Below are 109080 nucleotides of genomic sequence, written 5' to 3' on the forward strand. Positions count from 1 at the left end.
AACTTTCGGCATTTAGCACACTCCCGGAAATCTATGACAGTCTGGAAAGTCACTTCCGTTTTATGAATTGTGGACAAACTATACATGCGACCCCCTATAAATAGCTGCAGAAAGTTAACTAACTTATAACACCAAAGTTGTGCTCAACCGATAAACTTGCCGGTATTTTTGAAAAAACGGAGAAAACGATAAGACCCAATAACGTTAGCGGAGGTGTCATTTTGTTAGCGTAATCGTAAACACGCACACCTTAGGTTGACAGACGTTGCGGCCATAATATTTGGGCCACCTATAAAAAATTGATATCGACTTGTAGCACAGGAACAGGGCAACAAATTCATACCCGTAGATGTATGCTTTGTTGTAACAACTTTCGGCATTTAGCACACTCCCGGAAATCTATGACAGTCTGGAAAGTCACTTCCGTTTTATGAATTGTGGACAAACTATACATGCGACCCCCTATAAATAGCTGCAGAAAGTTAGCATACTGCCGGGGCAACTAACTTATAACACCAAAGTTGTGCTCAACCGATTAACTTGCCGGTATTTTTGAAAAAACGGAGAAAACGATAAGACCCAATAACGTTAGCGGAGGTGTCATTTTGTTAGCGTAATCGTAAACACGCACACCTTAGGTTGACAGACGTTGCGGCCATAATATTTGGGCCACCTATAAAAAATTGATATCGACTTGTAGCACAGGAACAGGGCAACAAATTCATACCCGTAGATGTATGCTTTGTTGTAACAACTTTCGGCATTTAGCACACTCCCGGAAATCTATGACAGTCTGGAAAGTCACTTCCGTTTTATGAATTGTGGACAAACTATACATGCGACCCCCTATAAATAGCTGCAGAAAGTTAGCATACTGCCGGGGCAACTAACTTATAACACCAAAGTTGTGCTCAACCGATAAACTTGCCGGTATTTTTGAAAAAACGGAGAAAACGATAAGACCCAATAACGTTAGCGGAGGTGTCATTTTGTTAGCGTAATCGTAAACACGCACACCTTAGGTTGACAGACGTTGCGGCCATAATATTTGGGCCACCTATAAAAAATTGATATCGACTTGTAGCACAGGAACAGGGCAACAAATTCATACCCGTAGATGTATGCTTTGTTGTAACAACTTTCGGCATTTAGCACACTCCCGGAAATCTATGACAGTCTGGAAAGTCACTTCCGTTTTATGAATTGTGGACAAACTATACATGCGACCCCCTATAAATAGCTGCAGAAAGTTAGCATACTGCCGGGGCAACTAACTTATAACACCAAAGTTGTGCTCAACCGATAAACTTGCCGGTATTTTTGAAAAAACGGAGAAAACGATAAGACCCAATAACGTTAGCGGAGGTGTCATTTTGTTAGCGTAATCGTAAACACGCACACCTTAGGTTGACAGACGTTGCGGCCATAATATTTGGGCCACCTATAAAAAATTGATATCGACTTGTAGCACAGGAACAGGGCAACAAATTCATACCCGTAGATGTATGCTTTGTTGTAACAACTTTCGGCATTTAGCACACTCCCGGAAATCTATGACAGTCTGGAAAGTCACTTCCGTTTTATGAATTGTGGACAAACTATACATGCGACCCCCTATAAATAGCTGCAGAAAGTTAGCATACTGCCGGGGCAACTAACTTATAACACCAAAGTTGTGCTCAACCGATAAACTTGCCGGTATTTTTGAAAAAACGGAGAAAACGATAAGACCCAATAACGTTAGCGGAGGTGTCATTTTGTTAGCGTAATCGTAAACACGCACACCTTAGGTTGACAGACGTTGCGGCCATAATATTTGGGCCACCTATAAAAAATTGATATCGACTTGTAGCACAGGAACAGGGCAACAAATTCATACCCGTAGATGTATGCTTTGTTGTAACAACTTTCGGCATTTAGCACACTCCCGGAAATCTATGACAGTCTGGAAAGTCACTTCCGTTTTATGAATTGTGGACAAACTATACATGCGACCCCCTATAAATAGCTGCAGAAAGTTAGCATACTGCCGGGGCAACTAACTTATAACACCAAAGTTGTGCTCAACCGATAAACTTGCCGGTATTTTTGAAAAAACGGAGAAAACGATAAGACCCAATAACGTTAGCGGAGGTGTCATTTTGTTAGCGTAATCGTAAACACGCACACCTTAGGTTGACAGACGTTGCGGCCATAATATTTGGGCCACCTATAAAAAATTGATATCGACTTGTAGCACAGGAACAGGGCAACAAATTCATACCCGTAGATGTATGCTTTGTTGTAACAACTTTCGGCATTTAGCACACTCCCGGAAATCTATGACAGTCTGGAAAGTCACTTCCGTTTTATGAATTGTGGACAAACTATACATGCGACCCCCTATAAATAGCTGCAGAAAGTTAGCATACTGCCGGGGCAACTAACTTATAACACCAAAGTTGTGCTCAACCGATAAACTTGCCGGTATTTTTGAAAAAACGGAGAAAACGATAAGACCCAATAACGTTAGCGGAGGTGTCATTTTGTTAGCGTAATCGTAAACACGCACACCTTAGGTTGACAGACGTTGCGGCCATAATATTTGGGCCACCTATAAAAAATTGATATCGACTTGTAGCACAGGAACAGGGCAACAAATTCATACCCGTAGATGTATGCTTTGTTGTAACAACTTTCGGCATTTAGCACACTCCCGGAAATCTATGACAGTCTGGAAAGTCACTTCCGTTTTATGAATTGTGGACAAACTATACATGCGACCCCCTATAAATAGCTGCAGAAAGTTAGCATACTGCCGGGGCAACTAACTTATAACACCAAAGTTGTGCTCAACCGATAAACTTGCCGGTATTTTTGAAAAAACGGAGAAAACGATAAGACCCAATAACGTTAGCGGAGGTGTCATTTTGTTAGCGTAATCGTAAACACGCACACCTTAGGTTGACAGACGTTGCGGCCATAATATTTGGGCCACCTATAAAAAATTGATATCGACTTGTAGCACAGGAACAGGGCAACAAATTCATACCCGTAGATGTATGCTTTGTTGTAACAACTTTCGGCATTTAGCACACTCCCGGAAATCTATGACAGTCTGGAAAGTCACTTCCGTTTTATGAATTGTGGACAAACTATACATGCGACCCCCTATAAATAGCTGCAGAAAGTTAGCATACTGCCGGGGCAACTAACTTATAACACCAAAGTTGTGCTCAACCGATTAACTTGCCGGTATTTTTGAAAAAACGGAGAAAACGATAAGACCCAATAACGTTAGCGGAGGTGTCATTTTGTTAGCGTAATCGTAAACACGCACACCTTAGGTTGACAGACGTTGCGGCCATAATATTTGGGCCACCTATAAAAAATTGATATCGACTTGTAGCACAGGAACAGGGCAACAAATTCATACCCGTAGATGTATGCTTTGTTGTAACAACTTTCGGCATTTAGCACACTCCCGGAAATCTATGACAGTCTGGAAAGTCACTTCCGTTTTATGAATTGTGGACAAACTATACATGCGACCCCCTATAAATAGCTGCAGAAAGTTAGCATACTGCCGGGGCAACTAACTTATAACACCAAAGTTGTGCTCAACCGATAAACTTGCCGGTATTTTTGAAAAAACGGAGAAAACGATAAGACCCAATAACGTTAGCGGGGGTGTCATTTTGTTAGCGTAATCGTAAACACGCACACCTTAGGTTGACAGACGTTGCGGCCATAATATTTGGGCCACCTATAAAAAATTGATATCGACTTGTAGCACAGGAACAGGGCAACAAATTCATACCCGTAGATGTATGCTTTGTTGTAACAACTTTCGGCATTTAGCACACTCCCGGAAATCTATGACAGTCTGGAAAGTCACTTCCGTTTTATGAATTGTGGACAAACTATACATGCGACCCCCTATAAATAGCTGCAGAAAGTTAGCATACTGCCGGGGCAACTAACTTATAACACCAAAGTTGTGCTCAACCGATAAACTTGCCGGTATTTTTGAAAAAACGGAGAAAACGATAAGACCCAATAACGTTAGCGGAGGTGTCATTTTGTTAGCGTAATCGTAAACACGCACACCTTAGGTTGACAGACGTTGCGGCCATAATATTTGGGCCACCTATAAAAAATTGATATCGACTTGTAGCACAGGAACAGGGCAACAAATTCATACCCGTAGATGTATGCTTTGTTGTAACAACTTTCGGCATTTAGCACACTCCCGGAAATCTATGACAGTCTGGAAAGTCACTTCCGTTTTATGAATTGTGGACAAACTATACATGCGACCCCCTATAAATAGCTGCAGAAAGTTAGCATACTGCCGGGGCAACTAACTTATAACACCAAAGTTGTGCTCAACCGATAAACTTGCCGGTATTTTTGAAAAAACGGAGAAAACGATAAGACCCAATAACGTTAGCGGAGGTGTCATTTTGTTAGCGTAATCGTAAACACGCACACCTTAGGTTGACAGACGTTGCGGCCATAATATTTGGGCCACCTATAAAAAATTGATATCGACTTGTAGCACAGGAACAGGGCAACAAATTCATACCCGTAGATGTATGCTTTGTTGTAACAACTTTCGGCATTTAGCACACTCCCGGAAATCTATGACAGTCTGGAAAGTCACTTCCGTTTTATGAATTGTGGACAAACTATACATGCGACCCCCTATAAATAGCTGCAGAAAGTTAGCATACTGCCGGGGCAACTAACTTATAACACCAAAGTTGTGCTCAACCGATTAACTTGCCGGTATTTTTGAAAAAACGGAGAAAACGATAAGACCCAATAACGTTAGCGGAGGTGTCATTTTGTTAGCGTAATCGTAAACACGCACACCTTAGGTTGACAGACGTTGCGGCCATAATATTTGGGCCACCTATAAAAAATTGATATCGACTTGTAGCACAGGAACAGGGCAACAAATTCATACCCGTAGATGTATGCTTTGTTGTAACAACTTTCGGCATTTAGCACACTCCCGGAAATCTATGACAGTCTGGAAAGTCACTTCCGTTTTATGAATTGTGGACAAACTATACATGCGACCCCCTATAAATAGCTGCAGAAAGTTAGCATACTGCCGGGGCAACTAACTTATAACACCAAAGTTGTGCTCAACCGATAAACTTGCCGGTATTTTTGAAAAAACGGAGAAAACGATAAGACCCAATAACGTTAGCGGGGGTGTCATTTTGTTAGCGTAATCGTAAACACGCACACCTTAGGTTGACAGACGTTGCGGCCATAATATTTGGGCCACCTATAAAAAATTGATATCGACTTGTAGCACAGGAACAGGGCAACAAATTCATACCCGTAGATGTATGCTTTGTTGTAACAACTTTCGGCATTTAGCACACTCCCGGAAATCTATGACAGTCTGGAAAGTCACTTCCGTTTTATGAATTGTGGACAAACTATACATGCGACCCCCTATAAATAGCTGCAGAAAGTTAGCATACTGCCGGGGCAACTAACTTATAACACCAAAGTTGTGCTCAACCGATAAACTTGCCGGTATTTTTGAAAAAACGGAGAAAACGATAAGACCCAATAACGTTAGCGGAGGTGTCATTTTGTTAGCGTAATCGTAAACACGCACACCTTAGGTTGACAGACGTTGCGGCCATAATATTTGGGCCACCTATAAAAAATTGATATCGACTTGTAGCACAGGAACAGGGCAACAAATTCATACCCGTAGATGTATGCTTTGTTGTAACAACTTTCGGCATTTAGCACACTCCCGGAAATCTATGACAGTCTGGACAGTCACTTCCGTTTTATGAATTGTGGACAAACTATACATGCGACCCCCTATAAATAGCTGCAGAAAGTTAGCATACTGCCGGGGCAACTAACTTATAACACCAAAGTTGTGCTCAACCGATAAACTTGCCGGTATTTTTGAAAAAACGGAGAAAACGATAAGACCCAATAACGTTAGCGGAGGTGTCATTTTGTTAGCGTAATCGTAAACACGCACACCTTAGGTTGACAGACGTTGCGGCCATAATATTTGGGCCACCTATAAAAAATTGATATCGACTTGTAGCACAGGAACAGGGCAACAAATTCATACCCGTAGATGTATGCTTTGTTGTAACAACTTTCGGCATTTAGCACACTCCCGGAAATCTATGACAGTCTGGACAGTCACTTCCGTTTTATGAATTGTGGACAAACTATACATGCGACCCCCTATAAATAGCTGCAGAAAGTTAGCATACTGCCGGGGCAACTAACTTATAACACCAAAGTTGTGCTCAACCGATAAACTTGCCGGTATTTTTGAAAAAACGGAGAAAACGATAAGACCCAATAACGTTAGCGGAGGTGTCATTTTGTTAGCGTAATCGTAAACACGCACACCTTAGGTTGACAGACGTTGCGGCCATAATATTTGGGCCACCTATAAAAAATTGATATCGACTTGTAGCACAGGAACAGGGCAACAAATTCATACCCGTAGATGTATGCTTTGTTGTAACAACTTTCGGCATTTAGCACACTCCCGGAAATCTATGACAGTCTGGAAAGTCACTTCCGTTTTATGAATTGTGGACAAACTATACATGCGACCCCCTATAAATAGCTGCAGAAAGTTAGCATACTGCCGGGGCAACTAACTTATAACACCAAAGTTGTGCTCAACCGATAAACTTGCCGGTATTTTTGAAAAAACGGAGAAAACGATAAGACCCAATAACGTTAGCGGAGGTGTCATTTTGTTAGCGTAATCGTAAACACGCACACCTTAGGTTGACAGACGTTGCGGCCATAATATTTGGGCCACCTATAAAAAATTGATATCGACTTGTAGCACAGGAACAGGGCAACAAATTCATACCCGTAGATGTATGCTTTGTTGTAACAACTTTCGGCATTTAGCACACTCCCGGAAATCTATGACAGTCTGGACAGTCACTTCCGTTTTATGAATTGTGGACAAACTATACATGCGACCCCCTATAAATAGCTGCAGAAAGTTAGCATACTGCCGGGGCAACTAACTTATAACACCAAAGTTGTGCTCAACCGATAAACTTGCCGGTATTTTTGAAAAAACGGAGAAAACGATAAGACCCAATAACGTTAGCGGAGGTGTCATTTTGTTAGCGTAATCGTAAACACGCACACCTTAGGTTGACAGACGTTGCGGCCATAATATTTGGGCCACCTATAAAAAATTGATATCGACTTGTAGCACAGGAACAGGGCAACAAATTCATACCCGTAGATGTATGCTTTGTTGTAACAACTTTCGGCATTTAGCACACTCCCGGAAATCTATGACAGTCTGGACAGTCACTTCCGTTTTATGAATTGTGGACAAACTATACATGCGACCCCCTATAAATAGCTGCAGAAAGTTAGCATACTGCCGGGGCAACTAACTTATAACACCAAAGTTGTGCTCAACCGATAAACTTGCCGGTATTTTTGAAAAAACGGAGAAAACGATAAGACCCAATAACGTTAGCGGAGGTGTCATTTTGTTAGCGTAATCGTAAACACGCACACCTTAGGTTGACAGACGTTGCGGCCATAATATTTGGGCCACCTATAAAAAATTGATATCGACTTGTAGCACAGGAACAGGGCAACAAATTCATACCCGTAGATGTATGCTTTGTTGTAACAACTTTCGGCATTTAGCACACTCCCGGAAATCTATGACAGTCTGGACAGTCACTTCCGTTTTATGAATTGTGGACAAACTATACATGCGACCCCCTATAAATAGCTGCAGAAAGTTAGCATACTGCCGGGGCAACTAACTTATAACACCAAAGTTGTGCTCAACCGATAAACTTGCCGGTATTTTTGAAAAAACGGAGAAAACGATAAGACCCAATAACGTTAGCGGAGGTGTCATTTTGTTAGCGTAATCGTAAACACGCACACCTTAGGTTGACAGACGTTGCGGCCATAATATTTGGGCCACCTATAAAAAATTGATATCGACTTGTAGCACAGGAACAGGGCAACAAATTCATACCCGTAGATGTATGCTTTGTTGTAACAACTTTCGGCATTTAGCACACTCCCGGAAATCTATGACAGTCTGGACAGTCACTTCCGTTTTATGAATTGTGGACAAACTATACATGCGACCCCCTATAAATAGCTGCAGAAAGTTAGCATACTGCCGGGGCAACTAACTTATAACACCAAAGTTGTGCTCAACCGATAAACTTGCCGGTATTTTTGAAAAAACGGAGAAAACGATAAGACCCAATAACGTTAGCGGAGGTGTCATTTTGTTAGCGTAATCGTAAACACGCACACCTTAGGTTGACAGACGTTGCGGCCATAATATTTGGGCCACCTATAAAAAATTGATATCGACTTGTAGCACAGGAACAGGGCAACAAATTCATACCCGTAGATGTATGCTTTGTTGTAACAACTTTCGGCATTTAGCACACTCCCGGAAATCTATGACAGTCTGGAAAGTCACTTCCGTTTTATGAATTGTGGACAAACTATACATGCGACCCCCTATAAATAGCTGCAGAAAGTTAGCATACTGCCGGGGCAACTAACTTATAACACCAAAGTTGTGCTCAACCGATAAACTTGCCGGTATTTTTGAAAAAACGGAGAAAACGATAAGACCCAATAACGTTAGCGGAGGTGTCATTTTGTTAGCGTAATCGTAAACACGCACACCTTAGGTTGACAGACGTTGCGGCCATAATATTTGGGCCACCTATAAAAAATTGATATCGACTTGTAGCACAGGAACAGGGCAACAAATTCATACCCGTAGATGTATGCTTTGTTGTAACAACTTTCGGCATTTAGCACACTCCCGGAAATCTATGACAGTCTGGAAAGTCACTTCCGTTTTATGAATTGTGGACAAACTATACATGCGACCCCCTATAAATAGCTGCAGAAAGTTAGCATACTGCCGGGGCAACTAACTTATAACACCAAAGTTGTGCTCAACCGATAAACTTGCCGGTATTTTTGAAAAAACGGAGAAAACGATAAGACCCAATAACGTTAGCGGAGGTGTCATTTTGTTAGCGTAATCGTAAACACGCACACCTTAGGTTGACAGACGTTGCGGCCATAATATTTGGGCCACCTATAAAAAATTGATATCGACTTGTAGCACAGGAACAGGGCAACAAATTCATACCCGTAGATGTATGCTTTGTTGTAACAACTTTCGGCATTTAGCACACTCCCGGAAATCTATGACAGTCTGGAAAGTCACTTCCGTTTTATGAATTGTGGACAAACTATACATGCGACCCCCTATAAATAGCTGCAGAAAGTTAGCATACTGCCGGGGCAACTAACTTATAACACCAAAGTTGTGCTCAACCGATAAACTTGCCGGTATTTTTGAAAAAACGGAAAAAACGATAAGACCCAATAACGTTAGCGGAGGTGTCATTTTGTTAGCGTAATCGTAAACACGCACACCTTAGGTTGACAGACGTTGCGGCCATAATATTTGGGCCACCTATAAAAAATTGATATCGACTTGTAGCACAGGAACAGGGCAACAAATTCATACCCGTAGATGTATGCTTTGTTGTAACAACTTTCGGCATTTAGCACACTCCCGGAAATCTATGACAGTCTGGAAAGTCACTTCCGTTTTATGAATTGTGGACAAACTATACATGCGACCCCCTATAAATAGCTGCAGAAAGTTAGCATACTGCCGGGGCAACTAACTTATAACACCAAAGTTGTGCTCAACCGATAAACTTGCCGGTATTTTTGAAAAAACGGAGAAAACGATAAGACCCAATAACGTTAGCGGAGGTGTCATTTTGTTAGCGTAATCGTAAACACGCACACCTTAGGTTGACAGACGTTGCGGCCATAATATTTGGGCCACCTATAAAAAATTGATATCGACTTGTAGCACAGGAACAGGGCAACAAATTCATACCCGTAGATGTATGCTTTGTTGTAACAACTTTCGGCATTTAGCACACTCCCGGAAATCTATGACAGTCTGGAAAGTCACTTCCGTTTTATGAATTGTGGACAAACTATACATGCGACCCCCTATAAATAGCTGCAGAAAGTTAGCATACTGCCGGGGCAACTAACTTATAACACCAAAGTTGTGCTCAACCGATAAACTTGCCGGTATTTTTGAAAAAACGGAGAAAACGATAAGACCCAATAACGTTAGCGGGGGTGTCATTTTGTTAGCGTAATCGTAAACACGCACACCTTAGGTTGACAGACGTTGCGGCCATAATATTTGGGCCACCTATAAAAAATTGATATCGACTTGTAGCACAGGAACAGGGCAACAAATTCATACCCGTAGATGTATGCTTTGTTGTAACAACTTTCGGCATTTAGCACACTCCCGGAAATCTATGACAGTCTGGAAAGTCACTTCCGTTTTATGAATTGTGGACAAACTATACATGCGACCCCCTATAAATAGCTGCAGAAAGTTAGCATACTGCCGGGGCAACTAACTTATAACACCAAAGTTGTGCTCAACCGATAAACTTGCCGGTATTTTTGAAAAAACGGAGAAAACGATAAGACCCAATAACGTTAGCGGAGGTGTCATTTTGTTAGCGTAATCGTAAACACGCACACCTTAGGTTGACAGACGTTGCGGCCATAATATTTGGGCCACCTATAAAAAATTGATATCGACTTGTAGCACAGGAACAGGGCAACAAATTCATACCCGTAGATGTATGCTTTGTTGTAACAACTTTCGGCATTTAGCACACTCCCGGAAATCTATGACAGTCTGGAAAGTCACTTCCGTTTTATGAATTGTGGACAAACTATACATGCGACCCCCTATAAATAGCTGCAGAAAGTTAGCATACTGCCGGGGCAACTAACTTATAACACCAAAGTTGTGCTCAACCGATAAACTTGCCGGTATTTTTGAAAAAACGGAGAAAACGATAAGACCCAATAACGTTAGCGGAGGTGTCATTTTGTTAGCGTAATCGTAAACACGCACACCTTAGGTTGACAGACGTTGCGGCCATAATATTTGGGCCACCTATAAAAAATTGATATCGACTTGTAGCACAGGAACAGGGCAACAAATTCATACCCGTAGATGTATGCTTTGTTGTAACAACTTTCGGCATTTAGCACACTCCCGGAAATCTATGACAGTCTGGAAAGTCACTTCCGTTTTATGAATTGTGGACAAACTATACATGCGACCCCCTATAAATAGCTGCAGAAAGTTAGCATACTGCCGGGGCAACTAACTTATAACACCAAAGTTGTGCTCAACCGATAAACTTGCCGGTATTTTTGAAAAAACGGAGAAAACGATAAGACCCAATAACGTTAGCGGAGGTGTCATTTTGTTAGCGTAATCGTAAACACGCACACCTTAGGTTGACAGACGTTGCGGCCATAATATTTGGGCCACCTATAAAAAATTGATATCGACTTGTAGCACAGGAACAGGGCAACAAATTCATACCCGTAGATGTATGCTTTGTTGTAACAACTTTCGGCATTTAGCACACTCCCGGAAATCTATGACAGTCTGGAAAGTCACTTCCGTTTTATGAATTGTGGACAAACTATACATGCGACCCCCTATAAATAGCTGCAGAAAGTTAGCATACTGCCGGGGCAACTAACTTATAACACCAAAGTTGTGCTCAACCGATAAACTTGCCGGTATTTTTGAAAAAACGGAGAAAACGATAAGACCCAATAACGTTAGCGGAGGTGTCATTTTGTTAGCGTAATCGTAAACACGCACACCTTAGGTTGACAGACGTTGCGGCCATAATATTTGGGCCACCTATAAAAAATTGATATCGACTTGTAGCACAGGAACAGGGCAACAAATTCATACCCGTAGATGTATGCTTTGTTGTAACAACTTTCGGCATTTAGCACACTCCCGGAAATCTATGACAGTCTGGAAAGTCACTTCCGTTTTATGAATTGTGGACAAACTATACATGCGACCCCCTATAAATAGCTGCAGAAAGTTAGCATACTGCCGGGGCAACTAACTTATAACACCAAAGTTGTGCTCAACCGATAAACTTGCCGGTATTTTTGAAAAAACGGAGAAAACGATAAGACCCAATAACGTTAGCGGAGGTGTCATTTTGTTAGCGTAATCGTAAACACGCACACCTTAGGTTGACAGACGTTGCGGCCATAATATTTGGGCCACCTATAAAAAATTGATATCGACTTGTAGCACAGGAACAGGGCAACAAATTCATACCCGTAGATGTATGCTTTGTTGTAACAACTTTCGGCATTTAGCACACTCCCGGAAATCTATGACAGTCTGGAAAGTCACTTCCGTTTTATGAATTGTGGACAAACTATACATGCGACCCCCTATAAATAGCTGCAGAAAGTTAGCATACTGCCGGGGCAACTAACTTATAACACCAAAGTTGTGCTCAACCGATAAACTTGCCGGTATTTTTGAAAAAACGGAGAAAACGATAAGACCCAATAACGTTAGCGGAGGTGTCATTTTGTTAGCGTAATCGTAAACACGCACACCTTAGGTTGACAGACGTTGCGGCCATAATATTTGGGCCACCTATAAAAAATTGATATCGACTTGTAGCACAGGAACAGGGCAACAAATTCATACCCGTAGATGTATGCTTTGTTGTAACAACTTTCGGCATTTAGCACACTCCCGGAAATCTATGACAGTCTGGAAAGTCACTTCCGTTTTATGAATTGTGGACAAACTATACATGCGACCCCCTATAAATAGCTGCAGAAAGTTAGCATACTGCCGGGGCAACTAACTTATAACACCAAAGTTGTGCTCAACCGATAAACTTGCCGGTATTTTTGAAAAAACGGAGAAAACGATAAGACCCAATAACGTTAGCGGAGGTGTCATTTTGTTAGCGTAATCGTAAACACGCACACCTTAGGTTGACAGACGTTGCGGCCATAATATTTGGGCCACCTATAAAAAATTGATATCGACTTGTAGCACAGGAACAGGGCAACAAATTCATACCCGTAGATGTATGCTTTGTTGTAACAACTTTCGGCATTTAGCACACTCCCGGAAATCTATGACAGTCTGGAAAGTCACTTCCGTTTTATGAATTGTGGACAAACTATACATGCGACCCCCTATAAATAGCTGCAGAAAGTTAGCATACTGCCGGGGCAACTAACTTATAACACCAAAGTTGTGCTCAACCGATAAACTTGCCGGTATTTTTGAAAAAACGGAGAAAACGATAAGACCCAATAACGTTAGCGGAGGTGTCATTTTGTTAGCGTAATCGTAAACACGCACACCTTAGGTTGACAGACGTTGCGGCCATAATATTTGGGCCACCTATAAAAAATTGATATCGACTTGTAGCACAGGAACAGGGCAACAAATTCATACCCGTAGATGTATGCTTTGTTGTAACAACTTTCGGCATTTAGCACACTCCCGGAAATCTATGACAGTCTGGAAAGTCACTTCCGTTTTATGAATTGTGGACAAACTATACATGCGACCCCCTATAAATAGCTGCAGAAAGTTAGCATACTGCCGGGGCAACTAACTTATAACACCAAAGTTGTACTCAACCGATAAACTTGCCGGTATTTTTGAAAAAACGGAGAAAACGATAAGACCCAATAACGTTAGCGGAGGTGTCATTTTGTTAGCGTAATCGTAAACACGCACACCTTAGGTTGACAGACGTTGCGGCCATAATATTTGGGCCACCTATAAAAAATTGATATCGACTTGTAGCACAGGAACAGGGCAACAAATTCATACCCGTAGATGTATGCTTTGTTGTAACAACTTTCGGCATTTAGCACACTCCCGGAAATCTATGACAGTCTGGAAAGTCACTTCCGTTTTATGAATTGTGGACAAACTATACATGCGACCCCCTATAAATAGCTGCAGAAAGTTAGCATACTGCCGGGGCAACTAACTTATAACACCAAAGTTGTGCTCAACCGATAAACTTGCCGGTATTTTTGAAAAAACGGAGAAAACGATAAGACCCAATAACGTTAGCGGAGGTGTCATTTTGTTAGCGTAATCGTAAACACGCACACCTTAGGTTGACAGACGTTGCGGCCATAATATTTGGGCCACCTATAAAAAATTGATATCGACTTGTAGCACAGGAACAGGGCAACAAATTCATACCCGTAGATGTATGCTTTGTTGTAACAACTTTCGGCATTTAGCACACTCCCGGAAATCTATGACAGTCTGGAAAGTCACTTCCGTTTTATGAATTGTGGACAAACTATACATGCGACCCCCTATAAATAGCTGCAGAAAGTTAGCATACTGCCGGGGCAACTAACTTATAACACCAAAGTTGTGCTCAACCGATAAACTTGCCGGTATTTTTGAAAAAACGGAGAAAACGATAAGACCCAATAACGTTAGCGGGGGTGTCATTTTGTTAGCGTAATCGTAAACACGCACACCTTAGGTTGACAGACGTTGCGGCCATAATATTTGGGCCACCTATAAAAAATTGATATCGACTTGTAGCACAGGAACAGGGCAACAAATTCATACCCGTAGATGTATGCTTTGTTGTAACAACTTTCGGCATTTAGCACACTCCCGGAAATCTATGACAGTCTGGAAAGTCACTTCCGTTTTATGAATTGTGGACAAACTATACATGCGACCCCCTATAAATAGCTGCAGAAAGTTAGCATACTGCCGGGGCAACTAACTTATAACACCAAAGTTGTGCTCAACCGATAAACTTGCCGGTATTTTTGAAAAAACGGAGAAAACGATAAGACCCAATAACGTTAGCGGAGGTGTCATTTTGTTAGCGTAATCGTAAACACGCACACCTTAGGTTGACAGACGTTGCGGCCATAATATTTGGGCCACCTATAAAAAATTGATATCGACTTGTAGCACAGGAACAGGGCAACAAATTCATACCCGTGGATGTATGCTTTGTTGTAACAACTTTCGGCATTTAGCACACTCCCGGAAATCTATGACAGTCTGGAAAGTCACTTCCGTTTTATGAATTGTGGACAAACTATACATGCGACCCCCTATAAATAGCTGCAGAAAGTTAGCATACTGCCGGGGCAACTAACTTATAACACCAAAGTTGTGCTCAACCGATAAACTTGCCGGTATTTTTGAAAAAACGGAGAAAACGATAAGACCCAATAACGTTAGCGGAGGTGTCATTTTGTTAGCGTAATCGTAAACACGCACACCTTAGGTTGACAGACGTTGCGGCCATAATATTTGGGCCACCTATAAAAAATTGATATCGACTTGTAGCACAGGAACAGGGCAACAAATTCATACCCGTAGATGTATGCTTTGTTGTAACAACTTTCGGCATTTAGCACACTCCCGGAAATCTATGACAGTCTGGAAAGTCACTTCCGTTTTATGAATTGTGGACAAACTATACATGCGACCCCCTATAAATAGCTGCAGAAAGTTAGCATACTGCCGGGGCAACTAACTTATAACACCAAAGTTGTGCTCAACCGATAAACTTGCCGGTATTTTTGAAAAAACGGAGAAAACGATAAGACCCAATAACGTTAGCGGAGGTGTCATTTTGTTAGCGTAATCGTAAACACGCACACCTTAGGTTGACAGACGTTGCGGCCATAATATTTGGGCCACCTATAAAAAATTGATATCGACTTGTAGCACAGGAACAGGGCAACAAATTCATACCCGTAGATGTATGCTTTGTTGTAACAACTTTCGGCATTTAGCACACTCCCGGAAATCTATGACAGTCTGGAAAGTCACTTCCGTTTTATGAATTGTGGACAAACTATACATGCGACCCCCTATAAATAGCTGCAGAAAGTTAGCATACTGCCGGGGCAACTAACTTATAACACCAAAGTTGTGCTCAACCGATAAACTTGCCGGTATTTTTGAAAAAACGGAGAAAACGATAAGACCCAATAACGTTAGCGGAGGTGTCATTTTGTTAGCGTAATCGTAAACACGCACACCTTAGGTTGACAGACGTTGCGGCCATAATATTTGGGCCACCTATAAAAAATTGATATCGACTTGTAGCACAGGAACAGGGCAACAAATTCATACCCGTAGATGTATGCTTTGTTGTAACAACTTTCGGCATTTAGCACACTCCCGGAAATCTATGACAGTCTGGAAAGTCACTTCCGTTTTATGAATTGTGGACAAACTATACATGCGACCCCCTATAAATAGCTGCAGAAAGTTAGCATACTGCCGGGGCAACTAACTTATAACACCAAAGTTGTGCTCAACCGATAAACTTGCCGGTATTTTTGAAAAAACGGAGAAAACGATAAGACCCAATAACGTTAGCGGAGGTGTCATTTTGTTAGCGTAATCGTAAACACGCACACCTTAGGTTGACAGACGTTGCGGCCATAATATTTGGGCCACCTATAAAAAATTGATATCGACTTGTAGCACAGGAACAGGGCAACAAATTCATACCCGTGGATGTATGCTTTGTTGTAACAACTTTCGGCATTTAGCACACTCCCGGAAATCTATGACAGTCTGGAAAGTCACTTCCGTTTTATGAATTGTGGACAAACTATACATGCGACCCCCTATAAATAGCTGCAGAAAGTTAGCATACTGCCGGGGCAACTAACTTATAACACCAAAGTTGTGCTCAACCGATAAACTTGCCGGTATTTTTGAAAAAACGGAGAAAACGATAAGACCCAATAACGTTAGCGGAGGTGTCATTTTGTTAGCGTAATCGTAAACACGCACACCTTAGGTTGACAGACGTTGCGGCCATAATATTTGGGCCACCTATAAAAAATTGATATCGACTTGTAGCACAGGAACAGGGCAACAAATTCATACCCGTAGATGTATGCTTTGTTGTAACAACTTTCGGCATTTAGCACACTCCCGGAAATCTATGACAGTCTGGACAGTCACTTCCGTTTTATGAATTGTGGACAAACTATACATGCGACCCCCTATAAATAGCTGCAGAAAGTTAGCATACTGCCGGGGCAACTAACTTATAACACCAAAGTTGTGCTCAACCGATAAACTTGCCGGTATTTTTGAAAAAACGGAGAAAACGATAAGACCCAATAACGTTAGCGGAGGTGTCATTTTGTTAGCGTAATCGTAAACACGCACACCTTAGGTTGACAGACGTTGCGGCCATAATATTTGGGCCACCTATAAAAAATTGATATCGACTTGTAGCACAGGAACAGGGCAACAAATTCATACCCGTAGATGTATGCTTTGTTGTAACAACTTTCGGCATTTAGCACACTCCCGGAAATCTATGACAGTCTGGAAAGTCACTTCCGTTTTATGAATTGTGGACAAACTATACATGCGACCCCCTATAAATAGCTGCAGAAAGTTAGCATACTGCCGGGGCAACTAACTTATAACACCAAAGTTGTGCTCAACCGATAAACTTGCCGGTATTTTTGAAAAAACGGAGAAAACGATAAGACCCAATAACGTTAGCGGAGGTGTCATTTTGTTAGCGTAATCGTAAACACGCACACCTTAGGTTGACAGACGTTGCGGCCATAATATTTGGGCCACCTATAAAAAATTGATATCGACTTGTAGCACAGGAACAGGGCAACAAATTCATACCCGTAGATGTATGCTTTGTTGTAACAACTTTCGGCATTTAGCACACTCCCGGAAATCTATGACAGTCTGGAAAGTCACTTCCGTTTTATGAATTGTGGACAAACTATACATGCGACCCCCTATAAATAGCTGCAGAAAGTTAGCATACTGCCGGGGCAACTAACTTATAACACCAAAGTTGTGCTCAACCGATAAACTTGCCGGTATTTTTGAAAAAACGGAGAAAACGATAAGACCCAATAACGTTAGCGGAGGTGTCATTTTGTTAGCGTAATCGTAAACACGCACACCTTAGGTTGACAGACGTTGCGGCCATAATATTTGGGCCACCTATAAAAAATTGATATCGACTTGTAGCACAGGAACAGGGCAACAAATTCATACCCGTAGATGTATGCTTTGTTGTAACAACTTTCGGCATTTAGCACACTCCCGGAAATCTATGACAGTCTGGAAAGTCACTTCCGTTTTATGAATTGTGGACAAACTATACATGCGACCCCCTATAAATAGCTGCAGAAAGTTAGCATACTGCCGGGGCAACTAACTTATAACACCAAAGTTGTGCTCAACCGATAAACTTGCCGGTATTTTTGAAAAAACGGAGAAAACGATAAGACCCAATAACGTTAGCGGAGGTGTCATTTTGTTAGCGTAATCGTAAACACGCACACCTTAGGTTGACAGACGTTGCGGCCATAATATTTGGGCCACCTATAAAAAATTGATATCGACTTGTAGCACAGGAACAGGGCAACAAATTCATACCCGTAGATGTATGCTTTGTTGTAACAACTTTCGGCATTTAGCACACTCCCGGAAATCTATGACAGTCTGGAAAGTCACTTCCGTTTTATGAATTGTGGACAAACTATACATGCGACCCCCTATAAATAGCTGCAGAAAGTTAGCATACTGCCGGGGCAACTAACTTATAACACCAAAGTTGTGCTCAACCGATAAACTTGCCGGTATTTTTGAAAAAACGGAGAAAACGATAAGACCCAATAACGTTAGCGGAGGTGTCATTTTGTTAGCGTAATCGTAAACACGCACACCTTAGGTTGACAGACGTTGCGGCCATAATATTTGGGCCACCTATAAAAAATTGATATCGACTTGTAGCACAGGAACAGGGCAACAAATTCATACCCGTAGATGTATGCTTTGTTGTAACAACTTTCGGCATTTAGCACACTCCCGGAAATCTATGACAGTCTGGAAAGTCACTTCCGTTTTATGAATTGTGGACAAACTATACATGCGACCCCCTATAAATAGCTGCAGAAAGTTAGCATACTGCCGGGGCAACTAACTTATAACACCAAAGTTGTGCTCAACCGATAAACTTGCCGGTATTTTTGAAAAAACGGAGAAAACGATAAGACCCAATAACGTTAGCGGAGGTGTCATTTTGTTAGCGTAATCGTAAACACGCACACCTTAGGTTGACAGACGTTGCGGCCATAATATTTGGGCCACCTATAAAAAATTGATATCGACTTGTAGCACAGGAACAGGGCAACAAATTCATACCCGTAGATGTATGCTTTGTTGTAACAACTTTCGGCATTTAGCACACTCCCGGAAATCTATGACAGTCTGGAAAGTCACTTCCGTTTTATGAATTGTGGACAAACTATACATGCGACCCCCTATAAATAGCTGCAGAAAGTTAGCATACTGCCGGGGCAACTAACTTATAACACCAAAGTTGTGCTCAACCGATAAACTTGCCGGTATTTTTGAAAAAACGGAGAAAACGATAAGACCCAATAACGTTAGCGGAGGTGTCATTTTGTTAGCGTAATCGTAAACACGCACACCTTAGGTTGACAGACGTTGCGGCCATAATATTTGGGCCACCTATAAAAAATTGATATCGACTTGTAGCACAGGAACAGGGCAACAAATTCATACCCGTAGATGTATGCTTTGTTGTAACAACTTTCGGCATTTAGCACACTCCCGGAAATCTATGACAGTCTGGAAAGTCACTTCCGTTTTATGAATTGTGGACAAACTATACATGCGACCCCCTATAAATAGCTGCAGAAAGTTAGCATACTGCCGGGGCAACTAACTTATAACACCAAAGTTGTGCTCAACCGATAAACTTGCCGGTATTTTTGAAAAAACGGAGAAAACGATAAGACCCAATAACGTTAGCGGAGGTGTCATTTTGTTAGCGTAATCGTAAACACGCACACCTTAGGTTGACAGACGTTGCGGCCATAATATTTGGGCCACCTATAAAAAATTGATATCGACTTGTAGCACAGGAACAGGGCAACAAATTCATACCCGTAGATGTATGCTTTGTTGTAACAACTTTCGGCATTTAGCACACTCCCGGAAATCTATGACAGTCTGGAAAGTCACTTCCGTTTTATGAATTGTGGACAAACTATACATGCGACCCCCTATAAATAGCTGCAGAAAGTTAGCATACTGCCGGGGCAACTAACTTATAACACCAAAGTTGTGCTCAACCGATAAACTTGCCGGTATTTTTGAAAAAACGGAGAAAACGATAAGACCCAATAACGTTAGCGGAGGTGTCATTTTGTTAGCGTAATCGAAAACACGCACACCTTAGGTTGACAGACGTTGCGGCCATAATATTTGGACCACCTATAAAAAATTGATATCGACTTGTAGCACAGGAACAGGGCAACAAATTCATACCCGTAGATGTATGCTTTGTTGTAACAACTTTCGGCATTTAGCACACTCCCGGAAATCTATGACAGTCTGGAAAGTCACTTCCGTTTTATGAATTGTGGACAAACTATACATGCGACCCCCTATAAATAGCTGCAGAAAGTTAGCATACTGCCGGGGCAACTAACTTATAACACCAAAGTTGTGCTCAACCGATAAACTTGCCGGTATTTTTGAAAAAACGGAGAAAACGATAAGACCCAATAACGTTAGCGGAGGTGTCATTTTGTTAGCGTAATCGTAAACACGCACACCTTAGGTTGACAGACGTTGCGGCCATAATATTTGGGCCACCTATAAAAAATTGATATCGACTTGTAGCACAGGAACAGGGCAACAAATTCATACCCGTAGATGTATGCTTTGTTGTAACAACTTTCGGCATTTAGCACACTCCCGGAAATCTATGACAGTCTGGAAAGTCACTTCCGTTTTATGAATTGTGGACAAACTATACATGCGACCCCCTATAAATAGCTGCAGAAAGTTAGCATACTGCCGGGGCAACTAACTTATAACACCAAAGTTGTGCTCAACCGATAAACTTGCCGGTATTTTTGAAAAAACGGAGAAAACGATAAGACCCAATAACGTTAGCGGAGGTGTCATTTTGTTAGCGTAATCGTAAACATGCACACCTTAGGTTGACAGACGTTGCGGCCATAATATTTGGGCCACCTATAAAAAATTGATATCGACTTGTAGCACAGGAACAGGGCAACAAATTCATACCCGTAGATGTATGCTTTGTTGTAACAACTTTCGGCATTTAGCACACTCCCGGAAATCTATGACAGTCTGGAAAATCACTTCCGTTTAATGCATTGTGGACAAACTATACATGCGACCCCCTATAAATAGCTGCAGAAAGTTAGCATACTGCCGGGGCAACTAACTTATAACACCAAAGTTGTGCTCAACCGATAAACTTGCCGGTATTTTTGAAAAAACGGAGAAAACGATAAGACCCAATAACGTTAGCGGAGGTGTCATTTTGTTAGCGTAATCGTAAACACGCACACCTTAGGTTGACAGACGTTGCGGCCATAATATTTGGGCCACCTATAAAAAATTGATATCGACTTGTAGCACAGGAACAGGGCAACAAATTCATACCCGTAGATGTATGCTTTGTTGTAACAACTTTCGGCATTTAGCACACTCCCGGAAATCTATGACAGTCTGGAAAGTCACTTCCGTTTTATGAATTGTGGACAAACTATACATGCGACCCCCTATAAATAGCTGCAGAAAGTTAGCATACTGCCGGGGCAACTAACTTATAACACCAAAGTTGTGCTCAACCGATAAACTTGCCGGTATTTTTGAAAAAACGGAGAAAACGATAAGACCCAATAACGTTAGCGGAGGTGTCATTTTGTTAGCGTAATCGTAAACACGCACACCTTAGGTTGACAGACGTTGCGGCCATAATATTTGGGCCACCTATAAAAAATTGATATCGACTTGTAGCACAGGAACAGGGCAACAAATTCATACCCGTAGATGTATGCTTTGTTGTAACAACTTTCGGCATTTAGCACACTCCCGGAAATCTATGACAGTCTGGAAAGTCACTTCCGTTTTATGAATTGTGGACAAACTATACATGCGACCCCCTATAAATAGCTGCAGAAAGTTAGCATACTGCCGGGGCAACTAACTTATAACACCAAAGTTGTGCTCAACCGATAAACTTGCCGGTATTTTTAAAAAAACGGAGAAAACGATAAGACCCAATAACGTTAGCGGAGGTGTCATTTTGTTAGCGTAATCGTAAACACGCACACCTTAGGTTGACAGACGTTGCGGCCATAATATTTGGGCCACCTATAAAAAATTGATATCGACTTGTAGCACAGGAACAGGGCAACAAATTCATACCCGTAGATGTATGCTTTGTTGTAACAACTTTCGGCATTTAGCACACTCCCGGAAATCTATGACAGTCTGGAAAGTCACTTCCGTTTTATGAATTGTGGACAAACTATACATGCGACCCCCTATAAATAGCTGCAGAAAGTTAGCATACTGCCGGGGCAACTAACTTATAACACCAAAGTTGTGCTCAACCGATAAACTCGCCGGTATTTTTGAAAAAAACCGGAGAAAACGATAAGACCCAATAACGTTAGCGGAGGTGTCATTTTGTTAGCGTAATCGTAAACACGCACACCTTAGGTTGACAGACGTTGCGGCCATAATATTTGGGCCACCTATAAAAAATTGATATCGACTTGTAGCACAGGAACAGGGCAACAAATTCATACCCGTAGATGTATGCTTTGTTGTAACAACTTTCGGCATTTAGCACACTCCCGGAAATCTATGACAGTCTGGAAAGTCACTTCCGTTTTATGAATTGTGGACAAACTATACATGCGACCCCCTATAAATAGCTGCAGAAAGTTAGCATACTGCCGGGGCAACTAACTTATAACACCAAAGTTGTGCTCAACCGATAAACTCGCCGGTATTTTTGAAAAAAAAACGGAGAAAACGATAAGACCCAATAACGTTAGCGGAGGTGTCATTTTGTTAGCGTAATCGTAAACACGCACACCTTAGGTTGACAGACGTTGCGGCCATAATATTTGGGCCACCTATAAAAAATTGATATCGACTTGTAGCACAGGAACAGGGCAACAAATTCATACCCGTAGATGTATGCTTTGTTGTAACAACTTTCGGCATTTAGCACACTCCCGGAAATCTATGACAGTCTGGAAAGTCACTTCCGTTTTATGAATTGTGGACAAACTATACATGCGACCCCCTATAAATAGCTGCAGAAAGTTAGCATACTGCCGGGGCAACTAACTTATAACACCAAAGTTGTGCTCAACCGATAAACTCGCCGGTATTTTTGAAAAAACGGATAAAACGATAAGACCCAATAACGTTAGCGGAGGTGTCATTTTGTTAGCGTAATCGTAAACACGCACACCTTAGGTTGACAGACGTTGCGGCCATAATATTTGGGCCACCTATAAAAAATTGATATCGACTTGTAGCACAGGAACAGGGCAACAAATTCATACCCGTAGATGTATGCTTTGTTGTAACAACTTTCGGCATTTAGCACACTCCCGGAAATCTATGACAGTCTGGAAAGTCACTTCCGTTTTATGAATTGTGGACAAACTATACATGCGACCCCCTATAAATAGCTGCAGAAAGTTAGCATACTGCCGGGGCAACTAACTTATAACACCAAAGTTGTGCTCAACCGATAAACTCGCCGGTATTTTTGAAAAAAAACCGGAGAAAACGATAAGACCCAATAACGTTAGCGGAGGTGTCATTTTGTTAGCGTAATCGTAAACACGCACACCTTAGGTTGACAGACGTTGCGGCCATAATATTTGGGCCACCTATAAAAAATTGATATCGACTTGTAGCACAGGAACAGGGCAACAAATTCATACCCGTAGATGTATGCTTTATTGTAACAACTTTCGGCATTTAGCACACTCCCGGAAATCTATGACAGTCTGGAAAGTCACTTCCGTTTTATGAATTGTGGACAAACTATACATGCGACCCCCTATAAATAGCTGCAGAAAGTTAGCATACTGCCGGGGCAACTAACTTATAACACCAAAGTTGTGCTCAACCGATAAACTTGCCGGTATTTTTGAAAAAACGGAGAAAACGATAAGACCCAATAACGTTAGCGGAGGTGTCATTTTGTTAGCGTAATCGTAAACACGCACATCTTAGGTTGACAGACGTTGCGGCCATAATATTTGGGCCACCTATAAAAAATTGATATCGACTTGTAGCACAGGAACAGGGCAACAAATTCATACCCGTAGATGTATGCTTTGTTGTAACAACTTTCGGCATTTAGCACACTCCCGGAAATCTATGACAGTCTGGAAAGTCACTTCCGTTTTATGAATTGTGGACAAACTATACATGCGACCCCCTATAAATAGCTGCAGAAAGTTAGCATACTGCCGGGGCAACTAACTTATAACACCAAAGTTGTGCTCAACCGATAAACTCGCCGGTATTTTTGAAAAAACGGAGAAAACGATAAGACCCAATAACGTTAGCGGAGGTGTCATTTTGTTAGCGTAATCGTAAACACGCACACCTTAGGTTGACAGACGTTGCGGCCATAATATTTGGGCCACCTATAAAAAATTGATATCGACTTGTAGCACAGGAACAGGGCAACAAATTCATACCCGTAGATGTATGCTTTGTTGTAACAACTTTCGGCATTTAGCACACTCCCGGAAATCTATGACAGTCTGGAAAGTCACTTCCGTTTTATGAATTGTGGACAAACTATACATGCGACCCCCTATAAATAGCTGCAGAAAGTTAGCATACTACCGGGGCAACTAACTTATAACACCAAAGTTGTGCTTAACCGATAAACTCGCCGGTATTTTTGAAAAAACGGAGAAAACGATAAGACCCAATAACGTTATCGGAGGTGTCATTTTGTTAGCGTAATCGTAAACACGCACACCTTAGGTTGACAGACGTTGCGGCCATAATATTTGGGCCACCTATAAAAAATTGATATCGACTTGTAGCACAGGAACAGGGCAACAAATTCATACCCGTAGATGTATGCTTTATTGTAACAACTTTCGGCATTTAGCACACTCCCGGAAATCTATGACAGTCTGGAAAGTCACTTCCGTTTTATGAATTGTGGACAAACTATACATGCGACCCCCTATAAATAGCTGCAGAAAGTTAGCATACTGCCGGGGCAACTAACTTATAACACCAAAGTTGTGCTCAACCGATAAACTTGCCGGTATTTTTGAAAAAACGGAGAAAACGATAAGACCCAATAACGTTAGCGGAGGTGTCATTTTGTTAGCGTAATCGTAAACACGCACATCTTAGGTTGACAGACGTTGCGGCCATAATATTTGGGCCACCTATAAAAAATTGATATCGACTTGTAGCACAGGAACAGGGCAACAAATTCATACCCGTAGATGTATGCTTTGTTGTAACAACTTTCGGCATTTAGCACACTCCCGGAAATCTATGACAGTCTGGAAAGTCACTTCCGTTTTATGAATTGTGGACAAACTATACATGCGACCCCCTATAAATAGCTGCAGAAAGTTAGCATACTGCCGGGGCAACTAACTTATAACACCAAAGTTGTGCTCAACCGATAAACTCGCCGGTATTTTTGAAAAAACGGAGAAAACGATAAGACCCAATAACGTTAGCGGAGGTGTCATTTTGTTAGCGTAATCGTAAACACGCACACCTTAGGTTGACAGACGTTGCGGCCATAATATTTGGGCCACCTATAAAAAATTGATATCGACTTGTAGCACAGGAACAGGGCAACAAATTCATACCCGTAGATGTATGCTTTGTTGTAACAACTTTCGGCATTTAGCACACTCCCGGAAATCTATGACAGTCTGGAAAGTCACTTCCGTTTTATGAATTGTGGACAAACTATACATGCGACCCCCTATAAATAGCTGCAGAAAGTTAGCATACTACCGGGGCAACTAACTTATAACACCAAAGTTGTGCTTAACCGATAAACTCGCCGGTATTTTTGAAAAAAACGGAGAAAACGATAAGACCCAATAACGTTAGCGGAGGTGTCATTTTGTTAGCGTAATCGTAAACACGCACACCTTAGGTTGACAGACGTTGCGGCCATAATAGTTGGGCCACCTATAAAAAATTGATATCGACTTGTAGCACAGGAACAGGGCAACAAATTCATACCCGTAGATGTATGCTTTGTTGTAACAACTTTCGACATTTAGCACACTCCCGGAAATCTATGACAGTCTGGAAAGTCACTTCCGTTTTATGAATTGTGGACAAACTATACATGCGACCCCCTATAAATAGCTGCAGAAAGTTAGCATACTGCCGGGGCAACTAACTTATAACACCAAAGTTGTGCTCAACCGATAAACTCGCCGGTATTTTTGAAAAAACGGAGAAAACGATAAGACCCAATAACGTTAGCGGAGGTGTCATTTTGTTAGCGTAATCGTAAACACGCACACCTTAGGTTGACAGACGTTGCGGCCATAATATTTGGGCCACCTATAAAAAATTGATATCGACTTGTAGCACAGGAACAGGGCAACAAATTCATACCCGTAGATGTATGCTTTGTTGTAACAACTTTCGGCATTTAGCACACTCCCGGAAATCTATGACAGTCTGGAAAGTCACTTCCGTTTTATGAATTGTGGACAAACTATACATGCGACCCCCTATAAATAGCTGCAGAAAGTTAGCATACTGCCGGGGCAACTAACTTATAACACCAAAGTTGTGCTCAACCGATAAACTTGCCGGTATTTTTGAAAAAACGGAGAAAACGATAAGACCCAATAACGTTAGCGGAGGTGTCATTTTGTTAGCGTAATCGTAAACACGCACACCTTAGGTTGACAGACGTTGCGGCCATAATATTTGGGCCACCTATAAAAAATTGATATCGACTTGTAGCACAGGAACAGGGCAACAAATTCATACCCGTAGATGTATGCTTTGTTGTAACAACTTTCGGCATTTAGCACACTCCCGGAAATCTATGACAGTCTGGAAAGTCACTTCCGTTTTATGAATTGTGGACAAACTATACATGCGACCCCCTATAAATAGCTGCAGAAAGTTAGCATACTGCCGGGGCAACTAACTTATAACACCAAAGTTGTGCTCAACCGATAAACTTGCCGGTATTTTTGAAAAAACGGAGAAAACGATAAGACCCAATAACGTTAGCGGAGGTGTCATTTTGTTAGCGTAATCGTAAACACGCACACCTTAGGTTGACAGACGTTGCGGCCATAATATTTGGGCCACCTATAAAAAATTGATATCGACTTGTAGCACAGGAACAGGGCAACAAATTCATACCCGTAGATGTATGCTTTGTTGTAACAACTTTCGGCATTTAGCACACTCCCGGAAATCTATGACAGTCTGGAAAGTCACTTCCGTTTTATGAATTGTGGACAAACTATACATGCGACCCCCTATAAATAGCTGCAGAAAGTTAGCATACTGCCGGGGCAACTAACTTATAACACCAAAGTTGTGCTCAACCGATAAACTTGCCGGTATTTTTGAAAAAACGGAGAAAACGATAAGACCCAATAACGTTAGCGGAGGTGTCATTTTGTTAGCGTAATCGTAAACACGCACACCTTAGGTTGACAGACGTTGCGGCCATAATATTTGGGCCACCTATAAAAAATTGATATCGACTTGTAGCACAGGAACAGGGCAACAAATTCATACCCGTAGATGTATGCTTTGTTGTAACAACTTTCGGCATTTAGCACACTCCCGGAAATCTATGACAGTCTGGAAAGTCACTTCCGTTTTATGAATTGTGGACAAACTATACATGCGACCCCCTATAAATAGCTGCAGAAAGTTAGCATACTGCCGGGGCAACTAACTTATAACACCAAAGTTGTGCTCAACCGATAAACTTGCCGGTATTTTTGAAAAAACGGAGAAAACGATAAGACCCAATAACGTTAGCGGAGGTGTCATTTTGTTAGCGTAATCGTAAACACGCACACCTTAGGTTGACAGACGTTGCGGCCATAATATTTGGGCCACCTATAAAAAATTGATATCGACTTGTAGCACAGGAACAGGGCAACAAATTCATACCCGTAGATGTATGCTTTGTTGTAACAACTTTCGGCATTTAGCACACTCCCGGAAATCTATGACAGTCTGGAAAGTCACTTCCGTTTTATGAATTGTGGACAAACTATACATGCGACCCCCTATAAATAGCTGCAGAAAGTTAGCATACTGCCGGGGCAACTAACTTATAACACCAAAGTTGTGCTCAACCGATAAACTCGCCGGTATTTTTGAAAAAACGGAGAAAACGATAAGACCCAATAACGTTAGCGGAGGTGTCATTTTGTTAGCGTAATCGTAAACACGCACACCTTAGGTTGACAGACGTTGCGGCCATAATATTTGGGCCACCTATAAAAAATTGATATCGACTTGTAGCACAGGAACAGGGCAACAAATTCATACCCGTAGATGTATGCTTTGTTGTAACAACTTTCGGCATTTAGCACACTCCCGGAAATCTATGACAGTCTGGAAAGTCACTTCCGTTTTATGAATTGTGGACAAACTATACATGCGACCCCCTATAAATAGCTGCAGAAAGTTAGCATACTGCCGGGGCAACTAACTTATAACACCAAAGTTGTGCTCAACCGATAAACTCGCCGGTATTTTTGAAAAAACGGAGAAAACGATAAGACCCAATAACGTTAGCGGAGGTGTCATTTTGTTAGCGTAATCGTAAACACGCACACCTTAGGTTGACAGACGTTGCGGCCATAATATTTGGGCCACCTATAAAAAATTGATATCGACTTGTAGCACAGGAACAGGGCAACAAATTCATACCCGTAGATGTATGCTTTGTTGTAAAGGCATTGATTAATGGTCTTAGATTATTTGGATAAACTATTGCAGTTCAACTGTGCAACTAAAGTATCGTATAAAGTGTCACATTAAACAAGATGAAAGATCATTAAACTGATTAAGAACTGACCATCAAATCTTAGATGGAATTGATTACGCCACATCACTCCCCGCTAAACAAAATTCGTTTTCACTCGAATTAAAAAAAATCATACCAAAAATATTACACAAAGTAAAAAGATAAGGGGAGGAAATGTGAACATTAAAAAATAAACTTTTTCTTTGACTAAAACTACTTAAAAAAATCTAAACTTATAATAATGAAAAAAAAAATAATGATAATTGCTATACCATGTAATTTATCAATTTACGTCGTGAATAGTTGTGGAAAACTTGCAAAAAGATTAATCTTAAAATCTAAATTAACAATTATCCTTTCAACTTCAAACTCTTGATATTTATAACTACAAAAGAGGCACTAAACAAAAATCATAAAAATATATAACACAAGTTTGACAATTATTAATCTATTCAAATACATTATGGTAAGGTCTAATCGCGAATTTTGACCGTTAATCCAAGCGTAAACGAAATGATAAAATAATTAAAAGCATCAATTAAAATCAACTAATCATTATCTCTGGGCAATCCAATTCAGAAAATCAGCATCTCATTAGCTGCAATTTTCACTTCTATGTGACCGTATCACCATAGAACTACCAACACTGTAAATCATCTTCACATGGACACTCCCATGAACCTCCAACTAGTATAAGAAACCCTTCTCGGTTAACTTAACTACACCCAATACGCCCACTCTCGTAATAACAAGAGATTAAAAACTAGCTTAATCAAACATGTGTAATACAAAATAAAATGCAAAAAAAAATATATAATAAAATACTAAACCTAGGCATACTACATTCTGAATGGATAAAAACATTTATGAAAACTTAAAGTTATTTACAAACATGAAAATATTGTCCACATGACTTCTTCGGTTTGAACGTGCGGAGCCACTTCTTCGAATCTTTCATCAGGAACTTGTCATTTATAACGGTTCTTTGCCGGTTTCGGATCGACGGATACGCCAGTCCACTCTGTTATTTACATTGTACATATATATACATTGTTACCAACACAAAAGTTTCGATATACACGTTACTGCTAGTCTGTTGTAATATCTCCGAGTCATCTCAGGTTTCTATTCATCAAAAATTCTCACAGGCGTTCCGAGGCTTCTAATGTTCTTCAAAGTTCGAGGATAATGCGTTTCCATAAAACCAAGGAAACAAAATGACTGACACAAAAGTTTCATAAATATTTACAACAAGTCACTTAATTACATTATGGCATATACAAAGTCTTCCTATTTCTATCTCTCGTCTAATTTGATCAGAACTGCTCCGCTAGTCTCACTTGAATGAAATCGTAAAGTGTTTCTTCTTTCTGCACACGCCATGACTTTGCACATTCGTCCCAATTTCGCGTACATCATAAATCCAGTCAACATTGTGAACTCGGGTACCTCCACCAGATATAACGGGGCTTTCCTGTGTGTTTTAGGAACTATGTCATTTATTTCGGATCTACGTGTCCGGGATCGTAATCCATGTTGCCCGTTACATAGGGAACTAGTTATTGTAAAGTTTCTCCGTAAGCTCACTTAGTACTGTCTATATAACGAAGTCCATTTAATGTTCACATGTTTAATCATATATATATAATCTTTATATAACAGTACATGTATAATAAATATTCTTAATCATAATTTCCAATTAACGTTCGTACATACAACTTGGTACTTCAAGCTACTACTCTCTATCTCTGACCAATACATAAAGTTTCTCACAAGATACAGCTATAAACACATGTTCTTAATTTATGTAAGCAAAGGCATTGATTAATGGTCTTAGATTATTTGGATAAACTATTGCAGTTCAACTGTCCAACTAAAGTATCGTATAAAGTGTCACATTAAACAAGATGAAAGATCATTAAACTGATTAAGAACTGACCATCAAATCTTAGATGGAATTGATTACGCCACACGTGTACAAATTCATTAAAATAAATAAAATCTCCGAGCAGCTGTTCTTTGATTCTATGAACTACTTCTTGTTGTAAAGTATCAAACGTGTCAGATTAAAATTATCATGATTTCAATCCTTGTTTCGGTAGGCGAGAAACTATTTTTTATATAAAAATTATTATCCATATTCATTTTGCTTATTTTTTAATCGTGTTTATTATAATTTTGTTGACCACTTATTGCTCAAAATTTTAGAGAATACAAATTAAAAAAAACATAGTAAAAACGAGGAATGAAATTCTCTAAAATGAATTTCTATTGTCTACAAGTGAACCTGAATCAATAATAAATCATTTGCATTTACTATGATAAAGTACACACTGTAATTGACATACACGAAATATTTTTAAATCTGTTAACTGATAAATTATTCTCTTCTCAACGTTCAGTGGCAAATATTTGATGCAATATAAAGGACGTCTGAAATTCAATATACAATAAATCTATTGCTCAATGAGTCCTACAAAGTAAAAGATCTGCGGTGAATGCCAGAAAAAAAAGAGGTTGCCACTGGGAAAGGATATCTATGTTATGTATGATAGGAATAGAAATCATTGTGTCTACTACTAATTTAACATCCCCATTTCGAATGAAAATAGAAACAGGTTTAAAATGTATTGAAATATCGTATTGAAGTACAACGGTTAACATATGTGTACTTTTACAAAAAAAAAAACCTAGCTGAGATTTCAATCGTGGTATTTGAGCCCTAAATGAATTATCCAGTTCTTTTAAATAAAGCGTGTATGGTGTATTGTGAATGAATAATAATATTAAACGTTATCAAGTATAACAGTTACCTTTTTTATGATTATTTATCAGGGATAAGATTTTTGATTTATATGAGACATTCTGATTGATAGATGTACAAAAAAAAAACGTAAAACAAATTTCTCGAAAGAATGCAACATTTTACATGAAAATGACGAACTAGATAATTAGTAAACACGTTAAATAAGTTTGTATTATAGTACTAACAAGCTTATGATCCTGTATCATTTCTTGACATCCGTTTAAAGTATACTTTTAAAGCATTTTATTCAGTTTGCTTCATTCCTGCCAAAATCGCCCTTTTGACGCCGTATTTTGACGTTGTCAGTGCCCCTGAGTATTGTGACGTTACAATGGACCTTTGACGTTCTACACAATCAACAAGATTTGTGTGTAGAAGCCATAAATGTCCCTTTGGCAGCAAGAGGGTTAATCCTATAATAACGTTAGCGGAGGTGTCATTTTGTTAGCGTAATCGTAAACACGCACACCTTAGGTTGACAGACGTTGAGGCCATAATATTTGGGCCACCTATAAAAAATTGATATCGACTTGTAGCACAGGAACAGGGCAACAAATTCATACCCGTAGATGTATGCTTTGTTGTAACAACTTTCGGCATTTAGCACACTCCCGGAAATCTATGACAGTCTGGAAAGTCACTTCCGTTTTATGAATTGTGGACAAACTATACATGCGACCCCCTATAAATAGCTGCAGAAAGTTAGCATACTGCCGGGGCAACTAACTTATAACACCAAAGTTGTGCTCAACCGATAAACTCGCCGGTATTTTTGAAAAAACGGAGAAAACGATAAGACCCAATAACGTTAGCGGAGGTGTCATTTTGTTAGCGTAATCGTAAACACGCACACCTTAGGTTGACAGACGTTGCAGCCATAATATTTGGGCCACCTATAAAAAATTGATATCGACTTGTAGCACAGGAACAGGGCAACAAATTCGTACCCGTAGATGTATGCTTTGTTGTAACAACTTTCGTCATTTAGCACACTCCCGGAAATCTATGACAGTCTGGAAAGTCACTTCCGTTTTATGAATTGTGGACAAACTATACATGCAACCCCCAATAAATAGCTGCAGAAAGTTAGCATACTGCCGGGGCAACTAACTTATAACACCAAAGTTGTGCTCAACCGATAAACTCGCCGGTATTTTGGAAAAAACGGAGAAAACGATAAGACCCAATAACGTTAGCGGAGGTGTCATTTTGTTAGCGTAATCGTAAACACGCACACCTTAGGTTGACAGACGTTGCGGCCATAATATTTGGGCCACCTATAAAAAATTGATATCGACTTGTAGCACAGGAACAGGGCAACAAATTCATACCCGTAGATGTATGCTTTGTTGTAACAACTTTCGGCATTTAGCACACTCCCGGAAATCTATGACAGTCTGGAAAGTCACTTCCGTTTTATGAATTGTGGACAAACTATACATGCGACCCCCTATAAATAGCTGCAGAAAGTTAGCATACTGCCGGGGCAACTAACTTATAACACCAAAGATGTGCTCAACCGATAAACTCGCCGGTATTTTTGAAAAAACGGAGAAAACGATAAGACCCAATAACGTTAGCGGAGGTGTCATTTTGTTAGCGTAATCGTAAACACGCACACCTTAGGTTGACAGACGTTGCAGCCATAATATTTGGGCCACCTATAAAAAATTGATATCGACTTGTAGCACAGGAACAGGGCAACAAATTCATACCCGTAGATGTATGCTTTGTTGTAACAACTTTCGGCATTTAGCACACTCCCGGAAATCTATGACAGTCTGGAAAGTCACTTCCGTTTTATGAATTGTGGACAAACTATTCATGCGACCCCCTATAAATAGCTGCAGAAAGTTAGCATACTGCCGGGGCAACTAACTTATAACACCAAAGTTGTGCTCAACCGATAAACTCGCCGGTATTTTTGAAAAAACGGAGAAAACGATAAGACCCAATAACGTTAGCGGAGGTGTCATTTTGTTAGCGTAATCGTAAACACGCACACCTTAGGTTGACAGACGTTGCGGCCATAATATTTGGGCCACCTATAAAAAATTGATATCGACTTGTAGCACAGGAACAGGGCAACAAATTCATACCCGTAGATGTATGCTTTGTTGTAACAACTTTCGGCATTTAGCACACTCCCGGAAATCTATGACAGTCTGGAAAGTCACTTCCGTTTTATGAATTGTGGACAAACTATACATGCGACCCCCTATAAATAGCTGCAGAAAGTTAGCATACTGCCGGGGCAACTAACTTATAACACCAAAGTTGTGCTCAACCGATAAACTCGCCGGTATTTTTGAAAAAACGGAGAAAACGATAAGACCCAATAACGTTAGCGGAGGTGTCATTTTGTTAGCGTAATCGTAAACACGCACACCTTAGGTTGACAGACGTTGCGGCCATAATATTTGGGCCACCTATAAAAAATTGATATCGACTTGTAGCACAGGAACAGGGCAACAAATTCATACCCGTAGATGTATGCTTTGTTGTAACAACTTTCGGCATTTAGCACACTCCCGGAAATCTATGACAGTCTGGAAAGTCACTTCCGTTTTATGAATTGTGGACAAACTATACATGCGACCCCCTATAAATAGCTGCAGAAAGTTAGCATACTGCCGGGGCAACTAACTTATAACACCAAAGTTGTGCTCAACCGATAAACTCGCCGGTATTTTTGAAAAAACGGAGAAAACGATAAGACCCAATAATTCTTATATCATTTGCATATCTATAAATACTTGAATTGGATTGGTCAATTAGAATTTTTTTCTTGGTTTACACTTCGAAAAACCATGTTTCCGAAACTACTTTCGTAATCTATTTATGCGCGATACATATTTTTGCAAGGATACTGGGATTTTCAGCAAATTGAGATTATAAAACAATTGCATAACAGTTTATTCTATTCTAATGCATATGTAACAAAAAGAAAGAAAAATAGAAATGCCCTAAAGCTTCGAAAATGTATAAAAATAAAATTTTCATAAAATTCCGCGAAATGTCACTAAGGATTTGGCGAATTTACGTCATGGCAAAAGACGACGTCACACGAATGAATATTTTCAAGGGAAAGATTATTTCGTTACGTGTACGCTTCAAATTCGGATAATATCTAATTAAAATGAATTTTTTGAGGTAGGTGCTATTTCTTTTTAGATTCTGTTGCATTTATCGGACATTTATGGTTTTAGAAAGTCAAGATGGCGGCGTACTCCTTAGTTACGACATGCCATTGTGCTTTTGGTGGTAAATAAAGTAGCCGTCAAACAAATGATGTAAATTGATAATGGCGTATGTTTGGCTGAAGAATTATAAGGATTAAACACATTTTTTCTAGAGGTTATTGATGTGTAAACCGGGTCTCTTACTCACAAACTTAACATAAAAGTCCTTCGGACTTTTATTCAGTTTGTGAGTTAATCGCCCCGGTTTACACATCAATAACCTCTAGAAAAAATGTGTGTAATCCTATAATAACGTTAGCGGAGGTGTCATTTTGTTAGCGTAATCGTAAACACGCACACCTTAGGTTGACAGACGTTGCAGCCATAATATTTGGGCCATCTATAAAAAATTGATATCGACTTGTAGCACAGGAACAGTCGACAAATTCATACCCGTAGATGTATGCTTTGTTGTAACAACTTTCGGCATTTAGCACCCTCCTGGAAATCTATGACAGTCTGGAAAGTCACTTCCGTTTTATGAATTGTGGACAAACTATTCATGCGACCCCCTATAAATAGCTGCAGAAAGTTAGCATACTGCCGGGGCAACTAAGTTATAACACCAAAGTTGTGCTCATTCGATAAACTCGCCGGTATTTTTGAAAAAGCGGAGAAAACGATAAGACCCAATAACGTTAGCGGAGGTGTCATTTTGTTAGCGTAATCGTAAACACGCACACCTTAGGTTGACAGACGTTGCGGCCATAATATTTGGGCCACCTATAAAAAATTGATATCGACTTGTAGCACAGGAACAGGGCAACAAATTCATACCCGAAGATGTATGCTTTGTTGTAACAACTTTCGGCATTTAGCACACTCCCGGAAATCTATGACAGTCTGGAAAGTCACTTCCGTTTTATGAATTGTGGACAAACTATACATGCGACCCCCTATAAATAGCTGCAGAAAGTTAGCATACTGCCGGGGCAACTAAGTTATAACACCACAGTTGTGCTCAACCGATAAACTCGCCGGTATTTTTGAAAAAACGGAGAAAACGATAAGACCCAATAACGTTAGCGGAGGTGTCATTTGGTTAGCGTAATCGTAAACACGCACACCTTAGGTTGACAGACGTTGCGGCCATAATATTTGGGCCACCTATAAAAAATTGATATCGACTTGTAGCACAGGAACACGGCAACAAATTCATACCCGAAGATGTATGCTTTGTTGTAGGTTGGTCCCCTCCGTAAAACATTCAGTATGCCTTCGGAATATACAAATATTAATATTTAAATTATTGTCAAGAATTTCAATAACGGCCGGGAAACAGACTAGCTTTGTAACAACTGTCGGCATTTAGCACACTCCCGGAAATCTATGACAGTCTGGAAAGTCACTTCCGTTTGATATATTGTGGACAAACTATACATGCGACCCCCTATAAATAGCTGCAGAAAGTTAGCATACTGCCGGGGCAACTAACTTATAACACCACAGTTGTGCTCAACCGATAAACTCGCCGATATTTTTGAAAAAAACGGAGAAAACGATAAGACCCAAAAACGGTAGCGGAGGTGTCATTTTGTTAGCGTAATCGTAAACACGCACACCTTAGGTTGACAGACGTTGCGGCCATAATATTTGGGCCACCTATAAAAAATTGATATCGACTTGTAGCACAGGAACAGGGTAACAAATTCATACCCGTAGATGTATGCTTTGTTGTAACAACTTTCGGCATTTAGCACACTCCCGGAAATCTATGATAGTCTGGAATGTCACTTCCGTTTGATGAATTGTGGACAAACTATACATGCAAACCCCTATAAGTAGCTGCAGAAAGTTAGCATACTGCCGGGGCAACTAAGTTATAACACCAAAGTTGTGCTCAACCGATAAACTCGCCGGTATTTTTGAAAAAGCGGAGAAAACGATAAGACCCAATAACGTTAGCGGAGGTGTCATTTTGTTAGCGTAATCGTAAACACGCACACCTTAGGTTGACATACGTTGCAGCCATAATATTTGGGCCACCTATAAAAAATTGATATCGACTTGTAGCACAGGAACAGGGCAACAAATTCATACCCGAAGATGTATGCTTTGTTGTAACAACTTTCGGCATTTAGCACACTCCCGGAAATCTATGACAGTCTGGAAAGTCACTTCCGTTTTATGAATTGTGGACAAACTATACATGCGACCCCCTATAAATAGCTGCAGAAAGTTAGCATACTGCCGGGGCAACTAACTTATAACACCACAGTTGTGCTCAACCGATAAACTCGCCGATATTTTTGAAAAAAACGGAGAAAACGATAAGACCCAAAAACGGTAGCGGAGGTGTCATTTTGTTAGCGTAATCGTAAACACGCACACCTTAGGTTGACAGACGTTGCGGCCATAATATTTGGGCCACCTATAAAAAATTGATATCGACTTGTAGCACAGGAACAGGGTAACAAATTCATACCCGTAGATGTATGCTTTGTTGTAACAACTTTCGGCATTTAGCACACTCCCGGAAATCTATGATAGTCTGGAATGTCACTTCCGTTTGATGAATTGTGGACAAACTATACATGCAAACCCCTATAAGTAGCTGCAGAAAGTTAGCATACTGCCGGGGCAACTAACTTATAACACCAAAGTTGTGCTCAACCGATAAACTTGCCGGTATTTTTGAGAAAAAAAACGGAGAAAACGATAAGACCCAATACCGTTAGCGGAGGTGTCATTTTGTTAGCGTAATCGTAATCACGCACACCTTAGGTTGACAGACGTTGCGGCCATAATATTTGGGCCACCTATAAAAAATTGATATCGACTTGTAGCACAGGAACAGGGCAACAAATTCATACCCGTAGATGTATGCTTTGTTGTAACAACTTTCGGCATTTAGCACACTCCCGGAAATCTATGACAGTCTGGAAAGTCACTTCCGTTTAATGAATTGTGGACAAACTATACATGTGACCCCCTATAAATAGCTGCAGAAAGTTAGCATACTGCCGGGGCAACTAACTTATTACACCAAAGTTGTGCTCAACCGATAAACTTGCCGGTATTTTTGAGAAAAAAAACGGAGAAAACGATAAGACCCAATAACGTTAGATGAGGTGTCATTTTGTTAGCGTAATCGTAAACACGCACACCTTAGGTTGACAGACGTTGCGGCCATAATATTTGGGCCACCTATAAAAAATTGATATCGACTTGTAGCACAAGAACAGGGCAACAAATTCATACCCGTAGATGTATGCTTTGTTGTAACAACTTTCGGCATTTAGCACACTCCCGGAAATCTATGACAGTCTGGACTGTCACTTCCGTTTAATGAATTTTGGACAAACTATACATGCGACCCCCTATAAATAACTGCAGAAAGTTAGCATACTGCCGGGGCAACTAACTTATAACACCAAAGTTGTGCTCAACCGATAAACTCGCCGGTATTTTTGAAAAAAAGGTGAAAACGATAAGACCCAATAACGTTAGCGGAGGTGTCATTTTGTTAGCGTAATCGTAAACACGCACACCTTAGGTTGACAGACGTTGCGGCCATAATATTTGGGCCACCTATAAAAAAAATGATATCGACGTGTAGCACAGGAACAGGGCAACACATTCATACCAGTAGATGTATGGTTTGTTGTAACAACTTTAGGCATTTAGCACACTCCCGGAAATCTATCACAGTCTTGAAAGTCACTTCCGTTTAATGAATTGTGGACAAACTATACATGCGGCCCCCTATAAATAGCTGCAGAAAGTTAGCATACTGCCGGGGCAACTAACTTATAACACCAAAGTTGTGCTCAACCGATAAACTCGCCAGTATTTTTGAAAAAAACGGAGAAAACGATAAGACCCAATAACGTTAGCGGAGGTGTCATTTTTTTTTTAGCGTAATCGTAAACACGCACACATTAGGTTGACAGACGTTGCGGCCATAACATTTGGGCCTAATATAAAAAAAAATGATATCGACTTGTAGCACAGGAACAGGGGAACAAATTCATACCCGTAGATGTATGCTTTGTTGTAACAACTTTCGGCATTTAACACACTCCCGGAAATCTATGATAGTCTGGAAAGTCACTTCCGTTTAATGAATTGTGGACAAACTATACATGCGACCCCCTATAAATAGCTGCAGAAATCTAGCATACTGCCGGGGCAACTAACTTATAACACGACTTACCATTTGAAGAAAATAAATTCCTTAAGTCCTTTACCTAACAACACAATTTTGGTTTCAATGGATGTGTGATGTGTATTCACAAATATTCCAAAAGATGAAGTAATAGCCGCGTGTGAAAAAGTTTGGAATACGCGAAAAGATAAACATCCCCAAACTGACTGTCTAGTTCAATTGCTCAAGCTAGTGCTTGAAAATAACAACTTTATTGTCAACGACAAGCACTTTTTACAGATTGACGGAACTAGTATGGGAACAAAAATGGCACCTTCTTTTGCCAACATTTTTATGGGGGATCTCGAAGAACGCATCCTTTTGAGTGTGCCATACAAACCCTTGTCATGGCTCCGTTTTATTGATGATATTGACATGAAATGGAACGATGCTGCAGAACATTTGCAAAATTTCTTAGATCATTGTAATTAGTTCCATCACTCAATTAAATTTACATTTGAATTTTCAAGCGAGAAAATTGCTTTTCTCGACACCACCACATTTTTAAAAAACGGGGTCATGACAATTGATCTCCACACAAAGAAAACTGATAAACACCAGTTCCTTTCTCCATAAAGTCGTCACCCGGAACACTGCTCCAGGAGTATACCTTACAGTCAAGCCATCAGACTAATTTAAAAGCGAATTTTCTCCTCGGAATCCAAACTTACCTATCGTTTGGGACAACTGAAAACACAGCTGAAATCAAGAGGATACAAAACCAAAAACATCACAGACGCTTTTGATAAAGCCCAAGAAAAAGATCGAGCTAGCATCATGAAATACAAAGATAAGACGACCCGTGCAGATAGAATTCCGTTTGTTGTAACCTTCCATCCCGATTTGACAAATATTTCATCTACTATCCGAAAGCACTGGCGTCTTATCGAAAATGACTCTTCCTTAAAAGAAATGTTTCCATCACCTCCTGTTATTGCCTATCGCAGACCCAAAAATCTCAAAGACCTAGTTGTGACTTCAAAAGTAAAGAAACAAGAAACTTCTAACTAAATTTGGATGTTACAAACAATGCGGTAGAAGCAAGTGTAAGTGCTGTAAAGCCGCCAACACTGACCACTCTTTCAGCAGCACAGTAACAAAGCAGCGATACAACATCTATGTTACATCTAATTGCAAAACGGAAAATAGTATTTATATTCTTATTTGTGGAGCTTGCAAGCTGCAGTATGTTGGTGAAACAGAAACCAAATTCAACATCAGACTTAACAATCACCGGTCGTTCTATACAAAAGGAAGAAACTGTCCAATTACGAGACACCTCTTAAGAACTGGACATACTTTTGATAATATCACCTTTCAAATAATTGAGGTAAACCAAAATTGGGACTCCGAAAGGAGAAAACAGAGAGAAAGGTTCTGTATGCACCAGCTACGTACTCTTGAACCTGATGGACTTGAGAGGGATGAAAAACAGTTCTACCCAAAACCAAAGGAATAAATCATGAATGTCATTCTATTTAACTAAAACAACTATTTGTTTAGATTTTAAAATTGTTATGTACAATAAACGGCAAAAATATGTTTTATATAGACCATCAATCATTATGTTAAACTTTTACACGAATTTTGTGTAGCTCAAGCTACAAAGATATTTTTTGTCATGCATCCGATTTCACCTAGATAGATGCACACGCCCGATGAAGCTAATTTGTTTAGCGAAATATTGCGTGAATAATATATAAAATATAACAATTAATTTTATAACACTCATTAGTATGTTAAAGTTACATTCTTAGACACTTATATATATATTTTCTGTTTAGTATTAAATTTATATTAAGATCCATTTTGTTACATCTTGTGATAAATTTTATTTGGCAATCGCCAATGGCAGTCAGCAGGGTTAAATAACATCAGTTGTTCGACCTGTAATTCAAATGCGTTTTGTTTAAATATACTTTTTCACTTTTTTGGTCTTTTGGAAAATGTTGTTTGTGCTGTATTTAGACCCTTCTACAACGAAATTTGTGTTACATGCACGCGTATAAATATTGCTGTTTTTATCCAACGCAATTATAGGTTTGAACGTAGTTTTCAATTTAGACTCGTTTATATCTATAATACTAAAATTACGAGGTCCAATTTGTCAGCCGTCATCACGTAAAAACGATGAATCAAAGAATTCAACTTTATATATAACTAATATAGTACAATGGTGTTGATTAAAAATTACACCACTCTAGGCCCATTTGTTTTCCACGTAATTAATATTGCCAATAATTAAGAAGTTCCGGATCGAGTCCGATACTGATACCAATAGTATATTCACCTGTTACATATTACCTTATCTGTACGTTACGCATCTGACAGGCGCACCTCTAAACAGTATATTTAGAATTTTGCTGTATACTGTTGAGTAAAAATTCTCCATTCCAGGCCCTTTTGTTTTCCAAATTATTAATATTGCCAGTAATTGATAGGTTCCAGGTCGACGGGTTCAAACAGACCGACACTGATACCAATAGTATATTCACCTGTTACATATTACCTTATCTGTACGTTACGCATCTGACAGGCGCACCTCTAAACAGTATATTTAGAATTTTGCTGTATACTGTTGAGTAAATATTCTCCATTCCAGGCCCTTTTGTTTTCCAAATTATTAAAATTACCAATAATTGATAGGTTCCAGGTCGACGGGTTCAAACAGAAAGATTTTGAAAGCAGAGAAAACTGTGCACCTTATACATGTTATAATCGGCATGACTTTATCAGATGACAATACCAATACTAAAATAAGACATACGCAAAGTTATATATCAGTCATGAACCCGCGATATCACGGGTGTGTTCTAGTATATATATATTTAGACGAGTTGTATATACATTATGTACACAGCCATGTATCACCATCATTGATGGCGATCCGATGGATACATCTGTTGTAGGGTTGTCACTGACTCAGACGTACTTATAAATATAATTATTTTCTGTGACTGTATCTTACATTAATTTGTAGGATCCTTTACTATAGATCATTTAGCTGATCTGTAACAATAACATCTTCATGCCTTATATATCATGTACTGCAGTACGCCGCTAGATTAAAACTGACGTGGAAAGGTAACACCCGGCCCCGGAAAACTTCTTTTATATGAAGCCCAGGTGGTCGTGTGGTCTAGCGCGCCGGTTACAGTGGAGGCGATTTGATGTCACGATATCTCAGTAGCATAGGTTCGAATCCCGGCGAGGGAAGAACCAGCAAAATTACAGATCTATCATTGTTGGGTTGGTGTTTAGACGAGTTGTATACACATGTATTTACATATATATTTCGGAGTTTAGCAGTTGTAGTAGTTGACGTCCATTATCACTGAACTAGTGCACATTCTTGTTTAGGGGTCAGCTGAAGCACGCCTCCGGGTGCATGATTTTCTCGGTGTGTTGAAGACCTATTAGGGGCCTTCGGCTGTTTGCTGCTGCTCTTTGGTCGGGTTCTTGTCTCTTTAACACATTCCTCATTTCTTTTCTGAATTGTATGTTACTCCTATAAACATCCTCGTCATTTGAACTTTGGTGGAGACTTGTCACATTGACATATCATACCACATCTTTGATATCTTGGTTTGACTTCGTAATCTCTTTGTGAGAATGAATAGCGATATCATAGTTCTTAAATTGTCTTAAATTTTATAAAACGGGGTGTTATTACGGCATTGAGATTTTACAAAAAAGTGTATGAAACAACTGGCAAATAAGAAAAGATATTCAAACTATAGTTTGTGGTGAACTGAAGAACTTAGTTTATATCCATGTTAATGGGTGTATGTTGGATAGTGATCCCTTTGCATGTGTGTACCACATGCATGTACATATACCTCCCTTTATCATTTTTGTGAATACGGATGTATCGCAAATGCATTCACAGAGACCTATAGGTAATACTAAGGAAAGTGAATTGTTGTAAAAGGAATGAATAAACAAAAGATCATACAATTATTTTTAGTTATAAGAAAACTAATAGTTTTCAAGTATTTTATTCATGTTCCTGGACTTAAAGTCGACTCTCAACTCGTGCAAATCATTTTCCAAGCTCCTTCATCTTCCTTTGATCATTTTCTGTTTTGTTATGATCTTTTTTATTTTGTTGTGAATTCAACATTACCGACAAGGAGTCTATGGCACCATTAACTGATAGTCTATTCTTGCGTTTTGTTTTGTTGCTGTGAATTCTGTCGCCTTCTTCCGGTAGTTTGTTTGGTAACTTATTTGTGCTGTTGCCTCCTTCCGGTAGTTTGTTTGGTAACTTATTCGTGATTATTGAGGATGCGAGCCTGCGATCGCGAGACAGGATGTTATCTAGATGAGAAGTAACAATGATCGCCTGGGATTCTCTTACATTTACAAAAGCTAATCCTCTACATCTAAAAATTGTACAGCAAATAAAAAGAATGGTCCCTAAATATACTTTACAGCTTCTCATTCTAACTTGTTGTCTGTTTAAAAATCTGAAACAGATATAATTACAAGTGTACCATAAAAGACCGGTATGCAGGTTTGTTTTTTAGAGAAATCTTTATGTTTGAGTATGTAGCATCTAGATAATATTTTTTTTTAAATTTGATATGAAGTAAGTACCAATCTATGTTTCAACTGTCCAGGTAAGATATAGATCTGTGATTTGTGATATCGCTATGCTTATTTGTCTTATGAAATGTTAACATTGCCATAACCAAATTTCAATAACTTTTGTGCAGTAAGAGCTGTAAAAATGAATGTTTATTAAAATGACCAAAAACGTGTTTAAGTTCATGTAGATCGAGGGTCCTCTGCTATCTTCTTATCTATCTATAATGAAATATGCAAAATTTGAGACAAGATTGTAATTCATTTCTAAGATTTGTCTTCCAAATGATTGAAACTATGTGACGTATCTTATTATCACTACGTTTTTTCATAAAGACAGATCATTTTTGTTTGATTAAAAAAAACTAAACTTAGTCATATAAGCGGAGGTAACTTAGATAATTTATGCTAAATGTACTGAAATTTTATTACACAACTACCTTATTTGAATTATCTTTCTTTTCATGACTTGAAATGATAAGATAAACACATTATTTTCTAAATTCATTTTAAATCTTACACATTATTTGAATTTCTGTCACAAATTTTGCATAGTTCATAAAACTTTTTTTTTTTTAAATTAAAACGGATTCATTTTGCTTTTCTATTTTACAATTCAAGATGGCAGAATACACCCGATCTACCGTAAAGGAATAAAGCTATAGTTTTGAGATAATTAAGATAGTCATGTAATGAAAGAGTTTACATTTTTACTTCTTACTTACAATGAAACGATCCTGACGAAGGTTACCACAAAAGCATACACATTGAGATCCTTATAACGTGCATTATGCAAGCAAATTAAACCAAAGCAAACAAAATAAATCATTACTTACATACGCACGTTTTCCTGACTCGTTTTAACTGTTCACATAGTGTAATTAAAAGGCTGATACAAAGTTGATATTCATTTATCATTTATCAGGATTGCAAGCTGTTGCTTATATTTAAATTAAATCTGTTCAATATTTGATTTACATGATGTTTTTGTCTATCAGCAAACCATTTATTTGAAACGACATACATGCACTTGTTATTAAAAATTTTATCAATGTTTTCTTGTTTAAAATTGTGAATGGAAATGAGGAATATGTCAGAGACAAAAACCCGACCGAAGAACAGAAAACAGCCCAAGGCAACCAACGGATCTTCAAAACAGCGAGAAAATATCGTACCGGAGACGGGCTTCAGCTGACCCCTGTACAAAAGTGTGTACTAGTTCAGTGAAAATGTACTTATGCTTATGTACCTGTCCCAAGTCAGGAGCCTGTAATTCAGTGGTTGTCGTTTGTTTGTGTGTTACATATTTGTTTTTCGTTCATTTTTTTATATAAATAAGGCCGTTAGTTTTCTCGTTTGAATTGTTTTACATTGTCTTATCGGGGCCTTTTATAGCTGACTATGCGGTATGGGCTTTGCTAATTGTTGAAGGCCGTACGGTGACCTATAGTTATTAATGTCTGTGTCATTTTGGTCTTTTGTGGATAGTTGTCTCATTGGCAATCATACCACATCTTGTTTTTTTTATATTCCCACTAAACTCCTAAACATAAATGAACTAAAATGAATGATCGACCAAAGTTCGTTTTCAGAGTCAAAGAGACTATGAAATGGGTATAATTATCTGCTTTCCTTTACGAAGCACATGAGATCATCCAAGTTCTTGGTGGGGTTCGTTTTGCTAAGTCTTAGGTTTTCTATGTTGTGCTATTATTTCTCTGTTTTTCTTTTTTTCTTTCTTTTTAAGCCAGTATGTTTTCAGTTTATTTTCAATCTATGAGTTTGAATATCCGTCTGGTATCTTTCATCCCTCGTCTTTAATCTCTTCACAATACTTATGTTGTTGTTTCCTGTGGACAAAGTTTCAACACAGCGAGAAAATATCGCACCTGGAGGCTGGCTTCAGATGGCACCTTAACAAAAGTGTGTACAAGTTCAGTGAAACTGGACGTCACACGAAACTCATAAACATATAAATGAACTAAAATGAATGATCGACCAAAGTACGTTTTCAGAGTCAAAGAGACTATGAAATGGGTATATCTACTTACCTTTCCGAAGCACATTATTTATTTTGCAATATATATTTCCGTACTGTATTGTATACTTTACTCACCTGTGTACTTTTTTTTGGCGGTCTTTTGTCCAAGGTTACAATGGTTATGGTTGTCTTTCTGATATTGTTTGACATCTAATCCCCTTGTTTTATTAATTTTGTTTTTACATTATGTCATAGATCCAATCTATTCCTTTAGGTATTTTAACATGTCTTTTGATTGAGTTAAGCCATTACAATTGAAATGTTTATAGTGTGTCTTTCCATGTTGTCTTGTTACACTATTGTTTCACGTTGGATGACGTTGGTGCTAAAACATTTAAACCCACTGCATTTGTTTGCACCTGTCCTAAGTCAGGAAACTGATGTTAAGTGATTGCCGTTTGTTGGTGTGGTTCGTTAGTGTTTCTTGTTTCTCTGTTTTATATAGATTAGACCTTTGGTTTACCTGTTTGAATGGGTTTACACTAGTCACTTTTGGTGCCCTTTATAGCTTGCTGTTTGGTGCCCTTTATAGCTTCTTGTTTGGTGCGAACCAAGGCTCCGTGTTGAAGTCCATACTCTGATCAATAATGGTTTACCTTTACATATTTTGTCTTGAATGGAGAGTTGTCACATTGGCACTCATACAACATCTTTTTATATCTAGGACGAAGACTAAATTACAATGACGAACGAAGAAGATCATAGGGACAATATAACCAAATTATCATTTATGTTCTACTGCTCTTTTGTTATAAACATCACCCGTTGTCACACATTCAGATAATTTGATATTTCTAAAACCCAATTTGTACGCCCAACCTATAGTCATTATGTTTTTCGGTCTGTGCGTCCGTTCTTTCGTCCGTAATTCTATACCGTTTCCACGGCCGACACTCGGCTAACCGAGAGATTGGTCGGTTAATCTATATTGAGTATGCGGCTATATCGGCGGTTGGTCTGTTACTCGGATTGGCTAAAGTCTGTTAATCAGGTGTTATCGAGAAAATCATTGAAAGTTCAGCATGTTTCATTGTATAACTTTTTAAATATATTTTTATCATAAAAAATATTCATGTCTAACAAAACAATTCAATGTACTGAATCCAGTGGTGTAATTATTATTTTTCTAGCTTTAATGTACGATCTATAAAATGAAAAGGCGGGTACACAAAATGACACGTTGGTTGAATTTACGTGCATGCAATATTTTGAACATCGAGAAAAGACAGGCATTATGTTTGTTAATCATTATCATAATGAAATCATTGTGTGAAAAATCTTCACGAAAATCTGTATTTTGGTGACATAAATCAATCTTTATTTAAAACCTGGTTTGTTAATGGGTCGGATGTATAAAACCCAGTCTGTTAATTGGTCTGTTAAGAGTTATGAATGGCAATAAAAATATAATTTTATTGCTATATGGGGTGTTATCGGATCAAATGGGTAGGCTCAAGACAGGCGGCTAAAATATACGGAAACAACACATGTGCAATGAAACATAAAATATACGGAAACAACACATGAACAATGAACAATTTAAACAATGGAAATTGAAAATTGATAAAAACGGTTTCAAAAAGTGTAATATTAAAGTAATGTTAATTTCATCCAAGAATGGTCGCATATGTCATGTGGATTCTGTTTATTTGTCATGAATGACACCAATTTGTCATCTACATTGGTAACCAGTATATAGATCAGAGATAAACATCTTAATGTAACTAAACATCAGTAAGTAAAATATATTGGGATGCTAAAATATAAAGAATAGAGAAAGAATAATGAGTAAGATAAATAAAAGGTAAAAGGAAAAAAAGTCACGGAGGAAACGTGACATAACAATTTAAAGAATACAGAAATACCCCCATCCGAACCCTCATGGTATACACGATAATCTGGATGGAGTAGCAGAATATAGAATAATAGATAAGGACAGTAGAGAGTGCTGCATTGCTAAAAAAAAAAAGAGAGAAAAATAATAATTGTTTAAGAAACATCCCTGGGTGTTGAAACAGTAACAGATTTCTTCGATGTACTCTAATTGGTGACAAATGCTAGAAGTTTACATGCGGACAACTGCTGTTCTCCTCTACACTTATGAAGAAAGGAACTAAACGGAATAAAATGTATTAAAACTCAAGATGACCAAATGTAGCTGCATTCGCTCATTTCCATTTACTACTTGAGAATGATTTGTAAACAACATATGATTAAGTAATAGAAATAAAGAACCAATTGGACGATGCTTACGAATTATGGTTAAACGTCCAGTGACAAATATCATGTGCATATGAGAATGACAACACGTTATATGTACCCTGTGTTGCATTAGAAAGACACTTTCAGTCGGATTTGAGAACGTGCTACTTTGAACAGACACAAAAATTGGGGCTGATTGAAAACGTTAATAATAAATTCATGCGTATTCCAGCGGCCAATACATATCACATTATATTGAAGTGACACACCCTTCAATAAAATGCAAAGAAAGTCAAAATAAAAATGCTCTCACTAGTAAATCACAACCGAAATAAATGACAGACGGACATCTTTTACAAAACTTAATGAACAATTGAAATCAAGATATTTGAGGTTGCTCTAATTCGCTTCCGTAGGATACTGTTGCACCGTATTATCATTTTTTTTTACTCAGGAACATCTCATTCTTAACTTTTTCTATAGGAGAATATAAAGGTAGCAAAAATAACTGTGGCTAAATTACTCTTAACTGACACAATTTCAATTGTCCAACCCATTAACAGACTTTATTCCCATAATTTTCACTAAAACGTGGTAATATTCACTTTTTATTACAATTATGAAATATTTACCAATGTAAATTTATGTTTTAGAACCAAAGTACTATTTTGTGTCCTTTAAATGATATCTAAAATTGTTTGTTCCGACTTTTATTAAAAAAAATGCTATGCGTATAAGCATAAATACTACATACTTGCGCGACGCCTTTTGATTTTACTGAAAACTGCGTAGACTATGAAATGTTTTTACAAGTGGAAAATGTTCTATGATAGATATCATTTTGTCAGACAGTTTTCTTTTTTTGATTTGGTTCTTATAATATGCCAAAAATCTTTATATTTAATAGAGTTTAACATTAAATTGTGCGTTTTACTCTTAACAGACGTATACCAACCCGATTAACAGACCAATCTCCCATATAGCCGCATACTTAATATAGATTAACCGACCAATCTCTCGGTTAGCCGAGTGTCGGCCTTGGTTTCAGTGTAAACACATTTGGTGAAAGTCTTTGGTTTCAGTTTTTTGTCAAGGTAGTTTTTGATGAAGTTGTTGTCCAATTATTTTGAAACTCAATAATACAATCTTTCTAATTTTAATGCCAAATTAGAGTTTAAACCCAAATTTAACGGTTCACTGAACAAAGAAAATGAAAGTGCAAGTGGGGCATCTGATTACTATGGGCACATTCTTGTTTGTATCTAAGTTGTCACGTTTATAGATTCAGATACTTCAAACTATATAGTTCACTTCCTTGACTCTTGAAATATTGTATATCAATTGCAGTTATCTATCAAAGATAAAGGTTATTTTGATATTGTTGCAAAGGTAAGGAGAAAAAAAAAACACGTTTTAAATTTTATTTGTATAACAAATCCGGAATTTAAAAGTATAACTTTACCCCGTATACAAATAAACCACTACCTGAAACCACAGGCATCTAAAAAAAAAAGAAAATCCTATATCTTTAATAATATATTATGGATCAGAGACAATTGCCAGTGTCTGAACTGCGTTTTAGAAAATGTCACATCTCTATACCCAATCATTTATGAGTTACAACTGCTTAAAACATATTTATGTCGTCGCCATTGTTATTTATATCAACAAGACATGAATATTACAATAATCAAAGGTAAACATTGATCTCTTTACTTCTATTTTTTATGCCCACCTTCGATAGTAGAGGGGCATTATGTTTTCTGGTCTGGGGGTTCGTTCATCCGTCCGTCGTTCCGTCCATTCGTTCGTCCGTCGTACCGTCCGTTCGTCCATTCGTCCCGCTTCAGGTTAAATTTTAGTCAAGGTAGTTTTTGATGAAGTTGTAGTCAAATCAACTTGAAACGTAGTACACATGTTCCCTATGATAAGATCTTTCTAATATTAATTCCAAATGAAAGTTTTGACCCTAATTTCACGGTCCACTGAACATGGAAAATTATAATGTGAGTGGGGCATCCGTGTACTAAGGACACATTCTTGTTAGGATTATAATGCAAATATAATTATATATCAAAAAGAAAAATTATATATAACCTACATATAAGGCGGTCATAAGGAAGTAATGCTACTTTGAAAAGAATTTTAAGTTTAAACCATTTATAAAATTGAAATGAGTTTACAGCAAGTGTATCCAGTACCACAAGATAACAGTATTTAAAGGCTGTTAGATTTCAATTTAGGACCAGAACCAATCTTTTGGAATAAGCTATTGTTTGCTCTAAATTGTATATTTATATAGCTGTTTTTTACTTTATGTTTTTCATAGTTTTTACAGTATTTAGGAATACATTTACATTTTCAATTTAATAAGGACTAAATCTTGTCTTGCTAAAAATCCCGCTTCTACAAACCCTGGGTGTGCAGTGAGCAGATACTGTCTGGAAAACGGAATGGTTACATAAAACAAGAACAGGTTACTATAGAAAATCATTTTTACATCAAAAATATTAATTTATTGTTACCTTTAAATAGACATGATAGAAGGATTAGCCTAATTGTCGACTTTGCAATATAGGCCAAGTATCGACTTGCCATTAGCCCAAAACGTTACATATCTAATCCCAAACATGCATCTCCTATTAATCATGAAAGATTAAGAACTCGGATATAGTTTATTATCTTATATATTGGCACTTTGGTGTAAACGAATTTTTCTTATCAGAATAGGAACTGATGAGTGTTTGATCCGTGTACATATATGAATTATCTTACTCAATCTACAATCAATCAGATGGTGTACAGTATCTAAAAAAAAAGAAAGATATGGTATGGTGCATTCATTTGCCCAGTTTATGTCGTATGTTAGGATTGGGTAGGGGTTTTAGGGTGGGGATATTATCGCTCACAAACATTTTAAACTCCACCATAATGTGCCTGTTCAGAGTCTGTAACTAGTGCAATGACGGTTGTTTATTTCTATATATCATATTGGTTTTGTTATTTTATTGTTTTGTCATAAATCAGGCTGTTGGCTTACACGTTTGTACTGGATTTGCTGACTGTACGTTTAGGGATTCGGTGTCATATTTTTAAAGGCTGAATGGTGACCTAAAGTTGCTTATAAGCACGTACATTTGTGCAGATAATATATTTTTAAGTGCAAAATCCAACCAATCGGAATGCAACTAAATACATGAGATAACACAGATGTACAGTTTGAAAAAAATATATATTCTTAGTTTAAAATATAAGCACAAGAGACCAAATGACACAGAAACTAACACTTACAACTATAGTTCACCGTAAGACCAGTCCAACCATGAGTAAGGTAAAACCCATACCGCATGGTCAGCTATAAAAGGCAATGACATGACAAATGTAAAACAATTCAAACTAGAAAACTAATGATCTGATCTGATGTTTGTGCAAAATGATGAACGAAAAAATAATTTGATAAAAAGCAAACAAACGACAACCACTGAATTACAGGCTCCTGACGTGTGACAGACACAGACATAAAGATTGTGGCGGGGTTAAACATCTTATCTCAACGTCAGGAACGAAAAACAAGAAAAGGCTTAACAAAAAGGATACAAATTGAAATACATCTAACAAAAACACGGAGTGGACGTAGCAGGGTACTTGAACATCCCATGCAACAACACACATACACTAAGTACAGAATTACTGACAGTTAGTTTAAAACCAAAAACAAATGTTAAAAAATCATGCATTTTAAAATAAAATATCAATCATCACACATCCAACATTCAATGGATTTAGTATAAAGGCGTCATAAACAGTCAGAAAAAAAACATGACCTTGTGCAATGCCAAAATGCAGGTATCGGCAGATTGTAGATCCATGAAAGTACATATGTATATAAAGATACTATTATTTAGTTAGCTTTTAATTCACTGATATCAAATTCAATATTAATACCAATAAAAACAATATTCAAAGATCTAATTTCAGTGTTCAATTGGTAACCTTTTAGAATGAGTTTATTTAAGTCGGGGTACCCGTAGAAACCCCCGACAATCGGAGGGAAAATATGCAATACTATCATTCAAGGTTAGAATCCATTTTACTTTAATTTACGAGAAAAAAAGATATATGATTATGTCGAGTACAATAATGATGTCAGTAGGAAATCCGACCACTGGGTTTACTATCATATACAAGGGAGAGTAAGTTGGCGTTTGTGATGTCTTATAAAGTTGTGGTTAAAACAATTGAAATTATTACATCATGAATAAAAGGTGGGAGCTATTCATCAAACGGATATAAACCAAATATGACTTGACTGACAGCTAGTAGATGTATGATGTACATTAATTAAATTACCGGTAAAAGGATGTTATTACTAGGAACTCCTTAATTATAGGTTCGATTTCATGAATGTTTTGATTCATTTTGTGTATTGGTTGAATTACATCAATAGCCTCAACAGGAGTAAGTGTTTACATTCAGAAATGTGTCAGAAAAACATAAAAACGAAACGTAGAATATTCGGCGACCAAAAGACAAAGCAAGCTTGTTAATATTTGATAGACTTCTCGGCTAATGTTGGAAATAGTTGAAATTTACTTCTGTAGCAAGAAATGATATAAAATACATTATTTTGTATGTCAATGATTATTTATAACGGTTGAAAGTTTTACCTGTGATGATATACCTGATAATACCAATATAACACCACCTATACAAAAAACGTTATCAGAGCTTGTTTGATCATTGAGATCTTCACCTGTTTAAAAGTGAAAATTCTAATATCAAAATGCCGTTAGAAGATCGTGGCTACAGTTTTCAACATCCCGGTCGTGACCCCCCTTCATTTACTACTGTGGATTATGTTCTGTTCGCTCTGACGTTGGCTGTATCTGCTAGTATAGGATTTTATTATGCCTGGGCGGACAGACGAAAGAAGAACATTAAGGAATTCTTGATGGCTGGAGGTAACATGAGTCCTATTCCTGTGGCACTTTCTCTACTAGCCAGTTTTATGTCTGCTATTACTTTACTGGGCACACCAGGAGAGATGTATAACTACACAACCATGTACTGGTGGATTGGACTGTCATATTTCTTTGTAGTGTTTGGTGCGGCACATGTGTTCCTGCCTGTATTCTATAACCTTAAGGTCACCAGTGCATACGAGGTTAGTGGAATAATTACATTCTGTCACCTCAACGTCAGAAGTACATACTATTTGAAAGATTAATGTTAATTTTATAGTCTCACACTTACAAAGTCATGTATGCTGGGCTTATGCATATACATACAATGAATGCTAAAGGTTTATCTTATAGTTCTATTACCTTTAACTTAAATTGTAATAAGTGGAATCATTTCAACTAATTTATTCTGACTATGAGACAGTAATCCAACAATCTAATTAAAAACCGATCTCTCATCGCTCTTGTTTCTGATATGTCGCGTGGGCTCCCACGCGACATATCAGAAACAGGAGCGATGAGAGATCGGTTTTTAATTAGATTGGTAATCCAACGGAACATGAAATCAAACGGCATCGGTGTTGTTAAAATGAAACGTGCTTATGTGAGTGTTAACCTTTGGTTTACAAGCTATCATTTTATCAAGTTTCAAATGTACCTTAAGAACCATTGCATTTTCTCCCAGCCTTACGTCGACCTGTAGGTGTTTAACACAAATATACTAACTAAGCTGTTATATAAATAGTTGTTGTGGATGAACATTCATACCTCATAACCCTATTGTATTATCCGACTGAATCTATTTAACAATCATGAATTAGTTCAGCCGACTGAATTTATTTGACAATGACTTGTTTTCTGTCAAGGATATATATAATAGACACTGGCCTTCATAGGTAAACAAGATGTTACAAGTGTACCCCACTCACATGATGTCGGTACATTGATACTTTTAACAATTGAAAGCAAAAATCAACGCTTTTGTCATAAAGTTTTGTCTTTAATATAGAAACAAGAAGATCTGGTAAGATTGCCAATGAGACAACTCTTGACAAGTGAAACAGCAATTTGCAATCAAAAGGTTCTCTAACAATTAGTAAAATCCAGCTATATAGTCAGCTATGAAAAGGCTCCGAATTGACAAATGTAAAACAATTCAAACGAAAAAAATGGCCTGATTTATGAACAAAATAATGAACGAAAAACAAATATGATATACAGCAGCAGAAGACAACCTCTGAAATACAAGCTTCTGATTTAGGACAGGCACACACATAATGTGGCGGAGTTAATCTAGTTTGTAGAAGCACCAACCTTTCCCTAACCTGGCACACTGTAACAGTACAACATAAGAAATCACTGTACAAATCATTTAATGTATGTCGGACACAATAATTTACAATCATGAACTTGAAGATTTGTTTCAACTTGATTTCCCACTCTTCAAATTTAATTAAGTCATTCTGATTTTTATATCAAATAAAACGACCTCTGACTTTGTGTAATGCCTTTACATAAACAATAAGTTATACAGGTTGGCATTGTGGAAACGTTTTACTTCAGAATCCCCATATTTTGTAATATCTACTCCTCTTTCATAATGCATTCTGTAACTATTGAAAATAATTTGAAAAGTTGTTCAAATGACATTTTAAGAGACATTTGTCCGTTTTTCTTTTAAACCATTTGATCATAGGATCCGCCCAGAGTTATAATCTCCACAATGTGCACATTCATATTGCATAATACATCAACAGATAACAGTATTTACTAATATGTTGGATAGTACAATGCAACACACTTATCCGCAATAACTTATTTGCTTTCTGTTTATTTTTTTAATTATTCAATAGAAAATTTTATCAAGGGTTCAACAGTGATCCAAAGTCCTTAAAAGCTTTCGTTTGATACCTAACTTACCAAATATTTTACTTTTTAAGCTATTCATAGGAAATACTTTTTTTTTTAAATATGTTTAATTTTCTCTTTCGGACATAACTTGAATAACTGGTTCTATACAAACACCAACATCTTACTCATTCAAAAAAAAATATAACGTAGATAAAAACAACCAACAACACAAGCACACACTATGGTGGAGATAAACCATTTTTACTTGTGCATAAATATTCTCCTGCCCATAATATACTATGGAAACATTGTGTTACTAGGTTCAAATTAGCTGCGTAGCTCACTTGCTGGTAGGAGGGAAAACACAAATCGCATTTAGAGAATCATACAATTAGGATTATAAAGGGTAGGCATTGGTATATAATTGGCATATAATTGGTTTACAATGGGTATATGTTTTTATTTCATTCCTGGTCGGTAGGTTTGAGTGGCTTAACGAAAAGTAAGTTATATACTAGTCGGGCAAACCACACACACAGTACCTTTTCTTTATAATAGAGAACCACGATTTGATCAATCAGTTGCTTACTAGGAACAATTTACTTAAAGTTAGTTTATAGACTTGTGTAAAACCTTTACATACACGATTTATCAAATGTTTTTATGACATTTACTGCACATTTACAAGATAAAGTTATATAATTACATATGATCACTCGATATTTGGAAACGTTGTATTTTCTGACAATTTTAAAAGTGTTATAATTACGGATTTCAGCGGTTGAAACAGGATGGCTATTTCCTATACATGTATGTCTTCTCCAGATAAAATGTCTATCATGACCCAACTTTTACTTACTAGGAAGTATAATGAATGTTTGTGTAAACACGGTTATCTAAAAAAATCACATTGTGATTATACATGTTAAATGTTACCAAAGGTAGTTTTCTCGGTGTATTTTAGTTAACCCCCTAGTTAATATATTTAAATGAATTTGATATCATTTACGATTATTTTGTCAACAACGTTATCTTTGTTTGTGAATTTAGAGACTTGAAATTGGAGATGATTGTTTTTTTTTTTTTTGTATTACGAATTTGAAATTAAATGACGTTATGCCCGATATTCGTATACATAAGAGGCCAAGGTCACATAAACAACGCCGGAATAAGGCGATTGTCCTGTGAAAATCAGTGTAATAGACGTTTTTGATGCTATCAGGGTTGTAATTAAATGTACTACTGTATTCATATCGACTCAATTAAAGCCCATACCGTATACATGTGCGATTCAGTCAGCACAACTATTTTAATAGAACAGAATAATTAGTACATATTTTTCTTTTATGGTAACAGATATATATAACATATCGGACAAAACATAAGCACATTATATATTTGATTTATTTTCCTATCTTAATTCCAACTTTTGACCTGAAAAGGGAATAGGAGAATAATGGACACAAAAATATAGACTACTGACATCGGGACCAGTGGCGGATCCAGAAATTTTTATAAGTGGGGACCCACTGACTGACCTAAGAGGGGGCCCGCTCCAGTCACGCTTCAGTGATTCCCTATATAAGCAACCAATTTTTTTCTCCAAAAAAATCGCCTCTGGGGACAGGAACATACAGAATGTGACAGGGTTTAACATGTAAGTGACGCCTAACATAGGGATAGGAGTGTAACAGTACAACGTAGGAAAAAATTATAAAAATCAGTCAAAAAGAGCTGAACTCATCAGCTAGATACAAAGCAGAAAAAAAAAATATCAAGACACAGATATGACGTAGCAGGGTGTTTATATATCCCTTCAACAACAACTGAAAAAGACGCTAAGTACATATATCTGAGAGTTCTGCAGTTACTGACAACTACCTAAAAGGGCATTTCCACAATATATTTGAATCATTGTCAACATTTAATTTTTTTGTATATTTTGATAGAATTTTGCTTTCCAAGCCTCTCCCATATAATAACACACAAAACGTAACTACACATGTACCTAACAAAATGACGTAATATATCTGAACTATACGGTAGATTAAGTTCATTGTTGCAAAAATAAAATAAAAAAATTCAGACATAAAATTTAAACTAGAAATTCCTTTCAATTAATATTATATCATTTTGTAACACCGTACATTGAATGAATTAAAGGTGACACATTCATAAATGTATGCAGGTACGAATGAACTTTATAAAGAGAAAATAAAACATCCGTCACGTCTTCATTTTTTTATAGTACATGTATATGTCTTCGTTTATACCTGAGTACACCAATTTAGACTGTTAAATATATCTGTTCCTAGTAAAATATATCAAAAGTTTTAAATTTTGAAACGGTAACTTTATTTATAAAGTTGCATATGTGGGAATACCTTGACCATGTTTACAACCAGTTTATTGTATACCTGGTTATAAAAATGTTATCTGCTTCTTCTAAACTCAATCGAAACTAGACGTTAATGCATTCAAATTGATAACTTTTTAAGGAAACTTGATATGTGTTTTGACTTATAAGGGTGCATAAGTATTTTTTATCAGCTTTAACATATAATGGATAAGAAGGGTAAATATTCTGCATTCCTTTCTACTGAAGCATTATTGAATTTTACATTCTCGTCCTGTGGCCGGTATTTGGTGGATATAGTTGTCTTATTACCAATTACATCACATCTCCTTGTCTATATTGAGATGCATTAGGAGATATGCTCGTATCGTTAATTTTATTATACTCGACTATTTGTAATAGCCTCGTCAAACTGTAATTTTACGTTTTACACCAGTTTTACACAAACTTTGTATACTTTTAGATTAGAATCCTAAATTTTTTTTTGCGTATCATTTTTCAGTAATATTGTTTATTTTTGTGTATTTTTGTCGTTCAACAATGACAGTGTAAGATATTTTCAAAGCTGAACATAATTACTATTACTATTCCTTTTCATTTTCCTTCTATAGAAATATCTTTATTCAAAAGTCACTTTGAATCCTCTAAAATAAATTTCAAAGGATTAACCGTAGACGTAATAGGTTATATGTCAATGGAGAAACAAACAGTTAGTGTTCATGCACAGTAATATTACATAGGTGTTGAATATTTGTGCACAATTGTTTTATGAAAAAGTATCGTAGCTAAGTTATAATGTTTGGCTTTGAGCGTTCTTGATGAAGGTAAATCCAGAAAAGCGCTTCGGACGCATGCAATTATTGAACGTGCTGTTTTCATTTTTTTTTTAATATAGAATATTTACAAAAACAATTGTGCTATCATCACATGTCTTCGGCTATTATTGATCGCTGTCTGAAAATATATAATCTGAAGACAAAATGTTTGTAATAAAATAAACAAAAAACAAAAAACATGTAGATACTGATTATCTAGTACCATTCTCTCTACCAACGAAATAATGTTGTTTAAATGCTGTGTCATTTTATCGAAGTTAAAGTTCAACTGTATTTTAAAATTCATGTTGGACTCCCTAAACAAGTGCTTTTTCCTGTTATATGTAACAAAAGTTATTGAATATTAACAAGAGCATAATTTCTGTTATTGGTCCATCTATTTCTTAGTATACTTTTGCATTGCCTAAATTTTTGTCTGTTTATTGTAAAGAATGTTTCGATTGAAAAGTTAGCATTTTAAAAGTTCCATTTTTATCTTCTCAGGTAGAATATTATATTTGATGTCAAAACTACAACTATACTGATCAACAACAACAACGACTTATTTATACAAAAAATGAATATATACTGATCAGGCTTAAGTTTAACACCAGTATATGTTACATCTTGACCACAGGCTAAAATACAGGTTTAGGTTTGAGGTTTCGATAACATTCATGTGCATCAAGGAAAAGAAGACCGTTATCATTTAACGAAACAAACCTATGAAACCAGCAACAATATTCGATTTTTGTTTGCCATGGCATCTTTTAAATTAGCTCTTTTTTATTTTATTTCTGGGTTTGTTTTTAAATATGTCCCATAAGTTTTATATATTTCGCTTCTCTTTTGCACTTAAACGCAATGCGCAAAGTTTCTCAAATTTTGCTTGGCAAATGTCACCTGATGGAGTTATTCATAATTTTGTCTTTACGCGGTAATAGCTTAGTATACATTTACATCATAATACATTTAATAAGTGGGGAAAACGAGTGTATGACAACGAACGAACTTGACCCTTGGCTTGATCTACTTGACGTGGAATTATATAACTTCATTTACGTAGCTTCATTTCTAGGAAAAAGATTTGTTAAGTCATTATTATTATTTTCATTTAGTTGTTTAAAACATTTCATTTTTATGTAGGAACGTCATATTTTACACTAAGTATGGGTAAAACAGATGTCTAAACAAATACAACAACATGTACTTCACAAGTTCCTATCCTTGAATCACAGTTTATAAAACACAAACACGTGTTATTCCTTGGAATATGTGCCAACCGGTCAATTTATAATTTTGTCTTAACTGGTTTAGCTTGATATTTTTTGTGTCAAAGTGATATTGAAAATATGCTCAGGTAGTTTTTTTTTTTTTTTTCTCATTATGCTCAGGTAGTTAACGTTGATTAACTGATAGGTTTGAATTGGAAGGACATTATTGCTTAATTTTTATTTGCGCTTTTAGTTGCATACGATATCACGGCCGACACTCGGCTAACCGAGAGATTGGTCGGTTAATCTATATTGAGTATGTGGCTATGTCGGCGGTTGGTCTGTTAATCGGGTTGGCTAAAGTCTGTTAATCAGGTGTTATCGAGAAAATCATTGAACACTCAGCATGTTTCATTGTATAACCTTTTAAATATATGTTTATCATAAAAAATATTTATGTCTAACAAAACTATTCAATTTACTGAATCCAGTAGTGTAATTATTATTTTTCTAGCTTCTATGTACGATCTATAAAATGAAAAGGCAAGTTACTCATCAATAAATTTACACACATTTTACACACACAAAATGTACACAAAATGACACTTGAGTTGAATTTACTTGCATGCAATATTTTGAACATCGAAAAAAGACAGGCATTATGTGTGTTAACCAAATTGATATCATTGTGTGAAAAATCTGCACGAAAATCTGTATTTTGGTGACATAAATCAATCTTTATTTAAAACCTGGTCTGTTAATGGGTCGGATGTATAAAACCCGGTCTGTTAATTGGTCTGTTAAGAGTTATGAATTTATTTCTTTATTGTGTGATAATTTGGTAAGCTCAAGACGAGCTGCTAAAATATACAGAAATAACACTTGAGCAATGGAACATAAAATATATACGGAAACAAAACATGAGCAATGGAATATAAAATATACGGAAACAAAACACATGAACAATTAACAATTTAGGCAATGGATATTGAAAATTGATAAAAATGGTTTCAAAAAGTGTTAAATTAAAGTAAAATTGATTTTATCCGAGAATGGTCGCCTATATATATCATGTGGATTCTGTTTAATTGTCATGCATGACACCAATTTGTCATGTACATTGGTAACCAGTATATAAATCAGAGATTAACATCGTAATGTAACTAAACATCAGTAAGTAAAATATATTGGATGCCTAAATATAAAGAATAGAGAAAGAATAATGAGTAAGATAAATAAAATGTAGAGAAAAGTAACATAACAATTTAAAAAATACAGAAATAAACAACACCCCCAATCCGGACCATCATGGTATACACGAGAATCTGGATGGAGAGAATATAGATAAAAGATAAGGACAGTAGAGAGTGATGCATTGCTAAAAAGAAAGAGAAAAAAACAATAATTGTTTAAGAATAAAGACATGAACCCCCCCCCCCCCCCGCACACACACACTGGGTGTTGAAACAGTAACGGATTGCGATGTACTCATATTGGTGACAAATGCTTGAAGTTTACATGTGGACAATTGCAGTTCTCCTCTGTACATATGTAGAAAAGGAACCAAATGAAATGAATTAAAACTTAATACAACCAAATGTAGCTACATTCGCTCCTTTCCATTTACTTCTTTAGAATGAGTTGTAAACAACAGATGATTAAGTAATAGAAGAAAAGATGATGCTGACGAATTAGGGTTAAACGTCCAGTGACAAATAGCATGTGCATATGAGAACGACAACACGTTATATGTACCCTGTGTTGTTTTAGAAAGACACGTTCAGTCGGATTTGAGAGCATGCTACTTTGAGCAGACACAAAAATTAAGGCTGCTTGAAATCGTTAATAATAAACTCATGCATATTCCAGCGGCCAACCCAGATCACGCTATATTGAAGTGACACACTCTTCAATAAAATGCAAAGAAAGTCAAAATAAAAATGCTTTTACTGGAAGGATAGGGATGCACCGTATTATCATTTTTTTTTAACTCAACAACATCTCATTCTTAACTTTTTCAATGGAAATATATAAAGGTAACAAAACTATTTTCGTAGCTAAATAACTCTTAACTGACACAATTTCAATTGTCCAACCCATTAACAGACTTTATGCCCATAATTTTCACTAAAACGTGGTATTACTCACGTTATATTACAATTATGAAATATTTACCAATGTCAATTTATATTTAAGAACCAAAGTAGTATTTTGTATCTTTTAAATGATATCTAAAATTGTTTGTTTCGCCTTTTATTAAAAAAATTGCTATGCGTGTAATCATAAATACTACATACTTGCGCGACGCCTTTTACTTTTACTAAACACTAAGCATACTATGAAATGTTTTTAAAGGTGGAAAATGTTCTATGATAAATATCATTTTTGATTTGATTCTTATAATATCCTAAAAATCTGTATATTTGATAGAGTTTAACATTAAATTGTGCGTTTTACTCTTAACAGACGTATAGCCAACCCTATTAACAGACCAATCGCCCATATAGCCGCATACTCAATATAGATTAACCGACCAATCTCTCGGTTAGCCGAGTGTCCGCCGTGGATATACACGCCTTGGATATTGTTTCGTCAACATAATTCGTTCTGACTGTTTTTTTGGATATTGGTGCTTTGTTTCTATTGGCTTGAATCGGTTTTATGGGAATGTCTTGCAGAAAGGAGAATGAAGTGTAACTATATAAGTTTTCGAGATTCCGATCTATGAATTATATTGCCCTATAGGACCTCGTCAGATTAGCATGCTTATGATAAGGGTTCCATCTTCATTTGAAGGTAAAAGCAGATGTTCCGCTGGTATTTGACATTATTTGAAAAATGTCATATATGTCATGGGTATAATTTGAACAAAAGTAGAAGATTATTTGCCTATTGGTCGTACATATTAATCTTTTTATATTCTGTTGAGGTGTCTGTAACCACTATACTTAATTATCCCGGTTTTTAACTAATTAAAACAAACGATCCTTGTGGTTGACATCTTAACTAGATGTTAACCACAATAGATCATTCATTGTTTTTCTGAAACAAGGTAAAATATAATGAGCGATGGTTTTCCTTTCAAATATATGTATATGAATTTGAAAGAGGTTAAACCTGAGCCAGACGTCTGATCCCAGATACAAATAAGAAGATATGGTATTATGGTATCATGAACTTTTGGTCCTCGATGCTGTTCAACTTTGTACTTGTTTCGGCTTTCAAACTTTCGTATCTGGGCGTCACTAGTAAGTCTTGTGTGGACAAAATGCACTTCTGGCGTATTAAAATTTGAATCTTGTTGCCTTTTGTTAGCTAATATTCGTGTGTTTCTTTGTCAATTATGTTCTCCTATTTATATATATTGTAGTCCTGTGATGTTGTGTTGTCATTTTAATGTTATATTTCACATGGCCTTAAAAGAGGGAGGTTTGGCATGCCACAAAACCAGGTTCAACCCACCATTTTTTCCTTTAAAAATGTTCTGTACCAAGTCAGGAATATGGCCATTGTATAATATAGTTCGTTTCTGTGTGTGTTACATTTTAACGTTGTGTTTCCGTTGTGCCGTTTGTTTTCTCTTATTTTTGAGTGTGAATTCACATTACTATAAGACGTGTCACGGTACTTATCTATCCCAAATTCATGTATTTGGTTTTGATGTTATATTTGTTATTCTCATAGGAATTTGCCTAATGCTTAGTCCGTTTCTGTGTGTGTTACATTTTAATGTTGTGTCGTTGTTCTCCTCTTATATTTAATGCGTTTCCCTCAGTTATAGTTTGTTACCCCGATTTAGTTTTTTTCCATGGATTTATGAGCTTTGAACAGCGGTATACTACTGTTGCCTTTAATCATGACCAATAAGATCACTCACAAACGGAGACCAACTGATTGATGTTATTTTAGACCCCATATCTTAATTTAAAGCCTCTTAATAGATGATGTCGAGTGTGTAACTCTTACCTGAAACAATTAATTCATTAGAGAGAGTAAAAATATTTCAGAATCATTGATATTGCGTGTCTGTCCCAAGTCTGGTTATTAATATTTTTCAATGATTTTCCTATTGAATTTTGCCTATTGTATTTTAATTTGGTTGTTCATTTTCTAATCTGATTTATGACCTTCAGAACTGATGATGCTTATCTTTACCTGACGAGCCTGTTTCCTTCACGGTATATTTTGGTGTCATAAAGATAACAAACTAAATAAAATATAACAACACACAGAAAGAAAAATACATACTGTTGATACTCGGAAGCATTTACTTTGTTTGTGTTTATATTTCTTTTAAGTATTTATGGCATCATTTTCCTGAGGATGTACACCAATCTAGTTCAATTTTAAATGAATATAGCACTTCATAAATTTTGGTTTTAGTTCATATACATCCCTGGCTTTCAAATATTTGTGTCCTCTCGAAAGTAAATCAAGAAAAGTGCTTCAGAAGCGTGAAATTTATTCTTTTTTGTCTTATTTACATTACTGGGTCGATACCTCTGCTAGCGAACCATCAGTCCCGAGGGTATCATCAGTTCAAATACCAGTACTTTGGTAGAAGCAGACATGATTTATTTCCAAGACATTCGGAATGTAGCCGTTATAAATTTGGAATTTTAAAGAAACTTCTCCAGGCAAAGGTGGTCTTAGATGGATTGGGCTATTTTGATTGATTGATTGATTGTTGGTTGCTTTACGCCGCATTAGCACAAAAAGGCTATATCGCGGCGAGAGCTAATTCGAATATTTTAACAATTTAAATATTTTGCTTAGATCCTTTAATGTTATATAGCTCTTCCACTGTTTCGAAGTATATCCTTGACTTCCACATATTTGATTTTGAGTATTCCTGATGAAGGTAAGCCAGAAAAGCTCTTTGACAGTACAACCACCAGAAAATGATTTCGGACGCATGAAAATATAACGTTTTGTTTTAAATTTTACAGCACTGAGTCGATACCTCTGCTAGATATCTATCAATCCCCCAGGGTATTATCAGCTCGGTAGTCCGTATTTCGGTACTGACATTATTTTTTACTAACCTTTCTAAAATTATCCGTCAAAAAGTCAATATTATAAAGAAACTCATGTTTCATCTTTCGCGGACAAAGTTTTCCCTTGACTGAAATGTTTTTTTTAAGTCCTTTTTGGTTATTTTGCTCTTCAACTGTTTTGATTCTTATACATTCCTGGCTTTAAAACACTCGGCTTCGAGCGTTCCTGATAAAGGTATATTCATAAAAGTACACAGGACTCATGCAATTGTAACGTGTTGTTTGCATTTTTTTCCTTAATCTCGTACACTCAAACACAAACACAAACACTTGATAGCAAGGATAGAAATGTTGATGGCTATGCGACCAGAAACCATATGCACACAAGTTAAACTTATTTAAGATCAACTTATTTTGAGGAGTTGGAAGTAAAGTTTTAAGTAATTTTCTATTTTTATGTTTTGTTTGTTTCTTTTTAGTATTTAGAGCATCGTTTCAGTAAGGGCGTCAGAACAGCTGGTTCTATGACATTTTCTATACAAATGGTAAGTAACGTTACTATAAACGTTGGTATGATGATGTAATTTACACAAATAATAGGCTGATAAAAAATCGTAAGACTTTCAGATATATTTTTTTTCTGAATTCAGAAAAAAACGTAACTAATTGGTCTTTTGTTGAAATGCACGTAGGGTGTAAGGGTGTGAAGAATTTTAGCTCTTGTTACTTTGGTGAAGTTTTTAACACCAATAAAGAGTCATCATAAATTATATAATGAAATTTCTTTATATCTTATCTCTGCCACTATTTTACAAATGTATCATAAAATAAAATAAAAAAATAACTCCAAGGAAATTTTCATAACTGAAAAGTCCTTTTGCAAAACCAAAAGCTCAAAAACATACAACGAATGGAAAACAACTGTCATCTTCCTGACTTGGTACATCTTCCTGACTTGGTACAGGTATTTCCTAATGTAGAAAATCATGGACTAAACCTGGTTTTGTAGATCTCACTTGTATGAAACAGTCGCTAAGAATTTCATTATATTGACAACAGCGTGTGAGCAAAACACACAGACATAATAGTAATAATAGTAAAAATGTTAAAAATAAGGAACACAACAGTCGACATTGTGTTATAATCTTAATCATAGGAACACAACAGTCGACATTGTGTTATAATCTTAATATTTATAATCTTAATCATAGAAACACAACAGTCGACATTGTGTTATAATCTTAATCATAGGAACACAACATAATAAAATTGAGAAAGGAAATGGTGAATATGTCAAAGCGACAACCACCCGACCATAGAGCAAACAACAGCCGAAGGCAACCAATGGGTCTTCAATGTAGCGAGAATTCCCGCACCCGTAGGTGTCCTTCAGCTGGCCCCTAAAATATGCATAATAGTACAGTGATAATGGACGTCATACTAAACTCCGAATTATACACAAGAAACTAAAATTTAAAATCATACAAGACTAACAAAGGCCAGAGGCTCCTGACTTGGGACAGGCGCAAAATTGCGGCGGGGTTAAACATGTTTATGAGATCTCAACCCTCCCCCTATACCTCTAGCCAATGTAGAAAAGTAAAAGAATAACAATACGCACATTAAAATTCAGTTCAAGAGAAGTCCGAGTCTGATGTCAAAAGATGTAACAAAAGAAAATAAATAAAATGACAATAATACATAAATAACAACAGACTACTAGCAGTTAACTGACATGCCAGCTCCAGACCTCAATTAAACTGATTGAAAGATTATGTCTTCATCATATGAATATCAGGTACAATCCCTCCCGTTAGGGGTTTAGTATCATACTGTCGACATTGTGTTATAATCTTAATCATGATAAAACAAACAACTGTATCAACGAAGAAAGCACAATGACATCAAGACATTCTTTAGACAAATCACATACGAAAAAATGAAATCGAAGAAATAAAACAAAGTTCAATGGCGGGATGTATAAATACCATATTACTAAACATTAACCTATGTTTAAAGATATACAAAGACAAATAAAAGCATAACATGTAATTTAGATGATAGAAAACTTCAGTACCCATAAAAAGTAAAATAACAAAAATACTGAACTCAGAGAAAAATTCAAACCGGAAAGTCCCTAATTAAATGGCAAAATCAAAAGCTCAAACACATCAAACGAATGGATAAAAATAGTTATCAAAGGTACCAGGATTATAATTTAGTACGCCAGACGCGCGTTTCGTCTACATAAGACTCATCAGTGACGCTCATATCAAAATATTAAAATGCCAAACAAGTACAAAGTTGAAGAGCATTGAGGATCCAAAATTCCAAAAAGGTTGTTCTACATACGGCTAAGGTAATCTATGCCTGGGATAACAACTGTCATATTCCTGACATGGTCCAGGCATTGTCTCATGTAGACAATGATGGATTGAGCCTGGTTTTATAGCTCGCTAAACCTCTCACTTGTATGACAGTCGCATCAAATTCCAGATATATATGTTGCCATATTATATACTTTTTGTCCATATATCTGAATAGTTATCCGTTTGTTTTTCAGTTGTTGTATATGGCGCTTGTCCTGTATGCTCCGTCACTCGCTTTAAATGCAGGTAAGACATGGTTTTGATTTCAGTTGTAGTTTATGAGGGTCTAGACGGGGTCCTTTATTTCTATAGTCCCATTTGTTTGCGGTATTTTTTGCCCATCAAATTATAGCTATTCATTTTATGATGCCCTGTTATTTACTTTGTGATGTTTTCTAAAATAAACATGTTGTCCCATTTTGAAATCCTATTGGTGTTTCATGATTATCTATTTTAGAGGGAGATGTAAATGTCTTTGGAAGAATTTCTTTTATCTTTATATTTATATTTATTTACTTTGTGTCCATTTTTCTACAGATTTATTCTCTATTCTGTAAAATCCATTCAAGTGTCGTATACATTTTACTCAAAATACAAACTGAACTACAGTTATATTGTGCTATCTTTTCTATTTTGAAATTAAACGATATTTCGGGATAATTTTCAGTAGCAGGCCTTCTTTTTTTTCTAAGGCTTTATATTTGATCTTTATTATAATTGAACTGAGTCTAGTTCATGTTTCTCATATCTTCATATGGAGTTAGGTCAAATCATATCGACTTTAAAATAAATTATGAATTTGCAGAATTATTAAGTTTTTATGAAATGGGTTCAAACTCTGTATAAAGATATAAAAGGTTGTATGTTGAACAAATGGTGGGTCTCATCATCATAAAACATTAAGCGCGGTATAAGACAAGGCTACCCATTAAATTCCCTGATTTTTTTTATTGCTTTTGAACTTTTGTCCTGCAGAATAAGACAAGATTCCAATATCAAAGGTTTCAAATTAAGCTTGATACTAAAACACATAGTTTAAAGATCTCACAATTAGCCTACGACACAACACTTTTTTTTTAATCGAAATATGAGAACGTCACACTCTTAATATCATTGAAATCTTTGGACCACTATCATGTTTAAAACTGAACAGATCAAAACATTTGGTTAGGAAAATTAAACCATTGTTAATATAAGTTTGAAACATTAAATGGAATAAAGGACCAATTAAAAGTCTAGGAGTTTATTTTGGAACAAATCGAGCTGAATGCGGTAAGATTATTATAATACTGAAAAAAATACAAAAATGCGACAAATTAATAACTAATTGGAAAAAAGAGAAATCTTATTATAATGAAATAAAACAGAGGATTATAAGCATTTGTTCTGGAATGTCAATACTTAAAATCCTTTTGGGAAATGATGAAAACACTGTTGAATAAAGTTTAAATAGGTCATCATATCCCAAACTACAGATATCTCATAGTAGGATATATAATCTTGGACAGCAGTTATTATGATATATTTTTTTTGGTAACACTCATTAAATTTTGCATCTGCAAGTGCACTCACATTTCAAATCATTAAACTAAAAATCTTGATGTTTTTGCCATGTTAAAACATATTTCGACACTTACAGGTGGTTAAAATGTATTAGTATATATAATTATTATTTTATGCATATAGCGTATATACTATATTTATTCAGCAAATACAGCTAATTCTTAATTAATCATTAAACCACGTGTTGTGGGCTTCGTTATGATCATGATCGGTGAGAAAACATAAACGTTACTTCTAATTGGTGTATTACGTTTGCGCGCATTACCATTACATTTGCGTGTAAAATCATTACGTTTGCTTACTTATTTAATTATAAATTCATTCAATTATTTTTAAGTAAAATTACCCTTTCCGTTAGTCTAATTCATCTACTCACCCACGAGGAGGTCGAAGTGGGATTCCAGCAGGATAAGTCTGTTGCATTATATTCTATCAATACGAAAAGTTTTATATTCATAATATACTAATGATAATGATCCCCCCCCCCCTATTTGCTATAAAAAAAGAAGAAAAAACACCTTCAACTGCTTGACAAAACTTTACAAACTAACTTAAATCATTTACGAATTTAAAAGAGATCACTATTCGGGGTACTTGTTCACACTGACAAATTCGCAATGAAGTTACATGTATGCTCTAAGTTATAACGGAATTTATCATGATCACTTTATATTTTGTCTTAGAATTCAATATAAACAAAATATAATTAAAATATTTTTTCAAAGTTAATGATTTTTAGTCTATCTAATATGCAAATTAAAGTCATTTATATTTTGATGTTATTTATATTTTATTATATTCCCTTTTTACCTGAGTTTACGTGTAAGATAAATGCACGCAAATGTAATCAAAAGATACTCGACGTAAAACATTTTAATCCCCAAATGAGCGCAAAATGCGCCCCTTATAATAATTTATGTAGTTATCTGTTGCATAGACATATCTATATTAAATCTAACAATCTATTATTATTTTCTGAACAATCTCTGTGTTTGTTCAGTAAAACTAAATCTACAGGGTATTCATTTTAACAGAAATAGTGCAATAAATTAAATTTTAGAAAAAAAAGAATTACTGAGTTAAATCACTAGACAGAAAGAGAGAACATTATATATCGTATGAAACTAACGTGGTACACTGCTACCGAGGCGAGATATGTAAACATGACGCGTTCTCGAGGATGAATATTGTTTAATAAAATGCATTCATCACCAACTCATGGTGCAAAATTCTAGTTATAAACTAACCATAGATGAGAGGCTTAGACTTTTGTACAACAGACTTGCGTTTTGTCTACAAAAGACTCGTCTACAACACTCGACTAAACAAGTATAAAAAAAAGCCAAATAATTATTATATGAACGATTGAATAATATAATAAACTTTAATACAACTTGCATAGAACATAAATTAAAAAATATGACTTTTTCATTTGATAATATTCATAACACTAACCCGAAGAAACTAATAAAAAATATAACACTTGTAATTTTGAACCGCCTGTAACGCGTTTCGTCCATGACTAGACTCGTCCACTGTACTGGAATCAAAACAGTTCGACAGCCAAATCAAATATGAAAATAAAGAAGGTGTGCCAATTACGATTTAGGTCACTGTTCCCGGAAAAAGAAGAAAAAAAAATGTTTTTCGGATATTCAACATTTCAAATACAGTAAATTTACTGAAAAATACAGTATCAAAATTATTTTTCATGTCAACATAGAAGTGCTCTCATTTGAGCTGGTGATATCCCAGCAGAATATAAATGCATCCTCATTACTGCGTTGAAAGAACATTTATCTTCCTGTAAGGGATAATAATACAAGTGCGAAGCACCTTAAGCAGACATCACTACAGTATACACTAAGACATGTGCTTTGTCATTTTTTTTTTAAATTTCATATGATTTTTAAATCTTCAATTCATATATCTAAAGCTATATTATAGAATATGAAACCTTAAATCAATATAACTCTTCACAATTATCCCTCGTCAATTGTTTTTAATATATTTACCTGCACCTTAAGCCTTCATCGATTTCTCTTCCGGTATTGAGAGCTATGTTTTGTAGTAAAAGTATGTATATAAAATAACATAATGTCATCAAATTATTTACTTGATCTTAGAATAATTTCCCTGTGCAGGAAAAAAAATTGTCGGAAGATACCATGCGAACAAAAAGTACCATGGGAGAAAAAATACCTTTTCCATTTTTGTTTTGCCGATTGCGCGTTTTGGTCTACATAAGAATCTTCATACGCCAGCAAAGCATACAAAACCATGAATGATGAAAAAATACCTTATGACAAAGAACATTTGACAAACTTTACACAGAAAACTAAAAAGTGAGCATAACGAACTCCAAAAACCGTTGGAGATCGCATGTGCTTCGAAAGGTAAGCAGACACTGCTGCGTTTGTTGTACCCGACAGATGGCTAGTACAAACATGAACATGATCAATTGTTGTCGGATAGTTTTATTTTTTGCAGTCTCATTTTTAATATTTGTTTTTTTTTTCGTACACCTAGAAAAATAGAAACACCACGTTATAAATCGTATGCGTCTGAAGCATTTTTCTTTATTTAAGAGTGCACTACATTACCCCTCTAGCAAAATTGCACTATTTTCTTTTTAAATTTTGTTTTTGATCATATAGATCTTCAACTGTTTTGGTTCCTTAAACATCCTTGACGCTTGGAAAAAGAGGGACGAAAGAAACCAAAGGGACAGTCAAACTCATAAATCTAAAATAAACTGACAACGCCATTGCTAAAAATGAAAAAGATAAACAGACAAACAATAGTACACATGACACAACATAGAAAACTAAAGAATAAACAACACGAACCACACCAAAAACTAGGAGTGATCTCAGGTGCTCCGAAAGGGTAAGCAGATCCTGCTCAACATGTGGCACCCGTCGTGTTGTTTATGTGATAACAAATCCGGTAAATAGTCTAATTCGGTAGGTCACATTCATGAAAGGGAAGGGGATTGTAGTTACGACGTAAAGAACATATCTGATATCATTTGTGAAATGGTTGTTCCATAACGGTCAACCAACTTGGAATTTATATGTTGTTTACATCATTTTCCTCTAGTCTACAATGTTTATAAATGATTAAGTTAGATATCATTATGCTTTCGTATATTTAGTAAGTCCTGATAGTTTAAAAGATGAAATGTTAATGACATGCAATAATTAGCATGTCTTTAAGGAGCTTAACTGGTATTCGTAAGCACTAGGCATGACCACTAGTCAGCAGCTCTAATTTGTTAAAGAGCTGATTTTTTATTTTTATCAACATTCTTTTATGCCATCTAATGAGTTTATGGACAATATGCCATCTAATGAGTTGATGGACAAAATGCCTTTCAATGAGTTTATGGACGATATGCCTTCTAATTAGTTAATTAACAATGTGCCTTCTACTCATGGCGTTTGGTTTAACCTCTATTGCAGTGACCGGGTTTACGCTATGGGGATCAGTCATATCTGTTGGAGCAGTCTGTACACTGTACACGTCTATTGTGAGTACCATTATATTACGACATGGCTCAGTGTCATTATGTCTCGTTTGGATATCTGACTGAATCCGAATATGATGATGTCTAGTGCTTATAAACATCAATAAAAATAGGTTTAATATCTCGTTAGATAGATGGTTATTTTAAGTTTGTTAATTAAATTGATGTGCAGAATTCAAACAAACTTAACACCGATAAAGCTATTTCCTCATACACAGTATTTATCTGGTTTTGTGTCTTCTAACACATTACTGCATGCTCAACATTGATTCGGGGTAGCATAAGACTTTATTGGTTAAAGTACATATAAAGCAAACATTTTTGTTACCAAGTCAGAGGTATGACAGTTGTTATCCACTCGTTTGATGTGTTTGACCTTTTGATTTTGTTATTTGATTAGGGACTTTTCTTTTTAAATTTTACCCGGAGTTCAGTATTTTTGTGATTTTACTTTTTTTGTATATTAGTTGGCTGATTGCAGGATAAAAGGATTTATTAAAGTTGAACATTAGTAAACTACAGATCACTACTACTTGCTCCAATTTAAAGTACGAATTATATTTAAAAAACAAAAACATCGCATAATTGATTATTACAGTTTATGTGCAAATCGCAATGCCTAGAATGATAACAACATAAAAATTGAATATAATTAGATTAAAATGTAGAAACTGATTAATTCTTATTTCATTGGTTAGGATATAGAAGTAAAGTAAACGAAATAACTCATCTTATAAATAAAAATATACAATATGACCCATTGCTTGTTACTCTGGGTTCTGGACTGGACAGAGCACCTCCATGTACTATTATCATTAGTTAATTATAAATAATGTTTATGCATATATGATCATATACATCTCTAATTGTATACAAACATGACAAAATAAAAACTAATCTAATCTAGTAATTGTTTTAGATTCACATTAAACTATTATTTTTTATTTATTTTTTATAAAAAAAAATGGTAAGAAAGCCAATTCTAACATTAAAAAAGCAATGCATATTAAAAGAATCTTTATTTAAACAAGTATGCCAAAAGCAGTTTTTTCATATAAACATTAAAGTGGTCTTTTATTATTATCGTGTTGAAATAATGACCTATGGATATTTTGGATAAGTTATTACACGGATATTTAAATCAAAATGACAGAAAACTGTCGCAATATGAGATAATTTTTGTCCTTAAAGATATAAAAGATTAGCTTTATTTCCTTATTTAAAACTAAATGTTAGAATGTCTAGATACATGCTCCTATATCGAAATATGTGTTTAGTATATATTGACGGCAATATCTTGTATATTTATATCATCAATTCGCGTTGAGATTATGTATAATGACTTCACATTTTCATATGGAAATCCGATCGAACCATATTTTATTCATTATAAGCGGAATTTCGTTTCACAACAGATTGAAACACATCCCTAAAAAAATTGTTTTGTATCTAATCCATGACCTGAATATATACCAGAAGAAGAAAATGTCTATTTTGTATTATTGAGTTGTGTCTCAAGACTGTATCATTGTCATACGTTACACTGGAGTGAAATATAACATCTTATCCTGTAATTTGATTGTTTAACTTGACTGGTCATAGAGAGACAATCTTGTTTGAGGAAATTACCTACCGACTGCATTTCAGACTCCTTTCACTGATTTGGGTAACATTAGGTCCTCTTTGGTTTGTTTAACCCTTCAAAGTTTGTATATGTTTCCTATTTTAAAGAGTTTGGTCTCGAGTATCACCAAACACACATTTATTTTCGAAAAGCAAATCTGGTGCAGTAAAATTAGTATTGTTAATGTAATATTGTCATTTCAGTGGTATATTTACCATTGTCGTAAAGCGCGAGTGTTGATAGCCATAAAACCAGGTTCAACCTATCATTTTTTTCTTGAAATGTCCTGTACCTAGAAATATGGCAGCTTTTATCTAATAGTTCGTTACTATTTACGTTGGATTTTATTTTTGTTGTTCGTTGTTTCCTCTTATATTAGATGTGTTTCCCTCGGTTTTAGATCGTACCCGGATTTGTGTTCTCTCAATCGATTTATGATTTTTGAATAGCGGTGTACTACTGTTGCCTTTATTTATAAAAATGGTTTATGTTAATTTTAGGGTGGAATGAAAGCAGTGTTAATCACAGACTCATTTCAAGTTATTATAATGTTTACCGGTCTGATAGCAATTCTGATAAAGGGAAGCATAGAAGTTGGTGGGTTTGGTGAAGCATGGCAACTTGCTTACGACAGCGGAAGAGTTTATTTTGATGAGTAGGTATCAAGATATTCAAGCATTATAATATATACCATTTTTTCTTTTTCTCCGCATATCGATCACGAAAATACAGGCAGCGACTCTGACACAAATAAGGATAAGATACTAGGCTGTCATTATAACATTCAAGCACACAACTAATTAAAAAAACATTTTGTTTTTTAATGAAAATTAAACATTTTATGAAGTGCTCCATCATAGCCGGTGTGGCATTTTTGTATAGTTGTATAAAGTGAAACTGATAATGACATTTTGTTGATACGCACTTCAAATATGCAAATGTTTGAAATAAAAATGAAATCTGAATTTCACTCATCGATATTAACATTAGGTGATTTTTAAAATAAAATTGTTGTTAATTAAATAACTTTGAGTTTATTGTTTTTCTTCATAATGAATGCTGAAAAATAAATATCAACTGCCAGGTATAAAAAAAGCTTTTTACCCTGACACGTTTCTGACCTATTTTTTCTGTTGATATTATTAAAGCTGTTATCAATCCCATTTGTGTTTTATTTTCCCTTGAATTTTAAATTTAACCTGCTATCTTTATTCAACATTAATATAATGGGTTTTTTAAATTCTGCAATTTGAAAACAAAGATAATACTATTAAATTTCATATTTTTTTGTCTCTATGAGTTACAGTTTATTTCATGTTTCTCTTTTGTTTTATAGTTTCAGTCCAGATCCTGCTGTTCGACACAGTGTTTGGTCACTAGTAATAGGCGGAGCATTTACTTGGGTTGCTATCTATGGAGTAAATCAAGCTCAAGTACAAAGATGTTGCACAGTCCCCACATTAAAGCAAGCTCAGATGTAAGTTTGAACAGTGATAAGTGTTGATGAACAGGGTGGATGATGCATGCAGTAGACGCTTACCCTTTTGACGACCTGATCGCGCTCGATTCAACATAAGTAAACTAATGTCGTCTTTATTTACACACGCTTAATGTGTGAAAAACTGTTTCACCCTGATAAATCATTGAAATCACTGAAATTTAGATAAAATACTGATTGATTATTGGTTGCTTAACGTCCAGTGTCAGATAATGTATGTTTTTTTGCCACTGGATGTTAAGCAACCAACAATCAATCAATCAGCTTACTGCATCTGCCGATAAAGAAATTCCATTTGAGGTACCTTTTAAAATTACCTAGGTATTTGAAGGTTATATAGCTCATCCATATAACTAGAAGGACAAGCCTACGAATTTTCACAAGTCATATGTAATATGTAGTAGATTTATATAATGTTTTCTTTTGTTTAATGTCTCTATGGCAATATTGTTGTAATACCAATAAATGTGTTATTGGTATGGTATTGTTGACTATGGTTCATTCATGTTCTATCAGATGAATGTGGTCGAATTATTGTGGAGCGTTGTCTCATTGGCAATCATACTACATCTTTTTTTACATCCAGTTTTAAGTTTTATCTATATGCTTTTGTTGTTTGGTTGGTAAAAGTTGTCTATACATTGGTTTGCAGAGTAATGTGGTTGATCTTCCATGGACTTGGTATTATCACATACTCGTGTTGTAAGACAAGAACTGTTGTTCATCATGTATATTTTGCAGGTCAATGTGATTGAACTTCTCATGGCTATGTTTTGTCATCATCTTGTATTGTCTGGTTGGTACAATAGTCTATAGATTGTTTTAAAGCAAAGCAATCTGTCATGGTATGTTTATTGTAGTCTTGTGATGTCGGATTGGTATAATTGTGTAATTGCCTATGATTTTTAGGAGCAACTTAACCTTTAACCTTCTACGGCTATGTTTTATCAAGATCTTGTGTTTTCGGGCGGATATTTACTATTTTAGTCTTTTTTATTATTTTGTTTTTCTGTTCAACCTGGTGGAACTGTTTAGGACTATTTTATATCATATACACGTGTTGTTTAATTGTTTTTGTTGTATCAAATACGGATTTTTTGTGTTATTTAAATTTGCTGTTACAAAATATTAGAAATTATTATAAATTAAGGAATGTATCTCCCTCATGCATAGCTCTGATTCCTTTCACGAATTTGACTATACTTTTTGGACCTTTTGGATTATAGCTCTTCATCTTTTATATAAGCTTTGGATTTCAAATATTTTGGCCACGAGCATCACTGAAGAGACATATTTTGTCGAAATGCGCATCTGGTGCAACAAAATTGGTACCGTTGATTTTATTATGTGTTTCGCAGATCATTTTTATTGAATTTTTGATGACTATAATTCATTCTACACACTTGTTATCTGTTTGGTTTGGTTGTGTATGTTTTTGAAGCATTGTGAATAAACATCCAAGGACTGTGCTTTAGGGTTTACTGTAAATTCATTATCATTCCTTAGATACCACTCATCCTTAATTTTACGGGTACAAGTGAACCACGAAATTAAATAAATGACAAATTTTATATAGTCTTGTACGCAGATTTCAACAAAATAACGAAATGAAATAGCCACGAACATGTAAGTTTTCGTTAATCCACGAAAATTGGTACCCACGAAAAAAAAGGAATCCACAAAACTTAGTTCTTGTGTTTTCTGATTGGTTTTTTTACTATGGTTCGTGTTTTAGAGCATTGTGATTAAACTTCACAGGACAATGCTTTATCAAATACTTAGTACTTGTGTTTTCTGATTGGTACTGTTTATGATTGTTAGTATTTTACTTGTAGCATTTTAATAAAAGTTCACGTGATTATTTTTTTTTTAATATACTTGTGATGTCTGATGCGTATTATTGATTTTGCATGATTTTTGTTTTTCAGAGCACTGTGGTTGAATTTCCCAGGACTATGTTTTATTTTATATTTGTGCTGTTTGATTGGTATGGTTGTCTTTGGTTTGTACAGTCACTGTGATCCGTTTTTATATAAATCAATAAAAACTTCGGATCAGGTAAGAAATCGATTATCTATTAAATTATTAGCCTGGTACCTTTGATAACTATTTACACCACTGGGTCAATGCCACTGCTGGTGGAAGTTTCATCCCCGAGGGTATCATCAGTCCAAAAGTTCGATGATTACATGAATATCAATTATCTGGTCAATTTTATAAATTTTATGTCTACAAACGTATGAATTTTTCGAAAGACAATTTCTAAGACACTAGTTCGAATGCTCTCTTTAAATAATGAGATACAAAATTATGAAAACAAATATATTCCTACAGAGTCTGGATTACTTCATTATTTTTCAGCTTTTACCGTTATTTGTAATGGACGTTCTTGGTAGTCTACCAGGATTTCCAGGATTATTTGTGGCCTCTCTCTTCAGCGGAGCATTGAGGTATAATTTTTGATAATATTTGATAATAACCGCAAGTGGAAACCGAGTTACTAATTCGTTAAATTAATACAGAGAGGCTTTCAGATCAAATCGATCAATGACGAACCTTTAACCTAAAGAAATGATAACCCAGTGACTTACTAAAGACATCTTCTTATCACGAAAATGTGTCTTTGTTGTATACGTACTGATTTTGTGTAATGGATAGACACCCCACATCCTATTTTGCTATGGTATGTCAGAAGATTTAATTATATAGCCCAACGGAATAATCTAAAAAGATTTTAAAATTATGAATTTTGAAATAGTATGTTAGCCCAACGAAATAAACTAAAAACTATTTTGAAACTTGCTTAAATGTTTTTTTTTAAGATGATGACCGTAAGTAAAAATGCCCTTTTACAAATTTGTTCCATCCGAAACTTTGAAGCAGAGCGCAAGATTTTCTACTCGATAAAGATTTTTGATCCTTTAAGTTCTAACTGTGCTATGTATACCAAAAGGCGGTGAGTTTCCCAGTTAAAGAAATCTCTAAATGCGTTTGTATTTAAATCTTTCTTTTACATTTCAGCACTGTATCTTCTGGTTTGAACTCTCTGTCAGCAGTGGTATTACAAGATGTCGTCAAAAGTTATTTTGTTCCAGATTTGTCAGAGGAAAAAGCAACGCTGGTTTCTAAAATCCTAGGTATTTTTATATTATCTTTCTCATGTGCAGTGGCAAAGTAAATATAATAGGATATATAAATATTGTTTTGATACTTTGTTGCTCGAGTCTAAAATATTAGAGATATAATTTTCGCAGCGACAATGTCATGGTAATCTTGATAAATTGATAACTGTCTAAAATGACAATGTATGATTTAAAATATATAGAGTTCCATGCAAATATGTACTTGAATTCACATCGAATATTTGGTCAAGATTTATTTGTTCATTGTCACTAAACTGTAATATAAATTTAAACTTTAAAGCATGATCACAATGCAAAATGTGTGATAAATTGGATTACATTGACACATAATATTATGCATGGTACATGTGAAAAAAAATACACATTTACAAATTTAAAAAATCGACTTTCCATTGTCTCGAACGAACAGAATTATGGTATTGGGGTTATCTAAGATTAAGAGAACAACTGTTTCACGATTAAAGATTATTATTGATCTGTTTCTTAACACCTTCGTTCGTTACCTTGAAATGTCTATGTTTAATCGATTTACGAGATTAACATCGATAAAATAATGTAACCTGATTTTACATATGCTTTGCATGGGGTGTTTGTCTTGTAAACACGTGTACTTGATTTGAAATCTAGTGAATGTTTTGAGTGTCCTTGCGTATTCCTCTGCTATTTGAATTTCTAATTAGTCTACAAAGGGTCTATGAATTTTACGTTTTATACATTATTTGTCTTTCTAGGGACTAATTCGGTGGTGCTTACAAGACAGTAAATCAGTATAATAAAGCAGAATATCTTCTTTGCAAAACACATGTTTTTATTTTTCTAAAACATTTCGATGCCAATTTCTAAAACAAAACAAATATAATGACATTCCAATTAAATTTAGACCGTACAAATTATGAAGTAATTGCCAAATTCAAAACAACATTATAACAGACACGAGTGACATGCATATAACATTCCAAACATACCTTTTTCTGTTTGTTGGAGCAAACATTGTTTTTTTATGTAAGTGTATCTGATTGTGTTAATTTATTGTTCGTTTTAGTCTTTATTTTCGGTATTATCTGTTTGGGATTGACGTATGTAGCATCGCTGTTAGGTGGAGTTTTACAGGTAAGAAAATTAGTCATTAATATAATTAGTTATCAAAGGTACCAGGCTTATAATTTGATACGCCAGACGGGCGTTTTGTCTTTATAAGACTCAGCAGTGACGTCAGGTCAAAATAGTTAGAAAGCCAAACAAGTACAAAGTTGACCAAGAATTCCAATAAGTTGTGCCAATATAACTGTTGTAGTAGTTTGGAAAATACATGAGTTACTTTTTTACAAATACGTTATATGATTCAAACCTGATAGTTTGCGTAAAAGCTTTTCAAGCAGCTTTGTCTGATTTTGTTTGAGACAGTGTTAAATTTACGTCTTATTAGAATTACAATGATTGTTTTAAGATATATGTAATAAATGTTTGATAAATATGCTATTAAAGTTTCAAGGACTAACAGAGGTGAAAACAATCACGTGTTTTTGGTTTGAGTTCTATACTCAGGAACGAGGAGAGTTAACATATGTTACTACATGGTTTCATAACCAATTTAGCTTAAGGGGACACTAGCTACGAGATATATATATAAACAATGATTTGTGTTGTTCAAACATTAATGAAAGTGAAATGGTGAAATGACATTCGCTTTTAGCAGCCATTTTGGTTTTTTGTAAAAATAGCCAAGAAACAGTGATGATGAATTAGTCACATTTTTTTGTACCTATAACATGAATCCAAACAGGCATAGAAAATCCAATTACACGAGGTTGCTGTCTATTAATTTTCATGTTTATGTTTATATTGTGTTATGTCGTCAGTTTTTGGAGGTCATCTCGATAGTTAGTTAAATGTCGTCTAGACTAAAATACAGACTAAATGCTGATATATATTATCTAATAGATGCATTGTTAATTGTTTATTTCAGACTTTTAGTAATTTGCATATATGTTATAAATCAATTAAGGGAATTTGAGTCATACCGGTGAACATGACTTTGAAAACTAATGTCCATTTAAGGAAGAAGAAAACCTGTTTAAAAAATCATTAAAAGTAAATGATCTAAGTTTTCAATCATTCAATTATTGTTTTGATTATCAAAGGTTAACTATACGTAGTTTATAACGGAATATTTTAAAGCAAAGGATGCGTAAATGGCGAAAAATATGTTCCTTAAAAAAAATTTATTTTAGGGACTTTCCGTTTTGAATTTTCTTCGAAGTATTTTTGTGATTTGACACTTATCTTATATTTTATATGACTAAATTTGCCATATATCCACTCGTTTGAATCTGTTAAAACATTTTCTAATGTTAATTTCTCATTTCAAATTTATTGGAAATAAACTAAGCATTTTACATGAAAGAAAAGAATCATTTTATATATATTTATGTTGTAGGCTGCACTGTCTCTGTTTGGAATGATTGGTGGTCCATTACTAGGACTCTTTATTCTTGGAATGATGTTTCCGTGGTCAAACAAGTGGGTAAGTGAAAGAAAGAGTACATGCTAAAAGTAAGGGTCGATGTTTAGCTTGGGGACGAAGTTCTTCCAACTGAAATTACCTAGTTGATGGTCAAATAAGTGGGTATGGGTAAGTAAAAGTAAAAATAAACGGTAAAAGTAAGGGTAGATGGTAAGCTTGTGGACGAAGTTCTAACAGCAGCAATGACCAAGTTTGAGTTTTGTAATCATATGCACCGCACCGTATGCCAATGTTATTACATAAATGATAATTGCTTTGCATCAAGAAAAAGTTTTCATGTGATTTGCACTCCATCATTATCATCAGACTACTGGTTATCACAATATTATAAAACTCAAGGATTATGAACTTTCAGTTATTGTTTTTATCAAATGTGCAAGCAAATACAAGTATGTTTCCAGTAAGAAAGTTGCAGCGTTACATAAGTATCTGCAGGTTGCAGTCTTGTAATTGACTGCTCCTTAGGCTTACATACGAAACAGCTGATCTTTGAAAATAAAAAAATAAAAAATGTTACATAGAAATTTTTTTTCATGTTCATATCGTGTATGTACTAATGTGAAATTGTGAATTAATGGAAAAAAACGTGGGTCATGCCACGACAAATAATAAGTTACGTAATCCTGAAGTCAAAACATTTTTTTTTCTACTTTCTGTTTTCTGTTTTTACTAGGCCGCACCACTCCCAGTAAACATGATATCCTTCCACTTCCTGGATTGATATTCCCATAAAGATGCAAGATTTTTTTTAAATCTATATATATGTTTCAATTCAGCACAAACCTATAATCAAACGGAAAAATATGAGTCCCGAAAAAAAATTCAGAAAAAAATGGACTATTTTGTTTCCCTACATGTTTTGACATGCACCGGACACTGGAGTTGTGATACAAGACTGGTACCTCAAGATATTTATTTTTCAGTAAGATCTATAATTTCATTCAAAAAGTCAGAATTATTCAGGTATTCAAGGTATTGATAAAACAACATGACTTTGGTGCAATATTCTTTATTATGATAACGATCAACTGTTTTGGAATTGCTTGATCACACTCGGTGACTTTACTGTATTTATATTTTATAATAACGGAAAAAAGGAGAAAGGGGACTTCTTTATTTGTACAGAAAAACACATTTGGTCACATGGCACAATAGAAAATATGCATGTTCTCAATCTTTTTCGTTGTTCATGTTTGTGTATACTGATAAGACATTTTGTTGAGCAGAGCATTTTATGTGATTTTAAAAGAAGTAAAATGTCTGATTATTGTACAAATGATTGACAGGGAGCTTATACAGGATTATTCAGTGGACTTGTGTTTATGTTTTGGATTGGTGTTGGTGCTCAGATACATAAACCAAATATACCAAAAGCTCCAGTGTATACCACAGACTGCATTTGGAACATTACTAATAACGCATCGACAACTGCTATGCCTACGACAACTGCTATGTTTAATGCATCGATAGCTGCTGCAGATGACAGGTGATTTTATATATTATATATTTAATTTATGGTGTATACTCTGTCACTTTGTTGTCATAAATTTGTTCGACGGAAATCTAAATTTTAAAAAAGCATCAAAGTCAAAAAGATTTTGTTTCATACATTTGTATAAAAAATATAAGAATAGGATACTGGCAATTAACCTACTAAAACCACTATTTAATTCAAGTGTTCATGGAAGGCTTGTAGTTCCTGGTTTAGTATCGGCAGATGTATGTATGTTACTTGGATTTATCGGTAAAAAGGCATGAATGAGAAAATAAGGCAGGTATTATGAAATATAGTATACGAAAAAACATGTATATATATATGATCATATAAGTGTCTCCATCTACTCTTACGCTTTTGTGGATTCGAGCGTCACTGACGAGTCTTTTTTGGACGACACGCGCGTCTGGCGTGAATACAAAATTCAATCCTGGTATCTATGATTAGTTTATTTACCACTGGGTCGATGCCACTGCTAGTGGAGTTCTGATTACCCGAGGGTTTCACCAGCCCAGAAGTCAGCACTTCTGTTTACAAAACTTTTTAATGTTTGAAATACTGGGGCTTTAGTGCTTCATGAATAGATTACCTTAGCTGTTAAGACTTTTGTGAGTTTTGCTCCTCACCTTCGTACTTTATTTGGCCTTTTTGCCTTTTTTGGATTCGTGCGTCACAGATGAGTCTTTTGTGAACTAATAGCGCGTCTGGCGTTAAAACAAAATTCTATCCTGGTATCTATGATGAGTTTCTTTATATTTATCACCCGTGATAATTCAATCTGAACAAATACAAATAAAAGTAATATTATAGATTAGACGATCATACTGGTATCTTAAGATCTAAGATCATCTAAGACCGCGAAAACGTGTAGATAGGGAGTTTAGATACATACATGACTTATCAGTCAATCGTGTTTGTAAATGATGACCGTGAAACTTATGTAGCGTTTTCTGTATTCTTCCTCGTTACCCTTTTAAGGTCGTATATGTATAAGGAGCACTCCCCTATTAATGAAGTCCGTTTAGAGGAAACTATAAGCGTAACGTATTACAACATTTAAAAAACAACACGTTTAATAATTTATTGCGTTCGATGCGCTTTCAGGATTTTCCTTCATCAGGAACGCTCAAAGCCAAACATTTGTTATCCGAAGATAGATAAGTACCGAAAATATGTCAAAAATACCTAAAATAAATAGCCAAATTCATATAAAGTGAACTTTTCCTGAGGGAGTTGAAACCTTAGTTTTATAATAATTTCAAAATTTATAAACGGACAATTTTAGTAAAGTTGGTTAAATCATGTCAGTACCGAAGCACTGACTACTGAGCTGATGATACTCGGGGACTGATAGTCCACCAGCAGAAGTATCGACCCAGTGATGTAAAAAAAAAAACACGTTCAATAATTTATTGCGTTCGACGCACTTTTCTGGATTTACCTTCATCAGGAACGCTCAAAGCCTAACATGTGTAATCCGAAGAAAGATAAGTACTGAAAATCGCTGAAGAGCTATATGTCAAAAATACCTAAAATAAATAGCCAAATTCATCTATAGTCCACTTTGCCTATGGGAGTTAAAACCTTAGTTTAACTCAGTTAAAATGAAATATTTAGACGGTGGAACAAATGATATGTGACGGCTGAGAAATTTGAAGAATACAATGCGACCGTTGGAATCATCCCGTTTCAAATAGATTCTAGTGTGAAGTCGTCCATGTGTGTCAATATCGAGCATTGTAGACACATAATTCTGAAAGGTTTTGCCAAAACACAATTAAGGTATTCTATTCCCGGGATAGAAAGTTCTACAAAGTTTAATTTGACAACATCTATGACAATTCCTGTCAACACAAAATCTCTGACTGCTATCAAAGATATGTAAGCATTTATTGAAATGTATGTTTTGAGCGAAAGAACACCATCAATATATCTGAATGTGACATAAAAGAACTTTGCTGATGTTTGTCTTTCTTTTATGTCTTTGGGAAAGTTTTGTATGAAATCTGAATCATGTAAGTTTAAAAATAAATCCGTCAGCAGTGGTGGTCAAATCGTTCTCATTGGAATACACTCTGCTACAATTATCAACAAACATAATTCAACAAATGTTGTCAATAAGAAATTCCATCATCTTCGGTGTATTTATATTTGGGGAATCCGTACATTTCTTTATGGAATGACATTTGTTCTGACCTAAACCAAGAAATTTGCATCTTCCAAGTTTTTAAGAAAACAAGTTCTGTTTTATCAGACGATATAGTCGATCTTTTAATTAAGCATGGTAAGATTACAGTTAAAGTGAAATGTAGGCTAAAATCCAATAATAAGCCATGCATTGTCGTTATTACAACAATACGGTTACGTTTATCTATTTATTACAGTGATCCACTGCAGCGACTCTACGATTTATCCTACATGTGGTACAGTGCAACAGCTGTGTTAACTGTGTGTTGCGTTGGGTTGATCGTCAGTTTTATAACAGGTATGTCAGACTTTTACGATGCATCATTCATGTGGTACAGTGCAACAGCTGTGTTAACTGTGTGTTGCGTTGGTTTGATCGTCAGTTTTATAACGGGTATGTCAGACTCTACGATTTATCATACATGTGGTACAGTGCAACAGCCGTGTTAACTGTATGTGGGGTTGGTTTGATCGTCAGCTTTATAACAGGTATATAAGTCTTTATATCTTCTAATACAGATTGTATTTTGTCATTTCATATAAACTTCAAACACGGAAGACAAATAGGGGACATGGTGCACTTAGGTATAAACCCTGTATGCTCGATATTTTGATCATACCGAAATATAGTATGCTCAATCGAGGAAACATCAATTAAGAAGTACTTATGCTTCTGAAATACCTTCATTTTAATTTTGTTTTGGTGAGGTTTGCATGAAATTGTCCTTCTCAATTTTAAGATGTAAGCAAGCCTTTTTCTTTATTTACATGAGACAATTATTCGTTTATTATGTTTAATTGCCTCCTTGGTAGTTCTTCTTTTTCACTCTCGTCGTATCTATGGTTTTCATTTATACTTATTTCCAAAAAGGAAATTTTTCCCCAATAATAGTTAATTGGTTTTAAATAAGAAGTTGTTATGGACAAATGCTTAAACATAGTTTGTTGCGACATACATTGTTGTTCGTTTTTGTTGCACCTTTGTGTTCTGTTATTTCGTTGTTTTCCACTTATAATTGATGTGTTTCTTCGGTTTTTGTTTGTGACCCGGATTTGTTTTCTCTCAATCGATTTAAGACTTTGAAACAGATGTATACTACTGTTGCGTTTATTGAATCATGGTTGAATTATAATATGACGATATGAAGACAAACTTAATCTTTCTGCAAAATGAGTGTGTTCTTTTTATGCAACACCATCAGGCAATTTCGTATATAGCGGAATTAATACGGAAAAAAAATAGGAACCCTCCTGTCTTTTTTTATATTGCGTATTAACTAAAACATACATACATTTGTTTTTTGTTATAATGGTTTTGAATTTTATATTTAAACAGGTCCCACAAGAGCTGCGGATCTAGACCCTAAACTAATATGTCCATTGTTCGATATTTTATTTCCGTATCTACCAGAGAAAATAAAGAAGCCAATGCGTTTCGGTGTAAACCACAAAGGGGTATGTTTATTTTATGACCTAAATGTAGAATTGCACATTCTTATTTTACAAATGATATAAAATGCTGGAAAAAGTATAAACTATGAATAACTATAAATTAAATTTATATCAACAATCAAGTTTATATAGTTAAATTGCATTTCGTTTTTTTTCATGAATGTAAAGGTTTTTTACTTTTTTTTAACATTTGAATAAACCGTTCTATTTACGCACAGAAATAGTGGACGTTTATAACTGGGAGTTCCTAGTTTAATTTTATTGTAATGAGAAAAAGAAAATAAAGAAAACAGGTACTCTTTACATATTAAATGAAATACATTTATTAACTTCTGGCAGTTTTAAGTGCAGTAGAAGGTTTACCCATAACAGAAAAATAATGTTGCCGCAGATAAAACTTCAAACGTTTGTATTAGGTTCAAAAATGACCGAAATACATCAGTTATCAACATGTGCATGTTGAATATTACAAGCCTTATAATCTGTTGTCTGAAATCACTTAGGATTTATAAATTTATTCTTTGACAGGCTCGTCATATTCCTGCATCTGATTCCGAGGCTCCACTTAAGAAGAGTTCAACAAATAAATTAGACACCTTAAGTAGTACCGACTCTCTTAATAAGTCAAATGGAGATCTGAACACGTTTGATAAGTCAAACGGAGAAATCAATTGTACATTTGAAGATGAAGATGATAAACCAAAAACAAATGGTGCTAGTAACATACCACCATCATACGATGAAGTTTTAGAAAGTGAAACAATACCTTCAGGGGTAATCAATGATGCAGAGCACATGACTAAGCTCTGAAAACTTTGTTATTCTTAAATGTAAAAATATTTTTCACTATGTATATTGAATTGCACATTTTCGTTTTTTTTAAATATGAATTTTTTTTAATATCTACATATATATTTTGACGCTATGCAAACAACTATCACGAACTTATCTATTATGTGTTCCTGTACACACCTTGAAAAGACGATTTCCGTATGTATACGTCTTATTGGTTACCCCTATTTTACTTTGGATTATTCCAATTTAAAGAGGTACAAAAATATTAAAGTAAAATGAAATAGGGTACATTGACAATCTTTAACTGCTTTATTCATTATCGTCCGCTTTAAGAATATGCATATGACATCCATGAAATTACGGGCTTGTTTTGATCATTATGTAGTTTCTCAACTTTATCAAAACATGTAGTAATTATTTTGAATAATTAGTGTTTTCATCCAAATCAATTACATTATTACGTTTGAAGTTATCTCAATTGTTTTACTTTTTGACAATTTTTAATCAATTTTCTGTATATTTCTGTAACATTAATTTATGAGTTGCATTTAGGTAAATTGTCGGTCGATGTTGTTAACATATTCAGTGATTGCGGAACAGTAAATAATATCAAATTAACGCAATAGTTGTTTACCGATGGTTAAAAACTGGCAAAGATATTTTAACGTACGTGGAAAAAAATATTCAAAACCAAAAATTGCACACCGCATAGCTTATGCCATTTTATATAAGTCTAAATGGCATGCACGCTTACATTGTAACAATAATAATCAACTCTTAATTCACACAAGCCCTGATAAAATGAAGGGACAGGTGAAGGAAGTCAACTTAGGAGCGCCGTGATTGGATGTAAGGGTACAATATATTTTTTTATTTACCTATGAATAACAGCAGTGTTTATATTTACAATATAAATTTTAAAACCTATTGAAATATTTTCTAGAGAATTATTCGAAAAGGCTTTCAAAATTTCATAAATTTGGTGCAAAATGACGGTGGGCATTGATAACATAAACAAGCTCCGTTGGAAATTGGTCATGATACTATTTGGCTTCAATTTTTAAAATAGAGTAATAAAGTACTAACACCACACATAACTGTTTTATCCAGGTTTTTATTATAAAAAGTTGTAAAATTAGAAAATGTTAGTATTGTCGCCTATGGCAGAATAAATAGTACCGTTTTCCCTGAAACATAATGCAAGACATATAAAATTAAAACAAACTAACCAATTTGTATAGCTTCCGTAGTTGCTTGTTAAGTCTCAAGACAGTGATACTGAAATCCATTGACTTATTTAGTAGCCGTTGTGAACAGACAAACAAACTGACGGATCGTTCGTTGCTAGTTCTAGTACTTGCATATGGCTAATATATATCTATCCGGTGATTCTTGAATAGTATTTATCATATGCTTGATATAAAAGGTTGTTGCTTAAAGGAAGACTGAATGGTGAATAAAGACATATATATTTTTAATTTGAAGTCACATTTTTGAAACACCATCGCGACTCTGTTTTCTGTTTGGAATATCATGGCATAGATTCGTGCAGATATGTTCTGTTAGTCGAGGCCTAAGTCTTACTCTCTATCTCTTCCAGTTACTTTTCATACAGTTTCAACTAGACACTAGAAGTAAGCTTTTTATAGAATACTATCACTGATGTCAATAGTATTATGACTATTGTTTTGAATCTCTTCCTACGACATGATATGTACTGTTCCCATAGTTTCGACTGTTATCAAATTCTTCTGAGCTGGTTATTGTTTACATCTTTCTTTGTTTCTAATAACCCATCTTCTCTTTTTCAAACTTTTAATGTATGTTTACTTTCACCGGGTGGAAATCTCAGCTGTATGATTATATTATGTGACAAATTTGTAAATGTATTAAATTGCAATTGTTGATGAATCAAAATTGTTTTTTTACTTTCTTCCCGTGTTTTTTTTTTTTTTTTTAAATCAAAACACGTATTTAACAGTCCATAACTTAGAAATACAGGATAGGATAGAAAGACATAAGCAACAGTCTCGTGAAATATCATAGAAATATAATTTTAAAAAATCTCGATTACTGATGTTTCTTCTATTTCCTTATATAATGAGTGTTTACGATGAATTTGAAAGCTGAAACTAAACAGAAAGGCCAAGACAACCTCTACCATTAACGTCAAATATAGCTTCATAAGAAAGGGTTTACAGTCAGTAATTTCCAACGATTGGAGATCTATTTTATTTAAGATAACTTTGCACTTTCCACTAAAATAGTACACAACGTTATTTAGGTGCCAGCTGAGGATCACCTCCGGTGCGATATTTTCTGAGGGGCAGAAAGGTTATTTTTTATATGTTGCACTTACCAACAAGGCGTTCCGACTAGATTGATGTGATCCTGCCAGCAAGGAATCCCCTCTAGCATGATTATGTCTGCGTTGTGATATTTAAACCAGCGAGGCGTTCATTCTAACCTGCAGATAATTTTTCTGTGTATAAGCTACCAGCGAGGCCTCCCCATTAGTATGCTCATTGCTTATTGAATTAAATGCTGTTCTTTGTTTTTTAGTATTAGTATAACTTTGTGGTTGCATACTCTCTATACATTTCCTTATTTTGTTGTTAAGATATTTATTCAGCTGTGAGCAGTTCCCATTTCTATCTTAATTATATGCCTAATTCTTCGAGTCCGGTAGCAATTCCTGTATTATGTTGCTATTGTTGATGAATAAACACATTTATTTTACTTTCTTTCGGTCGTTTTTTTTTTAATCAACACACGTATTTAACAGCAACATGATAGACTAATATACTGTACAATAATAGAAACAAACTTTCAGTTACATACAAAATATACAAGCAAATATACTGGTTTACTGTATCATAGCAATCGTTCATGTGCTTTTGATTTGAAGTTACCTTAATCGCACCGATGCCTAGACAAAGGTTTAGACAGCCATAATATTGTAGCAGATAAAACGCAGGCTTTTTTCTCAAGACTTTGAATTGTTTCCCATTTTTATACGCCCGTCAAAATTTTGACGGGACGTTTTATGGTATACAAATGTCCGGTGTCCGAACGTCTGTCTGTACGGCGTAAACATGTCACACTGTAACTTGAGAACGACTTATTCAAATTTCATGAAACTTAATATAGTTGTTTCTTATGATGGTCAAATGATCTGTATACTTTTTGGTGAAAATAAGATTTAACTTTTTGAGTTACGGCACTTTGTAACTAAAACAGGGGTGTTTTTTTTCACATGTCGCACCGTATCTCAAAAACGATTCTTGATTATTGCTTAAAACTTTACACATTTCTTAGTTATATTAATCTTAATATCTGTATACTTTTTGGTGATGATTCAAAATTTCATTTTTGAGTTATTGAGTATTTTGTAGAATAGGGGGGAGTTTTTTTTTACATGTCGCGCTGTATCTCAAAAATAATTTATGATTATTGCTTAAAACTTTACACACTTATTTGTTCTATTAATCTTAAGATCTGTATACTTTTTGTTGATGATTCACAATTTCATTTTTGAGTTATTGAGTATTTTGTAAAAAAAGGGGGAGGGGTTTTTACATGTCGTGCCGTATCTCATAAACAATTTATGATTATTGCTTAAAACTTTACACACTTCTTTGTTATATTAATCTAAAGATCTGTATGCTTTTTGGTGATGACTCAAAATTTTATTTTTGAGTTATTGAGTATTTTGTAAAAAAGGGATGCTTTTTTTACATGTCGCGCCGTCTCTCAAAAACAATTTATGATTATTGCTTGAAACTTTACACACTTCTTTGTTATATTAATCTAAAGATCTGTATACTTTTTGGTTTGATGCAAAACATTTTTTTATTGATATTTAATTTTTTGTAAAAAAAACAGGGTGGGGTGGGGGGAGGGGGTGTTTCTCATGTCCCGCCGTGTCTCAAAAACAATAAATGGTTATTGCTTAAAATTTTCTCAGAAACTATTTATGATTATTGCATAAAACTTCCACGCAAGACGTCGGGCGTATCATGCGCTCATATCGCAGCTGTTTATTTCATAACTTGGCTATTTTGGAGGTTACCATGGGATGGTGTTTTTTTAATATTTGATGTTATACGGTGATATATTATTGCTTATATCTACGCCATTGTGACTTTAGTGGATTGTTGTATTATTACATATGACACGAAAGAACCTGACATGAGATGAGAATGTGAACGTTAATTGTAATCATTTTGAAACCTGAATCCGCTACAATATTCAATTTTCCTATTATCACAATAGATAAAACGGTCATGCTTACTTAAAATCACGATAAGGTAGTGGAAAATTGTATGGTTCAATAAGTACTAATAATCTGTAAAATATATATGTCTGTTACGATGAGTTTAACTGTTTTGAAAATTTTCCAGGCAAAAACTGCGTCTATTCATTTTTACTAGGATAAAAAAAATAGATCATGGTAAAACATTTATGTTATACTAGAATTGATTAAAACACCATTGTTTCGTAAATAGATCATGGTGAAACATTTATGTTATACTAGAATTGATTAAAACACCATTGTTTCGTAAATAGATCATGACAAAAAGGCGCTTTAATTTATACCAGTAAGGAAACAGAGGTGTTATGATATTGCCATTATTGTATTTATTTATGTTGGCCTGATTTGTGTTGTGTGGCTTGATAGTTATTTACAGAATAATCTTAGAACTGTGCAGTTTAGAAATCTCTGGAACAATTACAGAATGAATAGAACTTTCCAGAATGATCCTAATAAAAGATGGGTTATATAAACTTCTACATTTTACTAGAAACTTGTGTTGTAACTTTCTAGGATGTTCCATTATAGACTGTTCTAGAATCTTCCATGACAACTATATATATACAGACACTAAAGTTAAACGATCACTCTTGGACTTGGACTTAGACATCGATAGACATTAGCATTCACAGCATTTGGATTGACATTTTTACTCTGCAAACAACATCATACTGGATTGTGACCGTAATATTCAGATTGGATTCCAAAAGATATCCGGATACAGATAAAGAGAAAAGATTGGACTCATATTTTGACAGTTAAGTTGACAGTAATATTTGTGTAATACTTCTTGTAAACTTTTGTATAATAAATATTGTTAAATTTTATTATTGATTTGTGTCTTTTGTTGGATACAATTCAAAGGTAATTTCTGGCCGTAACAGAACAAAAATACATAGTATATACAAAGTGTTTTAATAAGCTCTAGATAAAGCATCTGCTATTACATTATCTTTACCCTTAATATGTTTTACAATTACATCATATTCCTGTAACAATAAACTCCACCTAGTCAACCTCTGATTCTTGTTTCTCATTTTATGTATGAAGGTGAGAGGATTATGATCAGTACAAACAAGAATAGGATATACAGTGGGATTCAAATATACATCAAAATGTTGAAGTGCTGACAACATTGCAAAACACTCTTTTTCAATAGTTGAATAATTTTTCTGATGTTTATCTAATTTCTTGGAAAAATAGGATATAGGTTTCTCAACATTATCATCTGTCTCTTTGTATAAAACAGCTCCAATTCCTACATCGCTTGCATCAACGGCAAGTTTAAATTGTTTTTCAAAGTCTGGAGTAATCAGAACCGGACTATTAATTAAAAGTGATTTGCTATTTTCAATAGCTTTTTGGCAATTTTCACTCCAAATAAATTTAGAATCTTTTCGTAAAAGATGAGTCAGTGGTTGAACCACAGTAGCGAAATTTGAACAAAATTTTCTGTAAAATCCAATCATGCCTAAATATCTCATAAGTTGTTTTCTATTTGTAGGAGGAGGAAATTTGGAAATAGCTTCCACTTTAGCCAAAATAGGTTTCACTTGACCTTGGCCAACTGTATGCCCTAAATAATCAACAGTAGCCTGACACAATTCACTTTTACCAAGATTAACAGTCAAATTTGATTGTGAAAATCTATCAAAAGTATCATACAAATGTGTTAAATGCTGTTCCCAGCTATCACTACATACAATTAGATCATCAATATAAGCATAACAACAGTTTAAATCTTTTAAAACATTATTGATCATTCTTTGAAATGTAGCTGGTGCACTTTTCATGCCAAACGGCATTACAGTATATTGAAATAAGCCATCTGGTGTAACAAAAGCTGATATTTCACGAGCTCTCTGTGTCAGTGGAACTTGCCAATAACCTTTCAACAAATCAAATTTGCTCACAAATTTTGCTTGACCAATGTTGTCAATACAATCGTCTATCCTTGGAATCGGATAGGAATCAGATTTTGAGACTGAATTTACTTTTCTGAAATCAGTCACGAAACGAAAGATTTTATCTGGTTTTGGCACAAGGAGACAAGGAGAGCTCCATTCACTGTTACTCGGCTCAATAATATCATTGTCAAGCATATATTTAATTTCTTTTCTCATAGCTTCAAGTTTGAGTGGATTAAGCCGATAAGGATGTTGCTTAATTGGAGAAGCATCTCCTACATCAACATCATGACAAACAGCAGTGGTTTTGTTTGGCACATCTGGAAAAAGATTTTTAAAAGAAAATACCAGTTTTTATTTCTGCTCTACGATCAAAAGACAGCTGTGCAAGTTTTGAGTCTAAATTTGACAGAATTTCTGAATTTTTCAATCTAACCGTCTCTTCCATAGTTTTAGAACTAAAAGGTGGTTCAATTGCATCTGGTTTGTCATGATTGTTCTCAAATTTAACCATGCCTAAAGTGGCAACTGGTTTACTCTCACATTCATTAGTACGCTCAAAGTATGGTTTTAACATATTAATATGACAAACTCTACTTTGTTTGCGCCGACCTGGAGTTTTTACAATATAATTCAAATCATTGATTTTACTCTCTATTGTATAAGGACCACAATATTTAGCCTGTAAAGGATGTCCAGGAACTGGCAAAAATACAAGTACCCTATCACCAGGCTCAAAAACTCTGTTCCTGGCATCTTTATCATACCATATTTTCATCTTGTTCTGCACATTTTTTAAGTTTTGCTGAGCAATTTGACAAGCAGTATACAATTTTTCTTTAAATCTAGATACATAATCTAAAAGATTCAGGTCAGTATGTTCAGTTAGCCATTTTTCCTTAATCAATTTTAACGGTCCCCTTACAGTATGGCCAAATACCAATTCAAAGGAACTAAATCCAATGGATTCTTGAACAGCCTCTCGAACTGCAAAAAGTAGAAAGTGAACTCCATCATCCCAGTCTCTGTCAAATTGAAGACAAAAAGTTCTAATCATGTTCTTCAATGTTTGATGAAAACGTTCTAAGGCACCTTGAGATTCCGGATGGTACGCACTTGATCTATACTGAGCAATCCCTAACTGGTACATGACTTGCTGAAATAGACCTGACATGAAATTTGATCCCTGGTCGGATTGTATAGACTTAGGAAGTCCTACTAACGTGAAAAATTTGATAAGAGCTTTGACAATAGTAGGTGTCTTGATATTTCTAAGCGGAATAGCCTCAGGAAAGCGTGTGGATGTACATATGATTGTCAATAAATACGCATTTCCAGTTTTGGTAAAGGTCCAACGCAGTCAATTAGAACTCTGCTAAAAGGTTCGTCAAAGGCTGGAATAGGCAGAAGTGGTGCTGGTGGTATTTTCTGGTTAGGCTTACCAACAACCTGGCATATATGGCATGATTTGCAGTATTCTGCGACATCATTTCGAAGTCTGGGCCAGTAGAAATGCTGCAAGATCTTAAGGCAAGTCTTCCTTATACCTAAGTGTCCAGCCAAGGGGGTGTCATGGGCAAGACCAATAATTTCTTGCCTATAAACTTTAGGCACCACCACTTGGTATACCACTCTCCATTCCTCCTCTGGGGTAGCATCAGGAGGCCTCCACTTCCTCATTAAAATGCCGTCCTGATGGTAATAGCATTCGGCCACTTTGTCTGCTTCCTCCTGTGGTTGAGCCCGCTGGTTGGGCTGAAGAACCTCAGGGTCTTTATGTTGTTCTTCGAATAAATTCTTTCTGTCTAATGAATGGCTGTTTACGTTTGGCCATGGCATAATAACATTCTTGTTAACACTAGGTGGTCTTATTATGGCCTTTTCTGAGCTACCAGGACCTTCAATGTCGGCTAGGAAAGTGTCAGAAAGGTCCATGTAATCAAACTGGTTTTCTTGCAAATCCTCATCTTGTTGTTTTCTAGCCATCGCTCTAGTGACAACACAAGCTGGATAGAATTCAGCATCATCTTCAGATGATTTAACATCCACCACCGGTTCACTGGTAACAATTGGTTCTGCAACCACTTTGTTCCTAGCTAGATCATTTCCTAGCAATAATGTAACACCCTCAACAGGGAGGTTAGGACGAACACCCACAATAACTGGTCCAGTTATCAAATCTGACTTCAGATAAATACGATGGAGAGGAACATCTATACAACCTAACTCTACACCTTGTAACAAAATGGAGGCACCAACAGAAGTCTTCTCGGACAAAGGCAACACACCTTCTAACAATAAAGACTGAGAAGCTCCAGCGTCCCGTAAAATCTTAATAGGCTGAAGAGTGGTATCATCAACAATAGAAACAAACCCATCAGACATAAAGGGTTTATATTCCTCCATGTAATCACAAAAACTGGACTCAAAAGCCTGACTCGCAGGACATTCCAACGTACTGGTAATATAAGGTGTCGTACAAGCACTGGACTTCGGCTTATTATCTCGTTCATTCTTCTTCTGGAGTCTAAAACAATCAGCCATCAGGTGGCCATTTTTCTTACAATAAGCACAAATCAGTGACTTCTTCTCAAAAGTATCAAATTTTGGACTAGACATATTATAACTGGACTGACTCTTATTCTGTGCAACAGGCTTACTATCAGTACGATCAGTGCTTTGATTTTTGTAATTTCCACTTGAAATATTAACATTTTGACCCTTGAAACTTCTTTTATGTGAAAGGGTATAATTATCTGAAATTACAGCTGCGTCATGTATTGTCCCAACAGTTTTGTCGTCTAATGTGTTTTCAAGTCTAAATGAACACATTGTTTGAACTCTTCTAATAACATCAATTGTCTTAGGTTATCAAAATTGTTATCTGTTTTCTTTGAAGTAAGCCATTTATCAAATATATCTTCTTTTTCCCGAGCAAATTCCACATAGGTTTGTGAATCAAACTTTTTATAAGATCTAAATTTCTGTCTATATGATTCTGGTACTAGCTCATAAGCTTTCAAAACTTCCTGTTTTACCGTGTCATAATCGGAACTTTTTTCTGATGGAAGTGCGGAGTATATTTCAGCGGCCTTAACCTCAAAAACACTTTGTAGCATTGTAGTCCAATATGGCTTTGGCCAATTCAAATTATGAGCAAATTTCTCAAACTGTGGAAAATATTTATCGACTGTTTTTTTCACAAAATCTGGGAACCAAACGTCTATTTTTCGCTGCATCAAAATATTCTGATTTCGGCTGGACTTTAGTGTTGCTTTTTTCCTTGACCATTTCAATTTTCATTTTCTCCATCTCTAGCCTTTCTCTCATTTTAAGTTCTTTTAATTTTAACTCATATTCTTTTATTTTCTCCCTCTCCTTCATTTCCAGTTCTTTTAATTTAAATTCATCTTCTTTTTCCTTTTTATCCATTTCCAATCTTTCCTTCATTTCAAGTTCTTTTACTTTTATTTCCTCCATCTCCTTCATTTTCAGTTCTTTTAATTTAAGTTCATGTTCTAATTCAAGCTGTTTTAATTTAAAGGCGTCAACATTTTCGACCTTAAGTTCAAGAGCCTCTTCACCTAAAATTTCTGCGTCAACTAATTTGTCTATAACCATTTTTTTTATATTTTGTTTTCTCATAGATACTTTAAAATCTAATTTCAGATGTTTAGCAAGCAACACTAATTCCTCTTTCTTTAAATTATCAAACCCCTCCAGGTCTGGCGTTTTCAAAAATTTACCGGCATCAAATGCCATTTTTTAGAATTTTGTTGGCTAGTTATAATTAAAATACTGAATACATTTTGAATAAGATATTTTCGTAATCCCGGACGACCCCCAATTTCTGTTACGGCGAGAAATCGCCTTTAAATTGTAGCCAACAAAAGACACAAATCAATAATAAAATTTAACAATATTTATTATACAAAAGTTTACAAGAAGTATTACACAAATATTACTGTCAACTTAACTGTCAAAATATGAGTCCAATCTTTTATCTTTATCTGTATCCGGATATCTTTTGGAATCCTATCTGAATATTACGGTCACAATCCAGTATGATGTTGTTTGCAGAATAAAAATGTCAATCCAAATGCTGTGAATGCTAATGTCTATCGATGTCTAAGTCCAAGTCCAAGAGTGATCGTTTAAATTTAGTGTCTGTATATATATAGTTGTCATGGAAGATTCTAGAACAGTCTATAATGGAACATCCTAGAAAGTTACAACGGAAGTTTCTAGTAAAATGTAGAAGTTTATATAACTCATCTTTTATTAGGATCATTCTGGAAAGTTCCAATCATTATGTAATTGTTCCAGAGATTTCTAAACTGCACAATTCTAAAATTATTCTGTAAACAACTATCAGGCCACACAATACAAATCAGGCCAACATAAATAAATACAATAATCACAATATCATAACAATATAAAAAAAAGAGGTATTTAAACTAATAAGTCGATCATGAAATTAACGGTACGCCATGGCAAAAAAAAACAACGAAAAATAGGATGAATGATTGATAAACAGTATACATAACACAGCATAGAAAAATAAGGCTTAGCAGCATGAACACCAAAATATCGAGGCTGTATTCTTGCAGTGTACACACACTCAGTCCATAACTTGGAAATACAGGATAGGATAGATAGACATAAGCAACAGTCTCGTGAAATATCATAGAAATATAATTCAAAAAAATCTCGATTACTGATGTTTCTTCTATTTCCTTATATAATGTTTGAGTGTTTACGATGAATTTGAAAGCTGAAACTAAACAGAAAGGCCAAGACAACCTCTACCATTAACGTCAAATAGCTTTATCAGAAAGGGTTAACAGTCAGTAATTTCCGACAATTGGAAATCTATTTTATTTTAGATAACTATGCACTTTTCACTGAAATAGTACACAACTTCATTAAGGGGCCAGCTGAGGATCACCTCCGGTGCGATATTTTCTTGCTGCATTGAACTTGGACTTCTTATGTTGTCTGCTGTTTGGTCGGGTTGTTGTCTCTTTGACATATTCTCCATTTCCATTCTCAATTTTCTGGTCTGTCTCAATTTTCTGGTCTGTCGTTTATAAAGTTTCTTTCACTAGGATTATGAAACAAGTAAATAAAACCGAATAAGTTGAGAGCTATTTTTTTTCATAGATTTCCTAATAGTTTATAGTCATAATTAACTAGCTTTAGTCGTATAAAAATATTTTCAAAAATCCTTTTTTCTTCGTTACCTTTTAATTGTTATAAATTTATTAAATTCTGTCTTCCAAATTTTATCCTTCAGCGAATCAAAATGAACTTCGTTCGTTTGATGTGTTTGAGCTTTTGATTTTGATATTGGGATCTTCCGTTTTAAATTTTCCTCGGGATTTAGTATTTGTCTTATTTTACTTTTTGCTAGAGGTATTGTGAGGTGAATGTCAAGCTTAAAACTCTTACTAGTATTTCACAATTACGTGATGCAAATCCATGCATCGCTTTACCGCTGAAAGTCTAGATCAGTGTATCCGGCCGGTTATTTGAAACTTTCAATTAAAAACTTTCAGGTAAAAGGAACATCGTGTGTTCATTTTATGGTCTACAGTACAGCAGTGATACACTAGACAATAATAAAATCAAACGCGTAGTCAATTACACTACCACTTGTTCCTTTACAAAATTGCAGGTGTGATGAGTAATACATGTATTTATGAAAAACTAACCAATTCGAATTCAATTTAAAGGTTTGAAGATACAAGTTATTCAGATTTTTTTCAATAATAAAATCTGCTTGTTGAAAAATATTATGGAAATTAATTTTGAAATATATGAATATTTATTTCACAATAATGTACGCAGTTGTCGGTCATTGGATTAAACAGATAGAATGTTACGGAATTATCGATACAATTTAAAATATGTATATTGAAACTATGATTAGTGATGAAAAACCGAGAACCAATCTATGGAACGCAAATGCTATCAAGAGGAGTTAGGATGTTGGGTTTTTTCTGAGGGGCAGAAAGGTTCCTTTTATATGTTGCACTTACCAACAAGGCGTTCCGACTAGATTGATGTGATCCTGTGAGCAAAGAATTCCCTCTAGCATGATTATGTCTGCGTTGTGATATTTAACCCAGCGAGGCGTTCATACTAACCTGCAGATAATTTTTCTGTGTATAAGCTACCAGCGAGGCCTCCCCATTAGTATGCTCATTGCTTATTGAATTAAGTACTGTTCTTTGTTTTTTAGTATTAGTATAACTTTGTGGCTGCATACTCTCTATACATTTGCTTATTTTGTTGTTAAGATATTTATTCAGCTGTGAGCAGTTCCTTTTTCTATCTTAATTATATGCCTAATTCTGCGAGTCCGGTAGCAATTCCTGCCTACCTCGACCATTTACTCGTATCTGGGATGTTGTGTGATAAAGATTGTGTGGATGCTTACTACAGAGTATAAAGTTCTAGTGCATGTTTGTCTTTTTTGTCTTTTTTCTGTATTTTGTAGCTCCTATTATAAGCACAAAATTTTGTCATAGCCGATTTTAGATGCTCATATGCTGGGTATGATAATTCAATTACTTACATAGCAATTTAGGCGCATCTAACCTGCTTTCAATAAATGTTGTCACCATCATTTAGGGTTTTTGTTCGCTTCATTTGTTTTTTGTAATGTCGATATTATCGAGTCGAGGCCTGCATATGTATTTGTGTACCTTCTGTTAATCCTTGAGTAAATAAGTTTTGTAAAGTGCTTAATAAAGACAAAAGTAGTCTTCCACTGTTTAAAAATCATAAATCGATTATGAGAAAACAAATCCGGTTACAAATTAAAACCGAGGGCAACACATCAACTATAAGGGGAAAACAACTGAAAACAAGTGCAACAAAAACAAACACCAAAATACATAGAAACAAACTATTTGAGAACAACTGCATATTCTTGGTTTGGTACAGGATATTTTGAAAGAACAAATGGTGGGTTGAACCTGCTTGTATGGCTAAGCAAACCTTTCGATTATTGGCAATGTTAAAAAACATTTCTTTCGTCCAATGTTTTTAACTCCAAGTTTACTTAATTATAATGCTGTTACCTTTGAGAACTATTTAAACCACTAGGTCGATGCCACTGCTGGTGGACGTTTCGTACCCGAGGTTATCACCAGCTCAGTAATCAGCACTACGATGTTGACATGAATATCAATTATATGGTCATTTGTTTAAAAAATTCCTGTTACAAAACTTTGAATTTAAGGATTTTCTTATCCAAGGAATAGATTACCTTAGCCGTATTTGGCACAACATTTTGGAATTTTGGGTCCTCAATGCTCTTCAACTTTGTATTTGTTTGGCTATATGACTGTTTTGATCTGAGCGTCACTGATGAGTCTTATGTAGACGAAACGCGCGTCTGGCGTACTAATTATACTCATGGTACCTTTGATAACTATATAAACCACTGGGTCGATGCCACTGCTGGTGGACGTTTCGTCCCCGAGGGTATCACCAGCCTAGTAGTCAGCACTTCGGTGTTGACAAAAATATCAACTATATGGTCATTTGTTTAAAAATTTCCTGTTACAAAACTTTTTAATTTTTTGAAAAACTAAGGATTTTCTTAACCGAGGAATAGATTACCTTAGCCGTATTTGGCACAACGTTTTGGAATTTTTGGTCCTCAATGCTCTTTAACTTTGTATTTGTCTGACTTTATAACTATTTTGATCTGAGCGTCACTAATGTGTCTTATGTACATGAAACGCGCGTCTGGCGTACTAGATTATACTCATGGTACCTTTGATAACTATATAAACCACTGGTTTGATGCCACTGCTGGTGGACGTTTCGTCCCCGAGGGTATCACCAGCCTAGTAGTCAGCACTTCCGTGTTGACATGAATATCAATCATATGGTCATTTGTTTAAAAATATCTTGTTACAAAACTTTGAATTGTTTGAAAACTAAGGATTTTCGGGAAGAGATTACCTTTTAAGTTAGCCGTATTTGGCACAACATTTTGGAATTTTGGGTCATCAATGCTCTTTAACTTTGTATTTGTTTGGCTTTACAGCTATTTTGATCTGAGCGTCACTGATGAGTCTTTTGTAGACAAAAGGTGCGCCTGGTGTAATAAATTGTAATCCTGGTACCTTTAATAACTATTTACGTTACACGGCAGTCACTAATATAATTATACAGAGTGTGACTGATGTGGTTTAAAATACTTTGAATATTAATAGAAATAACAGAATATAGTCATATTAATCAAATAAATTGTGTTCATATATTACAGAATAGCACAACAAAAATGAAATTAAATAGATAACAAACAAAATTAAAATTACAATCATGAAACGCCGGTTTAACTATTTTCCTCTTAGATTTTCAGTGCATTATTATGTATATATATTTATTTTTGAGATTTTAGATTTCCTATTTTTGACGTATGTAAAAATTTTGAAATTTATCTTTTAAAATATGTTCTTAGATGATTTTTCAAGGATACTTCAGACCATCTTCCTGTTTATATAGTTAATTTTATTTAATATCTAAACCAATGAACCATTGAAAGAATTCGTCCATAAAAAACAAATGGTACCATTATCCCTTTTAGATATAGACAAATGTACGTCGAAAACAAAACTTGTATATCAAAAATATGTACATGAAAATTTACAAAAATGTTTTTACTAACACAAGCATTAGAAATTTATAAAGTTCATGAAAATAAGTACAGCCTCTACGCAGTATTCAGGAATTAGCTTTCATGCCAGTTATTTTAGCCTATTTGTAGTTTAAATTGCTACATCTAATCAAAATAAGTTCAATTATGTTGCAAGTTCATTAGACATTCTTAATGGACGTGTGTCAGTGCAAAACAGAAATAAATAACTAAAGCTATACAATTAGTGAAAATGCAGAAAAGTGCAGTAATTCTGTTCAATCGTTGTCCGAGCAATAAATACATTTTAACGTTGTGGTTTCGATCGTCATATCTTAAACAACAGAGTCGATATATAAATCTATTGCCGAATCTATCGTCCCTTTCTCCTATTTTGTTTAAGTAGGCGACAAGACAGGAACAAGCCACAACTAAAGAGCTTGTAAATACCTGATAAGAGACGAGAATTGATATATACGGAATATTCTCAGAAGTCGATGGCATAATTCCTGAAATAAAGGAGAGACATACTATTAATGTTAAAAATAAGTTTACACTATATCCCAGTTTTTCACCACAATCGTCTGGAATGATTATTGACATCATATTCAAAATCATTACCACTAAAACAGGGAAAAACACTATCAACATGTGGTACGGCCAACGACGTTCCAGAATAATGGTCCAACGTAGACGCGAATATCCAACTCTTGCGGCTGTTTTATTGTATGAGAAAATTGAAACAGACTTTAATTCCCATGCAGAATTAGGTGTATAGTAGCTAAAAGAGTAACCTTTCCCTTCTGGTTTTAACATAATATTGTATATATCATGAATCCACCCTTCTAGTTCAATGTGGCATTTCTGTGTATCGAATGGATACGCCTGTACATTCAACTCGCATACGGTGTCAAGTTTTCTCATGGGAATCCACATGACTTCTCCACTTGACCACACTTGTAATATATCGTCTTCCTGTTGGAGCCTTTGGTCTTCCACGGCATTTGTTATAAAAATATCTGGAATCCACACGGTAGATGCTTTCATATATATACTGTTAACTCCATCTTAAACCATTGTGGTAACGTCATCCTATTCATTTACCGTGGATTCTTTTTCTAGAATCAACACTTCCTAAATCTGTCGCTGAAATGGACTCACCATATTATATTGTTTTGTTTCCTTTGTGTGCCTAATTTCATTAAATTTGAATAGACTAATTTACTGATTTCTGTTCACTAATGGAATTGTTTTAAAAACTTACCTTTATTTTTTTTTGTGATTTCTATATGCCTTCACTGGGAATCGAACCCGTCCATAAATTCTGTTACGTGTTACTGACATCAACATATCGACGAAACCTCTGGGCTACCAATCGGTTACGATTTAGATGTGCTCATGGTTTCTTTTTCAAGAATCAACGCTTATCCATTGTATCTATATCACATATTCAGTTTTATTCCAAGACAGGTGTGAGTCCGTCCAATAAATATCCCATGTTACTATACTGGACAGGGTATGAGCGGATTCGTCAAATCTTTGAACATTCTGTATGTACATTGTCATGGTTACTGAAACAGTTCCACTTCCGGTTTTAGTAGGGATCACAAGTGGATCGTAATGCTTCAGTAATGTTTGGCGTAGAGTTACATGGTTGACATACATTTCTGTCGCAAATATTTCCGCATGTGTTACAAATATCAAAACCCACAGTTGTGCTACAACTGACGATAAATGATGAAAGTACATTGCCTAAGTCCATACATATATATTTATACACTAAACTTCAGTCTTATAATATTCCAAGATCTTTACTGACATCATTGATGCTGTTGATTATGCGTCAGAATGTCTGTAGGAGAATTGCATCGGTGGTCATTTGACCGAAATACTGTTTTAAACGATCGAGATACCTAGTTCACAGTGAACTCTAGAAATAAATGATGACATTTATTATTTTAGATTGCATCGGCTACTAACTTGTAAAACAATTGCAGAATTCAAATGAAAAATCTATATTAGTTACTAGTATTAAAATGAAATATTGATAGAACAATGGAAAATCTACTGAGTTGGAACAATTGAAAAATTTCTCATTTTACTAAAGAGTCGAGAAAATCGATCATAAAACAATGCAGTTGATGTTATATTTATTAAAAGTTTTTTTTAAATATATTTATATAATTTAATTGTAAAACCGTGTTGTTAGGAATAAACATGCAAATACATGATGTTTTATGATCTATTTGCATTAGAAGATGATTGTAGAGACAAATCCAGAAGAACTTTAAAATGGACCGACATACCTCATGGCTGAAATCCACATGATGATAGAATATATATTATACTGTCATATCAGCCCTGTTGTAGAGTTTTCCAATGGTGAATTTTTGTTGTTTTTATTGTAGTTGTAAAATCGCGGTAAAGCATGGTGTTCCGTTTTCAGTTAAAACGCCAACATACACAGAAACGAGCTTTTTTTATAACAACTTCAATATTCCTGACTTGGTACAATACATTTTATGACAAAATGGTGGATTGAATCTGGTTTTATGAGAAGCCAAACATTCCACTTATATGGCAATTAAAGATCTCAAGATGCCTAGTTCCAGTTTGTTCACGCATTGTTGTCAATATAACGGAATTTGATGCGACTGTCATACATGTAAGAGGTTAAGCTAGCTATAAATACAGGTTCAATTCACCATTTTCTACATTCTCTACATTAGAGAATAACTGTACCAAGTCAGGAATATGACAGTTTTTATCCATTCGTTTGGTGTGTTTGAGCTTTTGAATTTGCCATTTAAATAAGGACTGCCTTGGATTTCGGTATTTTAGCTAGGAAGCAACCTACAATTACCAAAACAACACATAAGAATGGAACATAAAGTGTTTTCCTCATATTTATAATTTTGGAATGTTATTTATCGGATTAGAAAGTGATGTGAGACAAAGCAATGATTTCTTTATTTTAAAAAGTATGACGAACATTGAACAGCCAGTTTCAAGAATCATTATCATTTTTTTTTTTTAACATCTTATAGAAAATAAGGTAAAATCAGGCATCTTTATATAACAATTGTCTGATATAGTATACCAAACAAGCATTTAGGTTTTCGATTGCATTTATTTTATATATATATATATTAAATAGAACAACCTGTCGAGTAATTGCACGGACAACGATCTAAGTATCGCTTTTCGTTACACATTAATTGTAAATGACATGACTTTGATTGACGTAACGTCACATTCTGTGGCGTTGATCCATTTGTGTGAAGCACAGTTCATAATTGTATTGAGGTGTTCTTTGTACTGTATGTGGAAGGTGTCTGTTGTTATTCTTTGGTTTACATGTTGTAATGTACTATTACATTATATTATTTATGTATGTCTCTGTCCTGAGTGTTCTTGCGTTTACTTGACGTACTGTATTCCTGTCAACTAATATTGTCATTCTAGTTATATGTCTATTAGCGTATAAGCAGGAGGTTTGGCTAGCCAAAACCAGGTTCAATACAGCTTTTTCTAAAATGTCATGTACCAAGTCAGGAATGTGGCAGTTAGTATCAAACAGTCCGTTTCTATGTATGTTATCGTATAATTTTGTAACAGTTCAGTGTTTCTGTTGCTCCATTGTTTTCCTCTTAAAGTTGATGTGTTTCCGAGTTTTTAGTTTGTGACCCGGATTTGTTTTCGCTTTATCGATTGATGAATATTGAACAGCGGTTTACTCTTGTTGCTTTTATTTGTCAAGTGACTCCCAGGAAATTTTTTTAAAAAGTTACACAATTCTGCCTAAACAGTTTGTTAATTTTATTGTAATCAAGCTTTCTAATTATTGACACTGTCTTTAGATTCAAGATTGCTACCAAGTTGGTTTGCCTCAAATGTTATGAAACTTGTACACATATCATCTTCAAATTGTTGTGGTGTCAACTTCGCCCTTCTCGGGTTATGTCCCATTTGTTAATTGCAGAATTTGTTGTACATTTACAAGCATATTGTGGACTGTCATACATTATAAAACCGAGGCCGGTACAATTTCTGCCTTGGTCATTCTTGTTTTGCACGTTTGTGTTTTAACTTCATGATATTCTCTTCATATTTTATCTGGGACTTTATATTGGTGCATCCATTCGGTTTTTGACAAGTGTTTCTTGTTTATTTGTATCACAGTATTTTGTTTACCCGTGCACATGATAAAATCTTTTTGACATCTTTAGTCGAAATATTATTCTGTCGTAGTGTTTACAGTTATTTGTATTACTTATTTTTTGGCGAAGACCATTATCACTGAACTGCAGTGGCGGATCCAGAGGGGGCGTAGATCTAGAGCGTACGCTCCACCCTTTGCTCGGACTTTTTTTTTTTTTTTTGTAAAATGATTAATCAGACTAGACTTCGTGAACTTTGCCATTTCCCGTGTTTTTAATTTTTATGCGACAATTCTTTACTTATTAAGATATTTTTCGCTGGTATTTACTTATCATGTCAAAGTCATGTGATTCGCTATGGTGGAGTTGACGAGTGCGTCGAAAAAAAGTCACTCAGTCATTTTGAAATTCAAATTACAGTAACACATTGCTTACTCTGAGACTGACAATCATGACACCTTCAAAGCGACTCAGTATTGAGCATGTTAAACCCCAAACACCCTAGCCTATTCTTAAATAACATACAGTTAATTAGGGACGACATCAAAAGATCGATGTAGGATGAAAAACTTAAATCGAATAGTTTGGGGTGGGGGGTCAACATAGCTGCAAGTTTTGTTAATCTAAAATCGATTTTACATAGATCCATATAGGTAAATCAATTTTTCACAAATTAAGTTAAGAAGGAGGGTAGGGGAGTCAGTGAAAAAACTATGTGAATTAAGTTTTTTATCCTACATTGAACTTTTGATGTCGTCCCTTAACTATCGTTGTATCAATAATCGAACTCGGTTGACTCGAAATTTTGGACGAGTCGAAGTTTCAACGTGGTCTAAAATAATAAAATACATGTAGCTAAATATATAATGATCCCCACTCAGTATAAGCTCTTGATATATTTTAAGTCTAAGGTACGAACCATTTGATTTGAGGGGACAGTCTGTGATATATGAGTGAACAAAATCTAACTCTGATTATTTGCCTTGAACAAACATGCTGGCCGTATCTTGATTGAAAACAACAATCATGTCCACTTTTTTGCAATTATAGAAACGCAAATTTCCAACAGAATCATTTAGCATTAAATGAACATGATATATAAAAAACGGGCGTATTTTTGTGGGGGCGGAGGTTTGCATGTCTGACCTGAATACCTATTTCGCCGAACTGATATATTGATTTCATTTTCTCAAGACCAGACTGCAACCTGCCTGCTGGGTTTAGCCTTTATGTCTCCATTTGTCGACCGTCGTTCATACATTCGTTGTCATTTCAGACTCATTCGTAGCCTTTTGTTGATTTAAAAACCCTCACTTCCCTTCATATCAACAAAACATTTGAATAAAATTGCGTGTTCGTCTGTTTTAACTCGTGTCGGTCGTATTGTAAACTTCATCGAATCGGCGTTTTGCATTTGCGCCGATCTGCATTTCTTTTGCGCCGATTTTTTTTACAGGTAAAAAAAAGGTAAATTACAGGTGAATTGATATAACAAGATGTGGTATGAGTGCCAATGAGACAACTCTCCATCCCAGTAATGTTATTTTCATTTATCATTAAAGACATCTTCCGTTAGCCAGTTGTACATATGTTATGAATTGTCAATCATAACATGTATATAAATGTTGTCTCCTGCTTAAAATCAAGACGTAAATATCGAAGATAAAAGCACTTTGTTTATACTAAAATGACGAATTAAAAATATATGTACAGCATTCAAATCCATAAAAACGGAAGACATTCAAATTATAAATCTGTTCTTGCCGAGTATGTATAGGCAACACTTCTAATATATTCCTTCCTTATGATTTCGTCTCTTCTTTATTTGGCGTAATTGTCGATAACGAAGGCCATCTTTTCTTTGTCTGGCATACGTACTGGTGGGGGCTTTTTGTCTCGTGTTTATTTTTTGTGTTATATCGGGCTGTGAATCAAAATCAACATCAACGTTATCTTCGATAAATGGATCCTATGTATGTCATCACAGAGTTCTACTGTTAAACACTTTAATACGACTTGGCTTTACTAATTTCTTTAAAAGCTTGTTATCTCTCTTCTAAGCCTAACGATATTACAGTCTGGTGGTTCAAGGTCTGTAATTGTAAATGGGCCAGTCCACCTTACAGCTTATTGATGACTGTTTTTTTTAATCTTTTTTACAAAACAGTATTACTATATCACCTGGTAAATATATGTACAAAACAGTATTACTATGTCATCTGGTAATTATATGTACAAAACAGTATTACTATGTCACCTGGTAATTATATGTACAAAACAGTATTACTATGTCACCTGGTGAATATATGTACAAAACAGTATTACTATGTCACCTGGTGAATATGTGTACAAAACAGTATTACTATGTCACCTGGTGAATATATGTACAAAACAGTATTACTATGTCACCTGGTGAATATGTGTACAAAACAGTATTAATATGTCACCTGGTGAATATGTGTACAAAACAGTATTACTATGTCACCTGGTAATTATATGTACAAAACAGTATAACTATGTCACCTGGTAAATATATGTACAAAACAGTATTACTATGTCACCTGGTGAATGTGTGGGTTTATCTGCGCCAGTAAGCAGAGAAAACATAACACATGTGATCGTTAGAAAGGCACATTTAATAATGATCGTGAGGCGGTAAACAGTAAAGGGAAATAACCCATCAATCATACATGTATAATCATGACACATGGAGTAAGGGAGATAATACAGATTAATACATGTGACAATCAATACAATACATTGGCGCAACTTCTTTTCTCCTTTAAAGTCTCTCTCTCTCTCTCTTTACAATCGTCAACTAATAATCTCTGTTATTATAAGAACATGAATAAAAATAAATGTTATCAATATGCATAAACTAAACACATAGCTATCAATAAGAAACAAAATAATTCTGACATTTTTTTTCTTCCATCTCCTTTAAAGTCTCTATATCTTCATCAAATTCATATTACTATATAAGTAGTTAAGCAAAAAATACTGTGCATATACATTGTAGTAAACATAAAATAAGCAGTAAATGAAATACGACGTACATTTTGTTGTTTCTGATTCTCTAAGTAAACAATAAACCCAAGGTGACGAGTGAGCATCAAGTTTAAAAGGAAATGAAATCTTTAAACCGCGCTGGCGTTTTCAATTCGGAGCGCTTACGGAGAACGCGCTTATTATCTTGTTCAGTGCTCGAGTTACTAAGTGTCAAGTCATGTTCGAGACTATTATCATGTTGCGCAGTCGGCTCGTCCAGATTTTCAACATCGTCGATATTTTCGCAAATAAGAATAGGCGGGGGCTCCGCGCGTTCTGGTGGTAGGTCACGGATAGGCCCAGGAAGGCTATCTTCGTCATGGCCATCTGAATCAGACTCCTCATTGTACACATTCTGAGAATATCTTGGATTTTGCTGGGCACTTATAGTGTTTAAAACTTTATAACATTCCGAAAGTTTTACTTTGTAGGACGAGGCGCGGAGTTGATTGCCTGAGAATTTTTTGATGAAACACCATTCGCCATCACGGGCTACAACAAGGTACCGATCTCGCGATTGGGTCTTTGATCTGTCGGTATAAAGGTAAACCAAATCCCCTATATTAATATCAGGGGTCGGACGACCGGGTCGACTGCATTTAGAATTTTCGCTAAATCCGTGATTTTTATTTCGAGCCTCGTGCTGTGCGCGAATAAGGTTCATGTCAGAAATTGGCAACTGTTCATGAGTAAACTGACTTCTTTGAGTCCATAGTTCGCGGGAGGACAAT

The 109080-nt window shown here is 35.6% G+C and overlaps 1 protein-coding gene and 1 long non-coding RNA gene across 2 annotated transcripts; one reads left to right on the top strand and one right to left on the bottom strand.

The window, feature by feature from the left end:
* Positions 1–43039: 43039 nt before the first annotated feature.
* On the bottom strand, positions 43040–44557 carry LOC139487514 (uncharacterized). The gene is made up of 2 exons (XR_011655831.1): positions 44484–44557; positions 43040–43529 (listed from the first exon to the last, which is right to left on the bottom strand). It is a non-coding gene; the product is annotated as an uncharacterized lncRNA (long non-coding RNA).
* A 7364-nt stretch (positions 44558–51921) lies between these two features.
* LOC139487515 (sodium-coupled monocarboxylate transporter 1-like) lies at positions 51922–88196 on the top strand. The gene is made up of 15 exons (XM_071272373.1): positions 51922–53054; positions 64564–64629; positions 66648–66699; positions 71481–71548; positions 73670–73824; positions 74506–74646; positions 76596–76725; positions 77029–77117; positions 77689–77804; positions 78853–78920; positions 80248–80334; positions 81621–81820; positions 84214–84314; positions 85353–85471; positions 85997–88196. Exons 1-15 carry the CDS (start codon positions 52674–52676, stop codon positions 86276–86278), a joined length of 2055 nt encoding a protein of 684 aa, XP_071128474.1. The 5' UTR covers positions 51922–52673; the 3' UTR covers positions 86279–88196.
* Positions 88197–109080: the final 20884 nt, after the last annotated feature.

The sequence above is a fragment of the Mytilus edulis genome, chromosome 9 (assembly GCF_963676685.1).
Source record: "Mytilus edulis chromosome 9, xbMytEdul2.2, whole genome shotgun sequence".
Classification (NCBI taxonomy): Eukaryota; Metazoa; Mollusca; class Bivalvia; order Mytilida; family Mytilidae; genus Mytilus; species Mytilus edulis.

Bases quoted from the DNA above. Each gene is read 5' to 3' on its own strand.
- LOC139487515 (XM_071272373.1), top strand. From the start codon at position 52,674: ATGCCGTTAGAAGATCGTGGCTACAGTTTTCAACATCCCGGTCGTGAC. The intron at 53,055-64,563 runs GTTAGTGGAATA...GTTTCTTTTTAG, and splicing joins AGGTCACCAGTGCATACGAG to TATTTAGAGCATCGTTTCAG. The intron at 84,315-85,352 runs GTATGTCAGACT...ATATTTAAACAG, and splicing joins GATCGTCAGTTTTATAACAG to GTCCCACAAGAGCTGCGGAT.